At 48.7% G+C, this 141,150-nt stretch overlaps 4 protein-coding genes across 22 annotated transcripts in view; 3 read left to right on the top strand and 1 right to left on the bottom strand.

Annotated features, from left to right (window-relative positions):
- Positions 1–36,450: 36,450 nt before the first annotated feature.
- Lrp8 (LDL receptor related protein 8) lies at positions 36,451–110,037 on the top strand. Of its 16 annotated transcripts, none has more exons than XM_005072148.4 (20): positions 36,452–36,752; positions 37,420–37,539; positions 68,886–69,008; positions 77,247–77,375; positions 80,198–80,578; positions 81,354–81,476; positions 82,377–82,499; positions 85,549–85,668; positions 85,742–85,867; positions 88,429–88,603; positions 90,543–90,770; positions 91,845–91,963; positions 92,193–92,332; positions 93,288–93,429; positions 94,350–94,502; positions 95,556–95,780; positions 98,543–98,611; positions 101,984–102,156; positions 103,073–103,249; positions 105,375–110,037. In XM_005072148.4, exons 1-20 carry the CDS (start codon positions 36,638–36,640, stop codon positions 105,411–105,413), a joined length of 3,000 nt encoding a protein of 999 aa, XP_005072205.1. In that variant the 5' UTR covers positions 36,452–36,637; the 3' UTR covers positions 105,414–110,037. The 16 variants fall into 16 exon arrangements, with proteins under 16 accessions (XP_012970409.1, XP_005072205.1, XP_012970403.1 ...); XM_013114949.3 differs by having other exon boundaries at positions 81,351–81,476; XM_040757018.1 differs by lacking the exon at positions 82,377–82,499 and adding an exon at positions 84,328–84,366 and having other exon boundaries at positions 36,453–36,752.
- A 2,444-nt stretch (positions 110,038–112,481) lies between these two features.
- On the top strand, positions 112,482–119,357 carry Magoh (mago homolog, exon junction complex subunit). Of its 2 annotated transcripts, none has more exons than XM_005088073.4 (5): positions 112,482–112,670; positions 114,451–114,509; positions 116,412–116,522; positions 118,083–118,165; positions 119,134–119,357. In XM_005088073.4, exons 1-5 carry the CDS (start codon positions 112,583–112,585, stop codon positions 119,231–119,233), a joined length of 441 nt encoding a protein of 146 aa, XP_005088130.1. In that variant the 5' UTR covers positions 112,482–112,582; the 3' UTR covers positions 119,234–119,357. The 2 variants fall into 2 exon arrangements, with proteins under 2 accessions (XP_005088130.1, XP_040612951.1); XM_040757017.1 differs by lacking the exon at positions 112,482–112,670 and adding an exon at positions 112,679–112,954.
- Positions 119,358–121,317: 1,960 nt separating this feature from the next.
- Positions 121,318–127,660, top strand: Czib (CXXC motif containing zinc binding protein). Of its 3 annotated transcripts, XM_040757014.1 has the most exons (8): positions 121,318–121,423; positions 121,642–121,725; positions 123,001–123,057; positions 123,488–123,569; positions 123,736–123,767; positions 124,547–124,624; positions 126,171–126,236; positions 127,393–127,660. In XM_040757014.1, the coding sequence occupies exons 1-8, from the start codon at positions 121,418–121,420 to the stop codon at positions 127,468–127,470; spliced, it is 483 nt and encodes a 160-aa protein (XP_040612948.1). In that variant the 5' UTR covers positions 121,318–121,417; the 3' UTR covers positions 127,471–127,660. The 3 variants fall into 3 exon arrangements, with proteins under 3 accessions (XP_040612948.1, XP_040612949.1, XP_040612950.1); XM_040757015.1 differs by lacking the exon at positions 121,642–121,725 and having other exon boundaries at positions 121,337–121,423; XM_040757016.1 differs by lacking the exons at positions 121,318–121,423; positions 121,642–121,725 and adding an exon at positions 121,729–121,852.
- A 7,954-nt stretch (positions 127,661–135,614) lies between these two features.
- Positions 135,615–141,150, bottom strand: part of Cpt2 (carnitine palmitoyltransferase 2) — a 14,786-nt gene continuing 9,250 nt past the window's right edge. Inside the window, exons 4-5 of the mRNA XM_005072147.4 lie at positions 137,355–138,653; positions 135,615–136,205 (exon numbers count right to left, since the gene is read on the bottom strand). Of these exons, the coding sequence (XP_005072204.1) occupies positions 135,874–136,205; positions 137,355–138,653 (1,631 nt within the window). The 3' untranslated portion in view covers positions 135,615–135,873. The remainder of the gene's footprint in view (positions 136,206–137,354; positions 138,654–141,150) is intronic.

Genomic DNA, 141,150 nt, shown 5'->3' with positions numbered 1-141,150 from the left:
CTCTGTCCTTCCTTCCTTCTTTCTTTCTTTCTAACAGCTCTGGCTGTCCTAGAACTTGCTCTATAGACCAGGCTGGCCTCTAACCCACAGAGATCTACCTGCCTCTGCCTCCCCAGTATTGGAATTAAAGGTGTGTCACCACTGCCTGGCCAAACTGTTTACTTTTTCTTTTTCTTCCTTCCTTCCTTCCTTCCTTCCTTCCTTCCTTCCTTCCTTCCTTTCTTTTTGTTTTTGTTTTTTGAGACAGGGTTTCTCTATATTGTTTTGGAGGCTGTCCTGGGAACTGGCTCTGTAGACCAGGCTGGCGGCAAACTCATAGAAGTCTGCCTGCCTCTGCCTCCCAAGGCTAGGATTAAAGGTGTGCGCCACCAACACACAGCCAGACTGTTTTCTTAAATTCCCCGGGACCACCAGCCCAAAGGTGTTACCACCTAAAGTGAGCTGGGCCCCCCCCCACTGATCATCAATCAAGAAAATGTACCACAGGCTTGCCCATGGGACAGTTGGTGGAAGCATTGTCTCAACTAAGGTTACCTCTTTCCAAATGACTTTAGCTTGTGTCAAGCTGACATAGAACTAGCCAGCACAGCAGTTTTATACATGTCTAATATACTCATTATTAATAAATAACAAGGCAAGGTATTCTAGGCATGGGAACACCTAGACATGGGGTAGGGGTGGTTAGGGCAGTGCTTGGAGAATTGTGAATGATCCCTAGAGCCTGAACCATGGTCTGGAGCATGGTGTGAAGTGAGAGAGGCCAGGTGGCCCCATTGGGGTCCCCAGGGAATAGATGTGGGGGCTGGGAGGTGGGCAAACAGGGAGGGCCAGTGCAGTGATCAGAGCTAGGTGTGAACCAGGACCATCTTACAAAGGACTCACACTGGCATCAGCACACCTGAGCTTAAGCCCTGGCCCTGCCATCTGTAGTGGGTGGACTTGGGAGGCTGTATGCTGATTTAAATGCCAGTCCCCCCCACTCCGTCCTGTAAAGGGAAGATAACCATACTGGTTCACAGGGCTGTGTGGATGGCTCAAGGCTTGGCATGTAACCCACTGACCTAGGAATAGAAGTGTTCTTATCCCAGCTCCCAAGAGGCAGATCATGGCCTGGAGTAAAGGTCCAAGCAGTCTATCCAACATGGAAGAACATATGTACACACACACGATCTACTGTATTCCAATCCCCTCTGCTAATTCTGCTTCTTCTCCACCTTTCTCCAAGGCATAATCTTTAATATGTCTGTTCCAGGCAACCTCACCTGGGACAGGCCCCACTGACATTCCAGTCACACAGCCATCCCAAATGGTGCACACAAACAGATCCTCCAGCTGCCAGTGCCCTGGTCCCCACCCTGAGGAGGATAAGGCTCCACCCACCGGAAAGCAGCAGCTTGTGAGAGCATGAAGGGTTTGGGAGCTGGGTATCCAGGTCTTCAGAACCTGGAAATGCTGCCTTGCTTGGAAAGATGGTCAGTTTCTCATTTATTTTACTGCTGCTGCTGTTTTCCTTGTTGTTTTTTGTTTGTTTGTCCTATATCACAGAACTATTTTAAATTTCCAGAAAATTCAAGAAGTGTAGATGGCTTTCAACTTAAAATAGGGCTGTGCCTTGATAAAGCCATCATTATACTGAGAACTTTGCTAAGTTAAAAACGTGTTTACTGCCCTGGTCATCCTGGCACGGCCCTGCCCACCTTTTACAGGCTCAGACTGCCCCCATTATGTCGCACCTGCTGTGCAGCCTGCATCCGAGAATGTAGCGAGGTGGTCGGGATAGATGACACAGAGACCGGTTGGTTGCTTTAAGAAAACTTTATGCTTCCCAAGTCAGCTTAGGAGGAGATTCCAAGTCCGCTTAGGAGAGCTCTCAGGAGAAGTCCCAGGAGAAGTCTCTCTAAGAAAAAGGAGCTTCCCTTTTTAAGGACTTCTGCCATTCATCTACATACCATTCTTTCCTCCTGGCTGGTGGTCTAATCTCCAGCCCTAAAGCACTGAATTGTTTTCAGTAAACATTACATAGATGCCTGCTCCCAGGCCGAAGGGGAAGTGGGTTTCTGCTCAAGGTCTGGTGTCCCCACACCATTAGCCAGTTCCTGGGCCAAATCACGTGGCCAGTGTTATGGTAGACACTGAGTGGCTCTGGTAACTTAGGGAAGACCATATGCAGATGAATAAACGCCACACTGTACAGACACAAGAGTCCCTGTGGGTATCTTGTGGATGTGAGTAGATGCCAAGACACAATATACAGAAAGTGCTGGCCCCGCTGCCCACCACACAGCACCAGTTTCCCCTTCACCGTCTCTGGGCTGGTGGTGGGGCGTGGCTTTCACTGGCCACCCAGCATTAGTAGAGGGTTGCTCTCCCGTCTCCAAAGGCAACACTGCATGATGGAGGACTTCCATCCACTGTATCTCTCCCACGCCACTGTAAAGTAGAACAATGGTAAGCTGACTGAACAGTTCAGGTCTGTCCCTCCCTTCCTCTCCAGCTTCCCTTCCACCACGACCTTGGCTTGGGGACATTTGTTACAACTAATGAACCAGTGTTGACACATTATTGACTAAAGTCAATGCTTTATTCAGATTGTGTTAGTTTGTAACCTAATGTCCTCTCTCTGGTATTCAGGGGTGCTCTGCTCTGTGGAGCCACAGCCTTACCTTAGACTGCCCTCTGGTCTTGACCACCTCTGGATCATCTTGGGTGACCTTGATGTCTGTTGGTGTCTGTTGAATGTCCATTCACTGGCAAGAGCCACCTGATTCCTCATGAGCACTGTCAGGAAGGAGACCACAGAGGAAAAGAGATATTTTTAAACATTTATTTGTAATATTATTTTTTTTTAAAGATAGGCCTCACTGTGTAGTCCCAACTGGCCTAAATCTCACTATATAGACCAGGCCGGACTCAAACTCACAGAGTCCTCTGGCCTCTACCTCCCGAGTCCTGGGATTAAGAGAGGGTACCACCAGGCAAGAGTCACTAATGATAGCACTTCCAGCTTCCAGTGGCTCCTACCTTTTTGTGACAAGGGTGTCCTGTCACAGTGACTTGTCACTGATCCTGATCCAGTGGTTGAGATGGCATTTATTGAGCCTCCCTCAGGTTAGGGTGTGAGTCCTCATCCTACACTCTCTTCCATCTTCTTTGGGAAACTGCTTGTGTGGTGAGCACTTTAGGATAGGACTCAATGTACCGCCCCTTTGAGCTGAAATATGCATTGTGGGTCTTTTTTCCTAAAATCTAATACCAATAAGCATGGGCAGACACCCTTGTATTCTGCTGGTGGGGATGCAGAACCATGTTGAGAGGAACAATTTGACACATCTACCAGATGTTAAATGCACATGCCCTTTGACCCAGCAAGCCCACTCCTGTAGAAATGCCCACTCACAGGCACAGTGACATCCAGGCAAGGAGACCTTTGATGACCCTATGAGAAGTCACCACAAGTGTGAGTCAACCAAACGTTGCTCATTGGTAGGACAGCAGGGTAGAAAACGGTAGCACATTCACATCACAAAGAACTAAGCAGTCACCCCACTCCTGGGACTAAATCTGAGGGAAGCCACGCTGGCATAACTCAGAGACACCTGCTCATCTGTGGTCACTGCAGCACTGTTCAGTGTCAAAGTTATAGGACCAGCCTAGGGGCCAATCAACGGATGAGCAGATAAAGAAATGTGTTGCACCCCCACATATACATATGTGTGTGTGTATACACACACACACACACACACACACACACACACACACACACGTTTTTTTCAAGATTGGGTTTCTCTATGTAGTCCTGGCTCCCCTGGACTAACTTACTCTGTAGAACAGGCTGACTTCAGAGATCCACCTGCCTCTGCCTCCTGGGTGTTGGGATTAAAGGGGTGTGCCACCACTACCCAGATCACATATTTTTATATACAAAATCTAGAGATTGTTTTTTAAAGGGCATGAAGTATAAAGTAAATTATCTATGTGTGGGGGAAGGAAACTGATGGGCAAGGGGAAGAGCAGAATGAGGGCAAATGGGAGGATGAATATGATTGAAAAGACCATCGCAGACTCCATTATTCTGTACAGTGATATATGATAATAAGAATGAGAGACAAACTGGGTGTTGGCACACGCCTTTAATCTCAGCACTCAGGAAGCAGAGACAGGTGGATCTCTGTGAGTTCAAGGCCAGCCTGGTCTACAAAGCAAGTTCCAGGACAGCTAAGGCTACACAGAGAAACCCTGTCTCAAAAAACAGAACACAGAAACAAAGAATGAGACTCAAGCTGTAAAAATATGTGTGCGTGGACAGCTTAGCTTCTGAAAGAAGTGTATGAATCACTCGTGGACCTTTGCTATGGCTGAGACACACTCAAACCCACACGTGTGCACAGAAGGCGTGTGACATGACCCGCAGTCACTGTTACCCACCGAGGCTCTGAGGTGGAGGCAGGGGAAGACAATGACTTCCACTTTTCCCTTTACAGCTTTTGACATTTTGCACAATAAGCAAGTCCTGCTTTTGTGGCGAACTGTTTTAAATATTCATGATGCCCTGAAGATTTGCATTTGAGGAAAGCCCGTAGCTGCTGGTGAGGTGTGAGCCGGGGAACCAGCAGACCAGGTAAGAGACTTCGGTGTCCTGTAACAGACAGGGAGTCAGGGTAGGGAACTATTTAGGAGGTTGCATTGAAAGGGCTGGTGGCTTTTTGCTGGAAAGAAGCACATGGCATTGCTAATGTTCACATTGAGGACAATGACAGAGGAACTGCTCGTGAGCTCCAACAAGCAAAGGGAAGCCAAGAGGGGCCAATCTGGTTGTGAAGCTCTCAAGCTAGCCATAATGGTCACCATCCCCAGTTCTAGAGACAGAGGTAAGTCAAGCGCCCTGAACCCACTCAGAGGGACCAGCCTCCTGGGTGATAGGGTCTGGGGTACTGGGGGTTGGAGAGAGACCTGCAGAGAGAGGAGGATGTAGCTAGTGCCCAGACTTCTGACTCCAGTGTCTGATGGGTGGAGTTTCCCGTGGTGAGGTGATGAGAGCAGAGGAGCAGGTTCGTGTGAGGAAAGAATTCTTGAGGGTCTACCTCGAGAAGGGGACCACTTGCTAACAGCCCTAAAGCCCTCTTGGAGTGGTGCTGGGACCAGGCTAGAGCTTAGATAACTGGTTCTCAAGTTCTGGGTCCTAACCCCCCAGGGCACATATCAGATATTTACATTTTGATTCATAATAGTAGCAAAATTGCAGTTATGAAGTAGCAATAAAATAATTTTATGACGGGGTGGAGGGGAGGTCGCCACCACGTGAGGAACTGTATTAAAGAGTCCCAGCATTAGGAAGGTTGAGAACCACTGGCTTAGAGCCTTTGAAAAGCTTGTTTTCTGTGGGAAATCTGTGTAGGGCAAGGCATTGAACAGCTCTCAGCAGGCCCAGGACAACAAGAACAGCCATGTGCAGAGAGCCTGACCACAGAGGAAATGAACAAATAGACCCCCATGCCAAAGCTGCCAACCCTGCCCTGAGTCTCCTTGAGTCTTAGGTCTTACCATCCAATGCCACTGGCGGAAGTGAAACCTTTGAGGGAGAAGGGACCCATCTAGTACTACACTGTGCTTGATAAACCTGGCTCCCTAAGCCTGCCCCTGGGATGCTGACTCCCCAGCACTTGTGTGTGACAACCTCACACCATGGACAAGTCTTGCGTGATTTGCAGGACTCAGCAAAACAAAATCTCAGGATTCCTGTTTAAAAATGATTAGAAGGCTGGCAGTGAGATGGTTCCCAGGGTAAGGTTGCTTGTACCAAGCCTGATTGCCTGAGTTCAATCCCTGGGAACCACATGCGAGTGTACTCCCAAAAGTTATCCTCTGACCTGCACACACGCACCGTGGCATGTGCATGTGTGTGCACACACACAATCAACCAGTGTAAAAAACTAACTAGAACTGGGTGTGATGGTGCATGCCTATAGGTCTAGTACTCAGGGAGTAGAAGCAGGAGAATCGAGAGAGAGAGAGAGAGAGAGAGAGAGAGAGAGAGAGAGAGAGAGAGAGAGAGAGAGGAGGGGGGGAAGAGCAGTGGATGTGTAAGCAGAATGGTTTGAATTCAGATCCCAACACTCACCTGAAACACCCAGCATGACCGTGAGTGTGTGGCATGGCTATACATACATACCTGCATGTGTGTGCCCGTAACCCCACACCACAGACGGCAGGGGGAGAAAGAGACAGGAATCTTGCTGAGGCCTCCTGTCCAGTTAGCCTAGCTGAAAAACCCTCCGGGGTCACTGAGAAACCCTGAGTCAAGGGAATAAGACCCAGGATTGTAGAGGAAGACATCAAATGACTTCTCTGGCTCCCACATCTGCAGCACGGGCACACACAAGCAAATGCTAAGAAGAGCAGGAAGAAAAAGCCATCCACTCTAACGTCCTGTGTTGTAAGCTGCAGCCGGCTTTGGGAGATGACTCAGCAGTTAAAGGCACATACTGCCAAGCCTGCCAAACTGAGTTTGATCCCTGGGATTCACCTGGTAGGAGGACAGAAGTGGCACCTGAAAGTTGTCCTCAGACCTCTACACACACATATGTGCACCCACACAAGTACATAAACATAGCATTAAGTTTTTTTGTTTTTGTTTTTGTTTTGTTTTGTTTTGGTTTTGGTTTTATGAGACAGGGTTTCTCTGTTTTGGAGGCTGTTGGTCCAGCCTGGCCTCAACTCACAGAGATCCGCCTGCCTCTGCCTCCCGAGTGCTGGGATTAAAGGCGTGCGCCACCAACGCCCGGCTCGCAAAGTTTTTAAACCCATGACCATAATAGTCAGAGAGTAAGTTGAATTCTAAGCATCTACGTACAAAGCAGCAAAACACGTCACCTCCACCCACATTCCCTTGGCTAGAATTCTCTCATATGACTAAGGCAGCCTAGAGCATGTGGCCAATCTGCACGCTATGAAACAAAGGTCATGAGCTGAAGCCCTCTGTCATGTGAAAATCAACAGGTTCTTCAATTCCCATGTAAAACATCCAATAGCCAGGGAAGGTCTGGGAGACCCCTTAGTGGATAAAGCGAGAGCATAAGGTTGGATCCTACCAGGTCTGTAATCCCGGTGTTTGGGAGGTGGGGACAGGGGATTCTTAGGGCAATGTGTAATAACGCAGCGCTTTGTAGTCAGCTGAGATAGTTTTAGACGTACACGGTTAGCTTCACATTCAGTAATTCATGTAATTCTCTATTTATAAACAAAGGAGAAAACCTATGACTGATTCCATAGATACAGAAAAATCATCTGAGAAATTAAAAATTATTCATGATTTAAAACTGTCAGGAAAATTGACTGTAGATGGCCCCTTCCTCAGTGTAGTAACGGACACCTACAAACAGCCAACAGCCGACGTTACTCCACACAGTTCAACAGCCAGGCAAGGACACTCGCTCTCAACATTTTTATTTTATGCTGAAATGAAAATTCTGGTGCAATTAGAAGGCAAGAAAAAATAATATAAATATAGGGAAAATAAGTAAAAAATGCTGAAATTTACCAATTATATTCTGTTTGTGTACAGAGATCTGCAGAATCCCCAGTATTTACTGGAATCAATGAATAAATTTAGTTACAGGACATGAGGTGAGTTCATACAAGCCTGTTGTGCTTTGATGTGCTATAAAAACAAATTTGAAAATAAGATATTTAAATGTCATACAGTTATCAGAAAAAAACAGAATACCTAAAGTGTACCTAAGAAGGTTCATATGCATCTAAACACTTCAGACCATGGCTAGCAGAAATTATTGATCTGTATAACATAACCATGCACAGTTTGTTGAAAGATGGGACCATCAGGACTTCTGTGCTTCTCAGATGGCCTGGACCAGCTCTGACACGACCCCAGCAGAGGGCTAGGGAGATGGCTCAGAGGATAAGGTGCTGTCAGCCAAGCCTGCCCACCTGCACTTGATCCCTGCCCCCCACCCCATGGTAGAAGGAAAGAACTCTACCTCCAAGTTGATCTCTGATGCTCACAGTCATGCCTTGGTGCGTATCCCTGCATAAATAGACACTAAATAACTAAATAAATGTAAAATTAGCAAGAAATCAATCCCAGCAGGCTTTTCTAAAGAGGTAGACAAGAGGTAGGAGGATCAAGTTCAAGGCCAGCTGGGCCACAAGAGGAGACTGTCTCAAAGACAAAAATAAAAATGAAAATAAAGCCTCTGTGATTTATGAGAACTGAGAGTTTATGGTAAGCTAAAACAACCTTCTTGAAGAACAAGCTTGAGGAAGCGGCACTGACTGACTGGACAATGTGGTGTCTACGACAGAGTAACAGAGAAAGAACAGATTCCAACCAGAAACCCACACATGGTAAAATGAATTTCAACCAAGACCCCTCATTGGGAGTGATCATTTTAGACAAATACATTAAAGTAACTAGCTATCCAAAGAAGAAAATATTAAATCTAGCCCTTACCTCACTCCAAACACACATGTTGAATTGGTACAGATCATGAACCTAAATGAAAATCTTAAATCACAAAGTTTTTAGAAAAAAAATATGTTTCTAAAACTCTTTTCCTGGAGATGGGTATGAATAATGTCTACCCCTCCACCTAAGGTCCCGGTGACAAGGCAAGGCATAGTTCTACCAGAGTTCTCTCTAGGGAACCAGTGAGTCTATGGGGCTTACTTCCAGAGCACAGTGAGTGTTCCTCCCCCCACAAAATCGGCCACACCAGAAGTCTTTACAGCAGTCATGAGGACTGCTCCACACCTGTACAGATCAAATCTCCCAGCTAGTCTTCCCTGGCTTATCTATTCTAGCCACTTCCCCAGGCTGTGTGCAATTAAGGCGAGTTGCACTCCCCAGGCGGTAGCGACTGTCCGGAAATTCATGTGAGAACCTTGTGACCCACCCCACCCTGCTGTGGGAATGTAAACAATCACTAGCTCAGGTGGGGTTATCTTTCTGCAAGGGGTTGTAGCTGAGCCCCCAAGATGCTGGCTGTTCAGTTTAGGACAGTCTCCTACAACACAGTGTTTTTGGGACTTTAAGGTAAGCAAGGCTCTTTTGCATATGAAATAACCGTGAAAGAGAAGGGTTTGTGCTCAGAGCCACTGGTGATGGGCTGGCTCCCCAGAGACAAGCCAATTTGAAGAGCTATTCACACACCAAACAACCTTCCCAAGACAGACGTAAGATTTGGTCTGAGAAATTGAAGGCACTTTAGAGTTTATTGAGTTCAGCCTCCTGCTCAGTGCAGAAATGGCCATTGTAATCGTTTTGATAGTTTTTCATCTTGCTTCCGCTTCAACTCCTAAATTCTTTCTGGCATCTTGTGAGTTCCTGTCCCCGGAAGATACAGAAAGCCATGTGATGAAGCCCAGATTGCTGATCAGACAGAGGGGACGGGTCATCCTTTTATTCCACCTGTATTGTGTTGGGGGGGGCTTGTTTGAATTACCCGAAAAACATAGACTCTAGTATCAGAAGAACCAAGTTTCGATTTGGGGGTCCAGGGGGACTGTGGCAGGTGCAGAATAACGAAGGAATAAAACGAATGTGGTTTTCCAAACGATTGTACAATGAACCATCATAGATACTCCTAACATTTACATACTAATTTATTTTTGTGTGTGCCTATGTGTGTGTGTGTAAGTGCTGGTACACATGTGCCATGGAGTGTGGCTCAGATAACCACCTCGGGTGTCAGTCCTATCTTCCACCTTGAGAAAGGGTCTCTTTGCTTTGTGCTATGCTGGCTGACCAGCAAGCGTCCAGAATGTTCCTCTCCCTCTTTCCCTCTCACTTCCTCGGAGGACAGTTGGGATCACAGTGGCTTTCACACAAGCTCAGTTCTCATGGTGAGCATGGCTACACACTGGGCCATCTCTCCAGCCCTGACTTTTATAATTTTCTTTAATAAATCCCTTCAATATCTTAAGATTTCTTGCCTATAGCTGGAAAGTGCAACCTATCACTGAAGGGTCGTTCCCAGGAAGTGAGGTGTGGGGGGGAGATCAAGATACACTGTGTGTATATGTGAAGTTGTCAAAGAATAAATGAGACACACTTTTAAAACATGCTTTGCCCACTTCCTTTTTAAAATACATAGTCTCAAGTGGCCCAGGCTGGCCTAGAAGTGGCTATGTAGCTCAAGATGATAACGAACTACTGATCCTTCCTCCTCTATGTCCCCAGTGCTGGGATTACAAGAGTGCTCTGACCCCAGTGCTGGGATTACAAGAGTGCTCTGTGCCCGGCCAGCATTCTCACCTCTTCCAAGAGAAACTGCCTGAGCCAAGGAGTGGAAGACAGCAGCAGCGATTGTTCATGTGATATAAGTACTTGATATCTCTATTATTATTTTTATTGGTATTATACAAATGACAGGTTTTCTTTAGCTACCTCATTGAGAAAATTAATAGCAGACTCTAGATTGGTATGAAATACTTGCAAATCATGCATATGGTATCTAAGTGTCTAAGAACGCCTACAATTTTATGATTTCCTAAAAAGATCATCTAACTTTAAACAGGCCACAGATTTGAATAGACGCTTGCCTAAGGAAGTGTACAAATGCCCAAAGAGCAATGGAGTAGGTGCCCCATGCCTGCCATCTGCTAATCATAATGAAGCCATATATATCAGAACAATTAGAACTGACGGGAATGGAAATACCAGATATCCACTGGTGGCGCACGCCTTTAATCCAGTGCTTGGGTGACCAGGGTAGGCAGAGCTCTTGAGTCTGAGCCTGGCCTATATATGCTTTGTTTTTGAGACAGGGTTTTTCTGTTTAACAGACCTTGTTGTCCTGGAACTCGCTCTATAAACCAGGCTGGCCTCAAATTCACAGAGATTTGCCTGCTTCTGTGCTGGGTTTAAAGGTGTGAGCCACCATGTCTGGCTATTTTTTTTTTTTAATAATCTGATGGTGCTTGGGATTGAACTCAGGGACTTAGGATATGTTAGGAAGTGTCCTGCCACTGTTCTATATCCCCAGCTCTGACAATCTCTTCTAGAACTGACATCCTCTTACCCCTAGACTAGCAATTTCATCCATGGGAAAAGAAGAAACATCTGTAAAAGGAGTTTTATATATATGAATGCCAATAACTCTTCTACCCATTGTTGTCCTAAATGGAAATAGAGTGTCTGCAGACAGGAGATGGGCTAGGCAAATTGTGGAAAATATCTACAGTGGAACTCTGGAGCAGTCGACAAGAATAAACTCTTGATACATGTAATGACCTGGGAAGAGCTTTATTAGAAGCAGCAAAACAAGTGTATGGGGGAAAAAACCTCAAGGCCACAGCCTGCGGTGTGGTAGGAGCGAGATGGCCAGGGAGGTGTGATGAGAATTAATGTTCTGTGTGCCGCGTTTAGCAGCTCCAGGAACATACACAATCGCCAAACTTACTGCACTGAACACTTAGAAGTATATACATTTAGTATGTGCATATTATTCCATTATCAATAAAAAAGAATCATTCCAGATGTTTAAAAATGATGAATTCAGAATTAGACAGAAACACAGATGACAATGATTTTTATTTATAAATGAGTAGGACCAGTGAGTTGGCTCAGTGGGTAAAGGTGGTTGGCTCTAGACAGTGCCAATCTGATGACCTGAGTTCCATCCTCAAATATCATGCAAAAGTGGAAGGAGAGAACCAGCCCCAGACAGCTGTCCTTTCTTCTTCACACGCACTGACACACCTGATCATAAGTGTGTGTGTTGTACACACATTTAGAAAGAACCTGCTTCTTGCACCAACATTAATTTTGTGTAGACCAAGGATTTAAAGTACTAAATGAAGTTCCTCAGGTGCTGAGACAAATATGGGTAATTAATTCTGTTGTTGCTCTAAGTTTGGGACAGAAAAGCCTTTCTCAAAATAATTGAAACCCAGCTGGCAAGATAGCGGCTGACCCGAGCTCCATCCCAGGATCCAAGTGAAAGCGGAGGAAAAAAAGCGACTTTGCAAAGTTATCCTCTGGCCTCCACACAAATGCTATGGTGTGAGCACACTCTCCCACACTGTACATACGCATAATCATCTTAAAAAATGATTCAAACCAGGAACCATAAAAGAAGACTATACACACACTAAAATCAACCAGATGTCATATGTGTGAGGGGGTTGGGGTTGAATAAATAAAGGAAAATGAACAAATTAGTATGTAAAAAGACATCACTTTTTTTTTTCAAGATTAGTAACCCAAGAGTAGGCCCAGGATGTGGACAGATGGCTTGCAGAAAATACATGCAAATGGCTTGTAAACACACAGAGAGATGCCCACGCTCAATTACAGGAAGAGAAAGGCCAACAAGAACACGTTACTGTCCCCTTGATTAGATGGCTTGGATCTCAGCACTTGGCCATCTCCAGTGCCAGACAAGGCAGAATGCTCTCTCCCGCCTTGTTGATGGGAATATAAATTGATGGACTCTTGGAAGACAATCCAGCTATATCTATCAAATATAAAATTGCCCTCACCCTGTGACCCAGGCATTCAGCTTCTGTGAATTAATTCAACAGATACACTTCCACATGTCCAGAAAGACAAACGACAGAGGTACCCAGCATTGCCTTGTTCGAGGTGGCAGATAATGGCCATCAACAGGAAGCCGGTTAAATGGATGGTCCTGTCTCACAATAATGGGATGCGTTGAGATTGCTGGAAGTGCACCGAAGGTGTTCAGTGGATCCCTGAGAACTCGCACTCTGGAGCCAGATCCCCGAATCCAGTCCTGTGCTGACTGTGGCCTTTGTGGCAATCCCTTGGCTTACTTTCTTCCACTGTCATCTCTCTCTAATGGTATTGCAATGGTAATAACAGTAAAAGCAATAGCAATGATTGTGGCAATGACACCAACCTCAAGACTGATGGAGGATTAACTTTTTTCCGACAGAATCTAGCTGTCCTGGAACTTGCTGTGTTGACCAGGCTGGCCTTGAACTCACAGAGATCCACCTGCCTTTGCCTCCTGAGTGCTGGGATTGAAGGTGTGCACCACCCTACACCCAGTCTAGAAGACTGTTTTTTAATTAATTTATTTTTATGTGTACTGATGTTTTGCTAAATGTACATGTGCCATGTGGGTACTGGGAATTGGACCTGGGTCCTCTGGGAAAGCAGCCAGTGCTCTTAACTCCTGAGCCATCTCTCCAGCACCAAGACTGAGAATTAAATGAGTGAATACACTTCAAGAATTTAGCTTAGTGCAGAGTATGTGCTGAGAAGACTAGAATTACCACTTATTTCAAATAATCTCCAAAAGACATTAAGTACAAAATCCAAAATGTGATTCCAGTTGCAAAAAGCCAGGGTGTGTTGGAATGTCACACTGTGCCCAGTAAATAGGTCAGTAAAAAGTGATGAAATGGGACAGAGTTACTCATGTGTGCTTACACATTCATACACTGTCCCTAGAAGGGTGCTCAAGTAGCTACAAATTATCTAGTTCTGTACATCTGTGATTCCAGCACTGGGGAAGCTGAGGTGGGAGGGTCAGGAGTTTGAAACCACCCTGGGTTACAAAAGGATGCCTTGTCTCCAAAACCAAACAACAATGAGAAAAATCCTACAAATTATATCTGAGGAATCATCAGGAATGAGAGCAACTTTGGTGCAGTTAAATATACTTTTTTGGCAAAGTGTATATACTAGCTATTCCAAAATTTTGAAAAGTTTATTTTGGAAGAAAGCTCTTTGGGATGATGGAGCCATTTTGTGTCCTGATTATCATGGTAGTGACACAAATTTAATTTTATAGTTATTTGTTTGCATATGTGTATATGGTGTGTGTATGTATGCATACTTACATGTGTGTGGGTACATGGATGTAAGAATGCATGTGTGTGCACACGCAGTAGAGGCCACAGGTTGACATCATTCTCCATCTTATATATTTGGCAGGGTCTCTCCCTCGAACCCAGAGCTCTCTGATCTGGTTAATCTAGCCAGTCAGCTTGCTTTAAGGATCTCCTGCTACTACGTCCATGTGCTGGAATACAAGAGGGCTGCCACATTTGCCTGGCACGCACATGGGTTTCAGAGCAGCCTTGGCATAGGAGAGCAGCAGGGAGGTGTCTGCATCAGGGAAAGGGAGATGTCAGAGGGGGTGCAGGAAAGGGGGAGGATCCAGCCACGCTGTGGGGGTGTGGGAAGGAGGACTAACTACAGCATGGGGATGCAGGAGTGCCCCCCCAGCACAATGGGGCGTGTGTAAGGGAGGACTCGACCTGGGATGGGGATGCAGGAGAGAGGGCAGCAAACACGGAGGACACATGTGCATTCTTGAGTTGGGTGGTGACAGTGCTCACTGTTGCCTGGTCCTGACTAGCCGCTCTCTCCTCACAGTCCCAGAGAAAGGCAGATCACATGCCTGTAAATTTCCTATAGAAGACAAAATGACTTGCCCAAAGTACACATGGTGGGGTCTTTGAACCAGGCCAGACTATAGCTCCTGTGTTCCTTAGTATAAAACACTCCTTCCTGCCAATAACGTAGATCCAGGGGAGTCACGGGGGAGGGGGAGGGCTGCAGATAGCAGTGACATTTGACCAAGTGCTTACCTCAGAGAGTTTGGGAGGGCTTCTGTCCTACACTATTCCAGCTGTGCCCGGCAGAATCTGTGCAGCTTTGCATAGCAACTGTTGCTAGAACCCTTCCCAGGAGAGATGTGAGCCTGAGGTCCCAACGACAAGCCAAGGCACAGTTCCACCAAAGTTGACTCTGGGGAAGCAATGGGTTTCTTAGGTTTCCTTAGAGAGGTGAGGTTACTTACGGTGGTATGGGGAGTGCTCCCCAACCAGCTGCACCTGGAGAGTCTCACCCAGAAGGGACGAGGGCCTCCCTGTGGCCACACAGACAAGTCCCCTCTTGAGTCCTCTCTGTCTGTTATATACTCTAGCTCTTCCCAAGTTGCCAGTTGTCAGGGAGTCGTTGAATACTGGGGCCAGGGCGGGGATTGTAAACATTCAGCCAGCCTAGTTGGGATGGTCTTTTGCAAGGTTGGGGGGAAACACAGATAAATGCTCCAAGATGGGGGGATCACAGATGAATGCTGCAAGATGGTGGTTGCTTGACTCGGAAGACAGTCAGTCACTCATAATATTCACAGAGAGATGGGAAGATGTATCAGTGAATTTTCTGACATGTAACATTCTGAAACACAGAAGCTGGTTTAACACAGCAAGCATACAGGCTAGCTGTAGAGAGGTCAGCCATCATGGTGTACCTGGGACTGTCTCAGTTATTGTCCTGAGGGGCCAGCATCCCAGGAAAGCCTTCCATCTTGGGCAGGTGCAGAGCTGACCCATTTAGCTTACAGGGACAGCTGGGCCCCTCTCCACAGGGTTTCCAGCCTCCAGCAGCCTGCCCAGGTCAATCCCAGCAGTCAGACAGTGCCCCAAACTGCAAGCAGCTGCGTACAGGGCCTCTGAAGTGGGGCCTCATTCTGCATGCTCAGCCCAGATGAACTGTAGAAACGGGCCCCCTCCTGAGGAGGGGGGCTGGGAAGCCACATTTCCAGGGGCAGGCTGGGGGCGGGAGCCTGAGCCAGTTTTGTAATCCATCTGTCACAGAAGGGAAGTCTTGACTCAGCTGCAGTCAACCCAGCGAGATCAGAATGGCTGCTGGCTTGTAAATGTGTATTGTCTTAAACCAATTGCCTTTATCACACTGCAAAAGCTACTACATTTGGAAGTGACAGGAAGTTCCATGTGGCTGGAGCCTGCCTGGTGTGTGTGTGTGTGTGTGTGTGTGTGTGTGTGTGTGTGTGTGTGCGCGCGCGCGCGCCTCTCTCTTGCTCTACTGGTGAGGTGAGGAGAGGAGGTCCATGTTCCTTTACCTAGGGGAGAAAGACCTGGCCCAGAGAGGCTATGCAGGCACCCAAGACCACACAGCTGGCCAGCATTGACTAGAGTTGGCATCAGGCATTTCCTCCTGGACTGAGGGAAGCATTGGGAGGAAGAAGGGTCTGAAGGTGCTTTTGTAGTCTCTTTGTTCGAGAACAGAGGTACCAACTATCTGTCAAAAAGTGAGAATGGCTGGGGAAATGGCGGATGGGAGCTGAAATGATAGGACATTGAGATTATTGGCCAGCACTTCTACAGGGCTGTTTATTTCTTGGGTTTGAATGATTGGGTTATTTTTCCCCTCCAATGCTCCCTTAGGGCTCCTCCTGTAGCTTAGGTAGCAAATAGATTTGCAGGTGTTTAATTAGGCTAGAAAATTAGATGAGTAGAGGCCTTGACCATGATTCTGCTGCCTCCCAGGAGGCTCCTTGGGCCTGGAAAACAGGCTCTTTCCAGAGAAAGGCCTCCTGCGCCACGTCCTGGACAATGAGGTCCCTGTCATTGCCACTGACCTACCAGTAACTGGTGTGGCCTGGGACTAGTTGCTTTCCCTCCCCAGACCTCAAGCTCCTGTCTATTCTTCTGGCAGAGGTGGGAGAATGGCAGGTCTGAGTGACTCAGCACACCAGACAGGATACCTACTTTCAGCAAAGAAGTCGTGGCAGGACCCAAAGTGTGCTGGGCCATCACTGCCCTCACAGAGGCTGAGTTAGGGACAGCAGAGTGAGACACCCAGCCTAGGCAGTTAAAGGTGGGCGTGGCTTTCTTCTCCCTTAGAAAGGGTTTGACCAGAAAGCCAGGTGGCTCGTGGACTTAATACCTTTGGATTCGCTGTACTGAATGGAGGCAGGGGACAGATGAGGAAACTGAGACTCAGGAAGGGAAGTAGGCACTGCAGAGGTGCCATGGGTGGGGCGGAAAGGGAGAAGGTATATATGGTTGTGTATACATATGTGTGCAGGAGCCCCTGGCTGCCAGGTTCTTTCCACCAATCTGCTGAGCTTCTACAACTACTAGCTGCCAGGCCTGGGCACCCTTCCATTTCCCCTGCAGACAGACATACCTGTCCTCAGGAGGGATGCAGCCAGTGGGAACAGCTGTGTGTGTGTGTGTGTGTGTGTGTGTGTGTGTGTGTGTGTGTGCATGCGCTCGTGCTTGCGCGCGCGTGTGGGGCTGGTTAGGGAAAGCTGTGAAGGTTGTGGAAGGTTGGGCATTAGGGAGACTATGAGAGGCTGTGGAAGCTGTGGGGGAGACTGGGGGAGGCTGAGGGAGGCTAGGGAGTGGGTGCTGGAGGAGGCTTGGGAAGGTGGAGAGGCTGTGGGGGTTAGAGGAGGCTGCAAAGAGCTCTGGACCTGACACCCAGAATTCCTCCTTCCCTGCTGCTGGAGGTGACCTGTGAATCCCTGGTTAGTGTTAGGAGATAAGCAGACCTAACAAATCAGAGTCCTGCCCATCTGCCTGCTGTGCTGTTCTCAAGAGCTGAGTTTGGGGTAATACTTTCCCTTAATCAACTTGCTATTTTGTAAAAGCTCCTTAAAAAAAAAAACAAAACACAAAACCCTGAGCCTGCATTTTAAAAATAAACTTTCTACTTTAAAGTTGTTCGAGGCTTACAGAAATATGATAATGACAATTCAGAGATGACTTGCCTCTTTTTAATATGATACTTTATTGTCTTTGAGAATTTCATACAATGTATTTTGATCATATTCACCCTGCCTCCACTCCTCATTTCAACTAGCTTCTTAAATTTTATTCTAAAAGGATGGTTCATTATTTCTGCACATGGGAAACTATCACGATTCACCTCAAATAGACTTTAATCTTAAAAATGAAAACAGAAAACAAAGTGATGTTATTAAATGTTTTACATTGAAATAAAAAATTAACAGCTCAATACCAGGAGTGATAAATCTGATTTATCAGAATGCAGTCAGCACAGGGTAGGTTGGGGTACGTGTGTGTGTGCATATGTGTGGTGTTTACATAAATATATTTGGATAGGTAAAGAGGTATGGAGGGGCTGAATAGATATTTCAGGAGGTAAAATGCTTGCTGCGCAAGCATGAAAACTTAATTCAGCACCTAAGTTAAAAAGTTGGGCACAGAGCCGATAGCTCACACCTTTAAACCCAGCACTGGGGATGCAGAGGTAGATAGATCTCTATGAGTTCAAGGCCAGGCAAGGTACTTAGTTAGACCCTGTCTCAAACAACAGCATACTGCACACATCTGTAACGGGAACACAGAGACAGGAGGATGCCTGGGACTTGCTACACAACTGGTCTTGCCAAATCGGTGAGCACCTGATGCAGTAAGAAACACTGTCTCAAAAAACAAGGTGGAAGCCGGGCGTTGGTGGCGCGTGCCTTTAATCCCAGCACTCGGGAGGCAGAGGCAGGCGGATCTCTGTGAGTTCGAGACCAGCCTGGACTACCAAGGGAGTTCCAGGACAGCCTCCAAAGCCACAGAGAAACCCTGTCTTGAAAAACCAAAAAAACAAAACAAAAAAAACAAGGTGGAGATTGACAGAGGAACCTGTCCACCTGTGGCTTCTATATGCACATGTACGAACACATATGAACACATACTGATACAGGTACACATAGACCATACATAATGATCAAAATATTTCAAAGATGAATCAGGAAATGGATCCCTTCACAATGCAGGGCCACTTGCCACTGCCCTGTGACACTGACAGGAGATCGCTAAGGAATACACCAAACCCTAGTACAGCTACAGTCCACTCAACAGCTGTTAGCATCGCTCACCGTTCCAACAACTCCCTGGGATTAGCCCTGGCAGGTGAGGTGGTGAGTGCTGTCTTCGTCTGCTGTTCAGAGGCAGAAATTAAGGCGGGTTGAGGAAGTGGTTCAAGGCCACAGGCAGGAATTATATCCCAGCAGAGGGCTCCGAAGTCTGCATTTCTAACCACTGTGTTCTGCTACCAAGAAGAGGACAAAGGAGGGGCCATTTTTACCGAGTCAAGACTGTGCTGTGGCCCAGCAGCATGGTGCTTGCCCAACATTCATGAGGCCCTGGCTTCCTCCTCCACACTGGCCAATTTTATTTTCCCCCAACCATGTTTTGCTCTAAGTGTCTTGATTATATAGAGAAACTGACAGCCTTCTCCAATTACTGACATCACCTATGAGTGTGAGCATGTTCAATTTCGAATTGAAATAAACAAAGCGTTTCCCCCAAGAGTCCTTGGCAGTAATATCAGGTTTGGTGTGCTAATAAATTCATTTTAAAACGAATATATCACCATGAAGATAAGATGCTTTATCTGCGCAAACCTCAATCTCCTGTGCATGCCTGCTGGTATCAGCACCTCAGAGTGTGAATGTCAGGTGTAAAGCAAGTGGTCCTCAACCTTCCTGATGCTGTGACCCCTTAATACAGTTCCCCATGTTGTGGTGACTCCCAGCCATAAAATTATTTCGTTGCTACTCTGTAACTGTAGTTTTGCTACTGTTATGAATCATAATGTAAATATCTGATATGGGAAACCCCAAAGGGGTATCTAATAGGTCAGGAATGAAAGCGTTTCCAGTTTTCATCAGGAATTCTGTTGATGCTCCCTCACTGTAAACAATAACTACCAATCAAAATCAGCACTGAATTCAGGCCTTCACTCCCAAGCATACAAGCTTCCCAGCTGCTCCAAAATCCTAGAGCTGGGCAAGGTGGCTGAGGCAGGAGGATCCCTCTAACTTCAAAGCTAACCTTGAGCTACATCATGGGAACTATAGCATTGGGAGAAAAAAAAATCTCACAAGGGACTGACCCTAGTACATTCAAAGCAGACTCTCTGCCACTGGTCTATAGCCTCAGACTTACAAAGGTTACAGAACTCCCAGGCTCTGCCCCCTGCTGTGTGTGATATCCTTAATGCCATCTGACCCACTTTAAATCACTGCCTTGTTTGTTTTCCGGTTTCCCATCTGGAAGCATTGCTCCACGAGGGGAATGCGTGTGTTATGGCTGCTTGCTTACATTTGTGTGTGGAGCTGTGGCTCTCACACAAGGGGCCTCAGATACTAAACACAGAAAGAATGACAGGACGAGCACTCAGCAGGTGCTAAGGCTTTAGGGAGTGGTGGATCACGGAAAGAAAGACAGTTGCAGCCAGAGGCTGGGGTCCCCGTGCGGTCCCAGGAGAAGAGGTTGGGGGAAACGCAGCAAGGCCCAAACTGAGAATGCCAGGCCAAGGCTTGGAGGACGCCGGACGCCATGGCTCGTGTTAAGGGGGAGCAAGAAGGTGGTGTCCAGGCTTAGGACACCTGCCTGAGTGGGAGGAAAGACTTCAGGGGTCAGAGTGCAATCAGAGAGCAACAGATGAACCCAGAGCCAGTGAGGAGAGGAGGTAGGCGTTCGGCGGCTGAGGGCATTGGCCCTGGGACAGTCTGGGTGGACTCAGAGAGACCCCTACTGACCACATACTGGGAAAGCTTCACCTCAAATGGCTGCTCTGGGTATTTCAGGGTTGGAGACCCAAGCTTGGCCCCGTCTTACGAAGACCTGGGGGTACAGGTGCTTTCTATGCTTGTGCCCATCACTGTCTGCCACACATGTCGGTTCTAACTGAATCAGGACCTCAGGCTTTCATAAGGACGTCACTCACCAAGCCATCTTCTCAGTCCCAGCAATAGGTGTGTTTTTCAGGCAATCAACAAGGTGGATATTTTGATCCCCAATTTCCAGGCCAAGCGTAAGGTGCCAGGCAGCAGAGCCATGGGAACGCAGGGTCAGCACAAAGGGGGAGGGAGGTCAGCCCGTTGTCCTCCAGAAACTGAAGACTCCCTGTCTCATTCTGGAGGAAGGCCCTATCTGAGAGGCAGGCTTGGTCCAGACCCCTTCTAGAAGCAGATCCTAGGCCTATGTCCAGGCCTGCCACTGCGGAACCACAGGCTGCCACTTCATTCTTGAGGGGTGCTGTAAGAGGTGGGGTGACCATTAGCCCTGAAACGCAGACGGAAAACCTGAGGCCCAGAGAAACCAACTAGCCTTGGTGCCCCCTGTGCAACCGAAGGATGGGTCCAAATCTGTCACGTGGGCTTTGGTCACTCAGCCCGGCCCTGGTGGCTAAGATCATCAGGCTGGTGCTGGGCAGACACCCAGTGATCAGAGCTGCTCAGGGAAGCAAGAATTCCCTCAGCTCCCCGACGGCTGTCCTCAGTCTGCTCTAGGGGACTCTGCACAGTCGGCACAGGTGTGCCAGCAGGAAGTGTGGGCGGGGTACCTCATTTATGAGGCTGCTGGAACCGGGTGAGGACCAGCTTCCTGAGCTTCCACCTGTAAAGCCTTTGAGTCTGTGTGCCTAAGGAAGCAATCCCAATCCCACAGACCACTCTGCACATCCTGGTCCCCGTGAGGCTCCCGGGGACTGTAGCTCTGAATCTCAGCTCAGCCTGAGTCAGGATGCAGTCAGCACAGGAGTCAGGCTGTTTTAACCACATTGGCTGCAGTCCAGGGAGAAATGGTCAGATTTCATGCAAAAATCCAGGCCGCCAACTTTTTTTTTTTCAAAAACTAGATCTAATTTCATTGTTTTCCATTCCTGCCGGGTGGCGATCCACTGTGTGGGGAACACTCACCATGCAGGCTGGGCAGCCCCTGACACCCAGTGGGTTCTCTACCCACAGTCAAGCTAAGAGCCCCAACCTCCCACTCCAGGGTCTTTGGGCATTGGATGGGCTGACAAGTGGGTGGATGGTTGTGGTAAAAATAGCAACAGTGCCTGCTCACTGTCCCCCATTTTCCCAAGGATCATGAGGGGGTCTTGGTGCATTGTGACCTTTGAGGAACCACAAAGGCTTATGAATTATTTAACAGGTGGCAGTCCCTGATCTTTCCATTGTCTTATTTGTCCTTTACTATAAACCTAGGGACCGTCTCCATCTTTACCTGGCTGAGAAGGGAATGTGCTGAACAGCCTCACACACAGCAGTTGCTCAGTATGTGCTAGTCATTCATACCCACGGCAGGTACTTCCACCAGCCGAACTCGGTGGCCGGATGACACCACCAAAGCTGGGAGAGATTGCCAGGGTGGCCTAGGGTCACAGACACTGGGCAGAGAACAAGCACATGCCACACTGGGGAGGCTTCAGGGAGGACTCCACTCACTGGGGAAGCTTCAGGGAGGACTCCACTCACTGGGGAAGCTTCAGGGAGGACTCCACTCACTGGGGAAGCTTCAGGGAGGACTCCACTCACTGGGGAAGCTTCAGGGAGGACTCCACACACTGGGGAAGCTTCAGGGAGGACTCCACACACTGGGGAAGCTCCAGGGAGGACTCCACACGCTGGGGAAGCTTCAGGGAGGACTCCACACACTGGGGAAGCTTCAGGGAGGACTCCACATACTGGGGAAGCTCCAGGGAGGACTCCACACGCTGGGGAAGCTTCAGGGAGGACTCCACACACTGGGGAAGCTTCAGGGAGGACTCCACACACTGGGGAAGCTTCAGGGAGGACTCCACACACTGGGGAAGCTTCAGGGAGGACTCCACTCACTGGGGAAGCTTCAGGGAGGACTCCACTCACTGGGGAAGCTTCAGGGAGGACTCCAATAAGTGACTGGCTCCAGGGAGAGTCCCTGACCAGACTTGGTCATGAGGAAATTAATTCCAATTTGCATACCTCTGTCATTCTGCAGGCTCATGCTTGTGTCCTCTGTCATGAGGGCCTACCCAGCAGCCCTCTCAGCTCAGTGCTTTACAGATGGGGAAGCCAGGGTGGGGAGAGGCAGGTGGAGAGAAGGAGGCACCTGGGTTTCAAGTCAGACCCTTTAGTTGGCTCTGGGACCCTGGCCGAGCCTCCATGCTGTCATGACTCATCAGTAGTGTCCAAGGGGCACAAGGAATGGGGCTGAGAGCCTTTCCCATACATTCCACTCATTCCTGGCAACAACTTCATTTCTCAGACCTGAGATCCAACTCAGCAAGGGACAGGAATTCTCCCTAGGCCACACAGCAGCAAGTGTGTGTGTGTGTGTGTGTGTGTACTCAGACTGTAGATCCAGGCTTGTATGGGTGAGCCCGAAGCCTGCGCTTTTAAAAGAAAGCATTAAGTGAGCCACATACGGTGGTTGTGAGAAGATAATTAGATAATAAGTAACAAACCAGTAGCAGATGCTTTCACAGTTACTGTACCAAGTGCTGGTCTAAGCATTTTGAACATATTAGCTCACTTAATCAACACTATCAGCAGGCGTTGGCGCTACTGTCTCTGGACCCTGTTATGAATTGGGAAAATGAGGTGCAGAGAAGTGAAGGGGCTTGCCTGAGGTCGCAAGCAAGCGTGTGATAGAGTTTAATCGGAACTTTCTAGATCCCAAGTCCTTGCTTAACCTACTGCCCCAGTGGCACAGCACAGACATGCTGGACCCTAAGCCCCCCAGCTCAGTGCCCCAGCAGTATCACACAGGGACACAGGGATCCCTGTCCTAGGTGGATCCCCAGAAAATCCCTCCAGCTCCAACCCAGTGTCTGCTTGGGTCCACCTGGGTGCCCAGGCTGTGACCTCTGAGAAAGAGTCAGCAGCAGGAAAACACAGGAGCCGGGCCATCTGTCTCCCCAGAAACAGGATGCTGAGCTGGCCCAGGGCATGCTGGGAACCCTGTCTGCCCCCTGGTCTCCATCTCTGCTAGAGCCTCCTTCTTACTTCCTGGGGCCTGGCGGGAGCCACACCCACACTCTGCCCTCTCCTCTCTTCTCACCTCCCTCCCTGCCCGGCCTCATTAGGAGACCTTTAAGCTGCGTCTTCAGTGTGCCTTATTCAGTTTCAGGGCCTTTTCTGCAGTAGTTCCTGGTGCATCAGGCCTTTTGCCTCATCTCTGACAAGATTTCCTTTTGCCTGTTTGTTCCCACCAAAACTCACATTGAGGTTTGGTTGCCAAGGACCAAAACTCACACTGAAGTTTGGCGGCCCAGGTAGTGAAAGACCTTTAAGAAGGATTCTTATTTTTCTTGCAGAAGGCCTAAAAAGCGGGACCTAGGAAGCCAGTCTGCTCCCGCCCTCTGATGGAAAGACAGGTGACACTCGTACCTGTTGGGATCTTACAGAGAGGGAGGGTAATTCTTCTGCCCCCCTTGTGCTCAAGACCCCCTGTCACCCGAGAGTCCCTGACCCGGGCTGTGCTTTTTCCATCATCTTAGGCCTTACCTAAGGACCCTGATTTCACGAGCAGAAGGTCAACGGCCCTGCTTACAGAGCCTGACCCAGAGCCCACAGTCATCCCTCTCCAGACTCATTATCTCATGGGATCCTCTTGAGGTCCCTCTGACAAGCAGGGGTCACTCCACCCATTTTAAGGATGAGAAAATGGAGGTTCAGAGAGATGAAGGAAATCGCCTGGTGACCCAGTCTTCCCAGGTTCTGATGCCTGGGCCCCCAAGCTGATTAACCCTCCCTATCCTCTCCCACTAGCAGAGGAAATGACAGAACCAAGCCAACCTGGGGGGGGGGGTGGTGTAGCAAGTGAGCCGCTGCTGAGGACAGCAGACCTTTGGGGACTGGGACACCATCTCCTCCACCTGCTCCAGGTCTGAAACCCTAGAAACCAGTGACAGCTCTTATTAGCACCTCCAGGTCTGAGCAGGCTGGGTCTGGTTGTCGCAGAGTCTGGGATTAAAGTCATACATATACCACCACCACCCAGCAAGCTCTTCTTTTCATAATCTCTTTAACTCTTGATGTTGGAGCATCCCTCTCAAGGCCCAGGATAGCTTAAGACTTCCACTTTCTTAGGTCAGGGTCTGGAGCTCCAGGTCCCTCAGAAGCCTTTCTGGGACGAGGCCTTTCCTCCTGGGAGTCTGGGTGCCTTGACTATATCCCTTGTCCCAGACTTTGGCATCACCTGATGCTGGACTCAAAGGAGATGTCCCTCTGCCCTGCAGCAGAGCACTCAGTGTGACCACAGGCTCACAAGCCTTGTTTCTTCCTCATGGGCTCATGGGAAGACTGCATTTCCTAGCCTAGACTTCCAAGGTAGTGAAGTGCTGTGGTTGGTTCCTGCCAAAACGCATGTTGAAGTTTGGTTGCCCGAGGTAGTTGTGTTGGGAGGCAAAACCTTGAAAAGGGATTAATATTTTCCTTGCCTGGCCGGATTAGTTCCCGCAAGGGTGGATTAGTGCTCACAAAAGCTGGTTGTTATAAACTGGGTCGGCTCTTTCTGCGCCCTTGTTTCCCACGCCCCCACTTACCCCTCTCAAGAGCACGTCACTCACGGCGATGCCATCCGCCATCACAGTTCCGACTTCACGGGTTTCTGCTACCCAATCTTGAGCTCCTCAGCCTCCAGCACTGTGTGATAAATAAGCCTACTCTTTATAAACTACCCAGTCTCAGGTCTTCTGCTACAGAGTCATAAAATGGACCAGCGCACCGCGTAGTTGGGCTCTTGCGGAGATGCGTGGGTGGAGGCGATGTTTGATGTTCCTAGGGCCAGCCTTCTCTGCATTTCTGTTTTTTTGAGACGGGGGTTTCTGTGAGTAGCTTTTGGAGCCTGTCCTGGAACTGGCTCTGTAGACCAGGCTGGCCTAGAACTCACAGAGATCCTCTTGCCTCTGCCTCCTGAGTGCTGGGATTGAAGGTGTGCGCCACCACCGCCCGACTTAGAGTGACATTTCTTGCTCTTTTCCTTGCCTCCCACCTTGACTGTTAGTTGAAGGTAGTGGTCGAACGAAATGGAAGGGACTTGCGCTGAGCATCTTGGGAAGCTGAGGTAGCTATACTGTTAGCTCAGGGCTGGCTTGGGCTACAGAAGACCCCAACCTGTCCCTGCCCTCCAGGAAAGGAAGGAAATGGAATGTGAGTTGATGTGCTCAGGAGACACATTGACCTGCACTGTATTTGTACAAGCAAGAAACAAACCTTTATCATCACTGCCCTGGGGTTTCAGAGTTTGTTACCTTAGCATAACTTTAACCACCGACTAATAAACTGGTTCTTTTTTCCTCTAAGCCTTGCAGTTAGTAATGAAATTACAATATTCCAAAGTGGTTGCAGCAACCAACACTGAATTAGGAGTCTGTAAGAATTTGAGGGGGAGCTCGGGACTGAAGTGATGGCTCAGTGGTTAAGAGCACTGGCTGCTCGTCCAGAGGTTCTGAGTTCAATTCCCAGCAACCACATGGTGGCTCACAGCCATCTGTAATGAGATCTGGAGCTTCTTCAGGTGTGCAGGCAGAGCACTACACATAACAAAGAGGAGGAAGATTGCTGCTCTTTGAGAAGACCTAAGTTTAGTGTCCAGCACCCGTGTCGGTGGCTCACAGACCTAGCTCCCAGGGATCGGACACTTTCTAGCCTCCATGGGAACCTGAACAGGAGTGGCAACACACTCGGACACATTTACAGGAAGGAGGAGGAAGATGTTGATTATATGTAATGGTGTACACCTGTGACGCCCACCTGACTTAGGAGGACAATTCTGAGGCAAGTGTGAGCTAGGAAGTCAAACCCTGCCTTGAAAAGAAAAAAGAACACGTGCTAATTAACGTATCAGCCGTACTTATCACCATCAGGTCCTTTTTTATAGAAAGTCTCTGGCTCTTATTTATTTTTGAGACACTGTTTAAGTATCCCTAGCTGCCCTGGAACTTGATATATACACCAGGCTAGCCTCAAACTCACAGAGATCCTCCCATCTCTGGGATTAAAGGCATGCACCACCATGACCAGCTCTCTTTGGCTCTAACTTACATTTTCCTGATTTTTTTATTAATCTTTTTTTTTTTTTTGGCTTTACGATACAGGGTTTCTCTGTATTGTTTTGGAGGCTGTCGGTCCAGACCGGCCTCGAACTCACAGAGATCTGCCTGCCTCTGCCTCCCAAGTGCTGGGGTTAAAGGCGTGCGCCACCACCACCTGGCGATTTTTTTTATTAACCTTAAATTACTTTGCTTTAGGTTTATTTTCCATTTTTATGTTGTGAAATGATTGTTCATCTCTTTTGTTCTGTTTAAATTGTTTGTCTCCTCGGTGATTTGTGAGAGGTCTTTACGTGTTCTGGGTGGTAACGCTTTGTTCATTATCCATGCTGTGATATACTCTCCGGGTATGTGGCTAGTGTTGTCAGTAACAGGCTAAAAGCTAGGTTGGAGGAAGCAGAATCTACACAGTGAGGAACGCCTCAGAAACAATGACACAGGAGAAAGTGTTGTACCCATGGAAAAAGAACAAGGTGATATAAAACAGGAGCAGTCACACAGCAAAGTGCTCTTGGAAGTATGATAAAAGTGAAAAATTAGGCCAGTGGTGGTGGCGCACGCCTTAACCCCGGAACTGGGGAGGCAGAGTAGGTGGATCTCAGTGAGTTCGAGGCCAGCCTGGTCTACAAAGGGAGTTCTAGGACAGTCAGGGCTGTTACACAGAGAAACCCAGTCTCAAAAAAGAAAAAAAAGTGAAATATTAATTCTGTAGAGAGTTGAAAATTTCCAGAATGGAAACCAAAAAGGGATGAACAATTATAAATACTTAGGTGAACAAAATCACTGGAGTGGGAGGGTACCAATGCTTCGGTAATTAAACAGCTCTGGAAAGAATAAAGTCTCTATAGAATGAGTCCTAGAAAACTGTCTCCAAATTACAGCTGGTAGATGTCCAGAACAATAGGACCCACTATGTGCCCACAACCATGAGCAGAAGCAAACCTGTTCCTAGACACACTGCGTGAGGAAGAGCAGGGCTCTTCTGAGAAACTGGGAAGCTGAATGTCATTGGATTCTTGGACAGAAACTGAAGACAAGGGAGCAAGTCTTCAAAATCCAGAAATAAAATTATGTTCAATTTAAAATTCTGTACCTGGCAAAATGCCAGTCAGATACGAGGCACTTTTAGAAATGTAAGGTCCTCACCGTTTCTCCACAAGGGCTGCTGTACCGGCCTGCTTTCTGTTGCTAACAGCATGGCACTGGGTAAGTTTTACTGCAAAGAAGTTTATTTTGGCTCAAGATTCTCATCCCAGATCGAGGGGCTACACTGGGTGATTGATGGCTTTCTTGCTGGCAGAATTCTTAAGCAACATAGGGCAGCATATGGGGAGAGTGTCCCTCTGGTCTCTCTCCTTCTCATAAAGCTACCAGGATTCAAGCATGGGGACCTATCCTGGTCCCGTCTGGTCTGTGTGCCCCAAGGCTACACTTCTGAACAGCACAGCCAGAGTTCCTGCCATTGTCTCACCATGGGAAACGGGTCCAGCATGACTTTTAGAGGAGGACACAGACGGTTCCCCTTTGGAAAACTGTGGGGAGGTGGTCCCCCAAGTAAGGTAGAACTACACAGAAGAGACATGGATCATACTCAGGAGGGAAGTCAGAAAAGCCCCTGATGACCTCCAGGGGAGAGTTCAGGGCACATGAGAGATCATTCCCCAAGACCAGCCCAGGAAGGAACAGCTAGCACCCAGCAGGGACTTCATGAAAGGGAAGTAAGCTCTAGGATACTTACTGTGTGTGGTTGTATTAAGGAGATTTACACAAATGAGGGATACTAGAGAGAGCTAAGGGATGAACACAAAGAAAACTGAGCAAGAAATAAAATACTAAGGCAAAAATATCAATTATTAATTCCAAGTTAAACACAAAGCTGTGCGAGAAAAATATTAATCATGGTGCATGTGAATGTTATTTTTATGACCATATAAAAAGCTTTACAAACAGAACAACAAAAGCATAAGCAACAAAAAAAGTAGATAAATTGGGTTACAACAAAATTTAAAAATAATGCTTAGCAAAGGACCACCAACACGGGGGCAAAGGTCATCTACAGAATGGGGAAAACATTTGCAACTGTACTACTGATGAGGGGCTAATTGTAAGAAATATAGGAATTGGGGCTGGAGGGATGGCCCAGTGGATAAGAACATGTATTTACTACACAAGCAGAGAACCTGAGCTTAATTTCCGGCACTTGGTTTGGGCAACTCAGAACTGCTTGTAATTCTAGTTCCAGTGGATCCAACGCCCTCTTATGGATCCCAAGGGCACCTGTACTCACATACACATATCCCTACACACAGACATGGCACCACACACACACACACACACACACACACACACACACACACACACACACACACGCGCGCGCGCGCGCACGCGTGCGTGCACATCTTTAAGGAAAAGAAAAAAGAAGAAACCCAGGAATTCCTACAACTCAATAGTAGCAAACACTAAAACCTCCCCATCTTGGTTTAAAAGGACTTGGGCAAAGGACTTAAATAGACATTTATCCAAACAAGATAAACAAATGGGTAATAAGCACATGAAAATACGCTCATTATCACTGATCATTAGCAATGCAAATTCAAACCACAACTAAAAGAATAACCTCACGCTCATTAGGATAGCTATTATATTCTCAAAACCCAACAAAACAAATGACAAAAAACCATAAACTGGCAACTTTTGGCTGAGACGAGGAAAAGGAGAACACCTTGCGCATTGTGGATGAATGGAAGTGCTGCTGTGGAAACAGCACAGTGTCTCCTCGGGAATTAGCACGATGACCATGACAAGCTCAGTAAGTCCCTGTATGGACGTAGTCCTACAACTGGAAGCAGGCTTGTGTGCACGTGTGTGCACTGCAGTGTCACTCACGGTGGACGCGACGGAACCCGTGCAAGGTCGCATGACTAGATGAATGTGGAATACATACGGAGTATCGTGTGTCCTTATATCCCGGAGCACGCTGTGACACGGATGAACCTTGAAGACATGAGATAGGTGAAACAGCCAGGAAAAATAATGTGTGCGTCTAGTTTATTGAATGTGGAATCAACTGAAACAGGAAATGGGGTGATGATTGCCAAGAGCTGGGTGGGGGATGAGGGCTACTGTTTGATGAGTGTGGATGGTGGTGACAGTTTCACAAGCCTGTGAACACACTTAGTGCTACTGTTCTAGTTTCATTTCTGTCGCTATGATGAAACACTCTAACCCAGCAGTTCTCAACCTATAGGTTGCCACCCCTTTGAGGGTCAACAACCCTTTCACGGGGGTTGCCTAAGACCATTGGAAAACACAGATGTTTACATTATGATTCATAACAGCAGCAAAATTAGAATTATGAAATAGCAATGAAATAATTTTATGGTTGGGGGATCACCACAATATGAGGGTCACAGCATTAGAAAGGTTGGGAACTATTGCTCTGACTCCCCAAAGCGACTCAGAGGAGAGAAGAGAGCTTAAAATTCCATATTACAATCACCTTTGCGGGAAGTCAAGGCAGGAACTCAAAGCCTCAATCCACAGTCAAGAGCAGAGAGAAATGAATGCACCCAGGCCGCCTGTGTCCTTGCCAGTGGAATAACCTTGGCAAGGACGCCTGCTGCCAAGCCTGGCAGTCTGAGCTTGACTCCAGCTGCCCTATGACTTGCACGTGCACACCTTGGCACACATGTACATGCACACATGTACATGCACACGCACACTAAGTAAACAAAGTAATTGGAAATAAAAGCAACAGAAAGAGTTGTGTTATTTAAAGATGTAGATACCTACCAAATGATTCAGCCCGAAGTTAATAGCAGCTGCCTATGTGAGAAGGAATTGGGAACCCAGCGGCTTAAGTTTTTCATAAACTGCATGCAAGTACAACCTGGATTAAAGGCTGGAGAGATGGCTCAGAGGTTTTGAACTCTGACTGCTCTTTCAGAGAACCCAAGTTCAGCTCCCAGCATCTATGTTAAGTGGCTTACGATCATCTGTAACTCCAGTTACAGGGGACCCAACGCCCCCTTCTGGTCTCCACAGGCACCAGGCTCACTTGTAGCACACAGACAGAAATACAGGAGAAACACTTGTAGACATTAAAATAAATTAAATTTAAAAAGTTGTTTAAAAGGGAATTAAGTAAACAGTAATCTGAATCAAAAGTAAACAAAAAAATTTCTGACTGTCCCTTTAGAAGGCCCTGTGACATGGGTCATGGGTACTGAGGACCACCTTGAGGAGCACCTTCTATTGTGGGTAGAGTGGTCAAGGCTCTGATGCTGCACCCCTTTTCCTAGAACAAATGGGGTGCCTCAAAGCAACCCTTAGAGAAACATGCCATGGACAGAGGCTCTGTCATTTACTGGTATACCCACACATGCATTTCAATGGGTTTCAGAAATGCAATCCACATAGCAAACCTGTGATTTCATGGAGATTATTGCTGAGGATGAAGCCACGTTTATTAAGTCAGAGGATTTAAGGAAAGTACAGTGGGTGCTTCCTATGCATGAGTTTCAGTCCTCAGATTCAGTCGACCATGGACAGCAAAGTACTACATAAAAACAGTGTGTCTGCTGAACACACACAGATACTCCCCTTGCTGCTGTTCCTAAACAATACAACGGAACACCTACAGAGCAGCCACACTGGGTTAGGTGTTCTAAACATGCTGCCGGTGATTTAGCCTAGGGTTCAGGGAGATGTACATAGGTTACATACGGATACGGAGTCATTTCATATATTTGTCTTTTCTTCTTGTGTGTACTCTGGGCTGGCCTAGAACTCGCTATTCTCTTGCTCAGCCTCTCAAGTGCTGGGAGTGCGCCACTTCACCTGGCTACCTATTGGCTTTGGCATCCCTGGGAAGAGTGTTCCTGAACAAACCCTCCCCGGGTCCTGAGGGATGACGTAGGAGGAGGATAGTTGAAGAGACTCCTGGAAATGGGAAATTTCATCTAATTGGGAAGAGTTAGGACAGAAGACAGAGGAAATGTTGACCTAATCCAACCCACAGGGGTTAGGTTCAGGGCTACAGACTGGAGAAAGAGAGGGATCTGCCCAGTATTGATGGAGGGCAATGAAGGAGGAGTGGTGTCCCCAGCTGTGTCCTGACAGCACTTGGCTGAGGAGCAAGAGATGGAGGCTGGGATTGTCGTCCTCTTCTGTGACTCTTGGACCACGGTCACCTCTCAGCTGCTGAGTGTCTTTGTTTCTATAAAAGATCCCGCAGTCAACGGCAATTGTGTAAACGGTGGTTGCTCAGGGTCCTGTGGCAGGAGCAGAGACCACAGCAGTAATGAGAGCAGCCACTTACACACTGTGTGCCCTCTGAAGAGCTTCAGCTATGCTAACCTGAGCTCACACACCCTAGGAGATGATGTGGCAGCCAGCCTGCAAGGCATTCCCCAGCATCTTTGCCTCCTGGTGGTCAAATGCCTGTGTCCCCTCCCATGTGACGAGGCTGACCTGCGCAAGCAACACAACATCGCAGCAATGATGGCGTGACATCTACACTTAGGTCAGAAAAGACTCTGAGTATGTGCACCACATTTTTCGTGCGTTATAGAGCTAGGCCACGAAAGACCCAGGTTTCATTCTTTGAGAGCCCTACACACTGATTTCCAGTCTCACCAGTAGTGACGAAGGCTTCCTCTTTTCCCATACCCTCACAGGCTTTGTCGTCATTGGTTTTCTTGATGATAGCCACTCTGGCTAGGGTGAGACTCTCAAAGTAGTTTCAGTTTACATTTCCCTGGTGGCTAAAAATGTTGAACGTGTCTTAAAATATTAATTGAATATTTATACTTCTCCTTTTGAAAACTATCTGTTCAGTTCAGTGGCCCATTTATTGATTGACAGTTTGAAAATATGACAGATATACACATGGAATTTTATTCAGCTGCATAGAAAAGTGAAATTATGGGTCTGGGCAAATAGTTCAGTTGATAAAGTGCTTGCCTTGCAAACACAAGGCCTGAGTTTGATCCCCAGGACCCATATATAAACAGCTAGGTGTGGTATTGTATGCTTGAATCAGCTGAAATGGGGGATCCCTAGGGCTTTCTGGACAGCCAGCAAGTTCCTAGCCGGGAAAAGGCTGATGTCAATATGGTGGCATCTGAAGAATGTGGCCTCCACACGCATCTGCACACATGTGAATGGAAACACGCATCTGCACACATGTGAATGGAAACACACATCTGCACACATGTGAATGGAAACACGCACCTACACACACAAGAGAAATGGAATGAGGACATTTGCAGGAAAAAGAATGAGACAGAGAGGTATCAAGCGAGGTAACCAGAAAGACAAACGCCTCTTGTTCTCTCATATAGGGATCCTAGCTTCTGACGTGGATATATGTGCACGTACATGCATGTGAGAGAGGGTGAGGGCCAGGAACCCAGAAAGGGGACCATGAGGGGGAAGGGGGAGGTTAAGAGGGGTAAAGAAATTATCAGAACACATGTGGTAAGAAAGTGGAAGGAATCTGGAGTTGGGATGCTGCAAGTGGGGACCGGAGCACAGAGATGGGGAGACCAGCAGAGGGAGGCAGGAGCAGCCAAACTAAGCATGTGCGCAAACACCAGAAGGAAACCTACTGCTTTGTGTACTGATTAAGAGTACATTGACTTAAATTTAAAGAATACCGTGTCCCTTGATCTCAACAGATCAGCTGCCCTGGGAAGCCAGCAGACACGCCACGAGGATGCTCAAGCAGTCCCAGGGAGATGTGTGACAAGTGGAGTCCTCTTGCTGTCCAGCAGCATGAACCCACCAGCCACACAAGGAAGCCATCCTCCTGCCTCCAGGCCAGGTAAGCCTCGAAGGGCCACATAGCTCCCATCTGAGCTGCTCTCCAATTCTCACCTCCAGACCCATATTGTCTTTTTGTTGGGTTTGTTTCTTGAAACAGGGTATCTCTACATAGCCCTGGCTGTCCTGGAACTCCTTATGTAAAACTGTCTGGCTTGAGACCCACCAGCCTCTGCCTCCCGAGTGCTGGGATTAATTAAAAGCCTGAGCCACCACTGCCCGGCTAGTAGTAGTCCCTTTTTCACTTTTATTTTGAGACATGAGTTAGAACATCTTTTTTACAAGACACTGGCAAACAGTGATGGGCAACAGGCCCATGGTATAGCAAGGGAGAACAGGCTGTAAAGCGATGGAGGAGTCCAGGCAGCTCGCTGGGCCCTTGGTCTCCAACCGGGGTTGTGTAAGTGAGTGTCACAGGCCTGAGAGGAGAGGTGGGAACTCGATGTCCACGAGGAGCCTGCTCTATGGGGTACTTATCCTCTTGTGCCTCAAGGACAGGGATGGAGTCTTATCATCTATGCCCTTCCTACCCCACAGCCCAGAGCCAACCAGGACAGCAGGCTTGCTGGTCCTACGGCAAATGTCTGGGGTCACACCACCTTTAAGAAGTCATCCGCGGAGGCAAAGCAGGGGCTGGGGAGCCCTTTTGATCTGAGGCCCCTGCACAGGAGGGGACCCAATGGCAGTTCAGAGAGACTGACACACAGGGTCATGGGAGCTTGGGGGAGCAGAGGATTTCTGTAGAGAGAATAGAAGCTCCCCTAGAGGAGAGCGGAGGCCCGAGGATGGATAGATACCAGTCCAGGAGAATGTTCCAGGCAGAGGGTCCAAGGTGGAAAAGTCGTGAAGCTGAGTCCTCAGGGGCAGAGAGAGGGACAGGAGGGTATGTGGAGAGGAACCGGGCCTCTGGTTACTCAGAAGGCCTGCTGTGGGGGCTCCAGGACTGGCCCTGAACTCCCTCTTAGCCCAGACAGGCCTTGAACCTGTGTTTCTCCTGTCTGCCCCAGCCTCCCAAGTAGCCTGAATCACAGGCCTCTACCCACTGAGCTGTAGCTCTGGGCTGGGCAATTTATATCCTTTGAGGTTTGGGGAGTGATCAGAGGTTTTTGAGGAGGGTGTTTGAATAATAGTAGTACTAACCAGTGTTCATTCGGCATCTACCGTGCTCTGTGTGTGGCTCTCACACGACTGCATCTAAGCGAGACCTCACAGCGGCCCGTGTGATGGGTACTGCACTCCCACTCCGCCCCATCTTTTATGTGTGGAGCGTGGGCCACAGAAGTGAGGCAGCTAAGATCATATGGTCAGGGAGGGAAGAGGCAGGCTCGGGCCCAAGGCCAATGCTCTCAGACTAGTTACCTGCTGCCTCTGAAGTTTACCTCATGCACAAATCTCAGCACTAGAAGGAACCTCTAAGACTCACCCATGAGAGACTGAGGCCTGGTAATGGGAATTGAGGCTGGATGGGTGAACCTGGGCTGCAGGAGGGGCTCCATCCTAACTTCCAAGGGTGTCATAGTGGGCATCATTGTGCTTGGGACAAACTCTACAAAAGCCATCCTGTGACTGGGCCTTGCTGGCTCCTCTAAAGCCTCCCCTGCTGCGCTCACTTCTCCCTGTCACTAGGTTCCAGCTTACCATGGTGTTTCTCCATTGCTGGTCTCTCTGCAAGAATGTCCTTCTGCTTGACTTTCATGTGGTCAGTGAAATGTCACCTCCTCTGAGGATCACCGTCTCCAAATGATCTCCACGCTCTCATATTGCTTGTTTTTTCATAGCAATTATGATGATCCAAGCTAACTGTTTTTTGCTTCTGTATCTCTCTCTTCTCATTAATATGTAAGCATCAGGGGGCGGGGAGGGGCCTTATTTACCATTCTGCAGCCTTGAGCCTTGAACAGAGCCTCACACACAGCACACGCTACATAAGTTTTGTTACATTTTCTTATCTTCTGTCGATGAAGTCAACAGAAGGGACCTCACTGTGGCCAGAACTTCTGGACCCAGCATGCGGCCTGAACATGATCAAGGGAAGATGGCAGGAGTACCTTATGGTCTCTCTAAGTCTCTGTTCTTTTCTGATGGGGTGGTCACCATAACCATTGTCACCGGTTGCCCTTTTCGGGGAGGACTTGAGACTGGGACTTGAGACTCCGTGCCTTCCTGGCCTAGGCATCAGTCACAGCTTCATTCTGAAGAGAGGGGGTCTATTTAACACTGCATCTAGTGAGCCTGGTTTACCACTAAAGAATCTCACCCTCTGAAGGCTGGGCCAGGCTCACCAGCAGGTGGCTGAAATCTAAGCTCTGCTCTGTAGGAGAGGTGGGGCTGCACAGCCTTCTTTGTGCATAGGCCAGTGGGGCCCAAGCAGAGGACCTAGATGTTGTGCGGCCTCTGGTGGCAGGGATGACACATCCTTTCTCTGGGCCTCCACAGTCCCTGCTTTTCTCCGCAGCAAGGATTACCTTGCCATGCCTCAAGGCCCCTGACGTGCTTCTCTGCCTGGGCCCGTGGAGAAGGCTGAATGTGGATAACAGTCTGGGCATCAAGGTCAAGACATCTGCCTCGCATCTCTGCCCAGGATCACACAGTGTCTAACTGTCACAGATGCACATGGCCGGAGAAAGCAACTACTTGTCCGATCTGAAGCCTTGACAGGTGGAGAGGTGTTGCCCCGCACCCTGGCTTCTCCCTGCCAATGCTTTCAGTCTTCCCGCGCTCCCCGCGGCGTCTGGAACATCACCTTCCCTCGAGCCCAGCTCTCCTCCACACCCTTCCTTCTCTCACCTGCTTGCTACCTCCGCGGGAAAACAAGGGAGCCAGGGCCTAGCCTGGCTCGTCCCTGTGTCTGCAGCGCCCACAACAGGAGCGCACCTAGAGCAGGGTCGTGGGGCGCCCGCCGAGAGAGGAGGAGACCAAGGACAGGCGGGGGAGGAGGAGAGGCGGCGGCGGGAGGAGCGTGGGGCGGAGAAGACGGAGGGAGGGTGCGCGCGCGCCGGCGGCGGCTGCCCAGGGCCGGGACCGCGCACCCAGCCTGAGCCCGCCCCGCCGCCAAGCGTCACCGAACCTGCTTGAAATGCAGCCGGGGAGCCGGGGCGGGCGGCAGCGGTGGTGGTGGCGGCGGCCGCAGCGGCAGCTCCGGCGCCGCGGCAAGGACTTGGCGGGCTGAGGTGCGGCGGCGGCGCGGGGGTCGCGGGGCACGGCGGCCGGAGCCCCGGGCCCGCCATGGGCCGCCCAGAGTGGTGCGCGCTCTGGCCGCTGGCGCTGTTGCTGCTGCTGCTGCTGCTGCTGCAGCTCCAGCATCTCTCCGCAGCGGATCCGCTGCCCGGCGGCGGCCAAGGTGCGTACGCTCTTCCCGGCCAGCTCTGAGCCGCCAACAAAGCGCGGCCAGGGGGAGGGGGGACCCTGTGCGGCGACAGAGGCTCCGGGGGCTCCAGCTCCCTGGATTTGCCCTGGACCCCCGCCCGCGGCTCTGGGTACTGAAGCTCTGTCCCCGTCCCGGGCATCCTCTGGGGGATGGGCTCTGGGCCACCCCTCACCCGTGAACTTTGCGGGGGGTAGTCGTTCAGGGTCTCGGGTAAACGATTTGCTTTATTTGCTCCGCGCGCTCAGCGGTGGTGATGAGGAAAGCCTCCACAGTCTTTCCTTACAATGCGTTTCCGGGGACCCTTGCGGGCCGAGGAGAGTGACAGGTTGCTAGGGCACTGAGCCCATGCGCCCGGTGCCTGTGTCGCCTGTGTGCGGGGCTCCCCTCAGGCTGGGTCTGCGTGGATCTGACTTGCCCTGTGTGTGAGTGTGTCTGAATGCAGAGTATATCCACGGGCGGTAAGCTTGGGTCGTGCCATCGGTCGTTCCTGCAGCGAAGGAACCCGTGGCACCCTGTCCTACCTCCGGATTGAGGTGCTTGAAGCCTCGGAGCTCACCGGTGTCTCCCCCTGGACTTATCGGCAGCCAGGGCTGCACGGTGGGGGGCGGGTGATCCAGCTCACAACCCCTTCCCCCCACAGAGCCGGCCAAGGAGTGCGAAGAGGACCAGTTTCGGTGTCGGAACGACCGCTGCATCCCCTCGGTGTGGAGATGCGATGAGGACAACGACTGTTCAGACAACAGCGACGAGGACGACTGCCGTGAGTCGGCGGCGATCAGGGGAAGGGGAGCCGTGGGGGGGGCGGGGCGCCATGCTCCGCTGCGCACGTGGCTGCATCCGTCACGGGGGCACCTGCCCCAGGCTCACGGCCTTGTTCCTGACCGGGTGGCTCTTAACTGTCGGCGGGAGCCGGGTGGCAGGCGTGTCCTGCTTAGGGTGGAGCCCAGCGCCGCGTGCTGGAACTACGGCCCGGTACTGTGGGCGGGGACGCGGCAACCCAGACACACCGCTAACCTCCATGGATCTGAGCCCCAACCTGGGCCCAACTGGGCGAACTCATTTCAAAGTTCCACGCAGTTCGGGCCGCGAGGGGATCCTTCCCTGCTCGGCTTTATGAATGAATGGGCTCCCCGGGGCCCCTGATTGGCTGAGCAAGGACCACCCCATAGGCCCGTGGCCGGAGCGGCCAATCGTGGGGCCGGCGGTGTGCTGTACCGGGCTCGGCTCTAGGCCCTGCCCTGGCCGCACCCCCGCGCGCATCCTCCGCGTGGTAGGCTCAGGTCCTGGTTACAACCCGCAGCCTTTCTGTCGAGTCACCCTTCAGACAGCGTTCTCCTGCCAGCCCAGCCTGGCTGTGAGTCATAGGGACACCAGCTAGGAGGGGCCCAGGAGGAAGAGTGTGTTTCCTGGAAGCGACCGGAGCACCAGCTCGGGAGGCAGGCCCTGCAGGCAAGGCAGGCCCTGGCGCGAGCCCGCTGCCTTTGCTGAACGTGGCCTTTGCACACCCTGAGCAACTGATTGAAGTTCCTTCTTTCTGGGGCAGGTATTCAGGTGGCTGTGGGGCCGCAACTGAATTAGCAGGCATTCGCTGCTGTAAAGGAATGGAGTTCCTGGTACTGGGAACCCAGACTCTTCTAGCCACAAACACCTAGGAGGCCTTTCAGTTGTCATTACTGAGGCCTGCTGTGTGTCTGCCGGTATTGAGCATACAGGATAAGTCCCAGCGTAGGAGCATAGTGTCAGAGCGGGGAGGGCATCAGGTGGCATATGCCCAGCACTTCAGAGAAGGTAGGCTGACCAACACTCCTACTTGGAAGCAGTCTGTTGAAGCTTTGGGGTTTTTTTTCTTTACTTTTTAACATTTTGGGGGCCGGGGTACATGCAAAAGCATGCATGTGAAGATGTACAACTTGTGGGAGTCTAGTCTCTCCTACCTTGTGAGTTCTCTGTCTCAAATTCAATGTCCTGGGGCGTGACAGTGAATGCCCTCACCTGCCCAGCCTTATCACTGGCCCTCTTTGAGCTCCTGTGACTGCTTGCCGGTCACTCTGGGCTAGCCTAGACTCTGTGACTTGGGCATATTGAGCCTGACTGCTCATTTCTCATTTGTGCTGTAACTGCTGCCTTGCCGACATCTTAGGACTGTTTTGAGGACGAGGACTATTGATGTCACTGAAATCAATGAGACCCTCAAGAGCTGCAGTTAACTGGTGGGGTGCTAAAACTCTTCACAGTGGTTTATGTTACAGATGAAAGCGGGCTCCTGGGGTTGAGTTACTTGCTCTGTGGCTACTGAGTTGCCAAGTAGAAGACAGAACTTAAGCATTGTCTACCAGAGTTCTTAGCCTAAAAATATGAGAGGGAATCTCATGCCTGGGGATTGTTCTGGTTTTCTTAGAGGGGCACACAGAAGGCAGGGTACAGAAATGGAAACCTTGTATCTTGACCCATTGGCTCTTTAAATCATTAGACTTGTGAGTGTAGTTGTGAAGCTCTCCTTGTCATTTGGTTTTGTAGATAGAAATGCTGGCTCAGAGAGATGGAGTGATTTGCCCAAGGTCACACAGCATGGGGTGGCAGAACTTGACCAAGTTCTCTGTCTGCCCTGCCCATTAGCTCAGGGCATGAATTGCTGTGGTAAGGAGTATGATGTGGACAGCAGCGCCTGTTACTTTTTGTAAGAATGTGGGCATGAGGAGCAAGGGCGGCTGGTAGTCTGAGACAGGACTGAGAGAGCTCTGATGTATAGTCTGGAGGCTGCTTTTGTTTGAGATGGGTGAGGTGGAGTCCTAAACAGTCAGTGGGCAGAAGCCCATGGCGCCAGTGATGTGGAGCGGTGGCTTCTAGTAACAGCAGACATTGGCTGCACACAGCTTGACCTTACTGAGCTAGCTTCCTCACGCGCCCACCAGGAAACCTGTCTCTCTGTCCTACGTTAGAACATGGGAGTCTTCTCATGGGGCTGGCAAGAAGGGGAGGGGAAGGTGTTTAGAAATTCTTCCCCACAGAGCTGGAGAAATCATTCAGCAGTTAAGATACTTAGTGCCCTTGCAGAAGACCAGAGTTCATTCCTAGCATCTATGTCCAGTGTCTTGAAACTGCCTGTAACTCCAGCTCCAGGACAGACAGACAGACAGACAGACAGACACACGCACACAGGCACACACACGCACACCAGCGCATGCAGGCACTCTAAAGATACCCTATTCCAGGCCACCTGCCCAGATTCACTCTACTCTTGATACCTCCCTCACGGCCCTACCCACAAGGACGCTGGTTGCTTGGCCTCTGTACCTTTCTAAGCTGCAAAATAGGGTGAGAGCAGTGATTGTGATTTGTAAACAAGGTCAATGTAGGTACAATGAATCCATAGTACTGGGGTCTGAAGGGAGGGAGTGAGCTGAGGCAAGCTTCCTCTAGAAGGCTACTACTGAGCTCAGCCCTCGAAGAGTCCCTCAAGACTTTTCATCTTAAAATAAGTGGCACAGGGCTGGTCACGCCTTTAATCCCAGCACTTAGGAGGCAGAGGCAGGTGGATCTCTGTGAGTTTGAGCCCAGCCTGGTCTACATGTGAGACCCAGTCTCAACAAACAGACAAACACACATAAAAGGTGGCACAGACCCTGTGCTACCGAGGTCACCTATGCTCAGAGAGGTGACCTGACTCTTAAGTCATGCAGCTTTGTCCTTGGCTCTGGAACTCACACTGAGGTCTTCTAAGGCTTGGTCCTTATCTGCAGGGAAGGCTCTTGGCCCACAGCTGGTGGGCTAGGGAAGGGAAGCTTACTGGGGCTTCAGTTCCCAAAGTGCCTTCAAAGCGGAGGAAGGGTCTGGCGCCCCAGGGCTCCAGCTGGGGGAAGTAGGGTGGGACTCCTGGCTGTAGACTCACGTAGCCCTGAGTTTCCTGTTGCTCCTGGGAGCAGAGGTGGGGATTCCGGTCTCTGGCCAGGCCTTTGCTCCCAGACCATCAGACACAGCACCTATTCCCACTCCCATGCGTAGGCACCAAGGCCGTGTGCGTCTCCTGGTGCTCCTCCAGTCTATAAGATGGTTGGCCCTGGAGAAGCTCAGAGGGGTGAGAACAGTGAGTTTAAGTGAAACTGCTTGGCTCTGCAGCTAGGCATACAGCCATGGAGGCTGCGCAGGTCCCCAGGCCTCCCTTTCCCCTGACTGCCCCGGCTCCTGGAATGCTGGGCTGCTTTGTGGGAGACTGGGTCAGGGAGCACCCTTTCCGTCCTGGCCTGCCTTCCCTTGTCCTAGCTAGCTGCCACCATCTATCCAATCCCCGTCAGTGAAGAGCAAGTACCGCTCAGCCTCCCAGGCTTCAGCCCACTAATTGGTCCTGCCCAGGCTACAGGAATCCAAGAACTTGCTTGGTGGTGGTCTTATGAATGAGAACAGCTTGGCTACAGGTCCTGGCTTGTAATGTAGCCCATAGGGCGGGGGCCGGGGGGCGTGCGGGGTACAGCCGAGACACCAGGCCCCACTTCATTCCCCCTTTGGATGGATGACATCATTGACAGAGAGCTGTTCTCTGAACCTTGGTTTCCTTGTCTGGCCAATCTGTTCTCCCATTCGGCACCCTGAGGATGAAGCTAGTACAGTGGCCTCTTTGTTGGCCTTCCTTGTCAGGCCCTGTGCCCACTGCCCTCCAGCCTCTTCCTGCCCCTTCCCTGAGCCCGGCCGCCGTCACTGCTCGGTCACCTTCCTCTGCCTCTCACCTCCAGGTTTTGTGAGTGCCGTCTGCCTTCCCAGGATACTGTTCCCTCACAGGCTCCGTGCTGTTTGTTATCTTAGACAGTTCAGGGAAAGGGTCACTTCTTTGCCAGTCACTCAGGCCGAGATAAGGGACTTTGGCAGCAGACCTGACTGGTCTCTGAAGTAATCTGGGGCGGGGAAGAACAGGTCCTGAGTGGCTAGGCTCCTGTTTCTTTCCTCCTCGCTGTGTCTGCTACCACTGTTGGCACAGCCAGCAGGTTTCAAGCCGCCTTGCTGCAGACCCAGGCCTGTGCTGCTGAAGGCTCTCCCTTGGGCCTTCCTGGGTTAGGACTTTCCCAACAGGCCTTGGGAGTGCTGCTGAAGGCTCTCCCTTGGGCCTTCCTGGGTTAGTCCCCTGAGTTTCTGAGGCTGCAGCTGGCCCATGGCTGGTGGCTTCTCCCTCCCTCCACACCTACAGGCTGCTGACTTGACAGCTTTCTTCTTTGGGGAATCCCGTGGCAGATGAAGTCACGGGACCCCAGGGACAGAGAGAGAGGCCCAGAGTGGAACACGCACCTTCAGGGTGAAGTCAGGTGTACTCTCCCAGATCAGGGTAAATGGTCCTGTCCCCAAGGCCCTCAGTGTTCCAGAAAGTCAGGCTGGGCCCCAGCCCCTCCCAGGGGACCTTTCCTCACCCTGTTCCCCTCACTACTCTCAGGTTCTTCTCGCTCTGCCAGCCTCTTGTTGGGCCCCAGGGACCCCAGAATAGATCCTTCCCTGTGGAGATCAGAACAACAGAAACTTACTAGCCCCAGACGCGAGACTGCTGAGCAGCTTATTTTCTTCAGCTCTTTTGGTCTGTTTCCTCCTTATGCCCATTTTAAAGAGGAAACAGAGAGAAATGGCATGGCTCTTATGCTGCATATGGCCTGGTGCTTCTGGATTGGGGCTCTGCCGTCCAGAAACTACCGTCTCAGCTCCTCTTCTCCCCTCTCCTTCCTTCCCTCTTCTAGTCCCCCTCTTCATGTGTTCCCCCCGAGACATGGTCTCACTCTGTAGACCAGGCTGACTTGGAACTCACGGTAATCCTCCTGCCTCAACCTCCTGGGCACTATGGCTACAAGTACAAACCAGCCTCTCCCTCAGCTCTGTCCACCCTGATGGGGTCAAAGGGCACATTTCCCAGCAGTGTCTCCCTAGTGCACACGTTTCTGTCCTGGGGACTCGGACTGGGAGGAACCTTCTCTGGAGACCCCACGGAGTCCCAACACAGGCCCCTCTCCCAGCCTCATGGGTTTCTGTTAGCTGTGCCACTCACATAGGAGGGCCTGAATGTGCTGCTGGTGGCGAGCAGAGGGAGTGGCAGCCATTGTCACTGTCTCACCTACACTGCTGGCTTCCAGTCTCCTGGTGCCATTCTTAGAAGTACTGGGACTGGGGGAAGAACAGCAGACGTCCCCGCTCCCATTCTTGCCCACCCACCTGCCCCACCTCTCTGTCCTGCTGAGCCGGGGAAAAGGCTAAGGGGCAGACACAAGGCTGCCACACCTCAGAGCTCTGGGCCCTGGTATTGGAGGCTCAGGAATACACTGTCCTAGCTGGGCCCTGCCAGGCCTCTGTGCATGTGTGGCAAGCATGGTAAAGTGACTGTTCCGTGTGCATGGCTTTCTGAGTGCGCTCTCTGCTGTGTCTTACAGAAGACTTGTAGCCAGGGCCTGGTAGTGTGATGATTGCATGTCATAGAAGAAAGAGCCGAGAGCCAAAGTTAATTGACCTGAGTCACCTGATTGGTCAGGGATAGGACTTGCTCCTGGCTGCAGGGTCTGTTGCACACATCAGTCACAACGGTGTGTCCAGCTTATAGGTGTGCCACAGCCTCCCTTTCTGAGCATTCTAGACATCTCTGCCAGTCCCTGTCATAGGCTGTGTTGACCCCCATCTCAACAATGCTAGCCCTGGGCTGCCCTTAGCCATCAGCCAGAGCCCCTGGAAGCACCTGTTTTAACTACCAGCTCCTAAGCTCTCCCTCCTGGTAAAAACTGCTCTGTCACCCACCCTGGGCCTGGAATGACCCAGGAAATGCTGAGGGACTCGGGGAAACCTGCTCAGTACCATCCATGCTTCTCACCACCATGCTGGTCTTGTCCCTGCTCATTGGGGGCCAGTCCAGCACCCACAGCTGGGAGAGCGGGGCCCAGGCACGTTGGGAGAGGAGACCCTGTGGTCCTATCAGGCCACTTGAATGTCCTGATGACAAAGTCACCCAGCACCATTCACCCAGTTCCCATGACCTGACTGCTTTTACCTACAACCTTCTGGATTTATTTTACATGTATGAATTTTTGCCTGCATGTGTGTATGTATACCACATGTGCTCCTGGTGTTTGTGGGGATCTGGAGAGGGCATCATATCCCTTGGAATTGGAGTTATGAATGGTTATAAGCCATCCTGTGGATGCTGGGAATCAAACCTGGGTCCTTTGCAAGAGTAACACATCCTCTTAACTGCTGAGCCATCTCCCTAGCCCCAAATACTGCCTTCTAGAACACAGCAGGACAAACAGGACAAGGCCTTCCCTGCCAAATCCATGGTAGTGGTCCTGTGGCTCCACCCTACCTGTGACACCGGCCTTGAGGCCCTAAAAGGAAATTCATCCCCAATACTCTGTCAGTCCCTTGCCACCGGCTTGTCACACCCAGTGTTGCCCCCCAGACATGCTCCTGGGTGGCAGACCATGGCAGTAAGCCCCAACGTCCTGAAGAGGCATTTCAAGCTAAGGGGCCTCACAGGACTTGGTCTGTTACTGGAGCTAAAACTTCAGCTGGTTCTGTTAATTCATGTATTTGTTTTTCCTCATGGAAATAACTTTTTCTGACTATATGAAAATAATTTTTTAAACAAAAATGAGGTCCTATTATTTAGGTCATTTTTTCCTCATAATATGTATAGCTTTCCATGCCAGTAACATAGATGCACATTGTTTTAAAGGACTGGGTTATATTAGATTGTGAGGATGGCCCATAGTGTGGCGACCTGTTCTCCTGTGGATAGAGGTGTCTGTCACCCCAGGACTGGGAGGCTGAAGCAAGGGGATCTTGAATTTCAGGTCAGCCTGGTCTTTATAGCTGGCCCCTAACTAAAAACAAAAAAACAAAACAAAACATGTGAAAGTGAAACAAAAAAGATGAAGTCTTAGGAAGGACTTGGCTAGTGCGAGCATTTTTATTAAGGCCATGTACCTTCCCATCTCAGCAACAGGCTTGCACGCCCTGGAGGCCCAGTGTCCAGCCAGCCCTAAGCACGGGGCCATCTTGTCCTAGCCTTGTGACACAGACAAAGTAGACGTATCTAGGCTACACAAAGTAGGGATGAAGGACAACCATGCTCTGGTCCCAAGGACACTTACCCACCAAAAAGGCCACAACAGAGCCAAGCTATTGCTTCTTTTTTTTTGATGCGTTCGTGGGGCCTGTGTCTTAGTGTTACAGTGATTACTCTGTCTCTGTCCCACGCTGACTGTGGGACTTGGACAAGTAGCTTCCTTGTCTGAACTTCATTCCCCCTGCACTCATTGGTTCTTGCCTTAACTGCACTGCTGGGACCTCTGAACGTCCTGCCTGGGGCTGGGCTCAGGGTTGGTGCTAGCTTGGGGCGCCGGGAGACTCCTGAACTAGATTTTGGTCTGGGCCTGTAGAGATGCAGTCGAGTGTTTAGGGTTCAGAACTCAGCCCAAAGGTCTAGGCTCCTCAGACTGCTTTCCCTGCGGCTAAGCTTCTGGTTGGGTGGGAAGAAAAGCAGGGAGGCTTGGCAGCCCCGCAAACCATCCTGGGGCAGCCGCAGCATGGAGGTGTGCTAGCCAGGACGTGAACATTCCCAGTCCCTTCCTGAGGACATGACTCCTGTATGTGGAACTCGAGGAGCACGGTCAGGACTGTCCTCCGCCAAGGGCACCGCAAGAAGACACTGTTGAGGGAGCAGCAGGGGAGATGGAGGTCAGCTGCCCAGAGGAAGGAGGTGACAGCCAGACTGCAGTGGGGCCCAGGGCAGCTGCTTCTAGGCGGCTCCAGGAGCTGGCTCACCAGGGACCTTGCTTCACAGTGGGTCCAGGGTGACATGAGGGACATGGCAGCTGGTGAGAGGCAGGAAGGTCCCACCAGGCCCATGTTAAGCCGCCTGGTTGAATAGCTGGAGGCAGCGTGGGCTTTCCTGATGGCTTGAATCCAAACACATTTTCCAGCCAGCCCTCCTCCATCCCCTTCCTAGGCCTTGATCTGTCATCTGCTGCCCATCGCCCTTAAAGCCCAGGGTTTTTGTTGTTTGTTTCAGAGAGAGAGAGAGAACATAAAGTTGGGTAAGAAGGGAGATTGGGAAGATATGGGAAAGGGAAAAGAATACGATCAAAATACAGTGTATAAAAATTTTTAATTAAAAAAAGTTCCTTCTTTTGGTCATGGCATACAGTGCATGCCTGAGAGCAGGAGTAACCAAGAGGCAAGTGGTCCTTCTGGACAAATCAAGGTGGCACTCTTCCTCTACCCCTGCCACGGTGGCCCAAACCAAGCAAAAGCCCCCCTCCAGGCTGTTGTGGCTGGGATTTATCTGTAACTGGAGAGGAGCCAGCAGTCTCTATTCCCAGCCTGTCCTGTGTCTCCGCAGCCTTGGCCATAGCCTGTGGTGTGCTGTCTGGTTCTCCCTGAAGACTGAGGTGGTTATCAACAGCTGAGGTCCAGGCTATAGACATGTCTTGCCAAGCGTCTACTTGGCAGGTCATTGCCCTCTTGCGGGGTGTCTATACTCTGGAAGTGGGGCACCTCTAAGCCCTTCTCATCCTGAATCCTTTAGGATTCTGTTGTTTTCCCCTGAAATTCAGGTGTTCATAGAAGCTAGAATTCATCGTGGTCAGGTCCTGAGTGTGGGGGCTCCAAGGAGCTTCAGGAGGCCCAGGCCCAGAGACAGAAGCAGGAACTGTGAGAGTCAACAGTATGGACCATAGGAGCCCGCCCTAACCTAAGGAACATGGTCTGAACGGCACACAAAAAGAGGAAACCATGCTCAAAAGTGGTGTGTGTGTGTGTGTGTGTGTGTGTGTGGTTATGGCTGTAGGTGTGTGTGTGTGTGTGTGTGTGTGTGGTTATGGCTGTAGGTGTGTGTGTGGTTATGGCTGTAGGTGTGTGTGTGTGTGTGTGTGTGGTTATGGCTGTAGGTGTGTGTGTGGTTATGGCTGTAGGTGTGTGTGTGGTTATGGCTGTAGGTGTGTGTGTGGTTATGGCTGTAGGTGTGTGTGTGGTTATGGCTGTAGGTGTGTGTGTGTGTGTGTGGTTATGGCTGTAGGTGTGTGTGTGTGTGTGTGTGGTTATGGCTGTAGGTGTGTGTGTGGTTATGGCTGTAGGTGTGTGTGTGTGGTTATGGCTGTAGGTGTGTGTGTGGTTATGGCTGTAGGTGTGTGTGTGTGGTTATGGCTGTAGGTGTGTGTGTGGTTATGGCTGTAGGTGTGTGTGTGGTTATGGCTGTAGGTGTGTGTGTGGTTATGGCTGTAGGTGTGTGTGTGGTTATGGCTGTAGGTGTGTGTGTGTGTGTGGTTATGGCTGTAGGTGTGTGTGTGTGGTTATGGCTGTAGGTGTGTGTGTGTGTGTGTGTGTGTGTGTGGTGTGTGTGTGTGTGTGTGTGTGTGGTTATGGCTGTAGGTGTGTGTGTGGTTATGGCTGTAGGTGTGTGTTCATGCAGAGGCCAGCGGTAGATATTGGTTGTCTTCTCTATTGCTCTTCCTCCTTGAGCCTGGGTCTCTCACTGAACCTGACACTCACTATTTCAGTTAGGCGGGCTGGCTAGTGAGCTCCCGGATTTGTCTGTCTCTGCCCCCTAATGCTGGCCTTACAGGAATGAGCTGCCATGGCCAGCTTTTACACGGGCGTTGGGTTTCAACCAGGTCTTCCTGCTTGCACAGCGAGTGGTCTTGCCTGCTGAGCCATCTCCTCCATCCATACGTGCAGCTTTTTATGCCTGTTTACTTTTGCTGAGTTGCCTTGGGCGACTTTCTGATGCGTGTGCGCTAGCCAGAACAGACTTTATACTGGCTGCCTGGAAAAGGCTGCTTGTCTCCTCCTGCCGCCTGCCTCACCTGCATCCTTCCCTGGTAGGGACTGAGCAGACTGGTACTAGTGCATCATGGTTGGTACGGTGTCACCTAGTCCCAGCCTCAGCCTGGGCTGAGTCCCTTGAACACAAACCCCAGAGTGCCCAGAAATAGCATTAAGTAATTCTTGTCTCATGGAAAGCACCAGAAAAGTGTGGTCTCCTAAGTCACACAGTGTGGCCAGAAGTCATGTGGTCTCCTAAGTCACACAGTGTGGCCAGAAGTCATGTGGTATGCGCTCAGCACTTTCTGTCTTTCCTTCCCTCTCCCTGGCCTGGGGTCTTTCCTGCCCCTACAGTTCTGTGCTGAGGGTGCGTTCTCTCTGCCTCTCTCTCTCTCTCTCTCTCTCTCTCTCTCTCTCTCTCTCTCTCTCTCTCTCTCTCTCTCTCTCTCTCTCTCTCTCTCTCTGCTCCCTCTCTCCCCCCCAGGAAGCTGCACTTTGTTGTGACTTGTTGCAGGACCTGGATAAAGTTGTGGCCCTCCCTGAGGAGGGTTTCATAGAGCAGTATTTGAGCCACTGTGGGCAGCATTTGAACTTCAGCCCCAGCTTCTTTCCAGGCCTGGCTAGCAATCCCTGCTTAGCTCATGGTCAGTTGGGGGCCCAGATGTGAGAATCCTCCTCAGGACTTCCCCTTACCAGGGAGGCCAAGTTCAACCCCCAACACTTTGTAGCTGAGCAAGTTCCCTGACCTCTCTGCATGCCGGAGCCATCCATCATCAACTACCCCAGGTGACAGCGGGGGTTTTATAGAAGCAGTAACAGGGACAACCCTTGATATCCTCTAAACCTGTCTTCAGCCTGTCCCTGACAGACTGCCTCCTGTACCACACTGCTGAACGGGGTGGGAAGAGCCAGGGAGCCCCCAGAAAGATTCTTTAGTACCCCTCATTCCTGTGGCCCCAGGCTGGAACTTACTGGCCCAGTTTAATTAGAGTGAGTCCTTCCAGGGACCTTGTTAAGAAATGAGCGCAGAGCCTCAGGGACTCATAGGGTGGTGTGCAGAGGAGGTTACATGTCTGGCCCTGCCCCTGGATGTGCCCAGGAAGGGAAGGACACCGGGCCTTTAGGGAGGACACAGGTCTGTGACAGATAGGGCGGAAGGGCTGCTCACCTCTATCCTCTGTCGCCTGCCTGTCCCACCATTGTATCTTTGGAGGTGGGGAGGACTGAAGGGAGAGGCTTAAGTTGTCCTCCCCTGTATACCACTGGGGCCTCTATGTCTGGCCTTACAGAGATGTCCTGTCCAAGTCCTGAGGCACCACATGAGCAAGCTTGGGCCCTTGGGTAGTGGAACATTCTCTGGTCAACAAGTGTAGGGATTTCTCAGCAGCCAGGGTCAGGGTCCAGCACCTCCTGGGACAGGGAGCTCACTGACTGCCCACTACTCTGTCAAGACAGGGTTTTTGTATACCTCTTCAGTCAGTCCAGCCAGCCTGCCTTCTGGTTCCAGCTGTTTTAGGAGCCTCTGCTTACAGAGACTGCTCTTACCTCACTCAAGGCTGCCCTGGATTCATTCCTGTGCCCTGTCGTGGCTCCAGTACCGGGAGGTTCCTCCTCTCTCTGACTCAGTGTGGGGTCCACAGGCTGCACATCCTCAGGTGGTGTTGGCATTGCTTGCCTCCTGTGATGTGATGTGACTGGCTTCCCAGGGGTTTGGGAAGTGAAAGGGGGCAGACGACAGATGTGTGGTGCCTGGAGGCAAAGGTGACTCTTACAGACATTTCAGCTTCCTGAGCAGCAGTGTCTAAGTCTGTGATGGCTGCCGCACAGCGTGAATAGGCTCTGGCTGGGACTCTCTGCTCTCTGTGCCCTCACATGTTGTGGTCCCCAAGATCCTTCTCCTGCCTAAGGGAAAGCTCCAGTCTCTCCCGAAGTCCATCCCTATTTTACCTGTAGAGTCACCATTTCCAGGACACCCTCTCCTCTGGCACACTTCTCCCCTCCCAGGAGAGAAGTCTGTATCTGTCCGTGTCACTCTGTACTGTGAGAGTCTGATAAGAGTCTATGGCTAGAATGTAGATGAGCCTTTGGGCAGGAGGAAGGGGCTGCCTGGGGTTGGGCATAGGATTTCTGAGAATCCCAGGGAAGCATGAAGGAGACAGGAGCCCTGGATTCCTCCCTCCAATGTCCCCCAGGTTGGTTGTGTGCCCTGCGCCCTACCCCAGGACCACCGGCCCATTTTCAATGTGTTGGTAATGAGCCTTAGCTTCTACCACTATGAAGGGGTGGAGAAGCCATGCCCCCCGCCCCCTGTGTTTTGTGGCTGGGGTCACACCAGAGCTTCCCCACCACAGGAACTTTTGCAGGTGGGGCCAGCAGGGGACTTGCTCTTCTAGTGACAGTAGTTATGTTTGCTTATTGCCTGTCATTGCCAAGTCTACCCCACACGAGGATGACTCCCTTATTCTAGTCTGCTCAGAGCTGTCCCAGGATTAAAGTCTCACATCTCAGTAATCCCTTGGTCCCCTGGAAGCTGGGCCAGCCTTCCTGCACCCCACAAGCCCTGACTGCTGCTCCCACACCCTGCAGCAGGGCTTCCCCAGGTACTTGGGGAGCCAGGTGGTCAAGGCTCACTTGAAAACAAAAGTGTTGCTCTCTACTCTGCATTTTGGAGAATGCAGAGAGGATCAGAGCCAGGAGGGAACAGGACACCGGCCACTGATCTGCACAACATATGATAGCTTTCTGGTTTCCCATCCTCGACCTGCTCATGTCTCACAAGGCTTGGATCCTGTTGCTATTGGTACTCTGTAGGACATTTATTCTTCTAAGTCCTGCCGTGATCTCATAACTCCAGAGAAACGTGGCTCTGAAACCTAGAAAATATCAAAGACACTGGCCATCTGTCTTCTGTGAGGCTTCATGGTGGACCAAGACTTTCCATGTGTAGTCTTGAAGCTCATGGTAGCCCTTGGGAGGTGATCTGTAAAGAAATTGCTATACCCATTGCACAGATGGGAACACCGGGCTCTCAATCCCATCATCCCTTGATGGCTGAGAAGGGGACACAAGTGGGTGGCCATGCTGTGGTAAGGAGTGTTGCTGGGTAGCCTGTCCTCATCCTCCCTGTATGCCCACTCTGTCCATGTCCTCATCTGTAAGGACCATGGAGACAGATGGAAGAGGAGGGGGAAGTCCGGGAGGGGTGGAGAAGGGGAAGGAGTGCTAGGAAGGCAGGGAGGGAGGAGGGGTCCATGCAGCAGTGCTACTTCCTCTTTGGTTCTCACAGTTTGTCTGAACTGATTCCTGACAGATGGAGGGAGGGGAGAGCTAGTGCCAAAAGGCTGTCACCGCAGGCGGGCAGAGCTGGGGGAGGGTGCTTTGTGTCCACGGTTTGTGTAGGGAGGGGAAGCAGCTGGTGGTCTGGCTGCCTGGTCTCCCCAGAAACTTGGGGGTGGGTTACGCGTGGGTGTTGTGGGGCAGGAAAGTGGGCAGGCGGTGAGCCTGCCACCTGCCTCCACTGGCCGTGCTCTTGCCCCTACCCTCGAAGGACAGATGCTGTTTCCTTTCGCTGGGCATCGGGGGTGGGCAGGGGCTCTGGGGGCTGGGACTGAGCTGGGTCAAGGAAGGGCCTGGGGACAGGAGGGCTTTGAGTCACAGAGAGCACTGGAGGCTCAAGCCGGGTGCCTTCTGGGCCAGAGCTCAATATCTGCCTGCCCTGTTCCGGGTTCCCTTGAGCTGCCTTCGTGGCTGCAGGTCCCTTGCATTTCTTGTAGGCCCTGACACATTCGCAGGAGTGGACAGTTGATCTGGTCCCTTTGGTATGTCTGGTTTCTTTAGGGTGGCTTCAACAGGCAGGAATGACTTTCTCCTCTCTCCCAGCCCCCACTGGCCAGCCACACAGGGTCCAGTGAACGCTTACTAGTTGGATGGGTAGGTGGGTGGGTGAATGGATGAATGGATTCTTTGCTTGTATAGCTTCTGAGACGGAGCCTAGCTCCTTCATAGTGCAGCTATCAGCTCTCAGAAAGTTCTTTCTGTTGCTCCTGAGGCCTCAGGGGTCCCAGCCTTACACAGGGTCCACCCAGGCCTCTCGCTGGTCTTGCTGACTCAGGGCGTTTGTTTCTATGAACCTAGAGACTCCCTTGAGCCTGCCCAGTTTCTTAGTGAGCCCTGGCAGGGTTGGGTCCCCAGTGTTTTGGTTCTCCAGTGGTCGGCAGTGGTCTCTCCTGAGCCCTCACCCTGTGTTCTGTCCCCACGTGTGCCTTGTGGAGCACACCCTGCCTTTACCCCTTCTTCCCAGAGGAGATGTGGGAGGTGGAAAGTGATTGGAAAGTGATGTGCATGGGGGGCGGGGCTTCTGAGCAGGGTTGAGTGTGCTGGGCTTGTTGAGGGCCACTGACCTAACAAGTGCTCCCAGAGTTTATATGGAGGTAGACTCTGCTCAAGCCCCAGCCCGTGCCCAGGCAGGCCTTTGGCACGGGCACCGAGTTCTAGCTGGGTAGTTCCTCACTGGGAACTGAGGACTTAGGGCCCAGGGCCCCTCCTGTCTCTGTAGCCAAAATATTGTCTGATTTGAGATGGAGCCCCTTAAACTGCAAGTAACTAACCCAAGATGGATGCAGGGCTTAAGGCCCTGGGCCTCTTTCTTGGGCATGGACATCTTCTCATTAATATTAATAACGACAGTCATTAATGATAAATTACAGTATGTCTCCCTCATGCCAGGTCTCTGCCGGTGTCCTGAGGACAGCCCGGAAGAATGTAAGATGGTGTCAGTCTTGAGAATAAGGGATTCCTACCTCTGCTGTCCCTTCCCCAGAGCCTGATGCTGGTTGGGTACTTGGGTGGTGACACAGCCTAGTTACGCCTCAGTGGCTGGAAAACAAGTCTCCTGGGCCACTTTAGTTGGATGCCCACTCACTGTTCAAGATCACATTCTCCCTTTGCATGCCATGTACAAAGTCATTCCACAAACATTGCTGCCAGGCCTTGGCTGAACCCAGGGCAGCCCCAGGGCCTAACCTTTCCTCATGAACTTCGGTTCTTTGGAATCTTCAGGGGGCTCTTTTCAATGATAATGTATAGCAGTGGTCCCTCACCCCACCCATAGTGTGGCCCACTCTGTCATGGTCACTCAGTGTGCATTACCTGAGAGAGTTGGGTGGATTACCTCTCCCCTTAGCGTCAAGGTGTCCTGTCTGCACAGTAGGGGCATGGTGGTCCCCACCTTGGAGAACTGAAAACTGATGGGCACAGTGTACAGAGGCTACTCATTGGCCTTACTCTGTGAGGCAACAAAAAGTGGGGGAAACTTACCTAAGGTCACTCGGCATACGACATGACAAGTTAGAGGATTCAGAGCTTGGGGTCTGGCTGTCAGCAGTGTGAGAGCACTATTAGGAATGGATATTTGAGGCTTCTGGCATCCTGAACTGGTTCATATTCTCTCTCTCTCTCTCTCTCTCTCTCTCTCTCTCTCTCTCTCTCTCTCTCTCTCTCTCTCTCTCTCTCTCTCTCTCTCTCTCCCTCCCTCCTCCAATCCCCTATCCTGTGTTAGAGATAGTCTCCATTTTGTCCGATCTCTGACAGCCCCTGCCGAGCCTCTCACCTCCCACATGAACAAGAGAGAGCAGGCAGGGGCTTGGGTACAGGATATGGGGGGTTTCCCCACTCAGGTTGAGATGTGTCACAACATTAACGTTAATTAAGCCTTGTTAATTCAGCCCTGCGCTTATGCAGAGCTCCTGACAGCAGATTACTCATAAGTGAGGCGGTAAATTTGCTACGTGTTTCCCAAACGCTCAAAAGCGAAGACCACATTTGGGAAGGCCTGGAGGGCGAATGATGCTCAGTTCTCCCTTGCCTGTGCCCTCCCCCATCCTCGTGGCCTGGGCAACGGTGGGGGCGGGGTTAGCGGGTGAGGGGTTGGCTCCCTGGAAGACCTAACTGCCACACTGGAGTACAGAAGCTCAGGGCAGGCAGCTTGGCGGTCCCTCAGCTGTCTCCCTCCTGTTGCACAGCAGACTACTGTGCAGGAACACATTCCCTTCAGTGTCCTCCCATGGGAGAAGGCATGCCCTGCACACAGTAGGACTCAGCAAAGGCGGCTGGGGATCTGTCTATCAGCCTCCGGTTTACCTCAGTGCCGGCAGACACCTTCACATTGCAGTGCAGTCTGAGGGACCTGCCCCCTACCCCAACTCCTGCAAAACAGAGCTCCCCATGGCCAGGTGATAGTGCCCGAATGCCACAATGGAGTCTCCCTGTCCCAAGTTGTGGGGCAGATGGCCCCGCCCCCTTGTTAGCAAGGTGAAGAATGGGGCCTCTACTAGGTACAGTGTGCCTCCCTCCCCCAAGTTCTGTTGTCTTCCCTGGCCTCTGGCTGGGCTTTGAGACATTTGGAACCAATCCAGGCCGTGGGTACCTAGATTTTTTTTTAATTAATTAGAGCATTAAATGGTAGCCCAGTGGGAGAATCCCACCATCTGGCTGTCACAGGAGAGGCAGGCAAATCTCAGCATATTTTTCTACAGTGTTCAAGCATCATAGGAAGCCACCTGTGCATGTGTGGGTATGTGGTCTGTATGCTGCAGCAAGTGCACAGTGTGGCATGTATGTCCCAGTATGTTTAGTATGTGAGGCATATATGGGTGTACAGGTGGCTGTGTGTATCTCTGTGCATACATGTTTGTGTGCTCTGTGCCATGCCCGGGGGCCTGCATGTCCATTTTAACATACTTCCTTGTGTGTGGTCTAGGCTCAGGCCTGGCTTGTAGGCAGAATGAGACAGGCTGGGCTCTATGCCCAGTAGGTCTCTGGAGCCTTCCTGGCAGAGGTGGTGGTCACAGACTGTCTGGGCAGAAGGCAGGATGGAGATAGGGTTGGCAGGTATACACTGGCATTGGGAAAGGGGCAGGAATTCTTGTGCTTTGTTTGACAGATGGGGAAAGCCAGGCCTGTCCATACACAGAGCCAGGGTGGAGGGACAGTCCCTGGGCTCCCTGGGTGGTGCTTTTTCTGCTCCACTTGGCTTTTGCTCTAGCCAGCAATTTGTGTCTTAGGCATCTTTTATGCTATCAGATTTTCATGGTGGCTCAGAGATCACTCTTACTTCTCAGGACTGACCAGGGTCAAGCTCACAACACCCCCGCAGCTCCTGTGCTCTCTTTCTATAGAGGAGACACCTTGAGCTGCTGGAGCACACTGGACCTCATAGGTCTGCTCACTTGCTGTGTCATCTAGGCCTATCTTGTTCCTCTCTAACCCTCATAGGATAGTTCTGAGAATTAAGTAAGGACTGGAGAGGTGGTTCAGTTAGAAGAATGTTTTCCTGGCTTGCCCAGGCCCATGGTTCAGTCCCCAGCATTGCATAAGCAAGTCATAGAGGTAGGAGCATAGTAAGTTAAGACCAGCCTGAGCAATGAAGTGACCTGCTACCCTGTCTCCAAAATAGACAAACAAACAAATAATGTAGCTCAGTGGTAGACCACTTACCTAACATGCACGAGGCCTTAGTTCAATTCTCAGCAGCAAACTAAGTGAGGAACTGTAGGTAATAGGCTCTGTACACCTTAAGGAACAATGAGGTGGCCATCACTCCACTGTCAGGACCAAATCTCAGCCCAAGTTCCTCATCTAAGAGTAAATCATATATACCAGGCCAAGTAACTTGCATGAGGTCACACAGCCAGTAAGGGGCAGGGAGGGGATTTAAGCCCTGGGTCCCTTAACCCGCTCCAGGCAGGAGGAAAAACCACAGCTGGCAGCGGACTCCCAAACTTCTGTGCCAGGAGGAACTGGCCACTTGAAGGGAAGGCCAAGGGGAATGAATTTGTTCTAAGGTGACAGGCAGTGCTTGCAGGGTAGGCTGCTTCACTTCCATGCAAGCCACATGGGCCGTTTTACTGGGAAATACGCTGGCCCAAGGCGGTTGGTATCTTTACATAAGGAGCACTGAAAGGGCAGCATAACTGACGTGTGTGCCAGAGGTCTGTGAACAGAGAGGCTGTGCTGGGCGTCTGACCCTACTCCTCGTCTCCCCCTTCCTCAGTCTGTCTTGCTCAGCTCTTGCTGATGCCTCTTCTGTAGCCCCTGGTCACTACCTTTGCCTATGCGGCTTGCCCTGTGGATGTCTCCAGATGAATGGGTGGGCTATCCTCCAGAACCAGTGCTCTGAGACAGGGTTCCCCTGAAGTCTTCCCTGACTGTGGGGCTCATCAGTACCTGGCAGGTGCCTGGCACACAGAAAGCAAACCTCCTTCTCTCCTGATTCTTTGGCTTCCAGCAGTAGAGACCAGACTCTCCCGTTGACACAGGGGTTAAATGAAGCTGGTCCTCCCCAGATGCTTTACCTGGGACTGAAGCTAAGTACCATAGAGGGCAGGACAAGGGGAGGCCATGGCAGCCTTTGCACCCAGCTCTCCTGGAGTGACCCTGGGGATCCCCTCCACCCTGAGCACTTGCCAAGCAGACCAGTGGCTACTTGTGGGCCTGCCTCCCCCACCCCCACCCCCGTTTTGGCATAGCTGTCTCCCAGGTAACGGGGAATTTTCCCTCATTCCCATCATTAGGGTGCCAGGGCAAACAAACAGCCTAATCCAGATGAGCCTTGGGCTACAATCACACTCTTGGGTTTTTCTTTTTATTTCTAGCAATTTTGAGAAGCTTGAAGTAATTGGTATTCCACACAGGTTAACAGAGCCACTGCCTTCTCAGTATTATGCCTTAATTTTCTTTATCACATAGCAAGTTGGAATGGATCGCCTGCTCCTGCCTTTTTCCCACCGAAACCTATTACCAGCCTGTCTGCCGGTTAAAGTCATTTCGTGGCAGCTCTTGGCTCCTTGCCACTTCCCTGAGAATCTTTCTGACCAGAGCCAAAGAACAAGGAGGGTGAAGAATCCATTTGTACAAAGTGGGGGTCTCCCGTTGAGAACTTATTTCCCTCCCTGTTCAGGAGGGACAGAATTCAGCCTCTCGCCTGCACAGACTGGCCATGTGTCAGTGGTGGGAATGGGATTCCTACGTCTGTGGTGGGGGAGGGTGGGCTAGGCCTGCTGCTTCTGGCACCTGGGCTAGATGCCGGGACAGGAGTTTCTGCGGCTCTCCAGTTTGCCACACTGAAAGTTTCTGTGACTAGTGCTCACATTCTGGCCTAGTGGGCCTGAGTAGTGTAATTTTGTGTCTTGAGATAGGTCTTGGGAAATGGAGAGTTAGATCTATGGTTCTGTGGCTCTTTGGTAATGGAGGAGGTTGACAGAGAGAGAGACAGAGAGGGAGTGTGCCCATGCACAGGGTCCCTATTTGGCTGGACTAGCTGGCCAGTGAGCTCTGGGGTTCTACCCGTCTCCCCCTACCCTCTCCCAGAGCTCTTTTAAGTGTGGTGCTAGGGCACAAAGTCAGGCCTTCATGCTCGCAGAGCAGGCATTTTGTCAACTGAGCCATCCCCCAGTCTGCCCTGCTGTCTTCAGGTGCGCTTAGTCTGTCGTGTTGGGTCTTGTGAAGGAGAAATTGCTTTGCTAAGTTTGCTTTGGGAATGCCACCTCAGGTTGGCTCCAACTTCCTTCTCTGGCATCATTTCCATGCTCATAAAGTTGTGGATGGGCCAAGTAGTCTCCAAATCCCAAATTCCAGGTTTTTTCTGCCTGATAGTAGTGTCCCATGTGGCCTGGTCTCAGTCTAGCACCTCATGGAACCTGAGCCTTGAATGTCTCCATCGGAGTCCTCAGCCATTCCAAAAGGAAGGCAGCCCAGCTCTCCCTGGAGTCCCAGCAAGAAGGCAGTGATGGTGAAAAGCTTTGGTGGGGCTATCTGGTCCCCTACATGATTTCAATATTTTTTTTGTTTGTTTTTCGAGACAGGTTTTCTCTGTGGCTTTGGAGGTCATCCTGGAACTCACTCTGTAGACCAGGCTGGTCTCAGATTCAGAGATCCGCCTGCCTCTGCCTCCAGAGTGCTGGGATTAAAGGCGTGTGCCACCAACGCCCGGCTATTTCAATATTTTTATCTCTTTGGAGTCTCTCCACCCCAAATTGTTAGCCTTGTGCTCTAGGTAAGGAAACTGAGACCCTGAGAGATGAACTCATCTATACAGTTATAGAATTCATCCATAATTGTACAGCTTCCTCCTGGGGCCTTGTCTGAGTCACTGGCCTGCACAGCTATGGCTGGAGAGTCTTATTGGACACAAGAGGCCTAAGGTTTGCCAGCGTGTAGGACCTCAGAGAGAGCTCTGTCCTAACCCAGATCACTCCTTTCTCCAAGGTCCAACTAAGGTCTTCCTCCTCAGGCAGTCTTCCCTCCCCCTGCCCCTTCCTCTCCCATACTGTAGCTTGTTTGCAGAAAGGGGGCTCTGGAGACTTCCTGGCTTGGTGTCCATGTCCTAAAGCTGGTTCAGAGAGGCAAAGTGAGAGTCCTCTGCTTTTTTTTCCCTAAAGACAAGAGTTTTGCTATGTAGCCCTGGCTATCTTTGAAATTCACTCACCTCTATCTCCTGAGGGCTGTGATTAAAGGTGTATGCCATCATGCCCAGCCTACTACCCTTGCTTCAATCAAGACCTTGTCTTGTCTCATTCTGGACTGTGGCCATTCCTCTGGGGTCATTATCTCAGCTTGGCCTAAACTGAGGAAGGTCTGCCTCAGTGTATTTCCTCTGAGCTCAGCTGTTTTCCACTCGCAGTCTCCATGCCCCCTAAACAATGCCCCTATGCTCCCCAACTCTCAGCGAGGCTGCTCAGTTCTTGCTGCCTTCAGGGCCCATTGCTCCATCCCCTGGGCACCTACCTGAACCCTGGGCTCAGCTGACCTTGCCACCCTAACAAACACCTGCCCTTCCTTCTGGAAGTTGGTGCTGACAAGCTGGCCTCACAGCTGGAGGGCACCCCCACCTGTCCCTTTTACTGTCATTTATAGGCACCTGGAGCGGGCCCTTAAATTGGGCTCATGGACAAACTGACTCTTTTCTCCTAGGAAGAGGAGCCTGAACCGCAGGAGGGTAAGGGGTTTGTCCAGTGCACCCCCAGATGCCAGGTGCAGCCTGGAGTAGTGCCCAGGATTGTCTCAGCCCAGGCCTGGCTTTGTGGATTTCCAGGGAAGCCCATGCAGAGCTTTTTCACTGCAGCGGACTGATGAGGGTGTGCATCTCCCACTTCCAGCTGGGAAGGGTGGGTGAGCCATGTCACCATGTGCTGAGCCTCTGGGGTGACTTCCCCGCCTGATCCTGTCTGGTGAATGTCCCTTAGTCTTTCTAGGGTAGAAGTTGTGCAGCAATAGGTCTCTGTCTATTGCTGATAGATTGATAGCTGTGTGGTACTGCATGACAGGGCTTCCGCTGCACTCCTTGGAGCTAGACTATCCAAACTGATGGAGCTGGTGGTGAAGGATTAAATGCCTCCTGCGGGGTGGCACTCTAGGCCAGGATCCACTGGCTTTGTCTTGTCGGGTGGGGGCGTTGCCAGACACCATCACATTGGTGGTTGCTGGCTGTGACACAGCAAAAGGCTCATCAGGAAGAGAGGAGGAGGGGCCCAGGGGAGCTGCCTACATCACGGTTTCTGGTGAGAAGGCTCTGGTTGGCTGTGACTGTTGAGCAATCAGGGTAGTGGAAGGCTTCCCAAGCCCTCCGAACAGTCCCTTGACCATCTTCTGAGGAAGATGTCAGCCGGACAGGAAAGAAAGTCTGATTAGGAGGGACCTTGATTTATACCTGCCTCCCAATATCTTGAGCAAAGCAGTGTAGACAGTGAGGACCTGGGTACCAAGCCACAGTTTTGCCTGCCTGCCTGCCTTGCCTTGGGCCTAGGGGTGGGTTACACTGCATCTAACAGTTAGGGAGCTTGGAGCTCATCTTGTCCAGTCCATCACACACTGGTGAGGAGGTCAAGGCACAGAGAAAGCAAAGGCCCCAGAGCACAGCCAGGATCCTGCAGGCTGGGGCTAGAGATATCCACGGTTAATTTAACCCCATCCTCAGTAGAATATGAGCCCATAGGGGCTAGCAAGATGTCAATAAAGGTACTTGCCATCAAGCCTAATGATCTGAGTTCATTCCCAGGACCCATATGGTACATGGAGAGAACGGACTCATCTAAGTTGTCTTTAGACCTCCATACATGGCCTGGTGATACACATACATCACACACACACACACAGAGAGAGAGAGAGAGAGAGAGAGAGAGAGAGAGAGAGAGAGAGAGAGAGAGAGAGAGAGAGAGAGAGAGAGAGAGAGAGAGAGAGAGAGAGAGAGAGAGAGAGAGAGAGAGAGAGAGAGAGAGAGAGAGAGAGAGAGAGAGAGAGAGAGAGAGAGAGAGAGAGAGAGAGAGAGAGAGAGAGAGAGAGAGAGAGAGAGAGAGAGAGAGAGAGAGAGAGAGAGAGAGAGAGAGAGAGAGAGAGAGAGAGAGAGAGAGAGAGAGAGAGAGAGAGAGAGAGAGAGAGAGAGAGAGAGAGAGAGAGAGAGAGAGAGAGAGAGAGAGAGAGAGAGAGAGAGAGAGAGAGAGAGAGAGAGAGAGAGAGAGAGAGAGAGAGAGAGAGAGAGAGAGAGAGAGAGAGAGAGAGAGAGAGAGAGAGAGAGAGAGAAGCATTCAGTAGCATCTCTACCACAGGGCCCACCAATTTCTCAAAACGATTCCTTAAACTGGTACACAGATGAGCAGAGACCCTTAGATGGCCTCTGTGATCTGGGGGTGCCAGGCTCCTGGGTCCTGCCTGCCCCACACTTGCTAGTAAGAAGTGAGAGCCCAGCATAGAGGTATACTCACAGAGGGAGCAGGCCCAGCACCAGGAAGCAGACTTCCAGTAACACATGTTGCTGTTGGATATGCCTCTGGGCTCACAGAAATGCTTCCACCTACTGGGCATGAGCAGCCACTGCCTAGGGGTGACCTCCTGTGGGTTGGTCACTCCATCCCTTACTCCTTTGCACCAGGGTTCTTGGACTCCTGTAACCTGCCCTCATTGGCATTGGCTGCTGAGTTCTGCTCTGGGAACTCTGGGCTTTCCATTGACAACTTGTAGGGCCTTGAGCCTAAAGAAGCCTGCTCCAGGGTCCCTCAGCATATTGGCAGAGTAAGGCTAGAGCCTCTGCAGTCTAGAGCCTCTGAACTGCGGAAGAGCTGTCCCCCTCCCACCAGGAGGCCTGTGGCAGGAAGAACAGGTACCCGAATGCAAGGGGCCTTGGCAGGCCTGAACAGTGCGAGCCACCGTGTGTGATGTGTGACAGAGCCACAGACCTCTTAGAGGCTCCAGGAAGGCAGAGACAGGTTAGGTATTCTCTGTCCCAGTGGGGATGGTGAAGCTGGATCCAGGCAGGACCCTGGGCTAAAAGGATTTCCCAATCTTGTCTCCTCCTCTGGAAGCTTCTACTTTGAGGATGCCCTGAGTTTTCTTCTGTTTCCCTAGGACCTAGAGTCCTAGTGCCAAGTGGGTAATCCACATTCCAGGGTGGGACTGATCTGCTCCTGAGGTGTACACCTGTGTCTCCCTTGGAAGGCACCAGCCCGAGACCCTGCTGATTCCATCCTATCCACTTCTCCCCTGTGTACCCTTCCCCCACCCCAGCTGTCGCTGGCCCAATACTGCCTGTTTCTACAAATCACTGGGACAGGAAGATGCCTTTGTTGTCTATCCCTCAGAGCTGCTCATCTTTCCTGTGGCGACTGGGAGTCCCACATACCCCAGAGAAAGCTTGGACCTCCCTTGGTGACAGCCAGGCGGAGTGTCGGAGAGCAATTGGGATGTGCTGGATCTGAGAGGAGGGGCTGGCTGTGGGAAGCCCCGGGTGACCCTTTTAGAGGGCCCTGGAGCACACCAAAGATCACAGCCCGTGTGTGTCTTGAAGTTGCTGGTCCAGAACATCAGCTGGACAGAGCCCTTAAAGGCTGATTCAGATGAGGAAACTAAGGCCTAGAGTTGGAAGAGGCCACCTTGCTAATTAGGGATGTGGGGCTAGAGACTCTGTGAGGGAGTTCCTAGGCTGAGGACACGGAGGAAAGAGCCTGGATCAGGGAGAGAGGTATGGGCTCATGTCTTGGCTCAGACACTGCTGACTATGATGTTTTGCTCAAGTCTCTCTGGAACTCTCCTCCTGTCCCCTGTGGTGGTTCCTTCCTATAAGGCCCTGCACAGAGGATGGCAGGACAACCCAGCTCTTCATCGGGAGACGGTGGTACCGGGTACTCACAGAGTAAACTGAATGTCTGCCACAGCCACGGGTCACAGGTGGACCTGACACTCCAGGTCCAGTTCCATCACCCCCATGAGTGTGTCCCTGCTGGTGTCTACCACATGGTCTCTCTCTGCCTCCTGGCCCCTCCCTACTCATTTTGTTACCTTGGTGTTTGGGGACATTTTGTTTGACTCCTGTTGTGCCCTGGGTAGAATGTGTTAACCTATTGTGAACTGGGCAGGAGAGGAGACAACTGGGAAAACTCAAGTGACACTTTTACGAACTTAGCAGCAGAGAGGACTTCACATAAGCGATCCCTACCATGAGAGGATCTCTGTACCTGCCTCTGGCCTCCTTAGCAACTGTGGAGTCTTCCTCATTCTCCCCAGGTGGGAGGAGAAAGGACTTTGATGTCTTGAATGTTACCTGCTGATGGTCCCGCAGCCAACTAGGCAGCATAGAGCCAAGGGACCTAGGAAGTCTGCAGGACCACCGAGAGCCTGGAGTTGTAGGCTGTCAGTGTGGCTGCCTGGACCCAGGGAAACAGGGATGTGGTTGATGCCATTCACTGTTTTCTGACGTCTCTGACTGGTGGTAACTGTTAGTCATAGCAGCTTAGAGTGTTCAAGTCAGTCTGAGGCATGAAAGCCAGGAATCCTTGAGAGAGTTAGTGCCGAGACACAGGGAAGCTGTCTTAAGTGTCAGACCCATCTTTAAACTCAGGGCTTGTGGGAACTTCACATGTGTGGGGATGGGTAAGGACCTGAACCCAGAGCTGCTGAACCACAAAGTAGCTCCCCAGACCCAGAGTTTCATGAAGGTCCCTGAGGGCTGTTGAGAGGAAACTGCTTCTTGCCGTTCCCAGATTGCAGCTCCATTTTTACCTATTTTCTGTGTTAGAGTTTTTCTTGGGGAAGGGTTTGTTTGCTTAAGTGTGAGGGATAACATTTTCCAGGCCCTTCCACTGTGTGGCAGCTCCATGCCAGGACCCAGCATAGCTTGAGAGGGTGTTTCTGGCAGTGGGTGGACAGCCTGCAGGCCAGGGCCTCCTGGAAGGGGGTGCAGGCGGCTCTAGGCCACTGTCTCCTCCCCCTCTCGCTCCTGCTGTGTTGTTGCTTCAGCCAGAGAACACTCTTAGTCTGTCGTCCTGTTGACTGGGGTGACAGTTTAATAGTAGCTTCCTGGGCTGTCATTTAAATCTGCCTGCCAGGTTAGTAGGGCAGGGGCGGGCTGGCACGCCCCCTGCCCCCACCCCGGATCTTCATTCTGCTAGCAGCAGTCGTCTTGGCAACCCCAGGGCCTGGCAGCTCTGCAGAGGGGTAACTGTGTGGGGAGCAGCCCTTTCATCTCCCCAACAGGGTACAAGTGGCCCAGCTGCCTTAGGGCTGGCTGCCGGCAAAGCCAGGCCACCCGGTGCTGGCCCGGGCCTGAGAGAGGAAGGGAAGCAGCTGAGTCCCTCTGGGCAGGTTCTGAGGTGGGAGCTTTAAGTCTTTGGCTTCCCCTTCCCTTCATGGGCAGGGACCCCCACTCCCAGTTGCAGTGTTGAGCTGAACTCCACCTTTCTGACTGGTCTCTGCTCTGCCTCTCTCTGGAGCTCAGGAGACCCTGACATCTCCCACCTCCCTGGCCCAGGTGGCTGGCCTCAGTCCCCTTGCCCTGTACTGATCCCTACCTCTGTCCCTGATCTGAGGACTTATGTGTCCCTAGTGAGAACTCCTTGAGTTCATCGGGCCGCTCTCTGGACACCTGATATTCATGGTCAGTAGCAGAGGCTGAGTGCCTGTGGCCAGGCTTTCCTTCCAAGGATCTAATCTCACAGGATTGAGAGCTTGCATCACATGTTTCCTGGATATGGCTCACTAGACTTTCTTTTCTTAGAAAATCAGTAGACATGGCATCCAGAAAGGGGACTCTTTTCACTAAACAAAATTGGATGTACTAGAAGAAACAGCTAATCAGGTATCTGCTGCAGACTTTTGTGGGGGCCTTTGGTAAACCAGTGGCACCATGATTCTCCATGAGGGAAAGTATATCTCAAAGATATGGGCAGATGGCCACCCAGGCTCTCTGCCTGTATTCTCTCTTCCTCTGCTAGGGGCCACTGGTCCATGCTGCATAGCCTTACCAAATCACAAGCAAACAGAGCCATGGTTCTCACTGGCTGCTGAACAAGCAATTCTGTGCTTAGCCAGACACTGAGTGGATCCCTGGGTGAGCTCAAGGAAAGCAAGGTCAATCTGGGCCTCCAAAGGGCAGTTTGATGCCAGGCAGAGCAAATTGGCTGCTAGCCTGGTAGAGCTTACAGGCTCCATGATACTTGCTGTGCCCCCCCCCCCCAGTCCCTTATAGACTGTGCAGGTTCCTCCAGTCCAGGCCTGTTAGCCTTTCCCAGAATGCCCTTCATTCCCCTTCCCCATCCATCCTCACAATAGACACCTCCTTCCTTGGGCACAGTCTTCCTCCAGTGGTCTAGAAAGGCTTCTCAGGTTTCCTCACTACACAGTCGCCCAGACAGCAATACCTGAGCTCAAGTGCAGCCTCCCACAGGTGCATGCTGTGATCTTGAGTTGTCACTCATCTGGGAACTCTGCCTTGGTGGCACATCCTCTTGGCCATGAGGCACAGCTGGCGGCTGGATTATTTGAAGCCACATCTCTGCACGGGAGCGTGTGGGTGGGACCCACAGCTTGAGGATGTGTATTTTAGGAAGGACACCTCTGGGGGTGGTGAGTGGAAGTGGTGAGTGATCATAATAATTTGCAAGGTCATGCAGGGGCTGAGAGCTGCTGAAGGGTCAATCGGCACCACACCTCCATCTCCCGAGGAGACGTGTCGACCGACAACCCTGCATCACAAGCCCTTTAGCTGGGCCAGGGCTGTGACTTTACACTCCTCAACATGTCTCCTTTTGTTCTTAGTTCACAAATCCCTAGCACCACCCTTACCCCATTTGTTCCGCAGAGCAACTCTGTGCTTTCTGAGGCTCAGAGAAGTTTGTATCTTGAATAAGATCACACAGCCACAAGTGGCAGAAGAGTCCCTTTGACCATGAACTGTCTGATGCTTTCCTTTGCTTGTATTATAATAAATAGCAGTAGCTCCCATTTCCTTTGTCCTGGATTTTCCACTGTCCTCTGGTCTTCCCTGGGGTAGGCCCCTCCTCATCACCCTGTGGAATCCTAAGTCCTTTGTAGCAGCCCATCTGTTGCCATGGCACCAGATTATGATGTCGCAGACCCTGGATGACTATGTATCACTCCTGCAGTGTGGAGTACAGAGACTCACAGAGGTGGGCATTGTCCACGGGGCAGACTGGCACAGAGGGGCATAAATCCCTGGAAACAGAGAACCACAGCCTGGAGCCCAGCTGGGGAATTACCCTGGGAACCAAAGCCAAGGCCAGGAGAGTAGGGTCTGGCATGGCCTGCAGTGATAGCCCTGACCGACTGCTTGGCCTCTTCTGTGGCAGGGCTGAGCAAGCCTGGTTATGCTAGAGGGATCCAAGGATGCTGAGCTTATTCACTGCGTTCTTTTTTTTTTTTTTTTTGGTTTTACGAGACAGGGTTTCTCTGTTTTGGAGGCTGTCGGTCCATCCTGGCCTCGAACTCACAGAGATCCGCCTGCCTCTGCCTCCCGAGTGCTGGGATTAAAGGCGTGCGCCACCAACGCCCGGCATTCACTGCGTTCTTTTGTCTTTTGTCCTAAGGCAATGCTACACAAGACAGCCACCTCCCTACTGACTTAGAGACAGACTGCTCTTAGTCACCTAGTGAAGAGATGGCCATGCCAGGACTCACCTTAAGCTCCTGTGCCAGACCCTTCTATGTGACTCCAAAGTTCTACCTTGGTTTGAGAGTGATGCTGCTGCCTCAGTTTCTCCAGGGTAGCACATTACCCAAGCACAGATCACCATAGGCCAGGTCTCTGCTGTACACTTGTGGGCACATGGCAAGAGTATATATAGCTTCGAGCAAGACCTCTGTACTTGGCAGTTGCCTTGCAACAAGGTCGCCAGGGTTTGGGGTGGACATCTGTCTCAGGAGTCTTTGCTCTTCACCTGCCAATACCCCGATGGCTGCAAGCCACATAGACCCCTGAAGTCCTCTTCCACCTACCCAATCGCCTCTTTGAACCTGTTTCCCCTGTAAAGGGATTAACAGCAGCTACCAGGAGAGCTGTGAGGTGTTCCAGGATTTGGGATGAAAGGCACAAGGCTAGACCTGGGTAAAAATGACCAAACTGCCAAGACACTGACACAGTCTCTCCTCAGTCTGCCATGGCTGGCCATCCCTGAAGCTGTCATTTTTCACATTTGGCTGCTATGGCTTCCATGCCCTGTGTCTGCCACAGCGTGGCATATAGGGAGAGACCAAGCTCCCCCTGCACTCCCAGAATGCTCACGAAGAAAGGGTCCTGAAATGGTATCTGGCTGTCCTATGCCCAGGGACAGAGTTCCTGCATCACCTCATGCAAAGCTGTCTCTTTGGCAGGCTTGTCCCCTTGTGTGAGCTCCTTGGACTGGCTGTCCTGTTCTCTGTATTCTCAGGGCAGAGGCTTATTGAATACAGGGGGTTCTCACTGCCTCTTCAGCTTATTTGGGGGCTTTTCTGACATGTGCTACTGTTTGGGGATTGTGCTGGTTGGAAGAGCAGGTTTTTGAATTGACAGGTTCAGATCTGCTCTCACTTACCATGTGACCTTGGGCATGTATCTTAACAGCTTTGCCTAGGGCTCTGCTGTGTCCAGTGAGGAAATATTAGGCTGTTTGTCCTAGGGTTTCCTGAGTAAAACATCTAGTAGCGACTAAGAGAACTGGAAAAATAAAAAAGAGTTATTTATCTTAGGAAGACACGAAAACTCAGAATACAGATGAACGGTAAGGATAAGGATGCCCTGGAAAAGCAAGCATGCATGGGTGGAGTCAAAGAAGCCAGTCAGTTCCCCCAAACCCTACTTGCAGGACTACAAGACAGGAAAACCAAACCAACCAACCAAAGAGCCTTAGGCCTCGGAATATGCTTCCCAAGGGGAAGGACCCTGGATGTGTAAGAGCAGAGAGGCCAGACGTGGTTTGGTGTCCTCCTGGGGTCTGCCCTGAGTTGGGTCCTTTGTGGAATCTGACATGTTACCTGTTGTGGAGGGAGGAGAAAAGCAGAATCAGGGATGACATACAGCAGAGGGCATCAGGTGTAAAGGCACGGGCCTCGGGCTGGAGAGAAGGCTCAGTGGTTAGTGGCACAGGTCAACACCAGCCTGTTGCTGGTCTTTGAAAACAAACATACGGAGACACAGTCCTGTTCATCCACCTACTTCCCACCAAACTCTGTCCACAATAGCAAAACCGAGGTGCAGGACAGAGCCTGTGTAGCCTAGAGCCCTAAATATCTACCACCTGCACCAAGTTTACCAGGCTTTAGAGGACCATTTAGAAGATTAAGGCAACTCAGTGGAGGTCCCTGACAAAGACTGGAGGTGATGGGGAGGCTTCATGGAGAAAGAATCATCCAAGCTTATAATGGAAAAGCAATATTTAGAGAGATGGTTTTCAGATGACAGCCCGAGCAGTGGTATGGTATTAATAGTATGTAGGGACCAAGAGTAATCAGGGAAGGGCCAACTGGGGAGCTGGAGAGGGAAGAAAAAGGGGGGAGACTTTTCAGCCCCTAGAGAGGGGCAGTATCCAGATGGCCCTAACATCATATTTAGTCCTACTGTCTGTCATTCAGGGAGAGGACTCCCAGGCCCAGATTCCCTAAGGACACTATCCCTGCCAGTTCTAGGACCTCTGGACCTGTGACTACCTACTATGCTCAAAAGATTGTGTCTTGGGGGTTGGAGAGATGGCTCAGCATCTAAGAGCAACTGGGTGCTCTTCCAGAGGACCCAGGTTCAATTCCCACATGGCAGGCAGCTCACAATTGTCTATAACTCCAGTTTCAGGGGATTCAACACCCTCACACAGACATGCATGCAGGTAAAACACCAATGCACAAGAAATAAAGGCAAATTAAAAAAAAAAAGATTGTGTCTTACCAAATCCCCCTCCCTTTCCCTATGAAGAAACTGAGGACAGAGAGTGCATGGCAGGGCAGAGTGCTCCTTTCCTGACTCCATTCCCAGCCCTCAGTCCAAGCTGGGTAGGGCTGACAGTGACAGAAGCTGACTACAGGTGATGTTGAGAAGTTCCCGACCCTCTGAGGTCCTGGAGTACACACACGGAGGGTGCTGGGGACTGAAGGCCAAGTCCTCACGCCTCCACTCCACGCTTTCCAGTGACAGGTGGTCAAGTTCATCTGTAGGTTCCCTGTGGGGACAGCTGCCTTGTTCTGCCCTTGTGTGAAGATATGGTCAGTGCCGGGCACCAGGACAACACAGAGAAATAATAATAGGGCAGCCTTGGGACATGGCCTTCTTCTCCACTCTGACCCCTAAGCTCCAGTTTCTCTCAAAACTAGGGCAGCAAAACAGTTTGGGGCTGGACTTTGTATTCACATTCTTGCTCCTACTCTGCCATGAGATCTCAGCTTACAGGGCACACAGCACCCCATTTCATTCCCTTCTAATTACTGTCCAGACAAACAGCAAAGCTGTACTGACAGCAAGCACCGTGTGCTGGGGCCCAGCGACAAGACCTCATACATTAACTTCTTGCTATTCGTCAGCCCTTTGTGTTCCCCCAGTTTTATAGTCAAGAGGAGGGAATTCAGAGGGTAGTAATGTCCTCAAAGTCACACAGATGGCAGGAGGCCCAGCAGGATTCTGAAACCCTGACGAAGGGCAGGAGGCCTCCTGCAGAGCTCTAGGACAGGGGATCGTGTGGGTGTCCTCACCAATAAGTGCTCTGACTTGGCTACAACTTCAAGCACCAAATTCCTTGTTCATCTTGCCACAAAATCATCATATACTTTTAGGGTGTGTGATCATGAGCTCCCTGGTGCTTTTCCAAGGGGCCTGGTTGTGTGGTGGGACAGGCAGGTGAAGGGAGAAGTTGGGAAGCGGTGTGGTAGGAAGGGGTGGCGCCAGCCTTGTTCCCTACTTACAGATCCTGAGGGAGTCTTGGGTACACTTTTTAGGCTGAGCACATGCTAGCTACCCGTTTGCTGTCTGACTCTGTCTTAGAAAACCATTCTGTGCTCAACAATCCCTTATGCTCCTTCTTTGCCCCACAGCCAAGAGGACCTGCGCAGACAGCGACTTTACCTGTGATAACGGCCACTGCATCCCGGAGCGCTGGAAGTGCGATGGGGAGGAGGAGTGTCCTGATGGATCTGATGAATCAAAGGCCACTTGCTGTGAGTCTTGCCCTGAACCTCAGTTTCCTCGTCTGCATTTTCCTGTTGGCACGCTGTCAGGCTCACAGAGACGGCCAGAGGATGGTCTGTGCCAGGCCCTCTGGGGAGTGGGAGGCTCCGGGCGGGCAGTCAAATGTCTAGTTGTCCGTCTGTCACCTGTTTCCAGACTTTCTTCTCAGCTGGCTTGTAGCTCTGACTCTGTTCCTACAGCACCAGGAGCTGCAATCAGCTCCCAGATTCTGCTCAGAAGTAGCCATGGCTCATCTTGCAGGCCCCCTTCTCTCTCGTTCTTGAGGATCTTAATTGTAATTCCAGTGGCACTGACGGCAGCTGGTGCTTGTTAATCATTTACTGTGTGCCACACCTCGATAAGCGCTTTGTATGCCGTCATTCCTTTCATCTTCAGAGCAGCCTCTAGAGGCAGGTATTGCCACTTGCTGAATTTTCAAAAGGGGCACACAGAAACTCAGAGAGTTGGAGCGATTTGTCCATGGCCACCCAGCCAGGACTTCAAGGGCCCAGCTCCTTCCTTGGTCTTGGGTGAGCTGAGTCCAGGAGGCCTGGTCCCCATGGCTAGCTAGATGGTGACAGGAGGGACCAGGGTGAAGTGCCGTAGCTGGTGCTTTTGGACTGCCTTCTGCACTCAGAGCTTTCTCCTCTCCATGATTTCTTTTCTAGGCTCTAATCCTCAAAGCAAACTTAGACCTGGCAGGTCATTCCGTGACATTTGTTAAATTAAAAAGGAGATGAGAAGGGGGAGGGGGAGGACCCAGCGGCCCAGAGGCAGAGCTTCAGCAGGGTGAGCCTGAGACAAAAGGCTGGGGGAAGCGCGTGGAGAATGGGGGGACTAACGGGGATCCAGAAGCCCCTCTCTGGGGCGAACATTTGCCCCAGAGGTAAAGGCAGGGACAATGGAGGCCAGAGTCCCATCTAAGGCTGCCGCTGATGATAACTGGGTTTCCTTGTCTCCTAGCAACAGAGCTACCAGTTTCCAAGAGAGAAAGAGAAAGGAGAGCAGGAGAGCCCCCCCAGACAAAGGGCCCCTCATTCCCTACGCAGCTGCCAAGCCCCCCCCCCAGTTTTACTGCAAGGCCATCCTTTCCTTACCACACCAAATGCCACTCCATGCTGTCCTGGAGGCATGCGTGTGGGCAGAGGGAAGCCCAGTGCTTTCTCCTGCTCTTCCAAAAGAACAAAGCCCCGCCACCCTTGCCTGTAACTGTCATCCTATGCCAGCCTGGAGAGAGGGTGGTAGGTCCCCCACAGAGAAAGAAACTGAGGCTGGACCAGCTCTGGCCAGTTGGCCACGGCTGCTCCGCTGAGAAGGGACAGAGTCATGTGCCTCTTAGACAGTTTCTAGGGGTGGTTGGTGGTTTCCTACCCTAGCAGTCAGCCAGCTCTGCCTTGACCCTGGGCATGCGTAGGAGCTCTGTGGGTGTTACTGGGGACGGGGCTGCCTTGCTCCACATCTCTATTTTGTGCTTCCCCGGCCCTGTTGGGCCTGCCCACCTATCCCACTCCCCTGGACTCCCTCCCTCCCTGCTCACGCGTCCTGTCTTCAGCCTCCCTCTTGCCACTCCTGTCTCCCATCCTGTCTGTTTCCGTCTTCCTTCCTCAAAATGTCAGTGCTGACTGCTTTCCTACCTCATGGTCCGTGCTGGACCCACACTCCCCAGTCCTCCTGACTCCCAGGTCCCCTATACTTAACAGGTGAGCAGCTAGGGGCCTCAAGAATTCGATAGACTTGCTTTGTAGACACACAGCGTGTCTGTGGCAAGTGCCTCTCCTGTGACAAAAGACAGGCTTCTCAGGCTTTCTGAGATTCATGGGAGCTGCAGCCAAGGAAGCACCCAGGATTGAAGAGGCCCAACTCCCTGTGGAGTATCCCATAGATTTCCCCATTTTAAACTTCCTAAATTCTTAGTAGTCCAAAACCCACTTTCTGCCCTTGTGCAGTGGGATACAGAGTCTGGGATCCCCAAACCATTGTATTGGTCAGAAGCAATGGTCACAGGGTCTGTGCCCAGGGAGGGCTGCCTGGAAGAATCAGCCAGAGAGGACCTGGAAGGCCAGGCAGAACTTGGGGCAGCAGGACTGGTAGCAGGCTTACTCACAGCTTCCCAACCAAATGAAAACCCAGCAGCCAACCCGCTGTCCATTTAATTGGTGTTGCCATAGCAACCTCCATAGCCTACCAGGTTTCTGGGACTGTGCCAGCTCCCAGGATAGAGCTTACTCCTCACCCCTAACAGAAAGATTATAGATAGAAGAGTATAGTAGGTTTGGGATCTGATTCCTTTGCCTTGAAACATCATATAAGTTGCCTAGTCTGCCTGAGCCTTAGTTTCTCCTTTTGTAAAATGGCAAGATGGTATTTGCCTTATAATGGGTCTGCTACTCTACTGAGAAAATACAAATATTGGGAGTAAGTGCCAGTATTATTATTGTTCTTGGACCTCAAAGTCTCTGCCCCGAGTGTTAGTTTATTAGGCTATCAGGACACTAGATTGGTACTGTTAAAAGAGGGATAGTTGTGTGTGTGAGAAGTAGAGGAACCTGGGATAGGTACTCATCAAATACAGCCAGAGTCACAATGGGAGAGCCCAGAACATTTGCCTAATGAAAGTATCATTTGGGCTCTAATTATAGCTTACTTGATTGGGGACGTCTCTGACCCACCTTCAGGCATCTGCGGGGAGGGGTGCAGGCAGGCAAGGAGAGGAGAGAGTGGTTCCAGGGAAAGGATCTGGGTGCTACTTACTGTGTGTGGATTTTTCTCCTTGCATCTTAGCAGCGAGAAGGGGACCTCCCCACTCACTTCTGCTCACCTACTTCTTATAGATGAAGAAATACAGGCCTGGAGGTCTGAGATCACCCATTTTGCCTGATGCTGTGCCTAGGCTGTGCCTAGGAGCCTAGTGTAACTCTGCTCCTTCAGGCTGACAGAGAGCAAAGGTGTGCTTCCTAAGGCAGGGGCCCAGCCAAGTGACACTGGTGATTGCTATGGCCAAGTCCCCATTTGTCCCTAAAGCCCCAGTCTCTAAGACTACAGTGAGTAGCCACTAGGTACAAACATTTCCCTTGTTTCTTTGTGTATTAACTTGAGATGGCAAAAGTACCTGTGGATTTGGATCTCTGGGACAGGATTCTCGGGAAATTAATAAATGCTTTCAGTCACTTCAGGGTAGTGTTCCAAGCCCCCTCACCAGTGGTGTGAGGAGGCAATGCAGTGAGGGTTTTTGCTTCTACCTGGAACACTTGAACAGCAGGCCAAATGTGTCCCTGGGGAGCATCTGTCCCAGAGGAAAGGCCGTCCTAGGATAGGGACCATATCATGACATATGTGCTCCTGTGTGTTCCCCAGGGGGATACCAGCCTCCCCAGCAGGCATTTACATTTTCACTGCACAAGATGGGACAAGAACAATTATGTCTTGAGCTCCAGTGTATGTCAGGCTTTTGAGTAGAAGGGTCCTACACCGCCTCATGTAAACCACTGACCAACCCCATTTTCAGCCGAGGAGACCCAGGGAGCACGGAAGTTAAATGCCTTGCGTATGGACTTTAGTGTTAGTAAATGAGAATTAGACTGAGGTCTATTGACTCTCAAACCCAGGCTCCTTCACCTATACCAACTTGTCTGTAGGTCTTAGCTTCAAGGATCCTGGGGGTAGACATCAGATGGCCAGATTGCTCAGCCTACCTGAGTGAAGGCTAGCTGAGCGCCTCACTGAGCTCTCCAGCCACGACAGGAAAAGTAGCAGTCTCCACATGCACAGTGGCTATACTGTGGGTCTGGAATGGGGGTCTACCGAGGCTCCCTCCATAAGACCAGAAAGAAGCCAGCAACTTACACTCTCCAGGCTTTCCTTTCTGCCTGGGAGATGCCCATCAGCACTTCCTGCGGCTGCGAAGTGGTGAGGCCTGGCCTGGAACCCGGAGTCTCGCTTTGGGGAAGAGCGATGCCACAGGAGAGGCACAGGCAGTGAGGTTGCAGGAGAGACAGGCCCTGGATGCACCTACCTCTCTCTGAACTCTGGAGTATACACTCCAGGAGATGCTTGTCAGCTGGATCTCCTTGGCTTCTCTTGTCCTGGCATTCCATGAGCCGTGACTCTTTAGGGGTGAGGGGACTGGTAGTAGGCACTGCTGGGTCCTTGAGAGCCTGTAATTAGAACTGTCTATTTAGGGACACAGCAAATGCCTTATTAATTATAAAGAAAGGAAGCAGACAGATTGTTTAATCATTGTCCTTGTTGGAAGGTTATGCTGTTAACTGTATAAATATTCATTAAAAGTTCAGTCGGCTGCCTGCTGTACTGGGGACTACAGGACCAAGCCTCTGGAGGTGGTGCATCTGACCAAAGGCTGTTTCGGTCATGTAGGCTTTGGGAAAGAGAGTTTGGGGCTGGCTCTCAGCCGTGCGTGGTTTGATGGAAGGATGGGACTTTTGTCAGAGCACCCAGACTCTGCCTTTAATGTGCTGTGCATGTTTTGGTGAGTTTCTTGATGTCTCTGAACCTTAGGACTGCTGCCCTGATCGGTCTAGGAAACACTATGGCTACCGTCCCTTTGAGAATGGTGCTCCCGGAATCTGTACTCACGGGCTTCTTGCCTGTCAGGGTTAGAGTGAGGGTGATGATGAGCATCTTAGCTGGTTCTGGCTAAATGCCACAGACTGAACTGGGTACGCTGTAAATAACAGAAATCTAGTAGATACAGTTCTATTACATACACTGAACACCAACAGACTGGTGTCTGGTGAGGTCCATGCCTCACAGATGCTGACTTCTCACTCAGACCTTCAAAACAGAGAGGGGCATGGAGTCTACCTCGAGCATTTACGTTATGTTATATAAAATTTTCATTGTGTATGTTCATGTACATGGTACCGTGTTCCATAGGGACATTTTCTACAAGTACATATTGTGTTAAACATACTCTTCTTCCCTTCCCTCTCCCATTAGCTCCTTTGTTCCCCTAGATAATTTTGCTTCTATCCTGGAACTCATTCTGTGGACCATGTTAGCCTCAAACTCACAGAGATCCTCCTGCCTCTGCCTTCCGAGTACTGAGATTAAAGGCGTGGGCCACCACCGCCTGGCTTCACACACTTACTTTTATATGTCCATATAAAATTAGAACCACAAATGAGAAGACATACATTATTTGTCTTTCCAAGTCTAGCTTAATTTGGTTAAGATGATTATCTCCAATTGTATTCACTTTTCTGCAGATGTCATAGCTTTGTTCTTTGTTGTTGCTGCTGCTGCTGCTGTTTTTCAAGACAGGGTTTCTTGAAACTTTGGAGCCTGTCCTGGAACTTGCTCTGTAGACCAGGCTGGCCTCGAACTCACAGAGATCCGCCTGCCTCTGCCTCCCAAGTTCTGGGATTAAAGGCGTGTGCCACCAACGCCCGGCTCATAGCTTTGCTCTCTATGGCTGAAAAAAAATGCCATTGTGTATGTATAGCACATTTTGTTTGCATCCATTCTCCAGCTTCTTTTGTAAGGTGAGGGTGTTGCTCTTATGGCTTAATTGTCTTCTAAAGGTAGAGTGGAATGGGGACACAACTCCAACCTGGAGCAGTCTGACCTCTTAGGTGCTTGTAACTGTGGCCCTTTCAACTCCCCTGTAAGGCTTAGCTCTCTGAGTCTGGGTTAGTGCTTAGTGGTGCCAAGTCTTTCTACCCCATTGCTCTCTCAGGGGCTTGCAAACATTTGAGCACCTGTATCACTTTTAGGGCGCTATGGTATTACAAAGTGGTGGAGTGTGCCATATCTTCTTGATATGCAGGTTGTTAATGCAGGGGTTCTCACACAGAGGTACCTGTCACTGCTTGGGTTGAGTGAAGTTACTGAAATGCAGGTTCCAGGGCCTGGAGCAGTAGCTCAGTTATTAAGAGGTGCTTGCTGCTCTTCCAGAGGGCCTGAGTTTGGGTCCCAGCACCCAGGGATCCAAAGTCCTCTTCCTCCTGCCACCAGCACCTCCACACAAGTACCAAACATACGTTCACACAAAGGAAAATGTAAATTTTTAAAAATGCTAATTCCTTGGCTTTCAACATTTAGATTCAGTCAATATGACCTGGGGCCCAGGAGCTTGAGCTTCTACGCCCTCAGCCCCTGCCTCTTGGTTAGAGTACTTTCTGGGAGTCAGCTGGTCAACTCCAGCGGCTTCATGTTCTAAAACATCAACAAGTGCTCAAGGGTCTCCAGTGTTGGTGACAGAAGTGCCATCTCTAGATGCCCAAACCCCTTCACCACCCCACATGACAGCCCAAAGTGGTCTTGGGCAGGATGAGGGGTGAGACAAGGTTTCTCTGTGTAGCCCTGGCTGTGCTGGAATTGGCACCATAGGCCAGGCTGGCCTCAAACTCAGAGATCCACCTGCCTCTGCCTGCTAAGTGCTAGGATTAAAGGCCTGTGCCATTACTGCCCAGCTCAGGTGGCCATTTCATTCATATATGTATGTACATATGTATGTATTTTTTTTAGGTATGAGTGTACTCCATCTGCATGTATGCCTGTAGGCCAGAAGAGGGCATCAGATCCCATTAAAGATAGCTGTGAGCCACCACCTGGTTACTGGGAATTGAACTCGGGACCTCTGGAAAAGCAGCCAGTGCTCAGCCAGTACTGAGCCATCTCTCCAGCTCCCAAAGTGGCCATTTTAAAAGCTTACAGTTACTCATGTAAAGTGAATTGTATGTTCCCATTGGATTACCTTATTCATGACAGGTGTTCCAAACCTGTCCACATTTGAGATCCACAAGGGATTGAAGGTACTCGTCCCCAATGCATAGTATGTATCACTTGGGGACCTTGATTTAGACACCTGCCCCAGCCCACTTTTCTGTTCCTTTTCTTGTCTCAGTCCACTGTTATTCATCTCTGCGGACTCTCATTCTAGCCACAGAAACAAAATGAGAGGAAACAGATCAGAGATCAGAGTGAAACATGACTTACCATTCCTCTGGGCTTACGAAACTGTTCCCAGTCTCTGGTATCAGCAGAACTCAGGGCTTACCATCATGTCTGATACCCAGCAGTGCTCAAATATTATCCACTGAATGCATAAACAAGACTCGGTCTCATCCATTATGTGTGGATAATAATAGTGGAGAACATGTAGTGTGCCTAGGATGAGTGTACTTCTAAACGTTTTATAGACATTAATGTGGTCATCACAGCAACTGTATGCAGCCGTGTACACAAGGAGAAGTATTTAGGCCAGGGCCACGTGGCCAGTGAATAACTGAGCTATGATTCAAACCCAAGCAGCCAGCCTCACCCTGCTGGGTTATTATAAAGATTAAATAGAAGTGTCTAGCACTGTGCCTGGCACAATCTAACTCCTGCACACTGTAAAAGACAGCAGGAAGTCAACCAAAAAGGTCGAAGATGCATCTGCCTTAGCTGTCATGTGGAGTAGGGGAAGCTCAGAGTAAGAGCTGTCCCCCAGCCCTGAATAGGGTCTCATTCTTCCAAACTGAGAATCAACCCTGGGGCTCTAGGCCCCTGACTGAGCCAGCCTCTGATTGTGGCTGCAGTAATTATAGCTGTGCAGTCCCGCTGGGCCCTGTGTGTGGAGGCTGTTCTTAGCGGTGGGCTCAGTACTATCTTACAGAGACTTAAGATCGTTGCTGCTAGGGTTTTGGTGAGCCCTCCAGACCCACAGTTTCAAATCATGGCGTTGCGGGTCTGGAAGGTAAACTGAGGTCCAGCTAGGCATATCTCACCCAAAGGCACACAGCAAGGGTGGGGCAGCTCCATATTGTGAGATCTTAAGGAGAAGATGTGTAGGGGCCCTTGGATCAAAAATGACTTGAAGCCAGGTGGTGGTGGTGGTGCACGCCTTTAACCCCAGCACTCGGGAGGCAGAGGCAGGTGGATCTCTGAGTTTGAGGCCAGCCTCGTCTACAGTGTGAGTTCTAGGACGGCTGGGACTGTTACACAGAGAAACCCTGTCTTGAAAAGCGCCCCCCCACCAAAAAAAAGAAAAGAGAAAGAAAGAAGAAAAAGGAAAAAAAAAAGACTTGAATGTCTTGGACGAGACCATGAGAGAGGGATCGGCAGGGCAGTGTGGGGTGGGGTCAGATTTAGGACTTAGAAAGCCTTTAGAGAAGATTAGCTCCTGGTGAAGAGACATGGAGCATGAGGGCCAAGTAGCAGGACTGGTTGGTGCTACATACTGTGTTGTCTTAGCTAAGTCTCGACTATCTGGTGTCCATCTGCAGACAGGGAAGAGTGTCCGGCTGAGAAGTTGAGCTGTGGACCCGGCAGCCAGAAGTGTGTGCCTGCTTCTTGGCGCTGCGATGGAGAGAAGGACTGTGAGGGCGGCGCGGACGAGGCCGGCTGTCCTACCTGTGAGTCCAGGCCTAGAACCCCGTTGTCCGCCAAGCAGTCAGGCACCCTCGGGGGTGGTGCCTCTTCCTGAAAGGGGCCTGGTTCTCTGTGGGGCTGGTAGGTGGGAAGGGAAGAATGAGATGAGAACATTAGCAACGGCTGGGCTGTTAGCAAACGTTTTCTTCTTCCATCCTCATGACCACCTCATCAATAGCCATTATTGTCCCCATTTCATGGGTGAGGACACTGAGGCTCAGACAAGGGAGGAAGCGTGCCCAAGGCTGAGGGATGAACTGAGATTCAAATTCAGCTTTTTACCATGTGTGACATCTGCTCATCCATTCTACAAGTCTACCAATCTCCAAGCAAGAGCAGGGGAACCGAAGGCCGGGCTGTATGAAAGTGTTGTCTTGTGCCAGGGCACTGGCAGCATTGGGAACGGGCATGTGCCGACAGTTTCCTAGGGCTGAAGGACGGCTGTTGCTGAAGTCTCAGACTGGGGCACGTATCACATACAGAGAAGACATTCCCATCAGTCTCAGCAGGGACAGATGGAAGTGGTCATTGGGACAGTTCCACATGGCTGAACTTCAAACACAGGATTATCTCCTTCTCAGAGAGCAGGCCAGCAAGGTTTGGGCCAGGGGTGGGGGTAGGGGTCATGATCTGGCTCATTTCACTTCTCTGGGTACCTACTATGTGCCAGGTCTGTCTGAAGGGCATGATCAGGTGAACATGTAATGTTCCCCTGGGGACTATAGACTGGCCACGCTACTAGACTATGAGACTGAGCTGAAATTCAGGGAGGTCTGTGCCAGGCACTGCCCACCACTACCTCCCAAAGCATCTCCCCACCCCCACCCATCACTCCTAGCCATCCTTCCTGGTCCAGGAGCAAGGCCATCTCCTACGGCTTCTGAGATTCCACATGTGGAAGGTTGATGGGTCTGAAGCAGGAAATGTGTGGCTAGTGTCTGCATGGCAAAGCCCCGGTGACAGCACTGGCTTCAGCTGGGATAGTTTCGTGAGAACTCATCGCCCATGCCCGTCCCTCTTTCTTCTCACCATCTCCAACCCAGGCAAATGGTTTTTCTAGTGTAAACTATCAGCCAGTACTGCTGGGGGCGGGGTACTGACTAGGGCATGTTGGGACAGGGACATCTACTGTTAATTATAGGAACCAAAGGTGCGAGAAAGGCTTCTTGGGTTCCTGTGGCCTGGGCAGAGAAGGAACCTTCCCTTCTCCAGTTCTCTGAGACCCTTGCATTTGTGAATATACGGAGTAGGGTGCCTGGGTCTTGGTAGTGGGGTCTTGTTACTGTCAGCTTAGTGTTGTGAGCACTTCCTGTCAGGACTCTCAGCAGACAGAATCTTCTCTCCCTGGGTATGTAAAGCTGTGTCTAGACAGGCAGGAAGGTGTCAGCAGCAGCATCCTGGGGGATGTGGCACCAGATAGCACGAGCTTTTCCCTCTGATGCCCCCACATCCCAAAAACCCAGAAGGGGAAAATGCAGCTGTCAGGAACTTGGTAGCAGAGCTGTCAGAAGAACATGACAAAGTCTGCCTATACTATTAACACTGAAGACGTTATTTTATGTTCAGCAACAATGAAAATTGACATCACGTCACCAGAAAATAGAAAAAATGGACTGTGGGCGCCACCATATGGAGAGATATGGCACTGCCACCATATCTCTCCTGGTCATAGCCTCAGCATTCCTGACCCCTGAGGCCAATGTCTGAAGACATGGATGAGGGGAGGAGGTGAGGGAGGAGATGCCTTGAAAACAGCAGACACTCCAGAAAGAGAGGGAAAACGAACAAACAGGAAAGCCGAGAGGGTGGGTCAGAGTAGGAAGGAAATACCCCAAGCCTGAGTTCTGGTTCTTTTGTTATGTTGTAACCCTGAGCAGGGTGCTCCCCTCCCTGGGCCTCAGTTTCTGTATCTTTAAACCAGCACCCAGGCAGGCTGGTCTCTACAGCCTATCCTGCCAACTCCAGGCGAGCCTACCAGAGAGGGAGCCCAGGCCCCAGACAGGGCCAGGGCCTGGTTTTGAATGACGTCACCCACACCCACACCCTGCAGGGGGCTCTGAAGAAGGACATGGAACCCAGACATGTGGGGTGGCTGTGATAGGCCTAATATAGGTGGCCTGGGGCAGAGGGAGGTTTTCTGAGCATGGGGACAAGAAGCACGGGTTGGATGGAGGTGGAATTTGTACCTGTGCAGGGGAAGAACTCTGAGAACTAAAAGCGATGGTGGGCAGCAGTGGGTTCCCAGAGGATGGAGCAACTTGAACAAAACCTCGGAGGGAAACTGTGTGCCCTGGGCCTAGCAAACCATCGAGGTGGCCATAGTTGGGGCATGGTCAGGAGTGGGGACCGGGGTAGTAGATGCCAGGCCAGAGACTTAACAGTCTCTGCGGGCTGTAGATACCACTGTGCCGCAGTGGACAACCCTGGCCCTCTCATCTGGTGCCAGTCATGTTACAGATGGTTTCCTGTCCTTCAAGGCAGCGGGGCTCTGCAGTGTTAGAGCCCCTGGCAGCCCCACCTGGCTGCAGGGCAGAAATTCTGTGTACTTGGGGAAGTTCAGGAAGGGCAAATGTGGCTCAAGGTCAGTTAGCATGACTGAGGCCCCTGCTTGGAAGTGTCAGTCTCTCATACCACGTTCCCAGTTCAAGTCTCCAGTAGAACCGATTCCGGCCTATAGGTGAAGGTCAGAGTACCCTGTAGCCCCTGTAGGTGAAGGTCAGAGTACCCTGTAGCCCCTGTAGCAGGCGCTGGGCTGGGTCGTGGGGGGTGAGATCTGGCCGGCCGACCGGCTCTCTGTCCTGCGCAGTGTGCGCCCCGCATGAGTTCCAGTGCAGCAACCGCTCCTGCCTGGCCTCTGTGTTCGTGTGTGATGGCGACGATGACTGCGGCGATGGCAGTGACGAGCGCGGCTGCTCAGACCCGGCCTGTCCGCCCCGCGAGTTCCGCTGTGGAGGAGGTGGCACCTGCATCCCTGAGCGCTGGGTCTGCGATGGCCAGTTTGACTGCGAGGACCGCTCAGATGAGGCAGCCGAGCTTTGCGGGCGAGTGGGCCAGGAGACCATGGCCACAGCAGCAGCCTGTGTCCCCACCACCCAGTTCACCTGCCGCAGCGGCGAGTGCATACACTTGGGCTGGCGCTGCGATGGCGACCGTGACTGCAAGGACAAGTCTGATGAGGCCGACTGCTGTAAGCCCCCTCCATGCACCCAGTCCCACTCAGAGCCTGCTGATATGGCCCTCCTACCGGGAGTAAATATCCTGCTTTAACAGAGACTTACACTGGGAGAATGAAGTGACTTGCGGGAGGTCACATGGCTGCTAAGGAGAGGAGCTCAGATCTGACCCCAGAAGCCAGGCACCAGTGTGGCCATTCCATCACACCTGTTGCCGCCCTGCCCTGTTACAGGGAGGCTGGCACTGTTCCTCCCTGCCCAGAGACCTCTGTCCTAGACATCCCGCATGCGGAGCCTGTTAGACTCTGCTGACTGTCCCAGCTGTGTTGGTCCCTTCCAGGCCTTTGGCAGATCCCTGCTGTTCTCTTACAGACACAGCTCACACTGTGGTATTTTCATCTGGGCGTTTCTCATCTCTTTGCACCTGAGCTTCTGGAAAAGGAGCTCTTAGATTCCGGCCTCCCCACCAGTACCCAGCACAGGGCCAGGTTCAGGTCAGCTGAGGGAACATGAGCGCCAGGACTCAATGAAAACCACACGTCTGTGCTGAGGTGGTGGACAGGGAAACAGGAAACTGGGATGCCGTGTGACCTTTGGCAAGACCTTCCCCCTCTCTGAGCTTCAGTCTCCCCATGTGTGCACTAGAGATGCTTTAGCCAGGTGTCCTCTAAGGCCTCCTAAGCTCGGTCACTGGTCCATTCTTTCCAGGGAAGGATGTGGCATGAGGTTGCAGGGAAAGCCTTCCTAGTGCCACGCTGGTCCTGACCGCCTCTTGCTCTGTTTCAGCAGCATCAGGACCCTGCAGTGAGAATGACTTCCAGTGTGGGGATGGGACTTGTGTCCTTGCGATCAAACGCTGCAACCAGGAACACGACTGTCCAGATGGGAGTGATGAAGCTGGCTGCCTGCAGGGTGCGTGTGCTCAAGGCAAGGGTTGGCATCCTCTGAGGATGGAACCCTCCCTGGCCTGGAGGGAGCAGAGTTGTGGAAGTTCTTCCCTTTATCTCTGTGTATTTACCCCTTCAGCATCACTTACTTGCCCTCCATTGTCACTGGGATTCCTTCCCATGGGGTTCTAAGGCACAAGAACTGGACTTTTTTTTTTTAAGATTTATTTATAATGTATATGAGTGCTCTATCTGCCATGTACACCTTTATGCCAGAAGAGGGCATCAGATCCCCACTATAGATGGTTGTGAGCCACCCTGTGGTTGCTGGGAATTGAACTCAGGACCTCTAGAAGAGCAACTAGTGCTCTTAACCTCTGAGCCATCTCTTCAGCCCAAGAATGGACTTTTAATCAAGGACATTGTAAAGGCTGAAAGAGGCTAAGGGGACATGAAAGCACATCATGGGGAATCTAGCCCCCCCCTACTGTTTGTCCACACCCAAGGGTTTCCTTACTAGTTCTCAGACTGACCAGAGACTGAATCCTGTCTTCCAAGAGTCCCTCTCACCCTCAGGTGGTTGCCCTGCTGGAATAGGTCAACGAGGCGGTATAGGGCAAACTGACCCTTGAGAGATGGTCAGTCCAGACTCAGTCTCCACAATGCTGCCATAAGGTCTTTCCCAGGACTCCAACACTCCCAGAACAGACAAAGACCTCTGCATGGGTGGATGAAGATCTGTCCTGTAAGGAGAGCTCCTGCAGGCCGTGGTTTCACTGTTTGTCCTAAGGTCCCCTAAGAGATCTGTTAGGGCTGGCCCTTGAACTCTGTTCATTTTCTGTGGGCCTTGGTTGGCCCTGCCCAGCCTTGTCCTTCCCACCCACTATCTCACAGGGACTGTCCACTCTCTTGTCTGGCCCGACAGAGTCAACCTGTGAGGGTCCCCGCAGATTTCAGTGTAAGAGTGGCGAGTGCGTGGACGGCGGGAAAGTGTGTGATGATCAGAGGGACTGCCGGGACTGGTCGGATGAGCCTCAGAAAGAGTGTGGTATGCTTCCTGTCTACACCTAACAGCTGAACTACTGTTCTCACCATGCTCCCTCCTGGCACCCAGGCTAGAGGACCTCAACGCCTGCTCTGACCCTCTAGACCAAATGCTATCCTATAACTTCACATTAGGCCATTTGCCACTGGGATCTCTGGTTCTATATTACTGCAAAGCTCCAGGAGCCTTTCTTTTGAAGTCTAGATGCCTCATTTCTGCCATCTACAAACTATACAAACTTGAGTGTGTGCCCTCTGCAAGTTTCTCTCTTCCTCTGTGCCTCTGCCCTGCTGATCTAGCCATGGCCTTGGTCCTTGAGTTCTTTTGGTCCCTGGCAGGACACTTGCAGAGTCAAAGACTGGAAGAAGATGCAGAGCCAGTTAGAAGTACATCCCACACAGCATCACTCCCAGGCCAGGCCTGGGGGTGGGGAGAGTAGGGTACTCCCAGCAGCAGGCAGTATCACCATTCTAAACCTGAGAAGCTGGAACTTGTGGGGGAGCTCAGGCTTGCAGTCTAAACTAGGCAGAAGTGGGGTGAGCCAGCTATTCAGTGACTAGCAAGAGCAGAGACTCTGAGATGGAGGTGGAGAGGAGCCCAGGGTGTGAGCAGAAGAGTTTGTGAGTCATCTCTGCTTTTCTCAGGACAGAATTTCAAAGAATTGGACAAAGGTGTCCCCAGATAACAGTCTAGGTTGGCCCCTCCTTGTCCTCTCTCCTGGAAGACTGCCCAACATCTCCCCTATTGGGTCCTCAGAGGAGCATCATGCCCCGGAGTTCCCTAGAATCAGCCTCTTTGCTCTTCTTCTGAAGATTTAAAATGAAACCAGGAAGAGTAGCTAAGCAAAGCTCTCTGAACCTCCACCTGGGCTTGCAAGAGACTGACATTCTACTGCCCCCAGGCCTTGCCTGGAAAAGATCCAGAAGGGACTCATGAAAAGCAGGAAGAGAAGCAGGAGCAGCTGGACCTAGCTTCTCCACACTCAGATCTGTAGTTATCCAGGGACTACTAACCTACCAAATTCTCTTCTGCATGACACGCTAAAATGTACTCGCTTGTGTTTGTGTGTTCCTTTTATCTGTGCTGGTAAAGAGACCACAGTCTGTACCACATCTCTGAATTACTGCATTCATGCATCTCTGCTTGCATTTCCATGTCTGTGGAGCCTGCAGACCTGTCTGTGCCTCTGCAATAAGCTAGTATGGGTATGTGTGTGTATGCATGAAGGTGTGTGCATGCCAGTGTGTACCGTGCTGGGGAAAGTGACATCTATTTAGGCCCCTAGACTACTCTCCCCTTCCTTCCTCTCCCAGCTCTACCTATGGGCTACACAGAATTAGAGCAGAGATTCTTCAGGCCTCCTAAAGAAGGTGGTCAGGGATAAACTAATTGGGGCCTCCTAGGTTTCTCTCTCAACCTGTGTTGGCCTTGGGTACTCTGTACCTTTTTTTTTTTCATCAAGTCACGGTCGTTTTGAGCTCTTCTTGAGCAGCATCACCCTATCCATACCACGTGGCTAAATGTCCAGTAAACAGAACTGTGGGTCCCACTACCTACAAAGAAAGAGGAAGGAAGTGGGTGGATGCATGAATGAGGCTGTGAGTGAATGGGAGAACAAATGAATGGAGGGCGCTCATGGAATAAAAAATTCAAGACAAGTGACAAAGGGAATGAACGATGGAATGACTCCCAGTAGTAGATCTCTCAGCAACTACTCTGAAGCTGCCATGGCTCAAACCACCTCCAGAAGTCTGGAGCTTCCCAGGGATGGGCCTGACAGCCACTGCCAGTCCCCCAAGGTCATGGGCTTGCTGTGGTCTTGTTCTTTCAGTTGCACCAGCATTCCAGAGAAACAGGAGGAGGCCCAGGGGTAATGGGGACATTCCCTAAGCATGGCTCCGGCTGGAGGTGGGGACGCCCACAGCTGTGCATGGCCTGGATGGGGCAGCTCAAACCAGCTGTATGCATGGCCACAGCTGGCTCCACTCAGCTCTGCTTTGCTTGGCTGGAGTGACAGTGCATGAGCCTGGTGGGCAGAAGGGTGGTGTGGTACTTTCCCCTGGCTTGTGACATTAACTTTCTGTGATTCTGAGCTCAGGAGATGCTGGGAGAACTTGGTAAGCCTTGGTTCTGGCCTCCCCTAGAGCCCTCCAGAAGGGTGAGGAGTGGAGAATGAGGGAACCAGATCCAGATGACCTGACATCCCTTCACTCTCTGCAGCATCTGGTGACACTGGTCTAGACTTGTGGCCAGGTAGATGAATGGGACAGGTCAAAGAAGAGTTGAAAAAGCTCCAGTGTGTAAATTCTGGTAGGAGAGAATCCTGACTCGGCCGCATGCACTTGTAAAACAAAGTCTGCCCTAAGACTCAGCTGTAGCAAGTAAGGGCATTCTGCATGACTCCTCCGGACTGGCAAGCCACCTCTGGGCCCTGCCTTGAGAAAGTATGCAAATGGTAGGAGACCACAAGTCAGCACTTGACAGAGCTCTGAGGGAGCCCCTGCAGGATGGCCAACCCCACAGAGCAGACCTGGGATGAGGAGAAAGCTACAGGAGGCAGCTCCCGTGAGGAAGAGATCTCTATGGGCAGCACCATTCCAAAGTGGTAGCACCTGCCTTGGAGCACAGTGGGCTCCTTGAGGTGGAGAATTAATGTGCAGAAGTGTTCAGAAAACATTCTTAAGGGTAACTCGAGGGCGAACATTGGACATGTAAGCTTAGAGGTCAGAAAGAAGAAGGATCTGTTTTTTAAAAATGTGTAGTGAAAGAACTCAGAGCTCCAGGAAAGGCCTAGTTGCCTCTAGTCTGATAGTGGACGGAGCTCTGGCCTAGGAGGACAAGACCTGTGTTCTCCTTGTTCCATTGACCTGCCTTGTGTAAGAGACTCTCCCTCTGATGCTCCTCCTTCCCAGTCACCTGCCTAGTGAGATAAAGGTTCAGTGCAGCTTCCTGTCTTCCTGGTTCTGTGGTAGTCTGCTGCCCCAAGGCTTTGCTTTGCTCTGGGCCACTCCCTGCCTGTTGGAGGAGTTCAGCAGCCTGTGTCCCTCCCCAGGGCTGAACGAGTGTCTGCACAATAATGGCGGCTGTTCCCATATCTGCACTGACCTCAAGATTGGCTTTGAGTGCACATGCCCAACAGGCTTCCAGCTCTTGGACCAGAAGACCTGTGGCGGTGAGCCCTTCCCCCATCTGCCCAAGCAGATAGAGCTCCCGCTGCCAGTTCTGACGTCTGGTCTTTCCCGCAGACATTGATGAATGCCAGGACCCAGATGCCTGCAGCCAAATCTGTGTGAATTACAAGGGCTACTTTAAGTGTGAGTGCCACCCTGGCTATGAGATGGATTCACTGACCAAGAACTGCAAAGCTGTAGGTACGGACTTCCTAAAGAAGAGGGAACAACTCTGGAGGGTCTATGAAGCACCAGATTTGCATGTATGTGAGGAGTAATTAAACACACACACACACACACACACACACACACACACACACACACAGCAGGTCCGTTGCATACAGTGCTCAAAAATACATGTGAATATCACATGCATGTTGTACTGCATAATAACACCCACAGGCATAGTTAGAGCCACGCTCTAATCATTTGCACAGCACAAGGTAATGGCACAATTGTGGACCACACAGCCAGCATAGGCAGTTCACATGAAGAGCATGACCTGTGTAATTGATCCATTCAGTCAACTGAAGTAATTATTTAATTCTTTATATTAAATGCAATAACGTTGTTATAGGCACTAGAGATTCAGTCAGCAAAAGACACAGATATCTTTGCTAATAATTAAGACAGATAAAAATAAGATAGATAAATAAAATACAGTAAAGGCTAAGGAGAAATAAAGGAGGAAATGGAAAAGTCTGGGAGAATGGTGGGTTATGATTTTAAACAACAGTTAGGGATGCCCTCACTAATGAATAAAAAGGCCGTTTGAGTGAGGACCTAACGGAGGGGAGAGGAAGCAGGAATGGCATTCCAGGCTGAAGGAAGAGAAAGTGTAAAAGCCCAAGGAGAAAGGGGTTCAACTGGATGTTGAGGGGACACCCAGGAGTGGTGTAGCCGGAACAAGACTAGTGAGAGGTGATGTCAGGTGACTCAGGGCAACCCCAAAGCCTTCTAGACTGTTGTGAAGACTACCTTGATTTCTTCTGAGTCTGCGGGAAGCCCTCAAAGGGTTCTGAGTGGAAGGGAAATGTAACATTTAAGCTCTTCCTGGCTTCATTGCTGAGAGCAGACTGCAGGGGGCCAGAGAGAAGCCACATATTACTGCAGTACTCCAGGAGAGAGGCTTGGAGCAGGGTGGTTGCTGTGGGAATATTGAGAAGTGAACAGATGTGTGTATATTTTGAAGGCCAACCAACTGGATTTGCTTATAAATTGAATGTGGGATGCTAAAGAAGAATGAACCACAAGATTCCAGGGACAAACAACTTTAAAAAAAAAGAGGTGCTATTTCAGTCTATGAGAAAGATGGTGAAGAGACAGGTTTGGGAGGAATGTAGACTGTTGGACAGGTTGAGTATAAGGAAACTGTAGCTCTCCACGTGAAGGTATTAAACAAAAAGTCTGGAGTTTCACATGAATACTTGATACAACACCTACATTATAGTAGCACAGTAGCTACAATAATTGACATGAAACCTATCCTAAAATATACCACCCACAGCATACATTATATAACGTACATTCATGCATATACATATAACCCATCTTGTCTTCTAAATGGGACATGAGTAATGTGGCCCATATATGTGCAGTAGAGATAACATACTAGATATATACACCAAATCCATACATGTAAATATCTAAGGTGCAATTATAAAAAAGTCAAATCATAAACACACAGGTCCCTATTGCTGACATGGTCCTCATGCAAATTCACAAGATGCCCAATTTATCATTTCAAAGAGATAAAGTCATGGCTGTTATTTGAGGTGGGGAAAGTTCTGGTTTGTTGGTGACAGAGCAGACCTAAAACCTGGAACCTGATATTTCCTGCACCGCTTTGAGCCCCATTTTCCCTGCTGTTTGTATCACCACTTCACTCTTACCCCTCTGCCTTGAAATAATCTCCATCACTACACAAAGTATATTTGTGTGCACACTGTATGTTCCCAGTTCCTACTGGGCCCATCCTGTCCCCATCCGCCTGACATAAATGCACAGTAGGGCCAGAAATGTGTACTGGAAAACATGGGAACTGTGCCTGAGAATTGCCTGATAATCTCAAAACCACCTGGGGGTAGGGGTAGTGCAAGATCCTTAAAGACCTTTGGGACAGCAACCTTCCAGATGGAAGTCAAAAATATCTAGGTCCCACATGATCTAACTCTAGAGTCTAAAAATAGGTTTGAGATATATATGGCCAGTTTTATGTTCTATCCAGTGTATGTATGTGAGCTTGTAGGTGGTTCAACAAACTTAACCCAGTCCACCGGGCTATCTTTCCGGGACCTTTATTTGCTCAGGTGGGCCATTCTTGCAGAATGGCAGGTGGTGCCCCCAGCAGCAATGGTAGTGATTACTGCTAAGAAACATGCTCTGGGATAGGGGAACGAATTGAAAAGGGCCTGGGGCAGTGAAGCTTGGCTGGGGAAAAGCAGGATGGCAGGTAGTTTAGCTGGAATCCAGGATGGGAGAAAGGCTGATGAGCTAGAGAGGCAGCAGGGTTATTCTGCAAAAGGCCTCAGTGCAGGCATGAGAATACAGGAAGTCATGGACTTGGGAATTTGTATCTAATAGAGAACGGAGCTTCTACTGCGCGTTGGTACTCACTATTTCATGTGCCCTTCTAGCCTGTGAAGTAGGACAGTCGTCCCTACTTCATAGGAAAATAGGCCTCACCCAGCAAACTAGTGGCAGCAACTTGTTCTCTATGGACTCCCTGCTTCCTCCATTGACACTGCTTCCTTGCATGGCAGCTGGCAAGAGCCCATCCCTAATCTTCACCAACCGACATGAGGTACGAAAAATAGACTTGGTGAAGCGGGACTACTCGCGGCTCATCCCCATGCTCAAAAATGTTGTGTCACTGGATGTGGAAGTAGCTACCAATCGAATATACTGGTGTGACCTTTCCTACCGCAAGATCTATAGGTAAGTGGCATGTACCCTGCAGCCAACCACGAGAGGCTTGAGGGCAGGGCTGTTTACAAAGCAGAGGAAGCATGGCCTCTGCCTCTCAGGACAAAGTTGGGCTTGAGAAGAGATACAGGATCACAGTGGCAACAGAAGTACCAGGATTTCCTCAACCTGGACCAGCTGAGAGCTGTAGTGGGAAAACCACCTGGAGCCCACATCCTAGACTGTGTCTGACCCCTGCTGGTCTAACAGTGAAGTACAGGGGAAAGGGAAAGGGCTATCTCCACGGAGAACTACAAATCAGGCCACATACCTGTTTTCTGAACCCCGAGGACTCAAGATGACTAAGTCTGATCTCTGCCTGGAGGATCCCACATATAGCTAGTGGGACGCCTTTTTTCAGACATGAGATGAGGGTAGAAAGGAGGTTTCTGACCCAATTTGGCAGTTAGGAACCCTTCCTGGATGGTAGTGCCTCAGTCGTCACTGGGATATTCCAATCATTGACTGTGACGTTAGCACTTGGGAAACTCCTCGAACACCTGGAAAAGCTTTCTCTTAGGCCTGTCTCAGGTGCCATATGTGGCCTCCTTGCATGCTGGGCCTCCTTGGACAATTAATGCCCTTTTTTGCCTTTGAGATCCACTTGGCAGGACTGCTGATAACCAGGCATTGCATAGACCCTGAGTCACTGTTGAAAGACTGGATGGATGGGTGGGTATATGAGAGACAAGCAGACTGCCAAGTGTGATTTGCTGACAGGTAGATTCCTGCCTCCCACAACGCACACATGCATACTGAGTTCATGCCTTACATACACAGAAGCAGCAAGAACCTGTCTAACAAATAGGACTGGGAAGCAGGATTTGATGAGAGACTAGGTATGGGTCTGAATGAGGCATTGCCTAGACTAACTCCCAGCCTAATTGGGGAGTCTCAGGACTCAGACTTGGGGCTTTTATCGGCGACACATGGGAGATCAGGGGTTGGGGGTTGAGCAGTCTGTGGTTGAGGGACAAGAATGGGGATGAGCAGTTTCTACACATTCAGTAAAGGTGCTCATGGGCTCTCTAAGAGTGCTTTTCAGTCAGGACCTTAAGAGAATGCCAGGACTGCAGAGTTGGAATTCTGGAAGGCAGTGGACAGTATGGAAGAACATGGTGAGAGGTGAGGGAGGCGACAGCATTCGGGAAGCAAAGTCCTACTACTGGACTTTGTGTCCCGTGTGTTTGTGTAGTCAGCTGTCTCTGCACCGCACAGCCTCCTGCAGACCCTCTTTTCCTCACCTCTGCATGTCATAACCTCCCCCTCATCCCTTTCCCTTCCTTCATTGCCTTCCTTTCAAACCCACCCGTTTCACAGGTGTCACAGCTCTAACATTCCCAGCCATGTCCTTGGACTCATTCAGTTACCTGTCTCACTCTCGCCCCAAGATAAAATCCAGTTCTTTAGCAGTGCACTCAGAGCTGTCAGGGTATGGCTCTTGCTGCACTCATTTCCAGTTTTGCATCCCACAAGCAGCCCTAGCACAGCGAGCACGCATCATCCCAGAACACGATCACTTCTACACTTGTATGTACTGGTCTCTGTATGCATGGCTTCATCTCTTGTGCCCCTGGTGATCTAGTCCTTCAGGACCCAACCACAAGGCTTCTCCCACTCTGCAGGACGATGCAGTCTCCATTTCCCTGCTGCTGTAGCTTCCACACTGCATTGTATCTGCCTGCAAGCCTCTTCCCCCACTAATTGAGCTCCACCAGGCCAGAAACTAGCAGATTCAGCCTGTGTCCCTCCCCTGGTGGCTCAAGGAATGTGTTGAGTGGAGATTAGTCAAGTTCCTCTAAAACCCACTGCCATGGCACAGACAGAAGACAAACAGGGGAGGGTTGCAGAGGCAGCTCCATGGGCCCATAGGTGGAGCATCTGCCCATGGCCAGCCCTGCTTTCTCCTAAGCGCCCACATGGACAAGGCCAGTGTCCCGGAAGAGCAGGTGGTCCTCATTGATGAGCAGCTGCACTCTCCAGAGGGCCTGGCGGTGGACTGGGTCCATAAGCACATCTACTGGACAGACTCAGGCAATAAGACCATCTCAGTAGCCACCGTTGATGGCCGCCGCCGATGTACTCTCTTCAGCCGTGAACTCAGTGAACCCCGAGCCATTGCTGTTGACCCCCTGCGAGGGTAAGTATCCCCATTCAAACTTGGATTTTCACCTGCATAGGTGTTCCCATGTGTCTGTTATAAGAGCTGTCAAGGGTTCAAGAAGCCTGTAGGCCAGTCAGACACAGGGAAGGAAGTCCAAATGGTCCTCATCCTATTTGTCTCCAGCCAAGGTATTGGTCATTAATCACCCGAGATCTCCCCTGGACTCTTGACTCATTCACTGTATCACTGAAATGGCACATCTTGGAGCACTACGGGACCAGAGATTCCTGGAAGTAGCTTCCAGGGTAAGGGCCCTTCAGGCTTCTGTAAGTGGGTATCTGGAAGCTGCTCAACCTTTTTCAGGGACAGAGCACTCATGGAGACTATTTCATTGTGAAATACCTTCCTACCCATTACACAGTGGAGTTTTTCCTCATAATCTCAAGGCTGTTTCCCTAAAGCTTTCCCCAGTGGGAGTTACATCGACCATGCATTCAGTACAACCAGTAAGATTTGAAGTCTAAGGTCGTTGGGGCTGATCTGCTCCTAGATCCTCACCTCTCCCCACCCTTGTTGCTCAATATGTGGGCCCCTTACTGCCTAGGCTGCTTTATTCTGGCAACACCTGGATCGGGGCTTAGGAATCCTGAACAATACCTTCTTCCTCCCTCAGTAGAAGTGTTCTTTCCTCCTTGTTCTTAGTTGTTAAGAAGGGATAAGGAACCCTTTTAAACCTCATGAAAGTGTGAATCAGGAACAGTGGGCTGCTATGATCTCTATTAGAAATGAGGGTCTAGGAGCAGGGGCCTGAGTTAGGATGGTCATCGTCTTTCTTCTCTGTAAGTCAGGAGAGGTTTGCAAGGACCCTTCCCACACAGATGTCCTAGGGCTGGGTTCACAGGCTATTCAGCTGAGACTGGGTAGATTGGGGGTAAGCTGAGCAAGTTAAAAGTGCCTGCTAATTATAAGATTTGATAGTTCCAAAAGCTTTCAGAAATTTCCCCATTAAATATAATCCCCAACTATTCAGTGGATCACCAAGTCTTTGAGACTCAAACCATCCCAATTGTCCCAAACAAGAAGCTAAATTTGGGCTCTTCTCTCTTTCAGGTTCATGTACTGGTCTGACTGGGGATTCCAGGCAAAGATTGAGAAATCTGGGCTCAATGGTGCAGACCGGCAAACACTGGTTTCAGACAATATTGAATGGCCCAATGGAATCACCCTGGGTGAGCCCTGCCTATCTACCTGAGTTGGGAGCCTGCACTAGAATTGATCTTGACAATTGTTAGGAGTTCCATGGGTCTGATTTCAATGTCCCCGCATGGTGGCCCAGTATCTTTGTTCCCTCAGCCTAAGTTCAGTGTGAGGCCTAGGAATGAGGGGAGAGAAGTGTATAGCAGCAGGGCAGAGATGCAACCTCAGTACTGATGTCTGACCTGATCCCTCCTCCCCAAGACTTGCTGAGCCAGCGTTTGTACTGGGTGGACTCCAAACTGCACCAGCTATCCAGCATTGACTTCAACGGAGGCAACAGGAAGATGCTGATTTTTTCCACTGATGTCCTGAGTCACCCTTTTGGGATAGCTGTATTTGAGGTGAGTCCTAAGGGGATAGGCATGACCCTGCTGGAAATCTGAAACCAAGAAAAAAGCTTGTTCAAATAGAATGCTGCTCTGAGACTTGTCCAAAGGGAAACAAAAGATCAGGGAAGCCAACTGCCATGTTTGTATATACCCTGAGAGCTGCCTACACAGAGGTACTGCAGCCTTTCCTGTGCTTGCTCTCCCCAAGAGCCTAATTCAGAGAATGTCACAGGTAAATTATTCAGCACAAATGCTTCCTCTCCAAATCCTTAGCACCTAACACTATATCTCATATACGAAAGGCACCTAGCAAGAGGAGGAAGGGGGAAAGGAATATGTGTTTCCTTAGAATCATTAGTATAGTATGTATAGCATAGATGCTATGCAGGTCAGCTCATTTCTGTTGACCTTTGTGGAATCCCAGGATCATAGAAGTAAATCAGACACTATCCAAGCCCTCAAGAAGGTAGAGTCAGGAAACCTATCTGCCCTGACCCTGACATCCTTTCTTCCTGAGAAAAAAGGAAGCCAGAACCTACCAGAGTTTCTTACACTCTTCCAGCTCTTCCCAGAACTAACCCTGCCATCATGGGAGGGGGAGTGAGTGAGGAGATGATGGTCTGTGGTGGGCAATAGCAGTGTTTTCTTAGAACAGCTTCATTCAGTACTCCTTGAACTTTGAGCAAAGTATCTCCTCCAAATCCAGCCTCTGCTTCAACTCAAGTGTAGGGCTGGCCTTCTTGTCAAAGCACAGAATCACCAAATTATCATCTACGGTAAAAGGAAACTAGGAGAGTTCGCATCACCGTCAGAGGCAAAACGTCCTCTGAAAACCTGTGGGCAGGGTACGTAGCTCTGAGGAGCTGTCGGGTCAGTTCTTCCCATCACTGGTTTGGGGCTAGGCCCTAAGACTGGGATCATGAGTTGAGATTTCGGGCTCCCTATCCTTTACATCTGTGTTCCACAGGACAAGGTATTCTGGACCGATCTGGAGAATGAGGCCATTTTCAGTGCAAATCGGCTCAATGGCCTGGAAATCTCCATCCTGGCTGAGAACCTCAATAACCCACATGACATAGTAATCTTCCATGAGCTGAAGCAGCCAACAGGTAAATAAGGCTTTCCCAGTCCCTGGCTGCCTGCCTGTGTCCTCTCCTGCCACTTGGCAGGCTGTTTCTTTCCATTCATGCCATGACCCAGCATCCCCAGGAATACAGTAATCCCTCTTGTAGAGCATGTTGCCATAGTGTCTCGTTTTGCTTCAGTTTCTGTGTGAAGCAAGGCTAGGAAGAAATGAACACATAAGTTTCCTAGTTCTGCAAATACTTTAACAGGTACTTACTATTTCCCATTCAATTCTCAAGGAGACAAAACACTCTTAGCAGATGAAAGACCAGAAATGCACACTCAGGTCCACCTGCTTGCACAGTTCTTTCGGTTGTGGCACATCTTGCTCACTTCTTGCACCCACTTTGTAGCAATATAAAGAAATGTGTCCTAAGGCAAGCCAGGGGGCTCATTGGGAACAGATCTGGTTATCTTTCCACTGGGTTGTCTCCGCCTCTGTCACTACTGACTGTAACAGGTATTGGCTGCCAGGGTGAAGGGGACAGCAAAGAGGGCCAAGGAGATAAGTTTGGTGCCTGATTCTAGTTCTAGGAATTTAAAGAAGAGATGACATGAAACATAGAGGAGGAAAAATCAAGATAAAAACAGTAGGGGGGGTACTTTAATCAGTATACCTCAATTTAAAGTCTGTCTCAAAAACTCCTAGAGTTGTGAGTTGTGCATTATTCTGTGAGCATCAGCTCATCTGTCAGTCAGGAACATAGCACTTACCTCTCAGAACTGTAAGAGCTGAATGAGAGTGTAAAGTACTAAGTACTGTGCTGGTAGGTGCCCACACACAAGTAGACAAAGATTTTGAGCAAGTCCAGTTGGTGGAATATCATTATTGGTGGACAAGAGGACCTGGCATGGCCTGTCAGCATTCCAACTTAGTGTCTGTCTCCCCCTCCCCTGCCATTAGCTGCAGATGCCTGTGAACTGAGTGCCCAGCCCAACGGTGGCTGCGAATACCTGTGCCTTCCTGCTCCTCAGACCTCCAACCACTCTCCCAAGTACACGTGTGCCTGTCCTGACACAATGTGGCTGGGTCCAGACATGAAGAGATGCTACCGAGGTTTGTGACAGACGCTGCCTTGGCTTCTAGGATACAATACGCTCCTGGTTTTCCTCTGTCTTCCCTGGTTGCTTGTCACATTTGCATATTCCTCTTTTTTAACCTTCCTTGAGTTCCTGGGAGCCTTCTAAGGCTCTCCCATCTCCCAGAAAAGTGAACATATGCATAAAGTAGTTTAAATCCAACTTTCAGGAAGTCCCTGAAATCCCTTGAAAACTTCAAGTTAATGGGGCTAGAGATGGCTTAGTGGTTGAGAGCATTTGTTGCTCTTGCAGAGGACCCTGGTTTAGTTCCTAACACCCATATGGTGGTGGCCATCCTTTACTCCATTTCCAAGTGATCCAATCTTGATGTCTTCTTCTGACCTCTGAGGGTTCTCAGGCAAGCACATGGTGCACAGGCAAAACATCCATAGATAAAAAACAAAACAAATAAATCTTCTTTAAAAACTTAAAGAAAACCTCTAGTTAAGAACCCTTGGTCTCCACATCTCCACTGACTGTCTCTACACAGGTGGCTGTGTTTGCCTGTTTCTTAGCGAAACCTAGCACGTGTCACAGACGCCCTTGCGGCACACTTGTAACAAATGATGGGATAGTACTTCATCCTCATAAACAGGGTTGATTTCCCATCTGCATGTACAGTCAACACCTTTGGCTTGAACATTAAGTCTATTGCTTCACTTATAATGGCCAGGTTCAATTGTTTAATGCAAAGAATTTAAACCTAATGATGTAACTATATATTAGGATAAAATGCTTATAGATTTGTATGATTTCTGCTCACTCTAGTCTTTTACAGAGGCCTCTTCCACACTTATTTCTACAGCACTGTTTCACTGACTCATCAAATCAAAGTGAAGTGCTAGGATTTCAGGATTCAGCTGAAGAGAAGATCATGGCCCATTCAGGGGGATGAGGGAAAGTTTCACAAAAGTGGTATCTGAGCTAAACCCAGAGGATGAGTCCCTCCGTGTAACTTATAGCAGCAAAATTTAGGCACTAAACAACAAACTGCTCTGTCTAAGTGACTTGCCTGGTGTCTCCCCTCCAGCACCTCAGTCTACCTCAACTACAACGCTAGCCTCTGCTATGACAAGGACAGTACTCGCCACCACAAGAGCCACTGGAACAACTATCCATGACCCTACCTACCAGAACCACAGTACAGAGACACCAAACTGGACAGCTACTGTTCCAAACTCAGTTAGTGTCCCCAGGGCTCCCAGCATCAGCCCATCTACCCTAAGCCCTGCAACCAGCAACCACTCCCAGCACTGTAAGGAAATTGCCTCTGCAGTTTTTCATGACTTGGGGGAGTCCTATGGAAGCCAAGATGAAGGTTGGGGGTGGCTGGGAAGGGAGATCTTACCAGAACTAAGTAATGTCCACCTCTTAGGAGGAAATAAGGGAGGAAAGGGGCCATTCTGGATTGAGGAAACTTGGGTGTCCAAAACTTCCAAAGGGCTTGGAAGCAAATATTCATTACATCCCTGAGCCTCAGTTTCTTCTCCTAAAAGGAGCAAATAAGCTATCCACTACTTGCTTCTTAAGATGGTCAGGAGAGGCAAAGGAGCCTGGTGTGGTGGTACACATCTTTAATTTCAGCACTTAGGAGACAGAGGCAGGTGCATCTCTGTGAGTTTAAGGCCAACCAGGTCTACATAGAGAGTTCCAGACGAGCCAAAGTAACATGGTAAGACCCTACCTCAAGAGGGGTGGGCAAAAGAGGCACTGTAAATGGAAATGCCTGATGCCTAGGTGTATGTCAGTGTTCCATGAGTTCCTGAGGTGGGTGTCATCAAGTTTAGAAAGCTCCAAACTGAGCTCCCAGCAGCCTTGGTGAGCTGCCTACACAGTAACATCTATAACGTGATCTGCTTATGCCTGTTGCTAAACCCTGGGATAAAATAATCAAGCTCACCACTTCTTAAATCATTGGAAGCAGTAATTGTCTCTGTTGGAACTGCTCTATCTCATTAACCAGAAAATACCTCTGTAATTACTATGGGGAGTTCATTTTAAATGCTAAACCATCCCTCACATTTTTTTCCATACATGGCTGGCCCAGAAACCAAGCAACCTGGTGACACCCTTCAGATCAGGGCTGTTTGGCCAGCAGAAGCTAGATTCTAAAATAGAGTACTCCCCCTGGTGTTTGCAAAGGAGGTAGAATTCCATTTCCTCTCATCTGGGGCAGAGCTCTGAGCAATCCTCACAGGCCTCAGGAAGTTCTAGCACATCACAGCAAGAGGACATCAGTGCTTCCAAATAGCTTGTTGTTGGTTTGGTTGGGTTTTTTTTTAATCTCTTTTTCTCCTTTTTTTTGGTGTGTGTGCGTGCGTGTGCGTGTGTGTGTGTGTGTGTGTGTGTGTGTGTGTGTGTGTGTGTGTGTGTGTGTGTGTATGCATGTAGAGGCCAGAGATCAACTTTGAGAACCTTCTCAATAGTTCTCTATCTTAATTCTTGAGGCAGAGTCTCTCACAGAACCTGGAGCTCATTGATTGAGCTAAACTGGCTGGCTAGCAAGCTTCAGGTTTCCTCCTGTCTCTGCCTTCTCAGTGCTGGTACTGTGGACACGTGATGCTGTGCCTGGCTTTACACATACTGGGGAGCAGAATTCAGACCCTCATTGTTACATGGCAAGAGCCTAACAAGTGAGCCATCTCTGCAGCCCCCTCCAGTTAGCTTTCTTAAACAGCACAGCTCTCTGATTAGTCAGATTTGCCTGAGGTAACTTGGAGAAATAGATTGAGGGGATGGGTTTGGGGACATTGCCAGGGAACACTCATCACCTTATGTGAAGCAAATATGGCTAGACGTTCCTCTTCACACCCCATAGGGCTCTCATGGGATCCCAAGGGATAATGCTCTACAGATGTCACAAGGAAGATGGTTGTGAGTTAGCAAAGGAAATTTATTTAAAATGCAGCATATTTTCCAAGCACTCTTCACCTTAAGAATATGCTTTTTTGTGCCTTTAACAAGAACCCTTTATTTAGAGATAGTGCCTCACACTGGGCAGTGGTGGCTCACACCTTTAATCCCAGCACTTGGGAGGCAGACCTCTGTGAGTTCGAGGCCAGCCTGGTCTACAAGAGCTAGTTCCAGGACAGCCTCCAAAGCCACAGAGAAACCCTGTCTCGAAAAACCAAAAAAAAAAAAAAAAAAAAAAAAAAAAGGCGGGGGGAGGAAGAAAGAAAAGAGATAGGGTCTCACTATGTAGCCCAGGCTAGTCTGAACTCTTTCCTTACCATCTTGAGTGGTGGGTTATATGCATGCACTACCATATGTTTTTAAATGTAGCCTTTATAACCACTCCTACCCACCTCACTACCCTCTTGAATTTGGCAAGGCCAACTAGACATTGTGCTAACTATCTTACAATAATTGTCTCATTTAATCCTTGAATGTGTTCCAAGGAGGTAGAAAATATTTTGAGATAAATATAATGTACATTACATGTCTAATATTATATTAACTTTCACGGTGTCACACAGGTAATGAGTAATAGACATAGAATTTGAACCCAGGTAGCCTGATCCAGAAGCCTTATGCTTCTGATTACACTCTACTACATTCTAGTGTATCTCATTTTAATGTTAGGAAACATGCTAGTAATGCATGTGACAGGCAGCCCACCAAAAAACAGTGAAGACAATGTGTTGGATTTTGTATGGAAAAGACATCTGACCCTCTTAGCAACAAGGAGACCTAAACACTGACCTGCCATGCACAGCCCTCAGCTTCCTATCATCCTGATGCTATGGGAAGAGTATGGGGCTTGGGTCATGAGTCCTGAGTTCAAGTCCTAACCTTGCATTTATCAAAATTTAGTTTGCTATATGTGAAATAGAAATAACTTCTTTCCTATTTGCCTCAGGAATTTTGATGAAATTTAGTAAGACTGAGTTATTATATAATAGCTGGGAGCATTATTTTAGAGTGAGGACAAGAAGAGGTTGGATGGTTCTTACAGCTTGAGGCTAGTGAGGGCTTAGATTCACAGTGGTAGAGCACCATTCTTTAAATGTTTTACAGATGGGAATGAAGGCAGTCAGATGGGCTCAACAGTCACTGCTGCTGTCATTGGCATCATCGTGCCCATAGGTAAGTGTGGCCCCAGTCAGGGGAGGGTAAAAGGACTCTTTCAAGCTTTGGGAAAGACACTAGGGGGATAAAGAACTTTGCATGCTGCCTGCTTCAATTTGGGTTCTTGCACGGCACATGGTGCTCTTCAGCTTCTGGCCCTGTGAACATCCAGCTGCATCTCCCTGCTCCGCCCCACACTTCACACCCAGCCTCACACCATGTAAAAACCAAATGAATGCTCCTTGGGGATCCAGCAAGTGCCTCTTGTTCACAACTCTCCCAAGCTCCTAGCAATGGCTGGCACATGATAGGGAATTATATGTTTGTTAACTGATGAGCAAACTGCTTGCCATTTCTTGAAATAATAATCCTGTCTTGTTTTCTTTCTCTTTGGTTTTCAATAAACATTTATCAAGCAGCTATTATATGCCAAATTCTAATAAAGAAAGGGAAAGTAATAAAAGAACATGTAAGACATGGTCCTGTCCTGTAAGTCCATTGTCTAGCAGTGTAACTTAGTGGATAAAAACACTTGTCACCAAGGCTGACTACCTGAGTCCTATCCCTGGAAGTCACATGGTGGAAGGAGAGTTGGTTCCTGCAGCTGGTCCTCTGCTCTCCACACACCCTACCTTGTAGTATGCATTGCCTACCTGCCCCCACCATAAATAAATAAGTGTAATTTTAAAAAGCAGCAGTCTTATCCAAGGGACACATGTAACACAGGTAAGTGCATTAGGACATGGTAAATTGTAAGAGTAAGCTATGTTACTGAGTTGAGTAGGAATGCCAAGGAATCACTTGGTCTCAAAGGGAAGAGGACAGGCAAGGTTTCCCACTTGAAATAATCCTTGAGCTGGGTTGGCCAAATGAAGACTCATGAGCAGCCCAAGCAGTGCAAAGCACGAGCAAAGCCAGGAATGGGCGAGGCAGGGAGCAAGTCTGGGAGGTTAAATTAGGAGTTCAGTATACACAGCAATCCTGGTTAAGACTCACAACCTAGGGTTGACTCCTGCTTTCACTTTGATATTCATATGTGTCTTATATATCCATTCTCTAATACCTGCCACATATCTTAGCAGCACTTTTGAGTTGGATTGCCCATTCTTAGGTTTATCTCCTGTCTTAGGGCTACTATTGCTGTGATAAACACCATGACCAAAGCAACTTGGGGAAGGAAGGGTTTATTTGGCTTACACTTCCACATCACTGTTCATTATTGAAGGAAGTCAGGACAGGAACTCAAACAGGGCAGGAGCTGATGCAGAGGCCATGGCTGCTGCTTGCTGACTTGCTCTTCATGGCTTGCTCAACCTGCTTTCTTGCAGAATCCAGGACCACCAGCCCTGGACCCTCCTCCATCAATCATTAGTTAAGAAAAATGCTTTTCAGACTTACCTACAGTCCAATCTTATGGAGGCATTTTTTGGGGGAGGGTAGGGGTATTTCTCTGTGTATCCCTGTCTATTTTGGAACTCACTCTGAAGACAAGACTGACTTCAAACTCACAGAGATAAACCTGCCTTTCCCTCCCAGCTGCTAGGATTAAAGGTGTGTGCCACCACTGCCTGACTGGAGGCATTTTCTTAATTGAGGCTCCCTCCTTTCAGATGACTCTAGCTTATATCAAGTTGATATAAAATTAGCCAGGACATCTCCCTTGCAGACTCTGTTCTTTTATAAATCACATACAGTAGATGCTAGTGCATAGTATGTATAATGTGCTGTAACAGGCATGACAGATACATAAGTGTGGTATAACAGCATCCTGATATTCCTGTGGAGGAAATGGAAAGGTAGTCCCAGAGTGAAAGTGATGGTTCTAGAGAAGATAGCATTCAAATTGGTCTTGAAGGGGTCAACACAAAAGATGGTGGAGACACTACTGTTCTAGTTTGTTTTGAGTGACCCTGTTCCTGCCATCTATGCGTGCTTTCTGGTTGTTACAACTCCTCTGAAATAATATTTAACTGTCTAGTCATCTGAAGGGGAAAGGATAAGCTCCCTAGCCATTTATTTGCATTTTATTCTGTAGGATTTGCCTACTCAGTCTCATTTGTTCATTTGGTAAGATCTTATTTGTAGAAATACATAATAAATATTAAAACAATAATAACATATGAACAAATATTTTCTCCCAGTCTGACACTTGATTTTAAATTTGTTCCTGGTATCTTTTATCATTCATAAATTTACATTTTTAAGTATCATCTATTAATCTTTTGTTTTATGAGTTCTGGATTTTCTGTCTTGCTTAGAAAGGCCCATTCATTCTGAATTATTAAAATGTCTCCTAATATTTTCTTCTAATTTATATTCTTTATTATTTTAGAGTATGGCATGAGATAGATTTAACTGCTTTCTTTTCTAATTGATATACCATTACTAATCTATGGCTGTTTTTTAATAGCTGTATATAGATTCTCCAAACCCATTATATTTAGGGATCCATCATTTCCTTCTGACTTGATCATCTTTATTGTAATCTATATGCCTATACATGCTAGCCTGTGTAGTCCCCTTCACCTATTATCTGACTAGCAATACCTTATGAAATGTGATTCTTGTAAACATTTTCTTAAATGTTTTTTATCTGACTTCTCTTCTAGATGAACTTTAGAATAATTGTGCTATTTTGTAAAATTTATGATAGAATTTTCATTGAACATGCTTTGGATATATTCATTTATGTAAGGGGAACTCACATTTTTACAGGATCAAACTTTCCCATCCAGGACCTGGCATCTCTCAGCGTTCACTTATGTCCTTTAGCAGGACTTGATAGATGGCATTTGCCTACTTCTTGTTATGTTATTCCAGGTATTTTGTAACTTCTACAGGGCTATTATATATGTGCTTATTATTCCATGACATTTTCTAATTGGTTATTTATTTGGGGGATTATGTTTGTTGGGGTAGGTGTTTTTTGGGACAGGGTTGCAGAGATGCTGTAAGCCAGATTTGCCTGAGCTCACTATGTAGTCCAGACTGTCCTCTGTAGGCTGGCGGGTCTATGTCAGTTCAGGCCAGGCTGTTCTACAGAGTAAGTTCCAGGACAGCCAGGGCAGTTACACAAGAGAAAAACCTGTCTCAAAAACCAAACCAAATTTTAAAAAAAACAAAAAACAAAACGAACAAACAAAAACTCCAGGCCTAAGGGAGCTGCAGTCTTTCCAGAGTAGTTGGGAAAGACTTCACATTTGAGCTGGATCAAACGATGAACGAGTAAAGGAAAGCTGTGATTAAAGGACTTTCAAGCAGGAGAAAATGAGCATACAGAAACAGGACTGGGAAGCAAAGACCAGTAGCTAAGGTGAAGAGGTGACAAGATCTGTGTTGATGCTGGGCCAGAGCTCCTGACTGTTCAGTGTGCTGTGCCCTTCCTTCCAGTGGTGATAGCCCTGCTGTGCATGAGTGGGTACCTGATCTGGAGAAACTGGAAGCGGAAGAACACCAAGAGCATGAATTTCGACAACCCGGTGTACAGGAAAACGACCGAAGAAGAAGATGAAGACGAGCTTCATATAGGGAGGACTGCTCAAATTGGCCATGTCTATCCAGCAGTAAGTGTTCCTCCATATGAGCACTCCCTCCCTTCTGTCCTCTCACCCTATCCCTCCCTCCTTCCCTCCCTCCCTCCCTCTCTTCCTTCCTTCCTCCCTCCCTCCTTCCTTCCTTATCAAGAACCTGCCACATATCAGCCATTGTTCTGGCTCTGGGAGAACACAGACATAATGAGGCAGGTGGGGGTGTAGCAGAATATTAGGACCACCTTTTACCTAGAGGCTTTTCCTGGCAGTTAAGAAGCTAAATGCCTTTCTGCAGAAGGGTAACTGGCTATTTAATCCATGCATATATGAATTCCAACAAACTGAGTGCCAGTTAAATACCAAATACCACACTAACATCAAATGTTCAGAATTAATAAAGGAACGCATTGCTTCCTAAGTAGCTGTGAGGGAGTGAGAGATGCTAAGTGTCATGGTGGAGGTTGAAGAATCTACCCTTCTAAGAAGCCTTCCTAGGCTTGCTTTCTTCTCCCACTCTCTCCTGACTGGGCCTCTACATCCACAATCCACCTTTTGCTTAAGTGGTTAACCTCCTAGACTCTGAGGGCAGGATCTGATGTGGTCAGTCTGTTTTCCTGGGCTTAGCTTAGGACAGCTGGCTTCTAACAAGCACTGAATGAATGAATGAACGAATGGTATAGAAGCATAGAAAGGGAGCTGCTAATTCTGTCTGAGGAACTGGGGTACACAATGACTCATAGTAACAGATGTACTGTCCTTAAAAATAGCAACTTTTAGGTAAGGAAGAATGGAAATGGCATTCCAGACAGAAAGGCTTAGCAGCACAAAAGAGCATGGCCTAATGGGGAACAAGAACCATGACGTGGTTAGACCAGGTGTCATTGTTGTACAGCAGAGTCAGGGGGCTGAGTATGACCTCAAAGGTCATCCAGTCCATCCCCCCTGTCAGGCAATCAGCAGCTTTGATCGCCCACTGTGGGCAGAGCCCTGTCTTGGGGAGACCAGAGACCTGGAAGACCCAGCCCCTGCCCTCAAGGAGCTTTTTGTCTTGCCGGGGGAACCAAGGTCACAGCTGCACCAACTCCCGAAGAACCCTCTTTCCGAGCTGCCTGTCGTCAAGTGCAAGGTAGGGCAGTGCCACTCTGAGCCTGAGGGGCTGGTGAGCGAGGGCCTTCAACCTAGGCAGACACAGCAAATCCTAGGAAGCCTTCTGCTTTTGGAAGGCTACAACTGTAAGCTAACTACTGGGGCAGAGGAAGCCTGGGCTTGTCACAGACAGAGGAAATGGCATGTGGGATAATGTTACTGAATGTGTGGAAGCTGTTTATAAAGGAGAGATGTATAAAACAAAGTTGAACAGTGTTGTGAGGGTTAGCAGGTGGCCTTAAGCCTCCTTAATTGTGGCCAGTGCAAGCAAACAGATTTTGACGAGATCAGAGAAGGCACAGTACAAGAAACCTTGAGCTTGAAGGAGATGGCTCTCAGTTCCACTGTTCCATAGCTCTGTGGTCTTGTCTATTTACATTTATTAATGAAATGAGAGTGATAATCCCAATCTCTCTGCTTCCTGGTTATAATATTTAAAAGCATTTTGTAAATTACAAATCAGTCTACACTAAAGTAACATCATCTCCAGAGCAGGAAACAATGCAGTGAAGTTACCCCTGATTAATATAAGGCCTGTGTGATATGCTCCTTCTAGTCAGAGAAAGACAGAAATGGACTGAGCAAAGTGGTATTTAGCAAGCTTCTACTGTGTCACACACTGCTTTCAGCGTTTCACATATCTGTCTCTCATTTAGTCTTCACAGTTACCATTGGAGGTGATATCATCAGCTCCATTTGCAGTTGAGAAAACTGAGAAACAGAATTGTAATAACTTCCCTGAGAGCATAGCCAGAAAGTGGCAGAACCAAGATTAAACTCCAGGCAGTATGCACAGAGGCCCATGTTCCTTCCACTGTGTCATGGGGTGCATGTCCTTGAAGCTTTGAAGATCAGAATTCTCAGCCACCTGTCTTCTTCTGTCCTTTCCTCCTGTCACTCTGCCATCACTGCTGGGGCCTGTCTTTGGCCCAGAGATAGGCTTGGCAAGAATAAGAGGGTGGTTTGATAATACCACTGTTAGTTAAAGCATGACCAAGTATGCATGGAGAAATTAAAATAACCAAAAATTAACTTGAAAGACAATGGGTTTTTTTGTCATATGTAGCATGTTCAGAAATGGAAACATGCTTATTTTATGCTGGTTAGTTTTGACTAGACTACTCCAGATGTCATACTTGCTGGGTAGCATGTATATGTTCTTTCATTTGGTTTCTGCTGGGTAGCATGTATATATTCTTTCATTTGATTTCTCCTCAATCACATGAAGTAGATCCTAACCTCATTAACAGTTGAGGAAACCAAGGCTTAGAAAAGTGAGGTGAGGGCTATCCCCAAGTCATATAGCTTGGAGAAAGGTAAGAAAACTAGGGTCTATCTATCCAAGGAAGGTGCCCAGGAAATGGGGAAAGTGCAAGTCAAGCTTCTGTCAGGACAAGCTACAGAAAGTTAGAAAGCAGAAAGAGAGGAAAAGGATTCATTTACTCAAAAATAAGTTTTGGAGCCTTCCCGTCCAGAGCTCTGAGACTAATATAGAGGTGGGATCATGAGGAGACGTAAATCAGGAGCTTTTACATGAGATACAGAAGAGAATTTTAGCCCTTAAGGGAATGGAGTCATTGGTCAACCATTTGAGGCAGAAGAGAATTGAGCACACAACTGGAAACAAAGGCAAGGGAGAGAGAGACTGGATGTTATTACTGGTATTGCTTCCCAATGCTCTTTTATCACTTAAGAGAGGTACGGCACAGTACTCACCTAATTGTGATTGGTATTCTGGAGACAGGTGGCTAATTGCCCAAGATTTAACATTTGACATTTAACCTTCTTTAACTTCTCCCAACTTAAAATCCTATAAGGAACCTAAGTTTGGATCTTTGCTACCCTTCTTTCAGGAAGGAAAGAACAAAATGATGGGGAAAAGCTATACTTCTAGATCTGCACAGACATGAGCTCAAACTTTAGTCATTTTCTGTGTGATCCAGAGTGGTATAATTGAGCCTCAGTTTTCTCTTCTCTAAAATAAATATGATAAATCTATGTGATCTAATCTCTATATAGTAATACTATGTCTGGTACTTTTATTGATATTCAGTAGAGATTGCCTCTTATTGATCTAATAATGATTTCTTGATCTATTTCCCCAGCGAGTGGCATTAAGTCTTGAAGATGATGGACTGCCCTGAGGATGGGACCACCCACTTCGTGCCTCATGGAGTTCAGTCCTATGCACTACTCTCTCTGGATGATGTGTGACTGGATGAATGCCATTTCTATATATGGGTCTGTGTGAGTGTGTGTGAATGTGTGTGTGTGTGTAACTTTTTTTAAATTTATGTTGCGGAAAGGTAACCACAAAGTTATGATGAACTGCAAACATCCAAAGGATGTGAAAGTTTTTATATGTATAATGTTTTATACACTTTTTAACTGGTTGCACTACCCATGAGGAATTCATGGGACAGCTACTGCTGAGTGACTAACATGATGTATATAACCAAACGGGGGCCAATGGTACAAACTTTACTCATCATTTGAATACTATATTTACAGAGGATGTTTGAGGGCTTTTTTAGGTTTGAGGGGCTTGATTTTTTTTTGTAAATAAAATTATGCTTTGTGGCTATCCATCAACATAAGTATAAAAAGAAAGAACACTTCAACTCCCTTCCTCATTTAGATTATTTATTAACATATTTCAAAAGTAAGGTTAGCTCTATAAATAATTTAGAGAAGTGAGAGTATTTATTTTTGGTATGACTGGCCCACTGCACAGACTCTGTGTTTATGTGTGTATGTCTGTATGAGAGAAAAAAATCTGTAGAGAAGAGGCACGCTTACGACTACTCAAATACATAAAATCAAAATTATTTTAAAACAGTTCACAAGAAGGGTATCTGGTTTTCAGAGACACCTTCAGAAACTTCATTCAGAAAATAGATGGCACAGTTTGTGCAGACATGAGGCTACTCCTGAGGCCTTGGTGAGCTAGCAAGCAGCTTTTCAGCTTGTCCATGGCTGTCATGACACCACCTAGGCTTTCTGATCTGTGGCTTAGGTCAGTGTCCAGAAGCCCCCAGGAGCTCAAGGTAGCAGAGCTCAGCCAGTACTCTTAAAGCTCAGCTCAGTTGACTTCCCTCTGAAGCACCTGCAGGCTGAGCCTCTAGAGCTGCAGTTCTCAAACGACCCTTTCACGGGGTCACCTAAAGCCACTGAAAGACACAGATACTGACATCACGATTCATAGCAGCAGCAAAGTGACAGGAAGTAGCAACAAAAATAATTTTATGGTTGGGGTCACTACAATATGAGGAACTGTACTAAAGAGTCCCAGCATTAGGAAGGTTGAGAGCCACTGCTCTAGAGCTAAGTGAAGACATTTCTAGGATTCCCAAATTACTGTAAGAACTGGCTCAGGAACCTCGGAGTCACCGTGGATGAGGACAAAGATTTTGGAATAGGTTTGATTACATCTGTTTCTCCATCCCCTTACTGTCTACCATTTTCTTAAGTAGGGGAAACATTTTAAAATAATAAATTTCTTACCATCATATGTTCACATGGATAAAACTAAGTTGAAAACAATGACCACATCCAAAGTTCTATTTGGGGGAAAATACCATAGGAGATATTATAGTATATTGGGCATGTGTCCACACAAGGATTTGTTTTACTGCTTTATAAATAAAAGGAAAACTCTGGGTATTTATTATATAGATCTTCATTACAAACACACCTTTTTCTGAGCCTTGGGATGGTGGGGGGAGAACGCCATTTTCTGTCTGTGGGATCCACTATTGGAACATAATCCCATAGTCCTAGAAGGAATTCAGTCCCCCACGAGCTTTCTCTTCCAAAGTATGGTCTTTCCATGATTCTTCTGTTCTGCCAATTCATGCCAGCTAAATGGCCCAGACAAGTACAACATGGAAATATTTGGCTTAAGTGGGAGCAGAGGACCCCACCTGGAACTTGACACTTAAAATGTCTTCTGTTCCCACCCTCCATCCCCCCCCCCCCCCAGTTATTGAAGCTTGAATGTCTCACGAGCTTGAAACCCTCTGAATTTCCAGGCAGGCCATCTGGAGTTCTACCATCCTGTTCCTAGGAGCTTCTTCTATGTCACTCGTGTTTTCCTAACCTTTAGAAAAAAAATGGCTGTGTTCTAAGTGTGGCCATTGTGTCTGACAACTTCTTTCTGGTATACACTGATGATCTTGAGATATTCATTGAATGAATGCAGTTGACCTCTGATTAATTCCAAACAGTCTCAAGAACAGGTAGCAACTCCTATGGAGCTTACTCACTATATTCAAGAATGGAAAGGAATTTAACTGAAGAAAAATGGTGAAAGTGAAAGCATCAAAATTTATACAAAATAAGCAGCTTTCTGAAAATCTGCCTCCAAAGAAACTGAAATAACTACCAGTAGTTGATACATAGTTTCTGAACTTTTAGTTAGATTCTGAACTTCAAAATAAGGTTGAAACATACAGTCTAGGATTTCCAAAAGATGATTCAATTCACAACTTAGAAATACCATATTCTCTGACTATGCTGCAGCCACAGTCTGAAAGCAGAGGCTATAGAAGCACCCTACAACAAACAGACTGACAAATACATGGAGAGCAGTGGATTAGAAGCAGGCTGGGGAGGGATCCTCTTCCTCCTACCCTTGAAGACGTTTTGAGCCTCATTCTGGGTGTATTTCAAATCTGCTGCCTTTTGCTGCTGTGCATGTGTCCACAGTCAGTAACAGCCAGGACACTTAGTGAGAAATCAAAAGGGCAGAAAACAAACTACTTACTAAAAAGAAGTCAGTCCAGTCCTCTTGTTCTCCCTTCTCCAGAACACAACTCTGGGCTGCCTGAACAAGGTATTAAACCTGCTTCCTCTCCCATGACTGTCTACCCAATGGATCGATGAAGGCACTACCATAAATGGCCTTCCTGAAACAAACTAAAACTTTGTTTGCTCTTCAGAACTGTGCATGTGTATATATATATGCACACACCACACACACACACACACACACACACACACACACACACAGATGACTTCTGACTTCAAGGAGTAAAAATAATGATTTGGAATTTAAATGGTTGGCTTAATATTCTTGAGGCCTTCAGTTAATCTTTTTTTTTTTTTTTTTTGGTTTTTCGAGACAGGGTTTCTCTGTGGCTTTGGAGGCTGTCCTGGAACTAGCTCTTGTAGACCAGGCTGGCCTCGAACTCATAGAGATCCGCCTGCCTCTGCCTCCCAAGTGCTGGGATTAAAGGCGGCCTTCAGTTAATCTTATGTATTCAAAACATACTAAGTTAAATGTTTCTCATCCTTTCAAAGCTCACTACAGTAGAAGACACATGGATACAAAAAACAGTAAATTTCACTTAGAATGTGCCAGGACACAACAAAAAAGATGGGTCATTTTATCTGAAAAGATGAAAAATTAGGTCTTCATAGAAGAGACCCAAAGCCAAGTGTTAAAAATTAAAAAGTGGTGTTGAGGCTGCTTCTGGCAGAGGAGACGCCGAGCTAGGACTGAGGCATGAATCGGCAGCAGGGTTCTAAGGAACAACATGTAGTTCATTATATGCCCGCAGTGAAGAACTGAGAGTGGGCAGGAAGTGAAACTGAATGGAAAGACAGGTTCAGTGTAAGCGCTTCATAAAGTAATCTCTGATTTAATTAAGCAGACCTTCCTTTGGTCATTTACTGTGTGCAAGGCATCATGGAAAACTTACTGCCGACACTTTGAAGGCGTAGCATTTTCCACCTCAAGCTTTCCAGTGGCCACACGGAATGCTGATTGCTTTTTATTTATTGTTGGAGTCAGAGATTTTAATATGGTTAGTGAAAACTAATGGAGGGCAGTGGGGTTTTCAACAGAAGTATCCCATGTTTGTTGTCAAGCACCTTTTAGGCCTTTCTCAACTGTGAGAAAGAAAAGAGGGTGAAGACACAGAGTCTGGAAAGGGCATCCCAGTCCCAGTACAGTCGGGTGCCACTGGGTAAAGGAGAGAACAATTCTAACCCCACAGGAATACAAAGACCACTCCCACCCCCACACTCACCACTTTGCAAAACATCAGTAAGTTAGCAAATTCTAAACATCATTTCTTTCCCCATAAATGCATGAAGATAGAGTGTCAGAGTCTCCTTACACTATATTTTTAGGGTATTTGGGAGTTTTCAGGACATTAAGGATTTAGAAGGTGGAAGAAATTAAAACTCTAAATTTTCAGTTACTTAAAGGAAGCTTCATACAGACTGTACACTATGTGCACAGTCTTAAGAATCAGCAGGAACTGCATTTGCAAACATTTTTGTGCTGACAAAACTACTTTTTAAAAAAACTACCTGTATAAATATATATATATATATATACACACACATATATTTAAAGACAAGGTTTTGATACTTTTTTTTTTACAAAAACTACCAGAAGATTGTTCAAACCACAGACTTTTTAAATGGCATTTTGTTCTAAACAGGTTGTTAATGTGAGGGTACTGGTTTGCAAACTCACACTATCCAAATGGGTTTTTGTGTTTGCTAACTCACCCTCCAAATTACCATATTTGGTGTAATAGTAGGGCATGTAAAATGTTGGGTCGCACTAACCATTTCTGCTCTTGTCATATTCATTAGTTTCTGTGCTCAGTGCCTCGGCAATCTAGCTTCTCCCAGAGGCAGAGGGACTGAAGGAGGTGTGCTCCATTTCACTAGATGGTGAACTGAAAACCAAATGTGGACATTTGTAAAATCAGCACACTGTTTCTAGAGATTAAATTCATTTTTTAAAATCTGCTTTGTTTCATTGTGGTGGTTTAATGGGGGAAGGTGTGAACTATCACTAATTAGCTCCCTAATGCATACCAAATGTTTTGCACAGGTCATCTCAATCTTAGCAGTAATCCTGTAAAATAATATTTTCAGTATTACCCACTCCCATTTTTAAAGAAATGGCTAACGTAACTGCCCAGAGCACACAGCTCTTCTTAATAGTCCTAAAGAATAGCATGGGTAGCAGTCTGCCTAGAATTCCCTACTTGTTATTAAGTACTGAATTTAGGTAGTATCTCCTCCAGGAAGCAACCTCTTGTCTGTCTGGGTTAGATGTCTCCACATTTCCATTATGATTTTTGCCTACATGCAGCCCAATGTTTCTGAACTACCACTTACTCTCAAGCCATTGAGGTAATTTTTACCAAGGTCATCTAGGGTCTCTCTTATTTGAAATCTTGTAGACACCTCCAGTCCTTCCTTGACCTAGAAGCAGTATTTAACAGTAGGCCACTCTTCTTGGAATACCCTTATTTTTGTGTCTACACCACCATATTTCTGGTTTTCACCTTACAGTTTTGGGCACAGCTTGATTTCATTTCAAATCCACTTATCAATTTGCATTGCCACTACCTGCACGTGGGTCGTCATCGTATTACTACCATTATGGATTACTTTAACAACTACCTGTCTAAATGTGTTATACTTCTGGTCTTTTCGTTTCCCAGTCTGGTTTTCATGACAGCCAAAGCAGACTTTCTAAAATGCCATTGACACCAGTACTCCAGAGGCAAAGGTGGACAGATATCTGCTGAAGTCCAGTCTGGCCTACCTAGTGAGTTCTAGGCCAGCCAGGGTCACACAGTGATACTCTGTGTCAAAAAACAAAAATCAAATAACATACAAAACCTTGATGCCGAGGTAGTGGTGAGATGGCTCATTTGGTAAAGATGTGTGCCAGTCTCCTATAAACAGAACTTTTACTGCTTTTTACCCTTAAAATTCCCACAGCCAGCAAACTTTCACAGAGGTCAACTTTGACTCTTAAAAACGGCCTCTTAGGTAGTGGTCCCCATGTTTGACTCACCTAGTTTTTGGTTGTGAGCCTAGCCTTTAACGGCTGAGCCATCTCTGCAGCCCGACCCGTCTAGTTTTTGTTTTGTGAGAGGGTCTCACTTTGTAGTCCTGGCTGGTGTGTGGTCCTGTATACTGGGCTGGGTTTAAACTCACAGAAGTCTCCCCACTCTGCCTCTGAAGTGCTGGGAGTAACGGCATGTGCAGACCAGGCTGGCCTGGATCTCACCGAGATGTGCCACTATGCCAAATCCTGGCCTGTGCATTTGGGGGGCGCTGGGCATTTTTGGGGGGTGTCACTTTGGGATTCCATCAGTATGCAGCCAGGGCTGAGAATCACTGTAGGTGAGGTGACTAGGAGCGGGAATCCAACACCCACTTCAGCGGCCACCCACAGCATCTATCCTACACAGCAGTGAGCCTAGAAGACAGGAGAGATGAAAGGCAACTTGTGCATTAAGTGGTGACACTTTGGAGGACGAGGTAGGAGGGTCACAAGTTCCAGGTCAGTCTGGACCATGTAGCAGTACCTTGCCTATAAAAATAAATGGCAGAAAGGGATGTTGGCTGTGCAGGCAAGTTTCAGGCAACATTTCGGATTGGGGAAGGAGTCATTGAAAACAATTTTTTTATTTTGTTGCTTTTTTTTTTTCTCCCTTGGGGGTGGGGGGTCTCGAGACAGGGTTTCTCTGTGTTATTTTGGAGGCTGTCCTGGAACTCGCTCTGTAGACCAGGCTGGCCTGGATCTCACAGAGATCCGCCTGCCTCTGCCTCCCGAGTGCTGGGATTAAAGGTGTGCGCCACCAACTCCTGGCGGCAAACAGCTTAGTTTAAAAGACAGCTAAGAAAGCAGGGTGGTGGACAGTCAGAGCTGTTAAACAGTAAGTCTGTCTCGGAAAAAAAAAAAGTAAAGCGAACATTTTCGAGACAGGGTCTTACTAAAGCAGCCTCCAGCCTCAACTCGTGACTCCTCTGCGTTAAGCTTTGAGTCGTAGGCCACAGCAATTCGCTACTACACTCCCCTTCAAAGCCAACTCCTGATTCAGACACTGGGGATGGGGCAGGGGGCAGCGTGCTCAAAGATGGGTAGCCCATTTTGCACCATGGAGACCACCTGGGTTCCGAGTGTGAATAGCTTCTTCCGACTCACTCACTCGTGTCTTTAAACTGCAGCTGAGCCTCACTGGACTCCAGCGCGCAGCGTTGGCTCTAAACAAATAGGCAAAGGTCTCCAGACGCAGTTGGGGAACCCCAGAACCTTACGGAAGCCCAGGACTTGGCAAAACACTCGACTTCCGGAAAGGAGGAGCGGCGATCTGGTTCTCGACTCGGGCGAGGGGCGTGGTAGTCCCGTTCCCGCCTCCCAAGAGTGAAAAACTGTTAACGTCGCGGTTGTGGCGTCATTTCCGCGCGCCACGAACACGTCAGTAGAGGGCGCAGATCGTGGTAGTGTGATCTGTTCGTGAAGTTCGGTCTTGATTGTCCCTTGTGAGCCATGGAGAGTGACTTCTACCTACGTTACTACGTGGGTCACAAAGGCAAGTTCGGTCATGAGTTCCTGGAGTTCGAGTTCCGACCTGACGGTAAGAGCGGCCTCCCGCCTTCAAGGAGGGGGAACCGGGCCCGGGGGAGGGCGGAGAGTCCGGGCTGCGGAATGTGACAAAGTGAAGGAAGGGACTGAGACCGGAGCTGCTGGGTGGTGAAAGGCGCCGTCTTTTTTTTCGGCTTCAGTGGTTCTTTCTGTCCATACGCCGGAGCTTCTTCTCCTTAGTAACTTTTTAAAAAGCCAGATTGCTTACATTTCAACAAAGATTGAATGTCCATCTTACACCGGGCTGTGCTCCACTCTGGGGACAGAGCAGCGTAGGTAAATGTCCCCTCTCGTGAACATGCGTTTCAGCCCTGGGAGAAACCATAAGCAGTGGTCTCCTGTAGTGAGGAGTGATCAGAAAACAGGGTCGCTTTTTCGAGAGCACGCTGGACTGTGGGCATTTGAATTGAGCCGTGATTGAGAAGGCGGCGGTTTGTGAAGCTCGGGAAGAAAAGCCTTCTGTCGGAGTAGCAAGTGAGAAGGTCATAGGACAGCAAAGAACCGGGCGAGTTTCCGATGGCCGTTGTGATGCTGAGGACAGTAGAGAATTCTAGGGAAACCAGTAGGGGATGATGTTAGGTGTTTGTAGACCGTAAATAGGTGCAGCAGGAAACAGCTTGAAGCTTTTAAGACACAAGGTGTGATGTTCTTCGAAAGTATCCTAGCTCTTGGACAGAATAGACAGGGTGGTGGTTGTCAGGACAGGACATGGTGTGGTGGTCAGGACTAGGACGACTAGGACTGTGGACGTGGAGAAGACTTAGGATACTGTTGGAGACCATTTGGATGTGTCTGATGATATTTTGGGATGGTTTTGACGTAGTGAGGAGGCAAGGACAATTCTACTCCAATCTTTTCCTTTTCAGTTCGTTCTCTATAAGATGGACAAGAGCATGTAGCTGTGTAGTTAGATTACTGTTGTTCTCTGATTGTCAGTAGCTTCCCTCTACCTTCCTGACAAAATTCAAACCATGTCATTCAGCTGAGCTGAGTTCCTGTCTGCCTTTTCAGCCACAGCCCTACACTGCTCTCCACACTGCTTTGTTTCTGCCTGCAACATCCAGCGCTTTTAGTTTTCAGTGTCTTTGGTGTGAATTTGGTCCATAACACCATCTTGTCTGGGTCCCTTAGCCCACACCTACACTTTACATTCTTTCTATGCTCCACCCACCTAAGCCACTTTATGCGTGAAACCTGCTCAGACCTTCAGCCTAAATTAGATACTTCTTCTCCCCAAAGTTCCCTGTTTTTTTTCTACCACATGACACTGTATGCCCAAACTAGCCCTGTGGTTGTACTACGCACAGAAGGACTTATGAACCAAATGTGCTCAATTTAAAAGTATGCAGAAATAGATCATTGCCACAAGACCACATGGGTGTGTGTATGTGTGTATTCGAGTATGCAACTCCTACAGTTTTCAAAATACTTTCAGAACCCAGTTGAGCATGAGCATGCTCTCTGTGTGGGTAACTTAGCAATTATAATTCCTGCTTACAGCTGAGATCATTGGCCTGCCAAAAAGCTATTTGCTAGAGTTGTAATAGAGTCTGTCCAGGCTGGGCAGTCATGGCATACACCTTTAATCCCAGCACTCGGGAGGCAGAGGCAGGCGGATCTCTGTGAGTTTGAGGCCATCCTGGTCTACAAAGTGAGTTCCGTACAGCCAAGAGAGAGAATTGGATATAATTTAGGCAAAGTTGATATTAGTAGGCTACTGATATTTGTTCATGGTTTGTTGTACATTGCATTTATTGTTTTTCCCCCCACAGGAAAACTTCGATATGCCAACAACAGCAATTACAAAAATGACGTCATGATCAGAAAAGAGGTAGGATCCTTTCCTTCACTACCAGTGAGCCCTTTGTTTACCTTGTTTCTGCTCTCTCTGGTAATAGTAATGAGAAGTGAAGAGTGGGGAAACAAATACTTCTCTTTGTTTTTGTTTGTTTCTCTGTATAGCCCTGGCCGTCCTGGAGCTCCCAAACTGGGTTTGAAGGTGTGGTCCATCACACCCAGCTAACCACTATATCTAAGCACCTAGATTATTTCTCAGGTCTTTGATTTGCATGTTTGTTTGTTTGGTTTTGGTTTTTTGGGGGGAGGGAGGTCCAAGGCAGAGTTTCTCTGTGGCTTTGGAGGCTGTCCAGGAACTACCTCTTGTAGACCAGGCTGGTCTCGAACTCACAGAGATCCTCCTGCCTCTGCCTCCCAAGTGCTGGGATTAAAGGTGTGTGCCACCACTGCCCGGCTGCTGTTTCCTTTTAACCACTCAGTCACACTTGAAAATATAACAGGCAGGCTGGACAGTGGAGGCACACGTCTTTAATCCCAGCACTCAGGGCACAGGCAGGCAGATCTCTGAGTTCAAGACCAGACTGGTCTACAGAGTCAATTCCAGGACAAACTCTAAAACTAGAGACACCCTGTCTAAAAAAGGAAAAAAAATGTAACAGTCAAGTATATCATCATACCATTTGGCAGTTAATTTTATGTCAACTCAGCATCCTGTCTTTTTCTGATTTTTGTTTTGTTTTATTTTTTTTTATCATGAGCTAGTGTCTGGAGTATTTTAAGATATGTATCTCCTCAAAAACATGCTTTCCAATTAAGAATAAATAACTAGGATGGAGCTCAGTTGATAGAGTGCTTGCCTTCATGAGGCCCTGAATTTGGTCCTTAGTACCAAAGATCATCCTTGGCTACATAGAGAGTTCAAGGCTACATGAAACCACGTCTTTCAAAAGAAGTAGGAAATATTAGTTGTCTTTCATCTTCATTACAATATATCTGACAGGCTATTGGAGGATTATTGCCAGGAATGATGATACATGTCTACAATCTTAGGACTTCAGAGGTGAAGGCAGGAGGATTAGAAATTCAAGTTCATAGGCCGGGTGTTAGTGGCGCATACCTTTAATCTCAGTGCTGGGGAGGCAGATGCAGGCGGATCTCTGTGAGTTTAGACTAGCCTGGTCTACAGAGCGAGTTCCAGGACAACCTCCAAAACAATACAGAGAAACCCTGCCTCCAAAAACCAACAAATCAATAAGTAAATTCAAGTTCATATCAAGCTTGAGGCCAATCTGGGTTGTGAGACCGACCCTCTTTCTAAAACAAAGAAGAGATTATTTAGCTCATCGTTCTGAAAGTTCAAAATCCAAACATTACTGCAGTATGTGTGACCGTGTAGTGACTGCTCAAACCAGGGGGGTGATTCAGAAACAGACACTGGGCCCTGCAGTTCCTCTGACAGTATGCTGCAATAATCTGAGGACCTTGCGGTACGTAATTCCTACCTCTTCAAGATCCGTACCACTTCCATAGTACCACCCTGAGGACCAAACCTTTAGTCACATAAAAGGAGTTGGTTGGGAAAGACACACTGAAATCATGTCCAAAAGGGTGAAAAGGAGTCAGGGAAGTCCCTTGAATCCTTCTGTCCTTGTGGCCTACTCATATACTAAAGGCCACTAGTTTCACACTGGGGGTTAAGTTTCAACCTAATTTGGAGGGATACATTCAAATCACAGCAGAGAAAAGATTATGTGAACAGACAGGTGTATTGTCTTTGGGTACTTTTGATCCTGACCCTCATGGAGTCTTGAGAAACAGATCTTCAGGAGCAGTCGTTTTTATCTCCCATTACTTTCTGGGTCAGAATGTTGTTGAGGTAAGGCAGTTTGGATGAGAATGACCCCTATAGGCTCATGTATTTTAAACTTGATTTTAGGCATATGTACATAAAAGTGTAATGGAAGAATTAAAGAGAATTATTGATGACAGCGAAATCACCAAAGAAGATGATGCTCTGTGGCCCCCTCCTGACCGAGTAGGCCGGCAAGTGAGTGCTTCATTGGTCGTACTTGTCCTTCTTACAAAGGAGAGTGGACTACTGCTCTACGGGACATTTCAGCGGGATGGGGAATCATTAATTCCGTGTAGTTAGAATGTAACTCAGGGAGGTTCTTTTAAAATGTAAGTTGTGCTGAGCATGTCTCTAATCTCAACAAATGGGAAACAGAGGTGGTGCGTCTCTGTGAGATCTAGGCCAGCCAAAGGTACATAATGAGACCCATCTTAAAACACAGAAACACCTTTCTTTTCCCTAAAGGAAAAGATTTAAACTTGATTTTTTAAAAGATTTATTTATTATGTATATAGTCCTCTGTCTGCAGGTACTCCTGCACATTAGACGAGAATGCCAAACCCCATTATAGATGGTTGTGAGCTGTGGTTGCTGGGAATTGAACTCAGGACCTCTGGAAGAGCAGCCAGTGCTCTTAACCTCTGATCCATCTCTCCAGCCCCAAATTTGACTTCTTTAATTACATTTAAAACTTGTTTTATTAAAGACATCTAACTAAAGTTGAAACAAACTGGAAAATATATCTGACAAGGAGTTTCTCTCTAAGAATATGTGAAGAACTATAAACCAATAAAAAGATAACCCAGGGGGGTAAAATGTTGCAAAGGATATAAATAGACAGTTTACAGACTCAAAGAGTAGCCAGGAAGCATGGAAAAGATTTACAGGTGTATTTGTAACCTGTAAAAATTAGGGCATCACATTGTTGAAGCCTCACTCAGGTCTTCAGAAGAATAAAAGAGTTCATGCACTGATGGCAGGAACAGAGCACCAGTGTGGCCACACTAGGAGGCCATTTGATGAGAAGCTGACAGAGAGGAGATTATTACTTTTGGTGGGACTGGGGACCTAACTCCAGGACTAGAACAAAATGTTTACTGTGAGCTCAACTCCAAGATCTAGAATATTCTTGCCACATTATAAATGATGTAACAAAAGTTGGGAACTTAAGTCTGCTTCAGTAAGGAAATGGTATGTTCAACATATTTAAATTGTTGAGTAGTTCAACATGGATAAATATTAGAAACAATATTGAATGAAAAAAATATATATATATACACACACATCAGGTAGGGTCATTTAAAGTATGCTACTAAATCTAAAAAAGCAAGTGAAAGTAATACATGAATACATGCCAGTTTTAGGGGATGCCAGAGAATAGAGTGGGAGACAGGTATAACTTGTGTTTCTTTTAAAAAGATGGGGATGGGGAGCAGCAAGATGGACCAGTGGGTAAAGGCTCTTGCTGCTACACCTGTCGGCTTGAGTTCACTCTCCATAATCTACATAAAGGTGTAAGGAGAAAATTCCCATAAGCTGTCCTCTGACCTCTACGAATGTGCCTGCACGCATACATCATACACACACACCAATAAGTGAGTATTACTTTAAAAGAAAAGGAGCTGGAGAGATAGCTTGGTGAATAAGATACTTGTCATGCAAGTATGCAAACCAGAGTTTGGATGACCCCTTGTCCTATATGTTTGATTAATGATCCAATACTGCATGTGCATATATATATTTATTTATTTCTAGGAGCTTGAAATCGTCATTGGTGATGAACACATTTCTTTTACAACATCAAAAATTGGTTCCCTTATTGATGTCAACCAGTCTAAGTAAGTATATATGACATTTATATCCAGTTGTATCTGTTGTTGGAGATTAAAAAGAAAATGTCAACCAGATGGGGTCAGCATAGAAAGATGTGGTGCAGACATAAGACAAGTCAGCATGGTCCTCATTCATAGGGGGCTTCAAGTTACATCTGTCTTTCAATATCATGGAGGGCTGGCTCCAGGAATTTTGTTACTACAGTCCTTGAATGCTCGGTTCCCTTATAGAAAATAGTGTCATATTTTCACAGAATCTGTGTACCTCCCATATACTTTAAATCATCTTTGTAAAACCGAATTCTTTGTAAATAGCTGTTACATCATTTAGAAAATAACAGCAGGAAAAAACATGTTTAAATTTGAAATCTTGAATCTAAATTTTATTATTTTTTAAAGGGTTATTTATTTATTGCATATACAGTGTTCTGCCTACATGCCAGAAGAGGGCACCAGATTGAATTGTAGATGGCTGTGAGCCACCGTGTGGTTGGGAATTGAACTCAGGACCTCTGGAAGAGCAGCCAGTGCTCTTAACCTCTGAGCTATGTCTCCAGCCCCTTGAATCTAAATTTTAAAATTCATGTTGTCGGTGGTGTGAATGGGCTGTGAATCTATTTGCTATAAAGAATTGGGGGTGGGGCTTTTTGTTTGTTTTGGCCCTGGGAATTGACTGTGGTTGGAGTCTTGCGTGTTAAGCAAGTGCTTCACCATCGACCTTATTAAAATGCACAAAAAAGAATCTGTTCTAGAAATTATGATTTCCCCCTTGGTTTCATGCTTTTCACAATAACAACAGTGTGTTTAAATGGCTTCATAAAACTATTTTAATAAGTAATCCCTTCTTGATGGACATTTTCTTTCTCAAGGTTTTAGTAATATAACTTCATAAAGAATATTTTTGTAATCAGGGTTATTAATTTGCCTTTTTTTTCTCTGCTTCTTAAACATTTCTGTTTTCTTTTGTATTTTAGGGATCCAGAAGGCTTACGAGTGTTTTATTATCTTGTCCAGGACCTGAAGTGTTTAGTCTTTAGTCTTATTGGATTACACTTCAAGATTAAACCAATCTAGATTGGATATTGTGGACATGAGGGGGGTGGGAGTTTTTGGTTACCATAATTAGGAATTTTTTCTGTATATTGGGGCAATTTTTATAAACAGTAAATGATGGTCTTTAATAAATTGATAACATCTACTTTTTTGGTTCTTTAAACACCTGAATGTGTGAATTATGTCTCATGTAAAATACAAACATTCATGAGGGCCAGGGAAATGGCCTGACATAATAACCACCATGCACATCCCTAGGACCCACATGGGCCAGCCTGGACTAAGCCTGCCAGCAGCAGAAACAGCAACCCTGTGTCCACAAGGTGGAAGGCAAGAAACAACTGAATGTCTCCACTTGTGCTATGGCATGGGCGTGTGCTAGTGCACACACAACTACTAAGTCATTTTTCTTTTTTCTTGGTTTTTCGAGACAGGGTTTCTCTGTGTAGCTTTGGAGGCTGTCCTGGCACTCTGTAGACCAGGCTGGCCTTGAACTCACAGAGATCCACCTGCCTCTGCCTCCCAAGTGTTGGGATTAAAGGCATGCGCCACCAACGCCCAGCCATATACTAAGTAGTTTTTAATACATTGAGAATTGGGAATCTCATTAGCAACATTCAAAGGAAATTCCAGGACAAGTTACCTGGGTTTTGTTTTAACAAGAGCCTCCCCTTTACTGCCCAGGATGGCTTAGAACTTGAGATCAGTCTCCCAAGTGCTGGGATTACAGGCAGGTGCCATCACACCTAGTTCAATTTGGCTTCTTAAATTCCGAGGGAAACGGAACCTGAATATTTACAAGACAAATCAGTTGCTGGAGTTACAGTTCCGTAAGAAAGCACCTGCCTAGCATTCATGAGGTCTTGGATTTGATCTCCACCAAGATAGACAAAGTAATGCAATATTTGACCCTAATTGGGTCATGATAAAAAAAACTAAAGTTGACATTAAAGACATTCAAACATTGACTGTAGTGTATATGTAAAACTGGGTTTTGTACATGCTAAGCAAGCACTCCACCACCAAGCTACATTTCACAGCTGGGTAGTGTTAGCTTCTTGGGCATGAAAATGCATCGTGGTTGGGCTTTAATTTTTTACAGATCCTGTATTTCAGTGTGAAGTTAAACTGTTCAGCAGGTAGATTGGTAGGAGCTTTCTCTTGCTGTTACATACATTTCATGGCTTTATGCAAACAGCTGGTTAGATTGCACTAGAAGAAATGGGACTTGATAGATTTCATGTTTCTGAAGGGACATGATGAGCCTACACATTCTTAGAGACAGTCCAACCTGAGCTTTCTCAGACTTCATACTTCAGTCTGCCTGCTTCAAGTTAGGGATATAGTTTGTATCTGACAAGTCAGGATGCCAGACCATTGAGATACTTAGAGGCCAGTCTAGTCATGGCAGAAAAAGGAGTTTTTATTTATTTACTTTAATGACACGAGTGGGGAGATGGCTTAGCCGTTAAGAGCTCTTGTTGCTCTTGCAAAGTACCCCAATCCAGTTCCTAGCATCCACACAGCGGCTCACAGCCATCTTTTACTAGGGGATCCGGTGCCCTCTTCTGGCCTTGGCAGGAGCTGCATGCGTGTAGTGCATACACAAGCAGGCAAAACACTCGTGCAAAATTGAAACAAAGACGGGGTTATCCAAGTGTCACGTGGATGACCTGCTTTCCAATATTGATGCCCACGGCTCCTGCAATGTCGGTAAAGATAAAGACCGAAGGGAAGAGCCAGCTGTTTTCAGACATCAGGACCACGCGGACGTGGACACAGCGTATCCCTGTGGGCTACGCAGCTCCAGGTCCGTCATGTAGACCGAGTGAACAGTTTAGCGGAGGGCCACTACGCCAAATCTGCGAGGCTGCAACGTAACCTGACTAGGGACCACAGGGTAGTAAGGGGGCAGAAAGAAAACCGAGGGCCCAGAGCAGTCTGGCAGAGGTTTCAAGCCAGTATGCCTTGCCTGCTTAGTGATGGCACAAATTTAGAATCAGGAACTCTGGCACTAGCGATTCCATGGGTTCCGTCGAACCCACCGAGAAAAGCCCTACCCGGCAGGTTAAGCTGTAAGTAGCCTACACCGCTCACCAACGCCCCATTCCCGCCCACCAGCACTGAGGCTGCGCGGGCGGTGCCAGCCTTTTACGACGGGCCGGAAAGCAGCGGTCGCAGCGGCATAAGGTGGATCAGGCAGCTATGGGGGTAAGAGGAGGCGATTCGCCACCGGAGCGTCCGGTAGCCGAATCCGGAGGTCGGGTGGAGGCGGCGAGGACCTGAGACTCGGGCACTCAAACCAGGAGGGAGTGGAAGGAGTAGGCTCGCGTTGAGGCCGGGGAGGACGGGCTTGAGCTAGGGTGGGGCGGGGCAGACTGATGCGCAAGCGCAGCCATGCATTCAGCCTGGCCCCGCCCTCTTCTCAGAAAATCGCGCTACAGCTCAAAGCCACGCTGGAGAACGTCACCAACCTTCGGCCAGTGGGCGAGGACTTCCGGTGGTACCTGAAGGTGCGGCGGAAGGCGGATACCTCCTGGGAAAGGAAGGAGCATCAGGAGGCAGGGGGTGTCTTAGGGCTCAGGGCCGAGCCTGATCTCAGTATTGAATTGGGAGCATTTCTATTCTACTAGGTCCGAGGTAGTTAACCAGGCATATAAGTGGTTTTTCAGACTGGAATTTTAGATTTTATTTTTATTGATTACTAGTCTCATGTAATCTCGGCTGGCCTTGAGATCTTTAAGTAGCAAGGATAACTTTGAACTCTTGATTTTCTTGCCTCTCCCTTCCGTATGCTGGGATTATAGACGGGTGTCCTCCTCTGGGGATATATCCTAACCTAGGGCCACAAGCTAGCGCATTCCCCAGTCTAATCTCCCCAGCTCTTGGTTTGTCAACAGACACTGAACAAAATGTTATTTGAGGGGACCTTGTGATCATTTAATAAGATGAATAAAACCTTGTTATTTGCTGGCTTAATTTATTGTGAAAGTTAACCACCCTTGTGACCTCACACAGTAATAGTAAATCCAGTAAAACCTGGTGCCCTGTCTGTGTCATCTGTAGCGGTCCAAGCAGTGTGAGGCTCTTCAAATCCCAGATTCTGCTTTATTCTCCTCGTCTATCTCAGCAACTCACAAAGCTATCCAAAGCCTTGTCTTTTAGGAAGTCATAACCAATCACTTTTATTTCCATTTTATCCCCTTGGTACTAGACAAGTGGCCTCCCATTGCACCCACAGCTCCTATTTCCAAATGTTTTGAAGCACGAGTTCCAGGGCTCATTTGAAAAATGAGGTTCTTTGACTTTAAGGACCACAGAATAATGGAGGAGACAGAGTAACAAAATGGTGAATGCTTAACCCCAGCGCTCTTAGTACCCTATGCACAAAGCTCCTAGCCAAGCTGGGTGTTTGGGAGCCTGTAACTTGGATTCCCCAGCCAAATGATACACATTTTAGAGAAGGGCAGGGATGACAGCACCAGAAATAACTTGTTCCTGACTGGAGATAAGTCTGTTTTTGTCCTCATTGGGGCTGGTTGTAAGGTGAGGTAAGAATCACCTAGAAGATAAGCTGTATTAGGCATAGTGGCACTCACTGGGAATCCCAGAAGCAGAGGCAGGAAGATCTCAGGTTCAAAGACAGTTTGGGCTACATAGTGAAAGCCTATATAAAATAAAAAGAAGGATGTGGTAGGCTATGAGCCTGTCTTACACTATACTTACCCTTCCATGGTGTCTTTCCAACTAAGCCAGCTGCTCAACTAATACTCTTTTTCTACTCCAAGATGAAATGTGGCAACTGTGGTGAGATTTCAGAGAAGTGGCAATATATCCGGCTGATGGTAATAGTCCCTACCACACCTACTCTTGGGCATAGATTTGGGGAAACTGGCCTTCATCTCTCTTTCCTTTGAAGTGTGTGTGTGTGTGTGTGTGTGTGTGTGTGTGTGTGTGTGTGTGTGTCTTGAGGCTTGAGAGAGCAAGCACCAATGTGGTCAACACTGGGAACAACAGTTATCTTTGGGAATATGAGGCAGAGTTCAAAACAAGGGGGACTTTTTTTCTCAGTCAGGTGCACTGAGGGATTGAATCCAGGGCTTTGCACATCCTAAACATGCTCTACCACTGAGCTGTCCCCAACCCTCTTGTCACTTGTCAGCAAGTGACTCACTTCTGTGGTCTTAGTCTCTTCTCTGGATAGTAGGGACGGGAGCTCTGGGACCCTTGCACCCAGCTGTTACATGACTAGAGACTGTGTTTGCTTCTTGTCAGGACAGCGTGGCACTGAAAGGAGGCCGTGGCAGCGCCTCCATGGTCCAGAAGTGCAAACTGTGTGCCCGGGAGAACTCCATTGGTAGGTCAGGGGATGACCAGCAGGTTCTTCCGGGCTGACTGGAAGCAGACTTGTGTTGTCCAGGGTGGACTTAGGCCTAAAGTGCTAAGACCTGGGCAGCTCACTCTTTTTCCCTGAGTGGAGCATGGGTATGGATTCAGTCAATTTTTCTTTTTTTGTATTTCAGAAATTTTGAGCAGCACCATCAAGTCTTACAATGTAAGTTTCCTGCTGTGGTAAAGGGTGGTTGGAATAAATCTGAACTGGTGATTAGGAGGAGTGGGTTCAAGAGTAGCTACATCAAAGTGGCCAGCTGTGCCATGTACTTCTTTTGTTTGTTTGTTTCAGACTGGGTCTCACTAGGTAGCTCAGGCTTGGCTCAAACTGATCATACTCCTGTTTCAGCCTCCTGAATGCTGAGATTACAGGCACTTGACACCATGCCCTCTTGCTTATTTACACTTTAATGTACTCAGTTGTTCATTTGCTCAGTCCATCATTTGTCCATCATGCACTGGGTGATACTGCAGTGTTTTCCTGAAAGTACAGTGGGTTGAAAATTTGGACATGGTCCTGGGTAGTCACTGAGCTCATGGGTGAGGGACACATGGATTTCCTGGCTGCCCACTTCCCGAGAGATACCTTCTCCAATTCCCCAGCCCTTGTCCTCATGGCATAGTAGACTGTTTTTCTTCTTGGTGCTGATCGTTTACCCTTCATTGAGCATAATATTAGGGCCTGTGATTGTCTCTTTGTCATTCGAATTCTCGTGATAAACATGTAGGTTTTCCTCAGCTGTATTGACAGGCAGGAAGGCTGATCCAAGAAAACTGTCTACAGAAAGCCCTACTGGGAACAGTGCCCATAAAAGGGACTAAGTTGTTCTGGATCCCATTCTAGGCTCATGGGTGCAATAAGGGCCAACATACAGAAAGAACAGAGGGCGTGGGGCCTTGGGGGCCCACTGGGCCTGCCTCTTCAATCCACTTCCTTTCTAGGCTGAAGACAATGAGAAGTTCAAGACAATTGTAGAGTTTGAGTGTCGGGGCCTTGAACCAATTGACTTCCAGCCCCAGGTATGTGTTTTTAAGAGGACTCTTGGGGAAGGGAATGTAGTAACAGAGTTTTGCTTCTTACAGAGACTATGAAATTACAGAGACTATGAAATAGGAATTCTCCATCTTTCTTTTCCCTTCAATGTTCTAGCACTGTGCTACAACACAAACCAGGAACTCTATGAGTAGTAATTGTCAATTATTAAGTGCCTGCTGTATGCTGTGCTCCAAGCCCATCACGTTTACGCGTTGCTTCATTTCCTTCTTACTGTGACCCTGTGGAGTGATTCATCCTAATTTCTTACAAGGGAACTTCAGAGACTGTGCATGTCTTAGTCAGTGTTCTATTGCTGTGAAGAGACACCATGACCGCGGCAGCTCTTATAAAGGAAAACATTTAATTGGGGTTCGGTTACAGTTTCGAGGTTCAGTCCATTGTCACAAGGTGGGGAGCATGGTAACACGCGGGCACATGTGCTGGAGGAGCTGAGCACCCTACATCTTGCAGGCACAGGAAATTGAACTGACACACCGGGTGGTATCTGGAGTATTAGAAACTTCAAAGCCTGCCCCCACAGTGACACACTTCCTCTAACAAGGCCATACCCATTCCAACAAAGTCACACCTCCTAGTAGTGCCACTCCCTATGAGATTATGAGAGCCAAATACATTCAAACTTTCAACAGTGCAGCTTACCAGATCTCCGTGACTGTAAATTGAACCCCGATCTGTCTGACTCTTACAGTCCTCATCCCTTTATTTGTGCTTTTTGTTTCTTTTGTTTTGAGACGGGGTTTCTCTGTGTAGCCCTAACTGTCCTGGCACTCACTCTATAGACCAGGCTGGCCTCGAACTTACAGAGATCCACCTGTCTCTGCCTCCTGAGTGGCCAGGACTAAAGGCATGCACCATCACTGCCTGGCCCAGCTGGTTTTCATAGTAAGTTCCAAGTCAGCTAGAGCTACATAGTGAGACCTGTCCAAAAAAGAAAAAATGAGCCAGGCATTGGTGGCGCATGTATTTAAACCCAGCACTCGGGAGGCAGAAGCAGGAGGATCTCTGTGAGTTTCAGGCCAGCCTGGTCTACAGAGCGAGTTCTAGGACAGCCTCCAAAATAATACAGAGGAACCCTGCCTCGAAAAACCAAAAAAAAAGAAAGAAAAAAAAAAGAATGGAAGAGAAGGAAGTAGAAAAAAAGGAAAAAGAGAAGAGAAAGGAAAGTAGGCAAACAGGCCAGTAAGCATTCTGCTGGTTCCTGTCTCTAGGGTCCTGCCTCGGCTTCCCTGGTGATGGGCTATAAGAAAAGTAAACCCTTCCTCTCCCAAGCTGCCTTTGGGTCATGGTGCTCATCACAGCAAACGAAAGGAACCAAGGCAGTCTTCTAGGCCAGGGCTGTAATTTAGGCACATCACCACAGTGCTGAGTCACTTGGAAACTCGAGTTTTTCAGGAGCAGCTGCTTACGCTGAAGTTATCTTTCATCCTGAAGGCTTTGCTAGAGAGACCAGCCCTGAACCAAACTTCACAGATGCTCTTTCTGTCCTCACTGTCCTCCTGTCCCCTGCAGGCCGGGTTTGCTGCCGAAGGTGTGGAGTCAGGGACAGTCTTCAGTGACATTAATCTGCAAGAAAAGGTGAGACTTGGGGATCCTGCAAGGTGCTATATGGTACTGGGTGGGAATGATCCTTTCTTTGAACAGGGCTTAGCAGTGGAGAGCTAGCTCTGGATTTTTTTTATTAGTGACTCTGCTTTTTTTTTTTTTTTTTTTTTTTGGTTTTGTCGAGACAGGGTTTCTCTGTATTGTCTTGGAAGCTGTCCTGGAACTCGCTATGTAGACCAGGCTGGCCTCGAACTCACAGAGATCCACCTGCCTCTGCCTCCTGAGTGCTGGGATTAAAGGTGTGCACCACCAACGCCCGGCGTGACTCTGCTATTTAAATGGCCATAAGTGTAGTGTTGACCTGTGGGCCCATGTGTATACATGCAGGAAGGCTGAATGTGCATGCAATAGATAGCTTCGTTCAGGCTCGAGTTGCAGTGCTGGTGGCTCTGAACCACATAGGAACTATGCTACGCTTAAACACATAAAACAGAGTATTTACTTTACCAGTTGATGATAATCTTGTGACAGGTGCTCATGAGAAGCTAACCTTATCTCTCCTGGGAGCGTAGTTGACGTGTCTGTAGTGATCACCTGTAGTGTTGACTTGTTTCAACCCTGCAGATAGATGGGAGTCTTTTGTTCCATCTGTGAAGGAAGGGACCAGCTTCCTCTGTTTCCACGGCTCCTGGTAACTGCAGCAGGAGGCAGTCTGTGCCCCGCCTTGTGCCAATTTCTGTGCTAAGTGTTTCATTTCGTCCTTTCAACTGGCATGTTACTCCCTTTTTAAATAAAAGACAAAACTCAAAAGCCAGGTGACGGTGGCCCACACCTTTTTATCACAGCACTCAGGAGGCAGAGGCAGGTGGATCTCTGAGTTCAAGGCCAGCCTGGCCTACAGAGTGAGTTCCAGGACAGCCAGGGCTGTTACACAGAGAAACCATGTCTCAAAAAACAAACAAACAAAAAAACAAAATAAATAAAGGGCAGAACTTAGGCTTGGGGAAGTGATATGAGTTGCCTAATTACGAGACTGAGTTCAGGCCTGAGTTGTCTGTTCTGTCAAGGGCCCCCTGTGTTCATTACCAGCTGAGTCAGAGCCTGCACTGGGCTTTGGAACTCTGGTTCTCCACTGTCCACACTGTCCCATTCTGCCTTTAGAGGCTAATGCTGCCGTCTTATTCCATAGGACTGGACAGACTATGACGAGAAGGCTCAGGAGTCTGTGGGGATCTTCGAGGTCACCCACCAGTTTGTAAAGTGCTGAACTGTCTTCCTGCAAACGTGCCCGTAAGAAGTAAGAGGAGAAACAGTGCCCTGAGCAGCAAACCCCCTGGAAGCTTCTCATCTCTGATCTCCTAACACCTGTACCAAGCCCTCACAGTCTGCATGCTGGGGTTTGTCACGGTTCTAAGTCCCAACAATAAAGCCCCTGTTGGAGTGTGAAGTTAATGCAATAACGGACTCTGGAGGTCTTTCTTTCTGATTCCTACTCTGCACCTGTTCCAATTTGCAAAATACACAGGAGCTCACGGCTTATGAAGGCTCTCCAGCTCTTGGGAAATAGACAGGTCAATCTACAGGATCAAAGGCATGAAGGCCAGTGGCACCAAGGGCAGAGAAGCCTGTGGAATGATGCTGTGAGCCCAGCAGCTCCAAACCTGGTCACCATGGCTCTCCAGTAAACCCAGGCATCTGTTAGCTGCTTACTTCACCCCAGGCCTCACTCAAGACCAGCAGCCCACTCCTGACACATCCTTCCGCTTCATATGCCTGACTGGTGGCCAGTCTCTGTTCATTTGCTGTGATAGAGTACTTCCTGTCAGAGTCAACATGGAAGTTCTTCCTCGTGTGGAATCAGCCTCTGTGACCCCTGAAGCACGTCTCTTCCTGGTTCTGGCTTATCCCTGTGGTGGCCATACCTGTATGCTCTGCTTCCAGACAACTCTTTGGAACAAAGACAGCAATCATGGCCTGCTAAGTCTCATGTACCAAAGATCCACACACAACAGAGTTGTTCAGTGCAGCCCTAGGCCATGAGGATGCTTGTGCCTTCATACCTGGGAACTCACCGTTTGGAAGACCTGTCACACAGACTGTATTTATCCAATATTCTCCAGGAGCAAAAACAAAGATTTTTTTTTTATGTACACTTGTGTGTATCTATGTGTAGGTGTGAGTGCAGGTGACTTCTGAGACCAGAAGAGGATGTCACATCCCCTGGAGCTATAGTTACAGGCGACTGTGACCCAACCAGTGTGAACCAAACTCAGGTCTTCTGCAAGAACAGTGTGTGTTCTTAGCTGCTGAACCATCTCATCTCTTTAGTCCATGCTCTTCCACTGCTGAGAATGGCAAAGGGCATTCCATCCCCTGGCAAAACTGGTCATGTCTGAGAATGGTAGAGAGGTGCCTGCTTTCCCTCCTTTCAAGTCTGGCAACCATATTGTGCTTTTTTGTTTTGTTTTGTTTTTGTTTTTGTTTTTGTTTTTTGTTTTTTCGAGACAGGGTCTCTCTGTATTGTTTTGGAGGCTGTCCTGGAACTAGCTCTGTAGACCAGGCTGGCCTCGAACTCACAGAGATCCGCCTGCCTCTGCCTCCCGAGTGCTGGGATTAAAGGCGTGCGCCACCAAGGCCTGGCCATATTGTGTTTTTAAGCCCCCTGTGTTCCCTGCTTCTGAGCACCTCTGCACCCGACAGCCTGGCTTCCCTCCTCGCTCAAGGCAGTCTCTCACCCACTTGGCCCAAGCCACAGTCTGCCCTGGAAGCAAGCAGGTAGCCCGAGACTGGGAAATAGCCTTTTTTGTGTCTAGTCTCTGTACAGCCAATGTGTGTTAAGTCCATTACGTTAAATACTTAAGGGATCTCTGGGTTCTAGATGAGGGAACTCAAGTAGTCATTAAAAAGAAAAGGAAAACAAAACAGATTGTGCAGAACAGGTGACATTGGATTCCTATTTAACAAAAACAGCAACAAAGAAACTCTTAACCCACTGAGAACTAGGAGAAAACCATGAGTGAGTGTTGTGTTTTCTCAGTGATGAAAAGCTCAAGTGCTCCACTCGGGGTCAGGGCGGAATGAGGACTTCCTCTGTGACTGCTTCTGTCCAGTGTACTGGGTCCCACCAGTGACAAGAGAACAAAGAACGTAGTAAAAAGTCCAAAAGAGTTGCCAGGTGCTAGATTTAAGATCTAGGCAGAAATCAAAAGCACTCCAATTCATTAACAAGCAAAAGAGTCACAGACTTATGTGCCAGGTGTCACAGTACAGAGCAGTGACAATTAAGCTAGTATGGTATTAACTCTGTGGTAACCAAATAAATCAATAAACAGGTTAAACAGACACATTGATATAAAAAAATTGACAGATGGTGTTACAAATGAACATGTTAATTTTTAACTCTGTATGTGTAGAGACAAATGTTCACTGAGGCAAGGTTGGAGCTGTTTCACTCTGCTCTTGTGAGCTATAGTGTTTGATACCGAGGTGTGTGGGAGGTGTGCGTCACTGGGCTCACTGCAAATCCTGGGCAAGTGCCTCCCGTCTTGGGACCTTACTTTCTTCCTGTGAAAAATAGGACAGTTTCAGCTCTGGAGTATGTCACTCAAGGAGACATCCAGACAACTGGGCCACTCCCTGTGCAAGCTGTCAATAAAAGGTGGTTTCAGGGGTCTGGAGAGCTGACAAGGCGGGAGCAGACTGTGGAGGTCAGAGGACACTTTGCAGGAATTGGTTCTTTCACTGTGTGGGTTCCAGGGATCCAATTCAGGCCATCAGGCTTGACAAGTGCCATTACCCACTGCACCACCGTCTTACTAGTCCAGTTTTAAATGTGTGTATGGGACGGACACATGCCCTGATGCATGTGTGGAGGACAATGGATGATTGGTAATGGTTTATTTTCTTTCCACCATGTGGGCTCCTGAGAATCGACATCGGGTTGGCGGCAGGCACCTGCACCCACGGAGCCATCTCACTGTCCCCCTACTAACTGTTGTTTGGACATTAAGTAAAAGTGCTCACTCTGCCCTTAAATTAACCCCGAGCAGCTTTTTAAGTACCATCTTTATCCACAAAGCATGTTCTCTAAGCTAGAGCTGTGTGTAAACATGGCTTTTGTGACAAGCAATGTGAAGGTTGTGGTATGCTGGGCTACATACTTCGTGTACAACAGTCTTTCCGCTGCTTCTGTGTGAGAAGAAACACCCAGGGGCTGTGCTTGGCTGACTGGCAGTCATTACACAGCACTGTCTGAATTCCTCAGTAAGCCAGATGCTGGTGGGCGAGCCCTCTCCCTGGTGGGTTCCTGGGGATCAGGGGATCTGGGGGAGGGTTTGTAGCTTTCAAGCCAGCTCTACAGAAAGTTGCAGGGCTCCGGGCATTGAATTTTTAAAAATTGTTTCTGGCACCTTTTGTGCATCTGCACATTCGCTTGGCATTGTACCACCAAGGCCCCAAGGGCTTCTCTAAATTAAAGGCTTAAAATGGGTGTTAGAACACTGGAGGTCACACATTTGGAAACAAAGGGGGCGGGGCACATAAGCTATTAGCTGCAGTGTCTCCTCAGCCAGTCTTCCCCACTGGGAAAACTGTTGAAAACACTAGCTTCCAGGCATCCTGGCTTCACTGCATGCCCTCCAGAAGTGCCTCTCCCAGGTTAAAACCTGAGATTGTCTAGCGAAAGCATTCCCAGAGGAATAGGATGCACCTTTGCCACAGGAGGTGCTGTGGGGCATGGGGATGGAGCCCACGCTGACAGCATGCTCAACATGGGGTCAAGGCTTAGCACACTGAAGCAACTGGAAACTATGATGATCTGATCAGAAGTGCAAACAGGCACAGGATGGTGGGGTGTAAGCCTTTAATCCCAGGACTCAGGAGGCAGCCATAGGCGGGTCTGAGTTCAAAGTCAGCCTGGTCTACAGAGTGAGTTCCAGGACAGCCAGGGCTACACAGAGAAACCCTGTCTTGAAAAACAAAACAAACAAAAAGAGGAGAAAGAGGAATGCAAACAGGCTACACTGTTCCCTAATGACCCAGTCCCCACTTGGAACCAGCCCAGGGCCCCAGGTGTCAGTGCCCTGCAGCCTCCAGATGGAGCCAGCCTGACTCAGGCCGGCCAGTCCTTATTGGCATCAAATACAAACTAAGTCTGCCATCCTGCTGCTTCTAACATGCTGGAAGAATCTGGCTGTTTTCAAATGTAAAGATAAAACCTTTGCCCAAGCTGCCTCTTGCTGCTCCCTAAGGTGGGAAACAGTTGAAAAGGGGCTTTGCCTGCGTTCCTTAGGGAGAGAGGCTGTGGCTATGAGAGCAGATTCCAGGCCTACCACCTTCCAGTTAGAGAAAAAGGTTCGGAACAGAAAGAAAATCTAACACCAGGAGGAAGCCATAGATGCAGATTAAATTTAGAGTCAGTTAGGAATTCACAATAGTTCATTTAGGAAAGATCTGTGGCCTCAAAGTGACTGGGAATCAGAAGTGATCTCAGGCCACAATATAACACAACAATGACAAGACCCGGGAGTTCTCAGTTCCTTTTCTATTGCTGTGATAAAACACGGTTGGGCCCCAGCCCCCACGGACCTCTGTGCATTGCTTGTCAGCTGATGGCCACAGGTACATCCTGTTCTCTAGTCCTGGCTTACAGCCCCAGCCTTGCCCACCTGTCATCAATATCTAGCACGAGGAAAACACGAGCTCTTACACCTGGGGTTTCTCCACTGTGCTGTAAGTCTGTATATAAGGCTGCTCACTCCTTACAACACACGCATGCATTCTCCTGGCAATAAAAGTGGCAGACTCATTCTCTTAGCACAAACCATTGGATGTCTTGTCTTTCATTTCCTGATACTTCGGGCTTGCTTGTGGCACAGGCATCACAAAACATCATGACCAAGACAACTCAATGCAAAGTTCCTGTTGGCCTACTGTTCCAAAGGGATAGGGGTCCAATAGGGTAGGGAAGCATAGCAGCGAGTGGCAGGAACTGGATACCGAGATTTGAATCTTGAGCTGTAAGCATGAAGGCAGAGGGAGTAAACTGCAAGGCCTTTTCCTACCTCAGCAAGACCATACCTCCTAAATGTCCCCAAATGGTGCTACCAATTAGGGACTGACAGAAGTTGGTGTAAGGATTCAGGCATTATGCTGGCCTGCCCCTGTCACATGGCAGAATGCAGTCAGGCAGTACTCTGGTCAGCCCAGGGTTCCATGAGTACTAGTATGTGCGCAGGTGTAAAGGACCTTTTAAAAGACAGAGGGAAAGAGCAAGCCACTCTCTCGCTCTCTTCCTGCCCTTCCCGCCTCTTACTGCTCTTTCTCTTCTGCTCTTTCTCTCTCTCCTCTCCTGTCTCCCTCTTCCCTTCTGTCCTCCCTCTGTGTCTCTTTACCTCTTTTCTCTTTCCTTCCCCCCGCCCCTTTCTAATAAAACTTCTCACTCAAGCTCTGTCTGCCTGGTGTGTTTGTTCCCCGCCTCAGTCACCCTTGCCAGCCATGGAATCTGCCATGGGACCCTGCTCCAACTCTATCCTAGCATCTGAAGCAAAAGAACAACAGTTGGTACCAGGGACTGGGGCATTGCTGAGATAGGCCTGATTGTGTGTTTATTTGGAGGAAGTTGGGCTTTGGTACTTTGGGTTAGAAAAGCAGTGGAATGCTTTAAGCACTGCTTAATGGGCCATACTAACTAGTAGGAGCATGGAAGACAGAGGTGCTAAGAGTTATTTGAATCATGGGAGCCTGACTCAGGAGGTTTCAGAGAATTTTAGGATGTTGCCTAGAAATTGTTCTTTTGATATTTTGGTGAAGAAAGTAGCTGCCTTTTGCCCTTGTCTGAAGATTTTGCCTGAGGCTAAAGGGAAGAGTTTTGGGTTAATTCCATTGGCAGAAGAAATCTCATAACAGCCTAGTGTAGACTGTCATGTGGATATTAGTGGTAATTGTAATGAAGATTTATAATGAAGAGGAGCAAACTGAACAGGGTAAATTACAAAACATAAATTTTGAGGAGAAAAAGAGCACCAGAAAGTGGAGTAGAGCTAAATCCTATGTTCAAGGAGATAAACAGATTAAGAAATGGAATAAGGGGCTGGAGAGATGGCTCAGCAGTTAAAAGCACTGATTGCTGTACCAGAGGACCCAGGTTCATTTCCTAGTACCCACATGACAGCTCACAGTTCCAGAGGACTCAACACCCTCACGCAGATATACGTGTAGGCATAACATCAATGTATATAAAATTAAAAAAAAAAGAAATGGAATAAAGGGAATGGTGACCTCAGGCAAGATCCCACCCAGCTAAATTTCCAACTCGTGGAAAGAAACTAAAGAAAAGTTTAGATCCAGGTGTGGTGGTGCACGCCTTTAATCCCAGCACTCCAGAGGCAGAGGCAGGTGGATCTCTGTGAGTTTGAGGCCAGCCAAGCTTAGTCAGTGAAAGATAGAAAGCTGGTGAAGATGTAATCGAACAAGGGGGCCATGTTCCAGCCAGCAAGCTGCAGAACTTAGCAGCTTTGGCCACATGGTTCTAGGCTTAGAGTTAAGGATAGGATAATGAAATTATGGATAAAGCCCCTGAGGGTGTGTTCCTGAATAGAGGCCTGGAAGAGAGGCCACTGCATAAAGCCTGGATTGCCCTGGAGAACCCAAGATGTTAGAGATGCCAGACTCATGGGATACCTGCTGAGGAGAGCTGCTAGCAGGGAGTAAAACCAGCCCAAGAGAGAGGAGTGTGTTGCAGTCAACAAAGCTGAATGGAGTTGGAGATCTGAAGAGTGTCACAACATCAGACATGGAGATGCAGAGTTTGGATTTTGCCCAGGTGGTTTTCAGTCTTGCTTTGTGTTATTTAGGCATTTGTACTGGCCTGTCTTTGGAGTTCTGATAGGATATACCCTCAGCTGCTGCCACTAAGAGCACCACCTGTGCCTATTCACTATGTTCCCTTTTATTTATTTATTTATTTATTTATTAATTTATTTATTTATTTATTTTTGTTTTTCGAGACAGGGTTTCTCTGTAGCTTTGGAGACTGTCCACTCACTTTGTAGACCAGGCTGGCCTCGAACTCACAGAGATCCGCCTGCCTCTGCCTCCCGAGTGCTGGGATTAAAGGCATGTGCCACCAACGCCCGGCTATGTTCCCTTTTAAAGGACCCTGCCCATGTCCCATCCCTTCCCCCCCTTTCTTCCCCTCTGTCTGTTCCTCCCTCCCTCCCTCCCTTCCTCATCTCTCTCTCTCCTCTCTCCTACTGCTCCTGTCCCCAGAGGCCAGTCTTCTGCCTCCCCTTTCCCTTTTTACAATCATTTTGCCCTAATAAAAACCCCTCTGCTTGAAGTCTGTCGGATGGTATTTCTCTCGAGTTGCTTTTCTTTTCTTTTTTTTTTTTAATTATAACACATTGGTCCAGTATTTTCTTGCTATGCTGCCTTTCCTACATTTTGGAATGGTAATAAATATCCTGTACCATTATATGTTGGAAATATGTGATCTGCTTTTTGATTCTTACAGGTGATTACAGTTAACAGATTGCATGAATCCCAGAAGAGACTTTGAACTTTGGAGTTTAAAACAATGTTGAGACTATGGTAGACTATGGGAACTTTTGAAGTTTGACTAAGTGTGTTTTGCATTATGATATTGTTATAAGCTTACGGGGGCCAGAAAGTAGACTGTGTTAGTTTGAATGCAATTGACCCCAATAATCACATAGGGAGTGACGTTATTTGGAGGTGTGGCTTTGTTGGAGGAAGTGTGTCAGCCTGGTGTCTGGATACCACCCAGTGTGTCAGTCGACTTCCTGCTGCCTTCTAGTCAAGATGCAGCGCCCTCAGTTCCAGCACCACATCTGCCTGCAGGCTGCCATGCTCCCTGTCATGATGATAATGGACTGAACCTCTGAAACTGTAAAGGAGCCCCCCCATTTAAAAGTTTTCTTTATAAACTTCGCTGTGGTTGCCGGGTGGTGGTGGCACACACCTTTGATCCTAGCAGTGGAAGGCAGAGGCAGGCAGATCTCTGTAATTTCGAGGCCAGCGTGGTCTACAGAGTGAGTTTCAGGAAGCCAATGCTACACAGAGAAACCCTGTTTCAAAAAAAAAACAAACAAAAACCATCCGCCCAACTGGAATTTCTCATCTGGCTAGAACAGAATAAAATTAAGTAGTCTTCCAAGCCATGTGAAGAGCTTCTATTGCAGCTGGCCTGCCAGAAGCAAGCAGATTAGTTGATGCCTTGGGAAGGAGTGCTTTCAAACAGACTGCATCCCGGAGACTGGGGCGAGCTTACAGACCAACAGGACCCATGCCACCTCAAGACTGGGGACCCAAAGTCACCTATGCTACCTGATCATGCTGTTGGAAAGTTCTTTGGGGGATTAGGAAACAAGATGAGGGGTAATAAATCATATCTCCAAGGAACAACTGAGTTTTATTTCTGTTTAAACAACAAATACACACCAGTTAGTTTTCCATTAAGTGCTCCTGAACAAAAGGGCTTTGAATGGCAACCTTTCATTATCTTCAGCTGGAATCTTCCTGCTCTTGCCTGCAGCGCTGGCTAGTCAACACCTCAGGGCTAGTTTTGTTAGGTACAGAATAGTACTTACAGGCTACATGGACATCCATGTTCACGATGAGGAAGAATGGAGACTTTTTACCCACTGAGAAGCTAAGTTTTGATGGCTTTGCCTTCTAAGGTGTCAAACATGTCCTCTAAGCACTTCTGGACACAGCGGAGAAACTCGCCGGGATTGCGTCCTGGGTAGGAGGAGACATTGCAGCCTATCCAGTCATCATGAACAGCATATGCAACGCCAAAGCCATCAGGGACCACGGGGGCAAAGCCGCCAAGGCTCACTGCTGGGCTGTTTAGAGTGCTTGTGGACAGGATGTTGTGGTTTATCTGCCCGTATGCAGGATCCAGGTAAAGCTCTGGTAGGGTGACGCCTCTGGCTACTGCCAAATGCCGTAGAGCAAACAGGTGTCGGTCAAAGCCCTGGCCTGTCAGAGACAAAATAGAAAGTCAAAGTCGCAGGCTCTCCAACCATGGTAGGAACCATTTCACACATATCTGAGAAAGGGGCCCTTTCTACCCCTGTGTGTCTGTCTCCAGCTCACCACAGGGCAGGTCCCTCCAGATGCCTAAAAACTATATTCTCAGATGTCACCAGATGGGTTAAACATGAGCCTAACATGATTTGCTAAATGCCCGTAATCCCAGAACTTGGGGAGCTGAGGCAGGAGGATTGCAAGTTCAAGAATGGCATGGACAACATGGCAAAAACCATGTATTAAAAACAAATGAAAGGTCATGCATGGTGACATACACCTTTAATACCCCAACACTCAGGAGGCAGAGGCAGGAGGATTTCTGTGAGTTCAAGGTCAGCCTGGTATACAGAATAAATTCCAGGACAGCCAGGAATACATAGAGACACCATGTCTCAAAAATCGGACAAGGGCTGGAGAGTTGGCCCAGCGGAGAGTTTGTTGCTCTTGCAGATGACCCACGTTCAATTCTCAGAACCCACACGGTGGCTCACAACCACTATTCTGACTGCACAGACATCAGGAATGTGCATGGTGCATATGCATATATGTAGTCAAAACACTCACATACAAAACAGTAGTTCTAAAAAAAGTAAACAAAAACACTCAGTCAGTCAGTCAGAGCCAAGATGGTATGAGAAGAGATGTGAAGAGAACAATGAACCTCACAACTGAAAAGAAGGCTCAATGGGTAAGGCCCTGGGTTCATTCCTTACCCCCCCACCCACACACACATGGTTCATTCCTCACATCATGCAGGTACACAGGGGGAAGAAAAGAAAACTCAAAGTTCATGTGCAAGAGACTGACTGGGCGGAACAAAGTGGAAAAAGCATCCACCCAGGGCTCCAACCTCAGCCTTGCGTAACACTGGGCCAGTGACTTAGCTCCCTAACTTCAAAATGGAGAGGGAATAACTACATGGCTTGGGTACCTCTTAGTTCCAGGACTCCGTTAAGTGCTACATAATAGGACTAGGTAGGGGAAAAACCATTTTGGAGTTGGGAAGTGGATTAAACCTAGTGATGGGTAGGGATCAGATGTGGGTGGAATAGTAGAGAGGGCAACAGACCCACGGTGCTCTCCCCATCCATGCCTCACCCATCGCTGCTTCTTTGGTCAGCTGGCCATGGTATCTGGAGCACTCGGCCATCATGTGCTGAAGCTCGCCCGCACTGTGCTTGGAAGGCTCCTTGACAAATGCCTCGGAACATCTCTTAGTGAAGATGGAGGCTGGTCGGACGGTCTCAGTGCGGCCGTGCTTGAAGGCGGCAGTGCTGCAGGATTCATAGGTAGCCACTGTCTGGTCATATTGTCGCAGAAAAGCCATCTGGAAGGCCAGCTGGGTCACGGCATCAGGGCTCAGCTTCTGTTTCTTCAAGAATTCCTTGCCACCTCTCTGAAACTGAATGGAGTCAATGGTGAGGGTTTTCACGGTGGCATCAAACTTTTCCTTAGCGGTGGTGATACCAGCCTTTAACGCATCGCTCAGCTTAAAGCTGAGTTTCTGCACAGAGGAGTTAGTGGAGGCTGGCTGGCTCTGGGGAGTGATGGCAGGGGACTGAGTGCTGTCTCTGAACACCTCGTTGAAAAACCTAAGTATCGCTACACCATCCCCCCACGCATGCTCAAAGTGGACCGCGGCAGTGCCATCCTTGGCTACAATGAGGTTAAAGGATTTATCAAACCAGCGGTTTGTGCCATCACCATGCAGCATGGTGTGGGACAAGTGGACAATGTCCTTCATCGGGAAGTCATCTAGGCAGAGGCAGAAGACAGCAGAGTCCACTTTCCTCAGGGTTTCCTCATTGCCATCATGTACCAGCTTCTGTCTGAGCTCTGCCCAGACATCTCGGTTCTCACTGGTCAGATATGCCAGGGGAAACTCAGGTTCAGGGCTGCTGTCTGAGAGAATGTACTTTAGATGCGCCTGAATTTCTGAGGGGCTCACGATGTTCCCATCTTGATCGAGGACATCAAAGACATAGAAATTTCCTTTTCTTAGGACCAGGAGATGTCTGGCCTTGGCATCAGTAAAGAGTTCATCACAGCTGGGTTTAGGTATACGAGTTGAATTGAAAAGCCGAAAATACTGGGACATATCCAAGGGATAAGCATTGACCAGGTAGGCTCCATACCAGGACAGAGAAGAAGGAACAAAGCGTATGAGTCTTTTGAAGGCATTGCTGTCACTCTTGGCAGGGTTCAAGTGGAACACTTCCGGCTCTAGAAGGTCAGCCCGAAACGTCTTCAGAAACCGGACAGCTGAAACAGTCATGTTGGTCGCCCGGGTAAGCTGGTCATTGTACTCAGACTTTGGGTCCGGATTGAATGCCATAAACGGATTAAAGTTTAGAACAATGGAGTCTCGAGCAGTTAAATACATTTCAAACCAGGGGCCTAAAAAAAGAGAAGGCATAAAAGGTTAATGCAATCCCTAAAAGTAAAATGTAAGAAAGAGAAGAATTCCAGCTCAGGTAGAGCAACTGATATCAACTTCCAGAAGGTGACTGTATTTGGTTACTCAACAATTCATGCTACATTAGCAGGATCACACAACACATGCTCTTAGGCATCTGGATTCTGGGACTTTCAATAATGGTCTGAGGCTCACCCAGGTTGGAGCGGCATCAGTTCTGCTCTTTCTACTACTGAGTGTGTTGTGTCAGATGAATACAGTACGTCTGTCTATCCATTCATCAATGGCCATCTGGGCTCTTTTCACCACTTAGCTAAGCATGGTATTTCTCTGAACCTTTATATACAAGTTTTTGTGAGGAAATAAGTTCTCATTTCTTTTTTAATAATTTATTTAATTTTATTTTATGTACATTGATGTGAGGATTTCAGATCTCCTAGAACTGGAGTTAGAGACAGTTGTGAGCTGCTATGTAGGTCCTCTGGAAGAGCAGTCAGTGTTCTTAACTGCTAAGCCATCTCTCCAGCCCCCGTTCTCATTTTTCTTTCTTTTTTGTTTTTTTTTGTTTTTTTTTTTGTTTTTGTTTTTGTTTTTTTCAAGCCAGGGTTTCTCTGTATTGTTTTGGAAGCTGTCCTGGAACTTGCTCTATAGACCAGACTGGCCTCGAACTCACAGAGATCCACCTGCCTCTGCCTCCTGAATGCTGGGATTAAAGGCGTGAGCCACCACCGCCCGGCCAGATTTTTTTTTAAGTTTTCTCCTCTTATCGTACTCTCCTTCCTCCCTTTTGTTTTGCCTCTTTAGATGCTGCATCGCCCTTCCTTACTGGCTTACAGATGAGTGAGACGTTCTCTGGGCGAGGGTGGGGCTGGTCAGTTTTCGATGTTACTGTTTTGTGGTTGGGTTCAGCCTTGTGTACCTCTAGTGCTCTGTCTTCCTAGATTCCCCAGGAAGGTGTTTCTAGTAACCTGCTCACGGGTGCCGTGTAGAGAAGTGGAGTGGAGAGCTGTGAGCTCAGTTGTTTGTCTCCCAGCTTATCTCGATCGAGACGATCAGAGAACAAAGCCTGTGTTCTACAAGAATAAGGAAGGAATTATACAGTGGTTGGCAGGGTTGTAACGATACCATTTCAGCCAGGTCCTCTGGATGGTCTGCTGTGTAAACCACATTGTTTCTTGTCTTCTTGCCAGTTTGAGACTGACTTGCATTACCAGATGTCTAGACACTTTCACACTTACAGTCTTTCTTTCCTCATTCTCTTGATCTTAATGTTGGTTTGTTTGGGATTTTTTTGTAATCCTAACTACCCAGAAGGATGGCCGGGCGTTGGTGGCGCACACCTTTAATCCCAGCACTCGGGAGGCAGAGGAAGGCGGATCTCTGTGAGTTCGAGGCTGGGCTGGACCAATAGCCTCCAAAACAATACAGAGAAACTCTGTCTCGGAAAACAAAAAAAAACAAAAAACAAAACAAAAAAAACAACAAAAAAAAAACTACCCAGAAGGTTGAAGAATTGAAAATTTGAGACAACTGTAGCAACAGTGAGACCCTGTCTAGGGCCATAAAACAGATACACACATAATAACAGGGTTTTTTTTTTTTTTTTTTACTTTTTTTTTTTAAGACAGGGTTTCGTTGTATAGCCCTGGCTGTCTTAGAATTAGCTCTGTAGACCAGGATGGCCTCAAATCGCAGAGATCCACTTGCCTTTGCCTCCCAAGTGCTCTGATTAAAGGCGTGCGCCACCATTGTGTAGCCAACAGTTGCTTTTCACGGTGTGGAAATTGGAGCTCGAATGTAGGGCTTGTGGGTATTCCTCAAAAGGCTTAGCAGAAGCCAGCCATGGTTGCACACATCTTTAGTCAAAGCACTTGGGAGGCAGAGGCACACAGATCTCTGTAAATTCCAGGCCACCCTGGTCTACACAGTGAGTTTCCAGAACAGCTAGGGCTATGTAGGCAGACCCTGTCTCAAACAAACAAATACATAAATAAATAGCCATTATCTAGCTTAAAAGAAACGAGAATGAGCGGGGTGGTGGTAGAGAAACCCTGTCTCAAAAAACCAAAAAGAAAGAAAGGGGCAGGGAGGAGAGAGAGAGAGAGGGAGAGGGAGGGAGGGAGGGAGGGAGGGAGGGAGGGAGGAAAGGAGGGAGGGAGAGAGAACTAAAGGACAAGATCATTATTAACCAGAGAAAACAAAAAGCTAGTAAAAGAAAAACAATCCTAGTGGACCACATAACTCAAGTCAACAACAGCCTGGTATAGGGTTATGCCAGTATGAACACTGGATACAGAGTTGACCAAAATTGTAACTATACTGTACAAATGAGGGTATGGGAGCATATGTGTGTGTAAAAAGACTGCTAGAGTCTAACCCTTGTTAGTGAGATGTCAAGAGGCAGTAAAGTATAATAAAGGGTGTACTATAAGTATTCAATTTAGAGGAAAATAAAAGGGTGTAATATAAGTATATAAT

The sequence above is a fragment of the Mesocricetus auratus genome, unplaced genomic scaffold (genome assembly GCF_017639785.1).
Source record: "Mesocricetus auratus isolate SY011 unplaced genomic scaffold, BCM_Maur_2.0 Super-Scaffold_100014, whole genome shotgun sequence".
Lineage (NCBI taxonomy): Eukaryota > Metazoa > Chordata > Mammalia > Rodentia > Cricetidae > Mesocricetus > Mesocricetus auratus.
The sequence above is the reverse complement of the archived record's forward strand: the minus strand, read 5'-3'. Positions and strand labels throughout refer to the sequence as shown.

What these genes read in the sequence shown, in the direction of transcription:
- Magoh (XM_005088073.4), top strand. Translation starts at nt 112,583, where the DNA reads ATGGAGAGTGACTTCTACCTACGTTACTACGTGGGTCACAAAGGCAAG. An exon ending in GTTCGAGTTCCGACCTGACG is followed by an intron (nt 112,671 to 114,450) that starts GTAAGAGCGGCC and finishes TTCCCCCCACAG; the next exon opens with GAAAACTTCGATATGCCAAC. An exon ending in CTGACCGAGTAGGCCGGCAA is followed by an intron (nt 116,523 to 118,082) that starts GTGAGTGCTTCA and finishes ATTTATTTCTAG; the next exon opens with GAGCTTGAAATCGTCATTGG.
- Lrp8 (XM_013114949.3), top strand. Translation starts at nt 36,638, where the DNA reads ATGGGCCGCCCAGAGTGGTGCGCGCTCTGGCCGCTGGCGCTGTTGCTG. An exon ending in TTGGGATAGCTGTATTTGAG is followed by an intron (nt 92,333 to 93,287) that starts GTGAGTCCTAAG and finishes TGTGTTCCACAG; the next exon opens with GACAAGGTATTCTGGACCGA. An exon ending in TGAGCTGAAGCAGCCAACAG is followed by an intron (nt 93,430 to 94,349) that starts GTAAATAAGGCT and finishes CCCTGCCATTAG; the next exon opens with CTGCAGATGCCTGTGAACTG.
- Czib (XM_040757014.1), top strand. An exon ending in CAATTGACTTCCAGCCCCAG is followed by an intron (nt 124,625 to 126,170) that starts GTATGTGTTTTT and finishes TGTCCCCTGCAG; the next exon opens with GCCGGGTTTGCTGCCGAAGG. An exon ending in ACATTAATCTGCAAGAAAAG is followed by an intron (nt 126,237 to 127,392) that starts GTGAGACTTGGG and finishes CTTATTCCATAG; the next exon opens with GACTGGACAGACTATGACGA.